The sequence below is a fragment of the Schistocerca americana genome, chromosome 3 (assembly GCF_021461395.2).
Source record: "Schistocerca americana isolate TAMUIC-IGC-003095 chromosome 3, iqSchAmer2.1, whole genome shotgun sequence".
Lineage (NCBI taxonomy): Eukaryota > Metazoa > Arthropoda > Insecta > Orthoptera > Acrididae > Schistocerca > Schistocerca americana.
In genome coordinates this window covers 535486342-535630520 of record NC_060121.1, presented here as the reverse complement: position 1 = coordinate 535630520, position 144179 = coordinate 535486342, and the positions used below count along the sequence as shown (strand labels likewise).

The 144179-nt window shown below is 41.8% G+C and overlaps 2 protein-coding genes across 3 annotated transcripts; one reads left to right on the top strand and one right to left on the bottom strand.

Annotated features, from left to right (window-relative positions):
- The first annotated feature begins 12064 nt into the window (after nucleotides 1–12064).
- LOC124605580 (coenzyme Q-binding protein COQ10 homolog A, mitochondrial-like) lies at nucleotides 12065–13465 on the top strand. 2 transcript variants are annotated; one of them, XM_047137362.1, is made up of 3 exons: nucleotides 12065–12207; nucleotides 12297–12449; nucleotides 12700–13465. In XM_047137362.1, exons 1-3 carry the CDS (start codon nucleotides 12194–12196, stop codon nucleotides 13157–13159), a joined length of 627 nt encoding a protein of 208 aa, XP_046993318.1. In that variant the 5' UTR covers nucleotides 12065–12193; the 3' UTR covers nucleotides 13160–13465. The 2 variants fall into 2 exon arrangements, with proteins under 2 accessions (XP_046993318.1, XP_046993317.1); XM_047137361.1 differs by having other exon boundaries at nucleotides 12065–12211.
- A 49508-nt stretch (nucleotides 13466–62973) lies between these two features.
- Nucleotides 62974–138044, bottom strand: LOC124607303 (protein RER1). Its single transcript, XM_047139597.1, has 6 exons — nucleotides 137884–138044; nucleotides 137551–137678; nucleotides 106711–106815; nucleotides 83944–84040; nucleotides 70906–71120; nucleotides 62974–63677 (listed from the first exon to the last, which is right to left on the bottom strand). Exons 2-6 carry the CDS (start codon nucleotides 137620–137622, stop codon nucleotides 63585–63587), a joined length of 582 nt encoding a protein of 193 aa, XP_046995553.1. The 5' UTR covers nucleotides 137623–137678; nucleotides 137884–138044; the 3' UTR covers nucleotides 62974–63584.
- Between the last annotated feature and the right edge of the window lie 6135 nt (nucleotides 138045–144179).

Sequence of the window (144179 nt, the reverse complement as noted above, 5' to 3'; positions counted from 1 at the left end):
AAAATATTCTATGAAGCAAAGAAGTGCATTTAAAGTGTTTGAAGTCATAGTTATAAAAATATTAAACAGAAGAATGACTCCCAACAAAGAACTACTGTGTTTTTTGGCACCAGCAGCAGTCACACATAAAACAAATTAAGCCTCTCATTTCTCAATACTGCAGCAATAACAACAATGGCAACAAGATTCATTATTTGACTTTGAGCTGGTGCACTATCAAAGGGCGGCGTAAAAAAATTACGGCACATTGTATGAGGCAGAAATGAAAGTACATGTAGGAGGCTGCAACTAGTAGTAAACATGGATGTGGCAGGGGGATTATCAACTCAAGTCCCAAGTCACATTCATTGGAAGTGTGAGTGACAGTGAGGCTGAAGTTTCTCTATTGAAAAATGATAACTTGAAATATTTTACATATGAAAATAAAATAAATATAGTATCAGTTAATATATATGTTTCAGTGGTATTAACGGGTGGTAACTAGATTATGTATACATAATCCATCAACCAGTGTTCCAGAAACTGAAGGATTTGTTTGAGATATGACTGGCTTCGAAATGCGGAATATATATGCAAGGCTTTGACAGTAATCTCCTGTTTCCAAAAAACGACGAATAACAGCAAGTTAATGCTTCAAAGGAACCGCTTTTCTGACATTTGTGTTCTGCTTTAAAACAACTGACCCTATCATATTCTTTGAAATTTAAAAATCGGACGGCGACTTCCTATTTAAGTTATGAAAACTGATTCCAATGTCAGCTCTCACGGGAAGTCACACCTGCCTGTGGTTCGTTTTTGTCCACCAACGACGTTTTCTTCGTCTGCTTATTTTGTTAAGTATTTTTAAAGCAGCACCACACATTATTACTTTTTCCTCTTCACTTGTCATAGCGAGCTCTTGGCGCTAATACGTAATGTGAGATGTTGCTGCCAGTTCAATGTAGCAGGTTATGCGAATATGTAGAAATGTTCGTCGCTGCTACGAAAGGGGACGCGAACAGTGTTGCCAAAATGTTGCGTAATTTGTTTCAAACAATGTTGCGAACAAAAACATGATTTTAAGTTCAGTGTAAATGCGGGTTCAAAGAAACGTGTTTTTAATCTTAAGTGTAAAAGAGGCTTAAATTTGTACCCAGATGTGATACGGAGGAAAGTCGCAACTTGTGTTACAAAAAGCAGCAAACACAATGCCAGAAACAGAAAGAATGGTCAAATGGTCTACATAGTGGCTGCTTAAACAAAGGCAGTTTTCGCACTTAAATTTATTTCTCGATTTGCAGAGAGAACTGAGCAAGTGGCGTAATTATCCGAGGATAGATTAGAAAACTGTAAATGTCTTTTGACACTCACAACGCGCAGCACAAAAAAAACTTGTATAAGGAAAGAAATTTCTCCACATAGGTGGCTGAGGTGACGTTAAGATTCCTGGCAATGGGAGCTACAAATGTCTAGATATTTCCTCTGTAATTTCGGAACGAGCATTGATTGAAATTATACCCAGCACACCCCATTAGCTGTTTATGCTGTCCTGCCGGATATTTTTATGAAGGCAAGTAAAGTACTGTACCTCAATTCTGAGAAGTTACATATCACATTTTTACAGTTTTGGACATACTCAAGACACTCTATATTTTTAAAACTTACATACATGGGCAGTGAGCTACATATCAGTTTGTTTCTAAGTTGAGATCAATTTCCTGGCTGAAGTCTATCAGCAACTTTTGCACCAGAATACAAAATTCCATTCTAAACTCTACATAGGGATTCAAAGTATTGCTGTATCCTGAGAGGGAGCAAAGGACATATAGCTACAGTAACAGTGGTCTTACCTCCAGCAAATAGTTGATGAGAGGAAGATGGTGTGGGATGCTTGTAGAACTGCGACAGCTGCTAGACACAAGCCAAAAATGGTGCAGATTATGGAACTTGGTGAAGAAAAATTAAAGAAGCAGGGTAGAAATTCTAAGTGCCCTACTTTCTAGATAAATTTTGAAGGCTCTTCTGACACCATCTCACAAAGTCTCATCGGTAGCCCATCTGATGCTCTGAATACTTGTCTCTGTGGCAATGGCTGGTGCCGAGGCTAGGCAAATAATCTGTCAGATGTCAGGTGACATTTGACACAGAGACGGTGTTGACTGGAGATTATGGTGTCCTTCTCTTGCTTCTATGTCGATGTGCTCCAATTTACATGGCAACTAAGCCTGGTCCCAGGACACTCTGAGCCACTGCTCACGTACATATTGTCCTTCCGTTGTCATATTTAGTCATATCTGAAGACTCGTTGCTGTTGCTGGTTGTGTCTTGGCACCCAGGCGGTCTTGTAGTGTTGTGTATAACTCTGTCACAAGGCACCTCAGGGTTGACGTGTGCGTTTCATATTTCAAACACTGAGGCAATGCTTCCTGGCTTTCCTGTAGCATATTTCTGGGCTTTCTCAGTGGATAATCTTCAAATTTTCCCATTTGTGTATGTCTGATAGGGCTGAGACGTGCAACAGCATATCTGGAAAGTTTTACTTGTAGCATTGTGGCAGGATATTCTACAGTTCACCTCTAAATAACTCTTGTTAGGAACCACATAATTATTATGTTAGGAAGTAAAAGATGTTTAATAATAACTATGTCCATGAAAGCACAGTTCCAAAATCGTCCATTATCAGCTTAACGCAATTATCTGACTGTACTCTTCTATAGAACAAATAAGGCCTACTTTTTTTTCCTACCCTGTCACAACACACATTAGATTATGGTGTAGGACAGTACTGAGTGAAAGTATGGCAGCAATAGTGGAGCACTAGATCGAATAGATTTCGTTACTTTGCTTGGCCTTACGCAATAAACAGTCCAGTGTTATGTAGCGTTTCCCAGTTTGCCATAGAGTCAACCACTTCTAACTTCTCTGTAGATGCCTTCTGGATGCCTGCGCACACACAACGATCTGTCTGCACAGTTATCTGTGGAAATGTCTGTGCATACAATAGATTGCTGCAAATGTGGCATGTTCACCTTTCTGTGTAGAAAAGAAATTTCAATGGCAATCGAATACACTCTCGTCCAGTGACCTCAAAGCTTTTTTCATGTATTCGGGAATGGAGTAAATTCTATTACAGTCTGTGTTCGCAACTTTTGTTGCAAAAAACAAAAAGGAAACAAAATCTCAGAAACAGGAGGACATTTCAAAATAGTTACCTAGAGGCTGCTTAAGCAAAGGCAGATTTTTTACACAAATTTACAGGTTCCGTGGCGAACTCGACAACTGGCTTAATTGTTTGAGGATGGATTTAGAAAAGTGTAAATATCCTTTGACGTTCATATAGCCCAGTATAATTGGGGAGAAACTTGTATGAGGAGAGAAATTTCTCCACATGAACAGCTGACAGTAGTATTAAAATTCCTGGCAATATGAGCTACAAGGATCTAGAATTTGCGACTGCAGTTTCGAAACAACCTCTGAGCGAAATCATACGCAGCACAAGTGATCTACTTACACTGTCCTGAAGGATAGTTTCATTCAGGCAAGTAAAGTACTGGTTCTCAATTATGCCAAGATACAGACCAGACCATATTTTTACAATTTTGGACGTGTTTGAGACCAGTGTATTCTTAGATGTTATACAGGTAGCCAGTGAGTTATGTTTCAATTTCCCTGTCAGAGGTTCGAGTCCTCCCTCAGGCATGGGTTTGTGTGTGTGTGTGTGTGTGTGTGTTTTGTCCTTAGTGTAAGTTAGATTAAGCAGTGCGTAAGCTTAGGGACCGATGACCTCAGCAGTTTGGTCCCACAAGACCTTACCACAAAAAAAAAGTTTGTTTATAGGTCCAGATTTTCAATTTGTTGCCTTCAGTCTATCAGAAACTTTTGCTCCAGAATATAACATTCCATTCTCAATTGTAGACAGTGATCTGAAGTATCTCTGGAGAGTTTCACTTGTAATATTTTGGCAGTGAATTTTACAGCGCACCTCTTAATCATGCATCTTATGAAGTACAAATTATATTAGGAAGCGAAAGAAGTGCAATAATAACAATGTCTCTTAAGGCACTGCTCAAAGATCTTCCATTACCAGCTGAACACCATATTCTAACCACAACCTTCTTTAGAACAAATAGGGCTTACTTTTCTTGCTACCCTGTCACATGGCAAAACACAGTATTGAGTGAAAGTATGCTAGCGATCCACTAGCGCCAGATCGGACAGCTTTCTTTACTTAGCTTAGCTCTGTGCCGTAAATAGTCCACAACGATTATTTTTTCTATGTACTACTTCCCAGTTTGTTGCAGGGCGAACCGCTCGTAATTCTCTGTTACAGAATTATAATCAGATGCCATCTTATCTTTAGCACTGTATTCCTCCATTTAATTTTCCACAAACATGTATGACTCCTATAGATTTCTACAAGTTCGGTAATGATCTATCTAAAACACTGCCGCGTGTCTGTCATTTTAAAAATTCACTCTTCATACACAGACGAGAAGCACTATAATGAAGAAACAGGTGAGTCAAACATGTTTTAGCCCCAGATTTGCTCTGATCTTCTGTCCGTTTGCACCACCTTGTCTGCGTAAATGTGGTTTGAACTAACAGTTTTGAGCAATTTTGTTCAAACCTCCAACTTCCAGGTTTGCGTACATCTCATATCTGCCCAAAACTACTGTTCACACGCAACGATCTGTTTGCGCAGATGTGATGTGCGCAGGCAGATCGTTGCGTATGGATCCGCCTGGTCACCGTGTGGACGATGTAGCCTAGAGCCAATAAATATTAGTTAGCAAAAAATATACATGTCAGTAGAAAAGAGTAATTTTCCAGCCATCATGTTACTGGTGTCAGTTTTAGGCGCACGTTGATGTTTCCATATTTGTTGTGGCTGCTGGAAATGGGTAATGTAGCGAGATTGAATATTTCTGCCCCTACAGCAGCCTCTACTGTATCGACATACTAGAATCTTCATGAATCAGGCAATACGTATTTTATTGTACAACTGAAGGTATTACCAAAAACACACAAGAAAATCTTTGGTTTGTACTTGCGTCATTCCTTCTGCTTTGGTTTGTGGCACCATCACTATCAGTTCAGTAGACAGGCGTCTAAAGCTAGCAAAATGAGGGATGCTCAACTACCGGACCTACCGATAGATGGCTCTACCAGCTGATTACAGTCGTCTGTATTGCCCGCCATATTCGAATTTGGCAAGAAGTTACTCTCGGTCTGTACGGTGTATAAGGAATTACGGACTATCGAAATGGTGATTTCTTGTTCCGATTTCAATTGTACGAAGCGATGGAGTAAGGAGAGTGACTTACTATTTCACAGGTAATACGACTACCGATACAATACGATAAAAATACAGACTTAGTGCGTTTGCTAATTCGATGTTTTTGAACAGGTTTCCTCTAAAGCACCCAGAGCTACTAAAGACATGGATTACTTCAGTGAAGCGGAAAGATTTTAATCCTACGTCTTGCAGTTTTCTTTGCGGAAACCGTTTCCGACAAGATGATTACGTAGTGAGCCCTGGAACGTGGGAGAAACGTTTCAAACCAGAAGCAGTGCCATAGTTTTTGACTTTCCGACACATTTGATGCACCAAATAAACAGTCACGACGACATGTTGTTAGGATTTTGAGTGAAAACGATTATTCTCCATTTGAGGTAGCTAATTACTTTCCTTGCTGTGTGTGCGCTTTTTACTTTTGTAAATTTATTTCGTACGCTACATAGGTCTAAGCAATGTTGTAATACAGGTCCATATTTTTGTTTTTAGCGTTCTGTCATGGAATCCGTGCTCGATTTGCCCATTGCAGACGCTGCTGATTGCGTGGAGAATGTTGTCAATGAGAATTCTTCCGTGGAAAGCATGTCCCACTTATCCAATGCAGAAGCTGCGAATTGTGTCGAAAACGTTAGTATAAGGATGTTTTCACACCCCCAACGTTTTCTTATAATATTTTTTCATCAAACCTTGAGTTATTTCAATCGTATATAACGAAATTATTTCCTTATTTAGAGTGCAGTTGGTTCTTCAGTAATTGATTGTGGTATACAGTCGAAAGTATAAATGGAAGACAAGGCGACCGAAACCTGCATTTCTTTTCCTCAGACATTGTGCACGAATTAAAACGTAAACTGAAGTGTGTTCGTGAAAAAATTCGAAGAAAAAAGTGTTTTCCGTGGATGACATGATAAGTTCATTGAAGGAGAAGGGGCATCTTCCTGAGAAGTTACATAACTTCCTCAATCATCAGAAAGGAACACAAGTGGAATTAGTGTGCAATTTAGTGAACAACTCTTTCTCATCAAAGGGTAATAGATACACAACAAATGTGAAAATGTTTGCGATGACTGTGTACTTTTATTCACCAGCAGCATATGAATACCTGAAAAAATTAATGCCTCTGCCCCATTGATTTCAAAATGGGTGGCAAGTGTAGACTGTGAACCTGGCGTCTTAAAAGATGTTTTCAAGTACATTGTAAGGGACCAGTTCAGCGATTCATGTCTAATTGTAGACAGTGTGGCAATTAGGAAGCAAGTAGTTTGGGACCAAGGAACTAAGCACAGGTTTTTTAGACTTTGATGGGGAAGTGCCTCAGTAAAAGAAGTAGTAGAGCCATCTGAGGCTCTGGTTTTCATGCTTGTCTCTATTAAAGGCAAATTTAAATGCCTGATTGCATATTTCTTTATCAACGGTGTACAGGCAAATAATCAGGCCACACTGATAAAATCTGCTTTAGAGAGGCTGCATAGTTCTAGCATTAGGGTTTGGTGTGTTACATGTGATGGCTGTAAGGTAAATATAAGCACTTTACGTTCACTTGGCTGTACTTTAAATTTTTACAAGGGTGATTTTAAAAGCTACTTTCCTCATCCTGTGGAAAAATACAATGTTTAATGTATCTTGGACATGTGCCATATGATTAAGTTTGCCAGAAATGCTCTAGCAGAAGTATCTGCTATTGAGTCACCAACTGGCATTATTAGATGGCATTTCATTGAGCAATTGAACAAGGTACAACAAGAAGAAGGTATGACATTCGCGAACAAACTATCAGGACAACATATAAGTAGTGTAAATAGAAAAATGAATGTTTCATTAGCTGCACAGACTTTGAGTTCTAGCGTGGCAGATAGTATAGAGTTTTTGAGGAGGGTTTGTGATCCAAATTTTAAAGGAAGTGAAGCAACAGTAGAATTTTTGTATTTTATTGATAGGATTTTTGATATTCTGAACTCTAGAAATCCATTAGGTAAAGGGTATAAGAGCCCCCTGAGACTTGACAACAAATCTTATTGGCTTGGTATTTGGGTCTAGTGTAGCAGGGGATACAACCCGTCGGCTTTGGACAATGACGTCACAAGTCGCCAGATAGCAGTTTACCATTTTCGCTTTTGCTGTTATGTTTCAGTTTCATTTTTTTACTGATTGCTTAATAAAGCGGATCTGTTTATTCTATCTCGTGAGATTTTTTTTAAAAAAAGCCAAAAAACACTTATCAGTCACTGAAGGGAGCTACAACACTAAGAAGAATCGCTTCTCGATTGGCGACTTGTGACGTCAATGTCCAAAGCCGACAGGTTGTATCCCCTGCTACACTAGTCCTTGGTATTTTCAGACACTGAAAATTATATCAAAAGCTTAAAAATCATTGGTGTTCCATTGCTGCTCCATGCAAGAAATGTTAAATCTGCATTAGAATGTATTTATCTCTATGCCAATAAAAATGCATTTGTAAATTTTGTTAACTGGGGAAAACTGTTTAAAACAAGTGACTGCGTGTACTCTGTTGTAGAATACTCAGAAACTGTTTCAGATCTTTGTGATTGCTGGGGATATGCGACAGAAATATATACAGGCCAAGATTTTGCATTGTGTTAAAATTAAATTCGTAGATTACCCATTTCCTGCTCCTGCTCTTGGTCATGATTACCATTATGAAATTGGGATTGAGGATTTACATCAGACTCAACTTGTTTGTAAGATTGCATCCCTGTACTCCTGCACATGCTTAAAAACATATGGAAAAAAAAGCCCGCTGAGAAAATTTTAAACAACAAATCACGTATAAGGCAGAAGTTAAATAAACTCATATTGTTTAATCATGTATAGTGCTCAAATTGGAAAAGATTATGTATTGGGACATTTCATGCAGATGGGTGTGACATTTTGACAGATTTTTTAAAACTATTTTGTCCATAGATTTGTTGTTGTATAATGATGAACTTCAAACAATGAATCACATTGAAGTAAAATTAACTCTTTACATCCTGTGTAGATATTGTAACAAAATTATAATTGTTGTGTCTAGACAAGACAGCCTAGACACAATGAGAGGAAGCCGAAAGGCACGTGCTAAGCTAAAGCAGGATGGCGTGAGGTCTGAAACAGGATACGTAATGAATGCTATAAAGAAAAGTACGTAGCTTCTGGAATACTTAACTTTAATCCATCCTTGGTACATTGCTATTGACGATATAAGTGAGACTCCATAGATACGTGCAATGTTACTAATGGCGCCTTGCTAGGTCGTAGCCATTGACTTAGCTGAAGGCTATTCTAACTATCTGCTCTGCAAATGAGCGAGGCTTCGTCAGTGTGCGTCGCTAACTACGTCGTCCGTAGAACTGGGGCGAGTGCTAGTCCGTATCTCGAGACCTGCCTTGTGGTGGCGCTCGGTCTGCGATCCCTGACAGTGGCGACATGCGGGTCCGACATGTACTAGTGGACCGCGGCCGATTTAAAGCTACCACCTAGCAAGTGTGGTGTCTGGCGGTGACACCACAATAATTATTTATTATATAAGCTTATTTTAAGATGTTAGGTGTTACAAAATATGCACTTGCATTAAAAACAGGTGATTTGTGTGAAATTAATGAAAAAAAAGTTCTGAGACTTATTTGAGAGATAGCTTTCAGTGTGAGAAAATATTTCCCTCAATAACTATGTTAACTTGAATTTTTCACTTTAAGAAAGCAGTTTAATCACAGAATGGGTGTGATCTAATGGAGTATGCAGTGGCCCTATGTTTCAAACAGTAATGTTTGTGGATACTCTGCAACATAAGAGCAATAAAATTGTTACTCTCTTAATTCTTGTTTTAATACTTCTTAGAATGAACACAATGTTCCAATTGATCGTAAGCATTCTTATTACTTTAGAACCATTCTAGAATAAGGGGGCCTGATTCAGGCAAAACCTAATTTTCTTATATATTTTCCTGTGTTGGGGGGGGAGAGAATGCAAATAATCAACATTTACCTTCATTATACGGTTACACTTTTTGCTGATTGGTAATAAAAGCATTTCATTTTTTTAGTTCATATGTCCCATATGGAACTGAAATTATCAAGTTATGATGACAAAGGAAGGAATAAGGAATCTTACTTCACAGAAATTATGTAACAATGGTTACACTTTTTGCTAGTTAGCTTTAACATAAACCGTTTAGTTTTCCATTAAGAGTGAAAGCAGTTGCACGAGTCACGTGAAGAACAAAGTTTCCCATAGGGAACAAAAGTATTTTACGTTTGAGTTATTGCTGACCCAAAGTATTGTGATCTTCAAATTTCAATTTAAAAAAGTTCGTAACTCAAATTCACAGACATTTTGGAATCTGTACATACATGTGTGAAGCAAGGTACTTTTCATGTGCCATGTGGAACCTTTAATTTTCTGGTTTAAATATAATTTATTTCATGAATTATCTTTAATACCAACAATGTTGAATGCAATATTTACAATTTAGAAGAGGAAATCTTAGTGTACAGAATAACAAACCTCATGAAAAATGTGAGAGATTGTTCTGTACAGAACTTGGAATGGCTGTCTATCAATAGCAGGTAAAAAGAAGGCTTCTATTAAATGTTCAAAGAAACCAGTCAGTACCTCTTAATTCACCATAGAGGTGATACAGTAATAAAAGAATTTCTGCTAAGTATTAAATGTGTAAGACCTATTCAATAAGTATTTGCTTTACCAATAACCTGTAGTACAAGCACATGTATAAGCAGGTAATTATGGGAGTCAAGAGTTATGTTAAAATTAAAGATACTGACTGGTATTACTTGCTCACAAAACATTGTAGTTGCTGTACAGTTTATGCTGTAAGTGGTGTACCCAATGTGATTCCTGGAGGACATAATATTCTGTTATCCTATGGGAGTGCACTGCTACCACACCTATTGAAAGTAAGTTTTGCTGTGGAATAGTTGTATCAGACGTCTGTACCAGAAAACAAATCTCCACTGTGACACCCCCGTGTTCTTGGTATGCTATTAGCTGTTATTACAGGAATACTCTTCACATGGAGGAGAGAGAGAGAGAGAGAGAGAGAGAGAGAGAGAGAGAGAGAGAGAGAGAGAGAGAGAGAGATTGGAGAACATCATGTTCTTAGGAGGAGCAACCTTTACAGCAGCATATGCTGTTAAAAGCATGGTGCGATTTTCTTTTTTGTCATTTCCAACATTGTACACAACTTTCTTGCACTTTTATGTTATCACATTTTTCCCTTGAGAATGGAGAAGAGAGAGGAAAAAAAATAATTAAGCAAGCTCTCATAATAACTGAAAACTCTACTTGCGTCATTTGTTATATTCAAAATGTTACTCTCTTTCCAAATACTGTTCTATTTCTTCAAACCAATTCTGAATTTCTCAGGTTATTACATATTATTTACTGTACATTGTCCAGCAATACTTCTGTTGTTACTGGATAGTTTGTAATTTGGCACTGCCTTTGTGCCACTGGTATTGGCTAGTGTACTTTTGCAGGTAAGAAAATCGACTGGACTAGAATGTCCTGTCATTAAAGGACAAATTCAGACAATATGGAACTTTTTACACTAAATTTGAAATATAATGTCACCCTTGTCTCTCACAGATTGTAGCAGCCATTGGGGTGCCAACTTCTGCAGCTTTTGCTTTCAGGTTTGTTTTTTGCTTGGGCCCTATACTGACAACCAGTCATTTCAGTGATTGACACCATGTCAAAGACTGGAACCAAGATTCACAGAAATAAGATTCCATGGTTGTAATTCATAGTGTAATAATTTTTTCTCACTGACATGTTTTTAACTCAATTTTAAAATAAAACCATGGTACCAGTCATTGTTTGGGTGTCAGACTGGAAAATTACAGTTTTAAGACACCCCAACCTTAAAATTAACAGCTGTGAACGATGTGATTTTCAACAAGTTCCTTCACTTCCTACATCATCATGGATCAGTCCAATATAATATTATTAATAGACTTAACTTCCAAATGATACAAGTCATGCATTTAAGAGGAGCCTTAACGTTGGTTTTTGTGTTTCTCTCATTTAAATGTATTTCTTGTCTCGTATGAAAGACTGAAGCACTTTCAAAAACTAGTACTTCTACCTTATCACTCAGTTAAAATACACCGTGTCATGTACAGGCGTTAATAATATCATGGTATTTAAATTTCTGATCAAAGAGTGAGCCAAATTCGTAAGTGCATGTTGCAATTACAGTGTCAGCATATAAGCAGATCGGTAATGCATCACTACAGATAAAGAAAAATTTTTTCCGTTTATACGTAAGTAATACTTTAATAGTTCAGTTGTAATTTCTGTTGTCAGTAAAGATACCCCTAAGCAAACGATGTCAACTTCTCTTTAAGGGACGTCTTCACTCTTTTCCACACTTGATTTTCCGAATTATACCTGTAGTTAAAAGCTTTGGCAAGCAAGGTAATTTGTTGACCTCCATTGAATCTTAAATGGTGTTTTAAAACGGGCAAATAAGTAAAGCACTCATAAAATTAATAGTAAACAATTTATAGGTCAGCTTGCCAAACTTCCAAAACACACTCGAATTTACGAATTTCATAGCAGAACAGTCACTGTTTTTTCTCGCTAGATTAGAAACACTTCATTATGTTGATGTGTAGATATCTAGAACATAGAATATAAAAGACTTATGAGGGCGCAGAACGAAAAACATTTTCATCCGTGTTTTGACACTTCGCTTTTTGCCAAATTCAGATATGGCGGACACTCAATGATATGATGTTTGGCCGGCACGCGCTAGGGCCATCTATCGGTAGGTCCAGTAGTTGAGCATCCCTCATTTCGCTAGCTTTAGACGCCTGTGTTCAGTAGGGAAAATGTGGCGATGGCAGCTGGGAGGAGTTTATGTTTTGGTCGTCAGCTGATACGCTGTAGTTGTCAAGTGAGATGCTCAGTCGCATGTGGGTAAATATGAAGACTGTGTTTAAGATGGTGAGCTGTAAGTTAGAAATTATTCAGACTTCATGTGATTTTATTGCGTATTTCGCAGAAACGTCTTCGTAAGACACAAGTTATGTATCAACCAAGGAAAGATTATTACCTTTTTCCCGGATGACATAAACAACCAAGATTACCGACCGTTCTTCAGTTTTACTGGGCTCAGCGACAAAAAGAAGGAATATTCTGGGAGAAAGCTAGTTGGGTATGTAGAATTACAGAAAAGTTATATATGGACATTGCCCTTGGGATGTTTTACATGCACTTTTGTCATACGAAATTCACGAAGATGTGACACGGACTGTCCATCACAACTTCAGATTTCTCCAGTGTGTGTCGTATTCAATAAATTAACTTCTTCCGAAAAGCGATTATTGTTTTGTTGGATAATTTTGTGTTTTTCGTAAATAAATTCCAGCCATTTCGTAAAAAGAAACCTTGCTTTTACATTACAGGTATTCCATGGAACAAATGTTTGATGTGGTTTCTGACGTTGAGAACTATAAGAAATTTGTTCCATTTTGTAAAAAATCTATAGTTTTTTCAAAACGACCAGGTCATTTGAAAGCTGATCTTGTTATTGGCTTCCCTCCAATAAATGAAAGTTACACATCAAGTGTAACTCTTGTGAAACCACATCTAGTGAAAGCAGAGTGCACAGAAGGAAAATTATTTAACCATTTGCTAACAATATGGAAATTTAGTCCTGGTTTGAAAAATAATCCGAAATCCTGCATTATTGATTTTTCTGTATCTTTTGAATTTCGATCAACTTTGCATTCACAGCTTGCCCATATGTTCTTCAATGAGGTAGTTAGACAAATGGAAGGTGCCTTCCTGACAGAAGCAACAAGGCGCTATGGGAAGGCATCAGTTCAGACAAAAAGAATTGGCATAGTTTATGCTAATTCGTAACACGGTTGTTAGTTTTGAATAGTCTCTTAACTGTTTTTATATCTGGCAAAGACATATTTTATCTGCAAATTTTTCAGTGCTCAATGAATTTGTGAACTGCTGCCATTTCCCATGCTTGTATTTGAATAATTCATATACATAAAATTGTATATATGTGTAAAAAATCAAAATGTTTTAGTTCCAAACTGTTATGCCGCTCCTTGACACCTAGTATAATACTGTAACTCATTTTAACTGAGAGGAAACTGTTACCGTAAGATTGTACCTAATGTTATATACTTGATAAATAAATTTATTTTCAAAATATGTTGTTTTAGGTTGTACACTTATTTTGCCGAAATGTGTTTGTTTATGACAACTTATTTTGCTGAAATGTGTTTATTTATGACAACTTATTTTGGATGTATTCTCTCTCTCTCTCTCTCTCTCTCTCTCTCATACAGGGTGGTCCCGAATTCATGGTACAAACTTTAATGGTAGGTACAGGACATTGTAACAAGGATTTATTGTATAGGAATGTATAGTCGCAGGTGACGCGGTGAGGCGTAAACAGGGGAAAGAGAAATGGAGTGATCGGTTGGTGTCACTGCCGGTAGAGGGCAGTAGATGAACATGATGTATCGCAGTAGGGACAAGCGCCATTCACAATTGTGCTGCCGTAGACGATGGGTGACTTTACGTATGCAGAAAAAGCAGACATGCATTACATGTACGGCCGTGCAAATGGTAACGCCAGAGCTGCGTTACGAATGTATCGCGCGGAGTATCCTAATCGACGAATGCCGGATCATAGAATTTTTCAACGGTTACATCGTCAACTTTGTGAAACAGGTACGTTCGACGTCAACAGACATGACGCTGGTCGATTAAGAGCTGTACGCACTCCAAGACTGGAAGAACGCATCTTGAACATAGTGGCTGATAGACCCGAGTCAAGCACAAGAACTGTTGCGCGTGACGTACATGTGAGTCATCAGACTGTATGCAGAGTGTTAAATGAAAATCGCTTACACCCCTTCCATTTTCAAAAAGTACAAGCATTGAATCCGGCAGATTATCCTCTTCGCGTGAACTTCTGCCAGTGGTTGTTGCAGCAATGTGCGTTGCAGCCGGATTTCGTAGGTCATGTGCTATTTACAGATGAAGCGACATTTTCACGCGAGGGTGTCTTTAATGCGCACAATTCCCATGTGTGGGCAACAGATAATCCACATCCAACGCGTCCACATGCGTATCAACAACGTTTCGGTATTAATGTGTGGGCTGGTATTGTGAACGACTTTTTGATTGGGCCATACTTACTACCCACGCGACTCTGTGGCGAAAGCTATCTTATTTTTCTGCAAGAAGTGTTACCAGAACTGCTGCAAGATGTTCCGCTCGCCATTCGTAACCGCATGTGGTTTCAGCACGATGGAGCGCCAGCACACTTCAGCACTGCTGTACGGAATTACCTGAATGCCACGTTTGGTGCTAGATGGATTGGGCGTGGTGGACCAGTCCCTGGGCCACCCCGATCTCCTGATTTCTCTTGCCTCGATTACTTTTTATGGGGACATCTTAAGAGTCTTGTTTATGAGACTCCAGTTGACTCAGATGAGGATCTCGTTGCTCGCATATCTGTAGCTGCTGCAGGTGTGCGTGAAATACCAGGCATCTTTGAACGTGTACGCCAATCGCTGCACCGACGCTGTCAAGCATGTATCGCTCATGGTGGACGCAATTTTGAACACTTACTGTAAACATGACACTTGTCAACAACGATTTCAATAAAATCTTTCGTTTTCCTTTCGGCCGTTATTTCCCCTGTTTACGCCTCACCGCGTCACCTGGGACTATACATTCCTATACAATATATCCTTGTTACAATGTCCTGCACCTACCATTAAAGTTTGTACCATGAATTCGGGACCACCCTGTATATATGGCACACTGCTACTGCTGCTAGAGACAAAAAGGATCATGTCACAAATCCAGATGTTTCTCCAAATGCTGTTTCTGCTGCAGAATTCACTTGTGAACTAAAATGATTATTAGTATGAATCACTGGGATAGGGTGTATGCTATGGTACTGACTTACTAGTCTGTCTGCTTGTGTCTGTATGTGGGGATGGATATGTGCGTGTGTGCGAGTGTATACCTGTCCTTTTTTTCCCCCTAAGGTAAGTCTTTCCGCTCCCGGGATTGGAATGACTCCTTACCCTCTCCTTTAAAACCCACTTCCTTTCGTCTTCCCCTCTCCTTCCCTCTTTCCTGATGAGGCAACAGTTTGTTGCGAAAGCTTGAATTTTGTGTGTATGTTTGTGTTTGTTTGTGTGTCTATCGACCTGCCAGCGCTTTTGTTCGGTAAGTCACCTCATCTTTGTTTTTATATATGACTTACTAGTCTTGTTTTTGTTTGACTGTTTTGCATACTGTAGGTGTTGAATGTTGGGCAATTTTTGTATGAATTTGATAATTTATCAAGTACTTCGTGTTGAAGGTATTTGTCTCAAGTGAGCATATTTTAGTAAAATAGTATTCCAATACTCATTGTCATTGACAATAAAATGCCTTTCTTTCCTTGAAATTATGAGATGTAATTATTGGCTTTGAGAAACTGGAATTCTTAGTGCTGTTGATAGACTTGAGAACAAGAAACTTTTGAAATTGCCAGTTCCTTTCTCGTAGAGGACAGAGGGTTGGGTTAGGGGAGGTTAAAAAGGAAGTGTAGGTCACTCACTTCGGGATAAGAGGAACCAATCATTCATTTATACTATAGAAATGCAATTTCCTTTGGAAGATATTGTTCATGTATGTGGACTGGAATGTGTTACAAATGAGTACAAGATAAACTGAATCTTTTAAAATAAACCCTTCATTCATACAAACAGTTTTTAACTATTGTTTTAGGTATTGTCTCGGAAAACAGAAATTTGTAACTTTGGGCTGGATTATTAAAGGATTAAATAAAGTTAATTTGTCTGCTTACACAAACTAGGTCTAAAGGAAATGATGTAGTGTGCCTATCTGCCCACCACTTGTAGGCTTCACACACTGGAATTCACTCACTGAGCACATCCAACATAAAAATTCGCTTATTTATGTAGGCGTCAAAAGGGAGAATGTAGAGAGGTGCAATGAAAGGGTCGTACATTAATATTTGGTGGAGAGTTGCTGTAGATGCTGGCAAGTATAGACACATGTAACACACAGGAAGAAGATAGAATGAAGTTATTACAAAAAACTGCAGTGGTGTGTATTTGGCATTTGAGGAAGGATCCTAGGATAAAATGTGTGTGTATCCATGACTGTCAGTTGCATTAAAATGGGTGGAACGGCAGAGAGAAATGGAGCTCGGGAGAAGGAAGCCGTTGAAGCAGGAATGAAGAAAGGATAGAGAATAGAAATGGACACAGGTTGGTGTACAGTAACAAATTGATGAGGGTTGATGGACTGAAGGTTGTGTTTGAGGGAAAGTTGCATTTGGACTGTTGTTGAGTGGAAGGAAGAAGTGTGTTCAAGAATACGCTTAATCACAGAAGGTGCTGAGCAGGATTTCTTATAGCTTGAGTAAGTCATCCTCAGTCATTTCCATTAGGCTTCATCAGGTCAGTGGGAGTCAGACCAGTTGAGTCCATATATCAACAAACTCACAGGATTAAGTAATGTTGAGTGAATACCCTGACAAAAATAATCCCTTGGGTGAATTTTTGTATTTAGGAAAGCTGAAAACCCATGTCTGGAAAAAGTTGTGCCAAAGTTATAGGCACCTCTAAATGTATGTATATGCAGGGTGCTTAGTAGATGATGATGATGATGATGATATAAATTTTCTAGGATGATAGAGACGGATAAATGTCTCAATTTGAGGTAAGGGTCCCTGTACTGGAAAGGCATGAATTGACAATTACAAGTGAAAACTGTTCTGTTACCTCTGACAGTGGATTACATGTGCTGGCAGCGTTGTTGCTAAGATTGTAGGGTAGACAACTTTCAGAGGTAGTTCTATCTAACAAATCAAGCAAAAAAATGTCCAGTGCACATGGTCTCTGGAATGCATACCTGATGAACTATGAGCAGCTGTTGATCTTCACTACTGTGAACGTATCTCCTCCATTGAACAACGGCTTGTAGCTCTTAAGGTATGTGTATTGGAGCCAGTGTTTACCAGACTTTTTTTTTTCTTATTTTGGTCCATACTATCACCACTGATAGTTGCCTATCCTACAGGCGTAGCAACACCAGTATCAGTACATGTAATCCACTGTCAGAAGTATCAGAAGAGGTTTCGCTTATAACTTTAGATTTGTTCATTTCCGGTACAGTGACCCTTACCTCAAATTGATACATTTATCCTTCGTGATCGTCCTAGAAAGCTTGTATCATCATCAAGGAATATATACCTACGTTTACAGGTACCAGCGCCTATAACTTTGACACTCTGTAATGTCGTTAGATGACATTTCCAGTTATGGGTTCTTATGTAATACGTCGTGCACTACGACCCCTCTACAATCTATAGAAGTATGTAACATGAATTGTGAAACGCCTTGTATGTAGTGGTACAATTACCAGGTCTTATGTGCATACATGTCATGTATGAATTACTTCTTAGAAAAAAAAGGTTATTGAATATTATTATATATAGACACTATCAAACTTTCTGTTATTTAGCTGTAATTGTATATTGTTCACTTTAACTTGTATGGTTTACTGCTTTCATAGCAAAAAATTCTTATATTGAAACTTTAATGGCAGACAAACTCTGTGTTCCAGTTCAGGACACTGGACATCGCCTGTGATCTATGAAACCAGTGGTGCCACAAGAGATTCATATCAGTGCACACATTATAAATGAGTGAAAGCTTGTTTAGTCATGATATGGACTGTGGGAGAATAAATCTCAAACATACCCCTTTTCCTAAGGCTCTTTTGCTTTGCAAGGTGACCCTTGTGAGAGGGAGGGCAGTGGAATCAACATGCTGACATCTGAGCATGAGAATCTTAAATGCATGGCTACCACATTGATAGATTGTCAACAGTAAAAAGCCACACATCCCTTTACAATGAGTTGAATGGACCCGCAATTAATAATATAGTTCATGGTAAAACATTTTCTACTCTTAATGTAAAGACATTACCACTTCAGATTTTATTCAGTATTGTCACTGATCCATTTCTGTATTGTCTTTTTCAACCTTATTTTGTTATAGATTCTATTCTGTGTGGAAGCCTAATCTTTAATGCATTCTTGTTCTGTTTTTATGAATGTGTAGCACAATTGATATTTCCAGCCAAAAATGTATGGTAGTTTGTATTAGACAACTGTAAAATATGTTGTTTCATGAAATTTCTTATTTTAAGCCTTGAAGTATTTGAGAAAAGCAAGCCATCCATTCAGTAAATAATGAAGTTTGTATATTGCAATAAAGGCAGTGCAAACATGTCAAGTATGAAAAGTAATTGCTTTTAAAGTCAACTATTTTATCCTTGATAATCAAGCAAGGAAGTAAGCTACCCTGGAAGCTGTAGTTCATAGTGTCTTGGGGAAGGTGATACAAAAATATCAGTTAAAGATTTCACACAGTGATGCAATGCGGGGAAATTACAAATCTGTCATGTTTATGGGAGAGTCAAAGGACAAACTTACTAAAGAAAGTGAAAAGCAGAGCCAGTAGTTTGTCAGGAGTTCCTTACAGAGTTGCCCCCTTCCCACCAGTTTAATAAATTGATTAAGTATCTGCAAATTTCAGTATCCCCCATTTTCAGACACAGCGTATTGAATTGTACACTCGTAGTTGCTTTCGTTAAAACATCCCCCACTTGTTCTTCAGAGCTAATGTACTTAACACTCAGGTGTCCTCCATTATACAGCTGAGGTACAAAACTGTAATTAATATCCACATGCTTCAATTGACTACATTTGCACTTATATAATTGACATATACATGACTGATCATCGTCATCAACTAGTGGGGTTTTCACAAATATTTAAATAGGTGATATATTCTGCTTCTGTTGAAGATAGTGAGAAACATTGTCTCCCTGTTTCGTTAATTGTATGTATCCTGCTGTAGATCTTGTGTCTTCACTGCCCCAGTCAGTATCAACATAGCAGAAAATGGCACTTGTATTTCCCTTTTTATAGGGCAGCTTAACATCTAGTGTTTCTTTCATGTACCAAAGAATTTGTTTCAAATCTTCACAGTGGAAATCTGTTGCTTTATTGTGTTACCTACTAAAATAGTTAACTGATGCACTTATTTCTGGTCTTGTAGCTGTCATTGCATGCATCAAATAATGTATTAATTCTCTTTATGGTTTATTTTTAACCATGTCACCACAAGCATATATACTGAGTTTGACTTCCATTGGTGTTTTACAGGGAAATCTACATCTACACCCATAGTCCATGAACCTCCGTACGGTGAATGGCTGAGGGTACTTTGTACCACTGCAAGTCATTTTGTTGCCTGTTCCACTTGAAAATAGAGCGATAGAAAAAGGACTGTCTAGAAGTCCCTCACAAGCCCTAATTTCTCGCATCTTATCTTCCTTACACGAAATCCAGTTCTCTAAATTTGAGCAATAATGCCTTGCAGGAAGAGCATTTTCTTTCCCCCAGGGAATCCCATTTCATTTCACAAAGCATCTCCATAATGCATGCACTCTGATCGAACCTAACGGTGACAGTTCCAGCAGCATCCCTCTGAATTGTTTCGATGTCTGCCTACAACCTGACCTTACGGGGATCCCAAGCATTAGGACAGTACTCAAGAATTGGTCGCACTAGTGTTCTACAGGCCATCTTCTCTGTGGATGAGATACACTTTCCCAAACTTCTCCCAATAAATTGAAGTCGAGCATTTGCCTTCCATCTCACCAACCTGATGGGGCCATTCCATTTCAATCACTTTGAAATGTTGCACATAGATATTTAGTAAGTGACTGTCTCAAGCTGCACCCTACTAATGCTGTACTCAAAAGGACTGGTTTGCAGTCATCCAGATTGAATCTTTCCTAGATAAGTACGTTGACTAGCAAACATTTTGCCATCGGACCACCTCATATTTATTTCAGGGAATAATTTTGGGTCTCCAAGTTCTCGCATTTGAAATTTTAACTTGTTCTTAATATTGAAGATTTAGCTTTTATGATTCACAGCAATTATCATCTGCATAAAGTAGCAAATTATTATTATAATCAGTGCTTTCAACATATATTCCTGTCAACTTGTTAAAACCAAATTTCCTTAATAAAATTGTCAAATATAGAATTCCAAGTCCATATAAAGCTTTATTGAGTTTACATACAAGTCCTTCCTTAAGCTTTACATCTTGAGGAACTTTAACTTCATGATGCAAGAATGCTTTTTTGTACTTCCATTTGTCCCATAAACAAATCATGTTCCCGATACGAGCTGAGGAACTGGAGCATATGTATCAACATAGTCATATCCTTTTACCTCAGCACAACCTTTAATAACTAAAAGTGCCTTATATGCTTCAGTATTTCCAGGTGCATCTCCTTTTACTTTGAACACTTACTGTCACTGGCTCTCTTATTTGCTGGAATTGGTGAACAAGCCCAAGTTCCATTAGGTGACACTAAGTCCAGTTCTTCCTTTTTTGCTTTTGTCCACTCTTCAAAATTATGGGGTAAGTTTTCAACAAATGCTTCTGCGTTCAAGGCTAATACTGCATAATACACCAAGGATCTAGGTTTCTTTGCTATTCTATTGCTTTTCTTCAGAGGTTTTGCTTCCTCACTTCTTTTGAAGTCATGGGCTCTTGAATTAGCTTCAACTGTTTTCCGGTTTTCTTTCAGTTTCATTCTGGTGTCGTAGATTTTCTGCTTTGTTTTGTATTATGTTGTCCATTTGAACAGTCTCCTTTAAGATCCAATCATCATTACTTTCATCTTCAAATAGAAATGTATCTTCTTCAAAAATTGTATCTATTCTAAATGCAATCTTGTGTTTTTTGGGACACCATAATCTGTAACCATTGGGACAATGTGCAGTAATGAAACATATTAATGACCTGGTATCAAACTTATTTGTCAATAGTTCATTTGGGATGTGGAAGTATGCAACATCCAGACATACACAGTTTCTCCAAATTTGGCTTCCTTCTATATCATAGCATTGCTCAACTCTCTCCATCTAAAGTTGAAGCAGGACTATGATTAATGATAAAAACAGTTGCCAATACAGCTTTTGAGCAAAAGTGCTAGTCAAGTTTGCATCCGAGAAGTATACAACAAGCCTTTTCATTTATGTATTCACAACCATTGTCAAATCTAAATCTGCTGATTTTAAGATTAAATTTTACTTATGGCAGCAGTGGCATAGTGTGCTAACGTTGGAAGTGATCATTGAATTCTTGGAATTACATGACATTCATATTAACGCAAGTGTTTTGTTATGACATGTTCTTTTTATGAAGATAATTGATTTACTGAGTGGACAAGGGTACATACAAGAACCTGTCAACCATAGAGCATGGACAGGATTAATTATTTACTTCGTGGCCAGTTGTTACCAACATCAGCAAACTATGCTGCTGCTGCTGCTGCTGCTGCTGCTGCTGCCGCTGTAAGTAAAATTTTACCAGATTTTGATTGAACAGTATAAGCTGTATAAGAAGTATAACCATCAGTGACAGTTACTATATTTTTCATTCCATCAAAAGAAACAGGGTACAGTATCCCTGAATGTTTTCTGTGAGCTACAGCTATAACTCTATCACCCTTTCGAATGGGACCCATGAATTTGTAATGAAAAACAATGCAGTTTCCACCCATTTCTAGTTTACTCACTAACAAATTATTTAGTCAACCTGACACTACGAGGTAGTTTTTAATTTTTGTGTGAAATTTCTTTCCACAAACAATGCTTTCAACATCAACTTTTCCAACCTTATTGACCTAGAAAAAATGTATCAGTTGTTGCAGCCTTTATGCCTATTAGATTTTCCAGTTCCTTGACATTCACCAAAGGAACAGATTCATTAACTAAATGTTAAGATGTTAGACTGCCCTCTAGTCTAGAAATTGCTCTGCTTTGCCACTTGGAAAACTTATAGTAACATATGAGGAAGAAAAATTATTTTCCTTTCCATCTATTTTTTGCTCATTATTTGCTACTTTTGCAGAATTGTTACGTTTACGACAAATTAGGTTTGCATTGTGTCTCAATATGATCTGGTTTCCCACATCCATAACAAATATATTTAAACTGAGCTTTGTTTTCGTTTCCAGAGCTGTAATAACAACTTCATATTCTGGAGCAATTGTTATTAACAAACTGCACACTACATCAGTTTCTTCAATATTAAAAACCAATTCTTTCAAATCATGTATTAACGTACCAGACTTCTAAAAATGATTTTCGAGAGTATAGTCATTTGAATTAAACTTCGTAGTCAACAGAATATTTTGTAATAAAAGCTAATTAGCTGTTGCTGGATCTGTAAGGTGTTTGTTCTTTCGAAGGAACAGACACTGCACATTCAAATAATTGATAAGCTTGACTGAGCAATGGATCCACTTTCTTCATTGTGAATGCACAAATACGTCTGACTTCCAGTGGGAATCTCTATGTAGCGATCTCGAGTATAACTGACAGGGATTGCGGATAGGTGGCTCTCGGTGGGAGTGTGGATCAGCCGTGAGGAGTACTGAGAGTCCGTTCAGTTGCGATAACACTGTGTCCTGGATGGCGCAGTGGTTACCGCACCTGCCTAGTAAGCAGGAGATCCTGGGTTTGAATCCTGGACCAGTACACATTTTCACTCATTGCCGCTTTTTCTGCTTAATGTCCCGCTGCAGCTGATAGCAGCGTTCTGCCTACAATATACATATAGTGTGTCACAGCTGCTGGATCTGCTTGGTGTCTGTTCTTTTGAAGGTACAGACACTGTGCATTCAAATAACTATAGTTGTCTTGACACTTAAGGTCTTTACTTTCTTCCATCAATAATCATATCGCACTTTTCATAACATCTCTATCACTTAATAGCTCTTTTATAATTTCATTTTTTGACTTCACTGGTGAAGCTAAATGTCAGTTTTCATGCTCTAAACAGCCAGAACATGACAACTGTAAATTGTCACTAACAAATTTCAGACATAGTGTGGTGCACTTTCCATTTAACCAGAAATTACATTCAATGCACACAATTCCTTTAACTACATGTTTTTGGCACTTCTTACACAATGCACTGTTAATTTTATTCTTTTTTGGGAGCGATGTGACTCTACAGTCCGCACCTGGTGCCATCTTACATGTGAACAATGTTTTCTGTTACTTGTGTCCACACACCTCACGTTGGTCTGCTACATGAGAGTGGTTGCCTTTCCCTTACTTTATATATTGTTCTATCCGCGAATTTGCAATTGCTAAATATTAGAGTTTGGCATTTACGAGTACTACTGTGTTCTGCAAATGCTAGCTGACAAGTTGGCGTTGATCATGAAGCCTCACCTTGTAGGTTGCATGTCTGATGTTTATATGGGTCTTCCGAAGCTGGTGTTAAACCACATGCACTACCCAAGAAACACAATAATATTCTTTAACTGGAAAGGATTTTGCTGCGTTTATAGGAAATGTGGTACCAGCAGGAGTGCATAGGTAATAAACAGTACACAGAGTGTGGCAGACAAATCCTTACTTTATTTGCTGGACAGGATTACATCATGGTCTACACCAGTCAGAGGTTTATCACATACTGTCACATATTTCTATTCACTGTACTGCACAGGGCAGCAATGTTTATTTTGTCAGTCAGTGGCAATGTATAGTTGCCACAGAGCTCCCGCCACCTCCAAAATGCAGAGCACAGGTGAAGGGAAGAGTTGCAAGGATGTTGATCTGTGGTGGGTCAATGTCTACCATGATGGCTGAGATCTCTTAGTCTCTAGAGCTGCAGGAGGCCGGAGGGCACATCCATAGGCGGAAGTAACTGGTACTGGTGTGCTATCATCGCTAGCAGCCTTGGCAGTGGGTGTAGAGGGTGGAGTGGCAGACAGTGTAACTCTAGTCTCAGCTGTAGGTGGGACAGCCATGCCATAAACTGGGACGGTTATGATGAGGGAGCTGTTGGTAGTGAGTCGGAATGTCAGTTTCATCGAGTTCATGTTGGCCAGTAAAGGCAAGGTGCAGTGGTACCGGAGCAAAATTGTGCTGGCCCCAGATCTTGTCTTTGTACTGTGTGAAGATGACCAGGTATTCATCGATCAGCGTCACAGAAAGTCAGAGAGATTGAGCTGCATTGTGAAAGGGGTAGAGGATGGTTGGTCAGGTGCAGGGCTAGACGGCAGCTATGTAGACTGTTCAGCAATGGGCCAAGGTGGCTTCAGTCTATTAACAGACACTCTATTGTTTGCTCCCAATCATAATGTCGAATGTGTTTGTGCCATGAGTAATTACTTTAGGAGGGGTGCCATGAGTAATTACTTTAGGAGGGCCTACGAATGGTGGGTGCAGGACCAGTCTCACATCAACACACAGCATCACATGTGAGCAGATGGACAGTTCCCTATGGAAGAAGACCTGTGGTGTGGTTGGGAGGGACAGGATGTATGCAGGTTCTGTATGTGGCAACTGACATGGGCGACAAGATCTGGAAGATTATGATTGGTGGGGGATTCAGCATGTACGATGAAATAATGTCTTGCTTTACAGGATCTCGGCTAAAGAGGTATTAAGGTCTTCCTTATGGGTGGTGCAGACATCAATTCTGTCAATGTTTCAGGATAGCACATTATTGCTGCTTTTTATGTGCAGTGCCATCTTTCAACGAGACTGTTCGACTGCGGGTGATACATGATTGTATGGAAATGGTGGCAGCTGCAAAGATGACACAGCTCTTTGAATAGAGAGGACTCAAATTGACAGCATGGTCAGTAGTGAGCGACACAGAGCTGCCGAAACGTGCAATCCATGTGTTCATGAAAATTTTGGCAACAGTCTTGGTGGGTGTATCAGCAGTAGATGTGGACTCCACCCACCACGTAATTCTATCAATCAGTGATATAATGTATCACTGTTCATCTGAGATTCGAAGTGGTCCTGTTTTGTTGATGTGCACATGTTGAAACCTCCCCTTGGGAATTGGGGATTTTCGAAGGGGGCTGAGTGTGATGGCTTGCTTTGCTCGGTTGGCATGGGATGTACTCTCTGGCCCATGTGGCGCAGTCTTACTGCACACGGGGCCACATGAAACATTGTCGCTAAACATACAGAGGGCCGTACCCATGGTGTGCGAGATTGTGGATGAGATCAAAGATTCACTTGTGAAAAGGTTTCAGGTTAATTAGTCAGAGCCAGTCACAAGACACATCAGACCAAACTGGTTTGGTGAAACCAGGGAAGGTATGTTGCTCAAGTTTGAAACCTGTGTCTGGGTCACGAAGGAGGTTCTGTAGGTCTTGATCTAAGTCTTGCACCTTGACAATCTGGTTGTAATCAAGCCTGGTGGACGACGACATAACGCACACCGGTTTTGAACTGTGATATGAAATCGAGGTATTGAAAACATCTGGGGAAGGTGTCCACACACAAGTTGCATAATGCATCAGCCAGGGGACAGTGATCCGTCTGAACAGTAAGAAGTCTGCCCTCTATCTCTTCTCTAGAGTAGTGGACGGCCTCATATATGGCGAGTAGCTCATAGTCAAAGGTTGACCACTTCTGGTGCATGTCTGAAAGTTTATGAGAGAAAAACTGCAGAGGCTGGGGAATGCTGGGTATCCCCTATTGTAACATGGCACTAACAGAGAGGTCACCTGTGTTGCCTATTATTGTAAGGTGGGCTTCAGAAGAGGATGAGCCAATGTAGTCAAATGCAATAAGTCATTGTTGATTTTTACCAAAGACGGGTTGCATAGGATGTGCCCACTCAAGGAAGCATTTTCCCCCCGGTATTCTTCCCGCACAGGACTTCAGTCAAAGGAAGGAGAGGCTCAGGTGCATGTGGGCTGTCTCCTCCAGAGATTTATGACGCCTAAAAATCTGCATAACTTTTGGTAGGTGGCTAGTTGTAGCAAGTGTCGTATCTAGTTGGTCTTCTCTGGTGTCAGGTGGACACCTGAGGTGTTTATGTGGTGCGGGCTTACCTTAACTGACATTTGTCTTCATTAATGATGACCCCACAGGCAGCTAGTATCTTGAGGACTTGTTGTAAGTGAGCCTCATGCTCTTCCACTGACGGTGAGAATATAAAGATGACGACGTCTATGTAGGCATAAAAAATGGTGGACTGGACAAAACAGTGTTTTTTAATCCGTAATGCATTTACAAAAACTCAGTCTGTCTTCGGTATGTCCTCTTCTGGCCTAGAAATCTGGAAGTACGCTATTGTACTGTCAACAATGCTGAATATTTTAGGCCAGCCAACATTTGAGTGAAGTCCTGTAGTTAAAGACTGGGCAACTGTCTAAAATAGTTCGGTGGTTGAGCCACACAGGTTCCACAGTTTGTCTTTCTTTAAAATGAGCTTTATAGCGATACCCAGGGACTAACTGATGGGTGGAGAATGCCTGCCCCCATTAGTTTGTCCATGGCGGCCTTCACTGTTCTAAATTTATGGGGAGGGAGGTGTCGAGGTCTACATCAGGTAGGCAGGCTGGGTGTAGTGTTTATGCAAGGTACAGTACCAGCACAAACTGAATTTGGGCTGATAGTAGGGCGCACATCTGTGGCCGAGAACACACCGTGTTGTAGAGCAGGGTCACTGTCAGAATCGTGCACTGAAGTTTGATACAGCCCTTCACTAACCTGTTCAGATTCCTTGCAGATAGGTGCTGCAAGCATGATGGCATCCTCTGAAGAGGCAGACATTTGGTGTGGCTGTTGTGAACATTGTAGGACAGCAAGGTTGTGCTTTGCAGTGTGGCGATGCTGCAGTGTGCTGCCTACCGAAGATCCATGCTATTAAATCTCATGATGTAATCTGCAGTGCGTAACGAAGAATAGTTAGACATCAGAGAGCAAAGTTCACTGAGCACATTACGAAGAAGTGCAGTGGTGTATCTCCCTGTGATGAAGAGATGGGAGGTGGACAGGAATACCCAGGAGAAGTTCACTGATAACTCCAATGATTGTCTGCTGACTATCATGGCTTAATAACAAGCCATGGACGAGGTCAGGAGGCATGTGGTAGTGATGCAGAAAGTTTGCTCCCAGGGCTGGCTCATACATCTTGGCATGTTACCCTCCACCCCCAAGTTCAAACTGATTCAGGTCATATCATTTGCGGCACGTAATTGGAGCAATGATGGCGAGAGAGTAGTTGGCGCTCGAGTTGGTAGGAGGGTGCTGACATCAGGGCCCGCGTCGATGAGGAAGTAGGTTTGCATCAAATGGGTGTAAAGGAATTAGCGTGAGCTGCCAGAAGGGTCACGTGAGGTAACAGAGCTGTACGGGTATGGTTGATTAAGGCATCTTGTGGTTGTAGAGTGGTCTGGTGTGTCTATTGTAGGCCGCTGTGCTCGTTAGGGTAAGCACAAGACCCTCTGCAGTTGCTGGACTCTTGTCAAAATCTGCTATGGAACCAACAGTATCACTCAGCTGGAGTTGTTCTCTGATTGATGTCCGTAAATAGTGTTATGGGGGCAGCAGGCCGGGCAGATGAGCGTGTTCTCTATACCATTCAGCAATTGTTGTTGATCAGCACTGTTAAGGTCGCGCAGTGTGCCAGTTAGCCAGAGTTGGCTGACCTTGAATGTGTCGCAGCTGCGCAGAGCGGAGGCAGTGATGGTGGATCTCGGGCCAGCTCAGTAGTAGTCAATAAGCCTCGGTTGCCTTGTAGTCGAGCAGAGGAATGGTCTTGCCAACATCAGAGTAACTGTTGATGAGAGTACAATGCTGCGCCAGGGCATGAATTCAGTCCATGAGGTGAAATCTGTCATCAAGGGGGTCATCTGCATGTGACAGCATTGCGATATGGATCTGTGTGGGAAGTTTCAAAATCCACAGTGTCCAAAGTGTCCGGTCAGGCACCAACGTAAGATCAATCTGCTAACTACGTGTAGTTGCTGTTCCAGGAAGTGTGAGAAGCTCTGGAGCAGCAAAACCTCAGTCACCTCATACTTGTGAGTGGGTGGTGCCAGGAATGTCTGCATCATTGCCATGGTGGTCGAGTAAGCTCATAAATCATGTGCCATCATCGACGATCCCATGGGCAGACATCAAGCACTTGCATAGAGCAAACCATACTGCTGGAAGGTTGGTACAGAATTGGGGCAGTTTAAAATGAGGCTGGATGGTGTGGAGACTGCCCAAGGGCTGTACACATGGGACCAACCAGAGGATGGCATTAACCAACGTGGCCAGCACGGCGTGTTGGAGCATGTAGTATGCGGTTGCTGCATCTCTTGGAAGTGCTTGTCTGGCAGTAACGCAGAAGCTCGTGACACGATGGTGTGGACATCACAGTGTATGGAGCATAGGGTTTGGGTGAAGTACCATACTCATGAGGGTGTCGTGGAAGCGCGGTGCTGTGTGTCTCAAAATCCGATGTGGCAGCCACGGAATATATAATGCTCAGTCAATCAATGGATGCATCCTGCCTCAGTGGGTGGTGTACGAGTGGTCGAAAGCATGCAGCACGGCTGGTGTGGATGTGGTGTCAGACGTGGGTTGCCACAACGTAGATGGAACATGAAGTGGTGAATACTACAAAAGCTCAGGCCTGCTGAGCACTGTATGCAGAATGCACCTGAGAGGCTTGAGATGCAATGTGTGTGGCAGGAGTTAGGCTAAACACAGTATTTTGCATCAGAGGTGAATCTGGAACAAGTGTGGTATCACTGTTCATTGCACTGGGATCACTCTTGAGTGGAACAAATAGTGTGGAAATATTTGTGACATGAGACTCCGACACTGTTGAGGGATTGGTCATCATATTTTGCAGTCCGTATGTCAAAGCAGTAGACAAGATAACTGCAGGAGCAGTTGACAGATACCATTGTTGATGCGTGGGAAAGTCGCTGTTAGGAGCATTGGTAAAGCATTGCGGCTGGAAAATATCACTCAAAAAGTCAGTGAAAGGTTTGGAAGTCCATTGGTAGGTGCAGTAGCTCAAACAGAAGATTTACAGGATAAACAGGGTGCCATTGTTCGTTACTCCACTTGGCACTGTTTCTGTCTAAATCACTACAATGAAGTTCCTTTAGTCTAGGTCGAACATTACTTTGTAAATTGTCACATGGAATGTTTGCATCACATCATGGCACTGTTTGCGAAATATACTCAGTACCTTCATTGACGCATTGAGGCAATGCGGTGAACAATGGCAGCTTTGTTGAATACCCGACTGGCGCAGCGGATTTGCGCAAAATCTTGACACGACGTGGTAGAGGAGTTACCAATGTAAGAAGTGGGTACTAGTGGGAGTGCATACATAATAAATGGTACATGGAGTGTGGCAGACAAATCCTTACTTTATTAGCTGGACAGAATTACATCATGGTCTACACGAGTCAGAGGTCTGTCACATACTCACTGTCACAGATATGTTCATTCTACTGCACAGGGCAGAGACGTTTGTCCGTCAGACTTATAATCACTATATTGCCACAAGTTAATTATTCGATGCCAGTAAAGTAATACTCGGAAGTTAATTTGCTGTATTTCTTCTGGATTCTCCAGTTCCTCAGTAACATTCTGTCCACTGTTGCCTAGTGCAAAATAGCCCTCTGTGGGTCAATACACTTTGTTCAACATTTATTCAGTGAATATGTTCAATCCATGAAGTGAAATTCTGGAAGATCTGCAAAATATCCATTTACAGTTGTCATTACTTATTCATTGGATTCTGAAAATTCCTCAGCCACAAATTTATTTATATGTGGAAATAAGTGGCCAACAGAGGCTTTCTAATTTGGCAAACAGTTGGAGTATCCCAGTTATTTCCCCAGTTTTCCAATTGCTAAAGAATCTTTGTGTCTTGAGGAAAGATGACTTTCTTTTTGTGCAATGCAGATCTCTTCACAGGATTTTTTTCATCCTGCTGGTCTAAAAGCCAACTATAATAATCACCAATTGTTTTACTTTCCTAAGACACTTTTTATGCAGAGCTACCAATTTTCATTTACTGCTTCAACTGCTATTTTGTTTTAGCATCAAGTGGTAGACGCATACATCACTCACAAAATATTTTATGATAATAACCAAGTGTGTCTGTTTGGACAAAACACACAAGACTAAAAAGCTGCATTAAAAAATACAACTCAGCAGATGACAATGGGCATATCATTACACATCATGTACCAGTATATTTAATAGATGTGAACACTAACCGCATAGTATGCCATGAGCTTTTCACCCTGCCTTTATATATACTTGTATCAGTGACCTGCCCCTGCTCCGCATGGTAGCACTAGGTATCTATGACTGAACAAACTGTCTGGCGTAGCGGTGATTTTATTGATGGGGCAGTGCATAGAGTTATGATTAAAGTTCAGAAAACAATGTTCGGCAACTGAAGCAGTTCACATTAGGAAAATTCTCAGGAGGCACAAATGTGTGTTCCATATACACTCCTGGAAATGGAAAAAAGAACACATTGACACCGGTGTGTCAGACCCACCATACTTGCTCCGGACACTGCGAGAGGGCTGTACAAGCAATGATCACACGCACGGCACAGCGGACACACCAGGAACCGCGGTGTTGGCCGTCGAATGGCGCTAGCTGCGCAGCATTTGTGCACCGCCGCCGTCAGTGTCAGCCAGTTTGCCGTGGCATACGGATCTCCATCGCAGTCTTTAACACTGGTAGCATGCCGCGACAGCGTGGACTTGAACCGTATGTGCAGTTGACGGACTTTGAGCGAGGGCGTATAGTGGGCATGCGGGAGGCCGGGTGGACGTACCGCCGAATTGCTCAACACGTGGGGCGTGAGGTCTCCACAGTACATCGATGTTGTCGCCAGTGGTCGGCGGAAGGTGCACGTGCCCGTCGACCTGGGACCGGACCGCAGCGACGCACGGATGCACGCCAAGACCGTAGGATTCTACGCAGTGCCGTAGGGGACCGCGCCGCCACTTCCCAGCAAATTAGGGACACTGTTGCTCCTGGGGTATCGGCGAGGACCATTCGCAACCGTCTCCATGAAGCTGGGCTACGGTCCCGCACACCGTTAGGCCATCTTCCGCTCACGCCCCAACATCGTGCAGCCCACCTCCAGTGGTGTCGCGACAGGCGTGAATGGAGGGACGAATGGAGACGTGTCGTCTTCAGCGATGAGAGTCGCTTCTGCCTTGGTGCCAATGATGGTCGTATGCGTGTTTGGCGCCGTGCAGGTGAGCGCCACAATCAGGACTGCATACGACCGAGGCACACAGGGCCAACACCCGGCATCATGGTGTGGGGAGCGATCTCCTACACTGGCCGTACACCACTGGTGATCGTCGAGGGGACACTGAATAGTGCACGGTACATCCAAACCGTCATCGAACCCATCGTTCTACCATTCCTAGACCGGCAAGGGAACTTGCTGTTCCAACAGGACAATGCACGTCCGGATGTATCCCGTGCCACCCAACGTGCTCTAGAAGGTGTAAGTCAACTACCCTAGCCAGCAAGATCTCCGGATCTGTCCCCCATTGAGCATGTTTGGGACTGGATGAAGCGTCGTCTCACGCGGTCTGCACGTCCAGCACGAACGCTGGTCCAGCTGAGGCGCCAGGTGGAAATGGCATGGCAAGCCGTTCCACAGGACTACATCCAGCATCTCTACGATCGTCTCCATGGGAGAATAGCAGCCTGCATTGCTGCGAAAGGTGGATATACACTGTACTAGTGCCGACATTGTGCATGCTCTGTTGCCTGTGTCTATGTGCCTGTGGTTCTGTCAGTGTGATCATGTGATGTATCTGACCCCAGGAATGTGTCAATAAAGTTTCCCCTTCCTGGGACAATGAATTCACGGTGTTCTTATTTCAATTTCCAGGAGTGTATAATCAGCAATTGGACTGACATGTTGTCGCAATGATGAAAGTTGTGATATACAGTGCTGCCCAGTATGTCATGAATCAGTGTGTGTATCTCTGAAAACCTATTAATATCCCTGCAGTGGCTCCCGGATTAGTTTTCAGGTACAAAAAGAAAAATGCAGCAGATGACTATAAAATATATTAAGATGATGACATGTGTAGGTTCTGGTGATCACAGTTCTGTATGACTCAAAGGCCTGATGCGTGCTGTGACTTAGATGGCATTTCATGTCTGCACTGAACATCATCAACTTGATCCATGAACATATGTGGACAGCATGAAATGGACAGATTCACACAACTGTGACAATGGCATCTCAGAGCGAGCAGAGAACTGTTGCCAGTGATGAAGGTGAAATGGTCACACTCGATCAGGCAGCAGAAGCCAATGCTGAGCGTTCTGGCATTCCCCACTAGCTGGCAATAGCATAGTTTTCACAGTGACAGCTGACTTAAGTTCTTCATAGTTTAGCCAATTCACATGGAAAGTTTTTTAAATGAGATACACAAACCTTCCTCATAAATCGGAATCCCTACAGTAGTTCCTGACATTAACCTGAGCGTACCGACTAAAGAGAGCAGGGGACTTCAATTTTTTTATATGTAAAGAAGAGATGCATCCATGATATAAGCAGCAGCAACAGCAGCAGTTGGGAAAGAGGTCCTCCATGTCTAAGTAGTATGTAGTTCACATTATACATAATTCACTGAATTGGAAAGCCTTTATATCATGGCAAATAGGTAATTAGCTGGAAAGAACTGCAGAGATTTCACTTAAAATGGTTTATACCTGCAGCCTTAAATGGTGTCTCCTGGGTGCTACAGCTCGACTGCATCTGAGGTAAGCACCAATCTCGGCTGGTGTTAAGTAGTGCTGGCTCAGAAGAGGAATGGGGTAGGGAGGGGGAGGATTACCAGGGTAAAGGTAGGGGAAGATGCTAGTGTTTCCTGATGAAGTGTTCAGGAATATGGTGGGGACAGGATAGAGGGCAACATCAGGAGGCTGTGCAAAGGTTGGTCGAGAGAAGGCAGGCATGCTGGTGGGATAGAAGTCATATGTAAGGTTGGAGAGAGAGCATGGAAAGTGACAGGAGTGGATGGGAAAAGGGATAAGTGTAGGTTGAAGTGGGGTGTGGGTTAGGGGAATGAAGGATATATTACAGGAAGAGTTTCCACCTGTAGAGTTAAGAAATTCTGGTATTTGTGGGAAGAATCTAGATAGCACAGGCTGTGAAGCAGTTGTTAAAGTTATGTTTCATCCAGTGATTGGCCTAGACACTCAATGACAAACGAGACTGGAGAAGGTCCATCCAGTCAGCTAATGTGGAGATCACTAACTGATTGTTTAAAAGAGTTATGGAACTTCGTTGGGAAATAATTGAACAAAGACAAGACTTGATTAACTACAATCTATAATTGCTTGTCTGAGCAAGAATTGGATAATGATTTGAATTAAAGTACACTACTCCTGATTGCAGAATCCGATGGAAGGATGTAGGCAGCTAAGTATGAGCACGGGCAGAAGCTGGAGCGAATATTACAAGTCCAGGTGCCAGGCCTGACCAACACAGAAGTCCCTCCTGGACTGCTGCCTGTATTGAACTCCCTCACGGACCATGTCACTCTCACCTTTTATCTGTGCAGCAGAATGCATCGCCCCTTCCACATTGACGTCTCTGGACACCACCCTGGAGGGTCCTACGTGACCACATATGGTCACTGCCAATGCACTGCAGCTCTCCATGCGAGCTCATATGATACCTTGTGAGTCTACGTAACATTTCTGGCCAACATCCAAACCAGTGCCCTTCCTGTGGCATCTCCTTTGCACTCTGAATACTTTCTAGAAAACTTAATTGCTTTCACTGCTGTTCTGTTGCCCCCGTTGCTTTTTTAAATATGCCTACAAATTTAAGAGTCCTTGTTTCTTTATATGGGATTCATGCCATGCCAACTGCCCAACAAGACTTTGTGCCTTCTAAATTTTTCCTATGTTAAGATGGCACATGTGTTCTGCATTCATGCAACATGACATCAACTAGAAAAACTCCTTCAGTCTGTTAGCATGAATCACAATATTTTTATTTAATTTCAGATAGATTACAACATTGGGCCCCTTTGTTCATACCACAGTGTATGGACCTCGTCATTGTATGTGTAACTTATGTGATCTGCCTTGTCGCACACTCTCATCAAACAACAGAACCTTACCTCTACAATGAAATTTCTTTGGATGCTGGGTCCTATCATAAGAGTCCTCATTTTTTATCTTATGCCTGTGTTCTTGTAAATCGATGAATTTCTTGCTTCACATATGACCAGAATCTCTTTGGATTTTCTGCCAGGTTTCGAGACAAAGTTTCATTGTGGAAACTGTTATAAGCATCTCGCATTGAAGTCCGCATTAAATATGGAGCTTCTGTAAAAGATCGCCAGTCTTGGGGATTTTACGTCTGTTTAAATTTGGCATGTTTGCTTCGTTGTTTTTGCAACAGTGTTCTAACCCATTTTGTGTACCAAGGAGGATCAGCTCTGTCATTTGTAAATGTATTTTGTATAAATCTCTCAATTGCTTCCAATACTATCTCTTTGAATTCAAGTCACATCTGGTCTACACTTATATTATTAATTTGGAATGAGTGGAGATTGTCTCTCAGGAAGGAGCTAAGAGAACAGTTTTCGCTTATTTTTGGAGGATTTGGGAATTACAATATTCAATCTCGCTACGACAACCCTGTGTTCACTAAACCCTGTATCGGTTTTGATGCTCGTTATTAACTCAAGATTATTTGTTGCTATGAGGTCAAGTGTGTTTTCACAACCATTTACTATTCGCATGCTCAAAATAATTTTCAGACAATGCGATTTCAGATGATATTTTATGCGTACCTCCAGAATTAAACATGTATTTTTGCTAACAGATCGAGGGTAAATTAAAGTCACCATCAACTATTATCGTATGAGTCGGGTATGTGTTTGAAATCAAGCTCAAGTCTTTTTTTCAACCTTTCAGCAACTGTATCATCTGGATTGGGAGGTCGGTAAAAGGATCCTATTATTATTTTATTCCAGTTGCCAACAATGACCTCTACCCATACTAAACGACAGGAAGTATACTTCAATTTCATGACTAGTTAAACTACTTCTAACAGCAACAAACACGCCACTGCTAACTGTGTTTAGCCTATCGTTTCTGAACACCATTACATTCTTCACAAAAATTTCGGCTGAGCTTACATCCGGCTTTAACCAGCTTTCAGTGCCTATAACTATTTGAGCATCAGTGCTTTCTGTTAGTGCTTGGAGCTCTGGTATTTTCCCAACACAGCTACAATAATTTACAACTGTTATACCTATGGTTCCTGTAGCTACATTCTTCCTGTGTTCAGCCTGCATCCTTTGTGACTGAAGCCTTTCTTGTGTTTTCCAGAGACCCTCTAACCTAAAAAACCGCCCAGTCCATGCCACATAGCCCCTGTTACCCATGTAGCCGCCTCTTGCATATAGTGGACACCTGACCTATTCAGCGGAACCCGAAACCCAACCACCCTTTGGTGCAAGTCGAGGAATCTGCAGCCTACATGGTTGCAGAACCATCTGAGCCTCTGATTCAGACCTTCCACTCGGCTCATAGTCAGCTCTGCTTTCATCTTGCAAGCAAGACTGACAGCCTTTACTATTTCTGTTAGCTGCTTGAAACCAGAGATAATCTCTTCTGATCGAAAGTGACACACATCATTTGTACCAACGAGAGCAACCACCTGCAGTTGGCTGCACCCTGTGCTATTCATGGCATCCGGGAGGACCCTTTCCACATCTGGAGTAACTCCACCCAGTATGCACACGGAGTGCACATTGGTTTTCTTTCCCTTTTTGTCAGCCAAGTCCCTAAGGGGTCCCATAATGTGCCTAACATTGGAGCTTCCAACTACCAATAACCCCACCCTCTGTGATTGCCCGGATCTTGCAGGCTGAGTGGTTTCCTCTGAAACAGGACAGGCCACAGCATCTGGCTCATCGACAGTGTCAGCCACAGGCAGCACCTGGAACCTGTTTGTCAGACAAACCGGGGAGGCCTTAGGTGCAGCCGTCTGGGAAGTCTTTTGCCACCTGCTTCGCCCTGGGGCGACCTCCCACTCTACCACAGGTGAGGGGTCAAACTCAGTAAGAGCAGTAACTGGGTTGATCACCGGTGAGGACCGATCGGATGACTCGTACATGCTGGACATCTGTTGGATCCCCATGGCTGCCCCACAACAGTGGTGCCCATCCACTGCAGCCTCAAGCTGTGTAACCCAAGCCATCACAGACTGAAGCTGATAGCGAAGTGTCACCCCCTCCTTGCGGGGCCGTCCACATTGCCACCCACCGTCCCTGCCAGTCATTCTGCACGCTATTCGTTCGTTTTTTTCGCCAGTCGACTCGACTGAATCGAGTTGTCAAGTAGTTGTACTTTCCTGTGTAGCATGTGCATCCATGTCATTGTATTTTATGTGCTTCTGTCTGGGACATAGATAGCTAACACATACCTACGAGAAAAGTCACCGCCATTCTAGTGATCGTGATGCGGTATTCTGTCAGGCATTTGTTGGAGAAAAATGGCGAATATTCTACTGTTCTCTTGTACAGAGAACCTTCGATACGTATTGTTATAAATACGGACTACTCGTGGAATAGGTAGCTAGTTTACATTCAGAAGCAGGAATATTAAGACTGAAGAATGAATAAGTAAAAAGTCCTAGTTGCAGCAAGTGCAAGTGTGAAGATTAGTCAAGAGTGAGATTGATCAGTTGACTGAAGTATTAATAATAGTGATTCATAGTAATTTCTCAGTAAAAATATTTTCTGTATCCGCCACTAAAAAGAGGTGGCTGCAAGTCTCTCATAATACGAGTTAGGTATGGGAAACTATTAATGCAGATATCTCCAGTAATAGTGACTTCCAAGAAGATTCCTAAAAATGCATTGTTACTATATAGGCCCTGTATCAGATGCACTAGAAAGGAATGGAATCAACACTAAAAGTTCCACACACATGAACTGCTGGATGACTTCATTGGAAACTTGCCCTTATATTATGTCGTAAGGTATATTGGCTTGTCACTTTCACACATGTATTTGTTCACATTCCATAAAAGCGTGGAAGCAAACATTTTGGCAGCAAATGTTCTCATAACAACCGAGCCACATGTATAAGGGAAGCAGAGTCGCTGCTTCCCTTAAATATGTGTATAATCAGTTTAAATAAAACTTTCTTAAACTTGATTATTTTTTATTACAGTAAAAGTAAAGGTAGCTCAAGATATCTTTAGGGTCCCCTGCTTATGGTTTTTCTGTATCTGCATGTTTTTGGAATTTGTTGTAAGGTCTTATGGGACCAAATTACTGTGGTCATCAGTCCCTAAGCGTACACACTACTTAATTTAACTTAAACTAACTTACACTATGGGCAACATGCACACCCATGCCCGAGGGAGGACTCGAACCTCTGATGGGGGGAGATGCACGGACCGTGACAAGGCGCCTCAGACCACACGTCTGTATCCACCACTGCTAGTGACACCATAAGAACCAATGCAAAAGAGGTGGCTGCACGTCTTAATATACTGAGGCAAGAGTTTAATGCTAGCCACAAATGAGTAGATCACTTTATGAAAAGGGCAGGCTTATCTCTGTGACACCTTACGACAGTATGGCAATAGCTTACACAAGATTTTGAGTAAAAACTTCACCATTTTCAGCAGTGTCATTACACTTCAAAAGAAGAATAATTTTTCGATGGGCCAAATAGGCAATGATGGTGAGATTTGCTGTGCCCCATAATTGCACGACTGATGAGAAGGGGACAAAAGAAGTTACCACCAAAACATCAGGGTGTGAGAAACAACACACAACTGTGATTCTTGCAATCACAGCAGATGGGCACAAACTTCCCCTTTCTCAATATTCAAGCGAAAAACAAGCCCAAGATTCTTTAAAATGAAAAGTTGCTTCCTGTCGACATTGTTCAAAGTCGATAGAAGGAATGGATAACAGACTTTTGTGCTTGATCAGCACCAAAACATATGGGAACTCTCACCTGGTGAGCTTTCCAAACTGCCATCAATGTTTTGTCTTAATGCATTTCATGGTCAGCTCATTGATGACAAAAAAGATCCACAACCTAGCCAGTAACCTAACTATTCCTGGAGGAATGACTTCTGTGTTACAACCTCTGACATTAGTACAAATAAACATTTCTAAGGTTACATTCAGTAAAAAAAATGGTTTTGCAAATCAAACTATGAAATGGCACACTGGGTTTCTGCTGCCTGGAAAAGCATCGACGATCATAAAATCATTCAAAAAATCTGTATTTTAAATACTGTAGATGGCAGTGATGATGATGAGTTGGATTGAGGGGGTGCTCGACATCTCAGTCATCAGTGCCCTGACGAAAAGTCAACATGAAATCTCATGGGTGGGGACAAAGGCTGTCCCCACATGCAGAGCAGTTTATAACGTACTAAAGTCTGCCACCCTTCCCCACCAGTTTAGGGATGAGGCCTGATAGTTCACAAAATTTCACCACTCTGTTAACACTGGTATCTGTTTCTGCAAGGACGGTGGGCAGATCTCCAGCGAGACCAAGGGCTGCCCTAATATCAGTATACAGGACACACGTAGCCACAATAAGCTGAACTGAAAGCAGTGCACCACAAACTTCACAGAAAGGTGGATCCTCCCCCTGGAGGAGGAAGCCATGTGTGATAGGGCTATGCCCGATGTGCTGTATGGTAAGCAAAACCTCCTTCTAGCGGCGAGGCTGACACGTAGACCACCAAGCTTTTGTGGTCGGTTTGAGCGACCACAGTTTGTTGTCCAACACCTGCAACCATTCAGTCTCCCACTGATGCATGATGCATCTGTCAGAAAATGAGAATAGCTTGCAACGGGATAAGATATTGATGGACAGCACCATCCCATCATGCTTCCTTGGCAGCTTTATCAGCCATGTCGTTACCCTGTATCCCAACGTGGCCAGGTACCCAGCAAAAGACCACCACCCTGACACGGCGTTGGGGCCACTGTAAGCAGTCATGGATGAGCTGAATCAGTGGGTCTACCGGATACGTCTGGTGAAGCACTTGCAGTGCACTACGAGTCGGAACAGACAAGAAAACTCATACGGTGATGTCTGTGAACTCTCTTCAGTGCCAGTAGAATGCCGTATAACTCTGATTCATAATTTGTAAATTGTTCTGGAAGATGTACTTTAAAACCCCGATGAGGGAAAACCACAGAACAACCGAGAGCATTCCCCTGCTGGGATCCATCTGTATAAATAACGATACTTAAAATAGGCGAAAACAAAAACCATATCTGGAGTACAATTTTTCGGGTACTGCGTCAAGCTTAAAATCACTTTGGGCCTCCGAAGACACCAAGGCAGCAGTGCGTTCCGTCCCTGTGTGTGTATTTTCATGCCAGAGATATCCAGATCCTTGAGGCAGTCCGTAGCACATATACCAAATGGCTGGGTCGCTTAGGGCCGATTCCTGAACAGTCATTCGAAGGGGGGTTGGATCACTGAACTAAAAGCCTATGACTGGGGTGATGCTGAGATTTTCATCGCCTGTCGAGCCAAAAGGATAAGTCACAGAATCCAGAGTGGTGGTTCCCCAGCCAATAAACTGGGCTGGTCCAAAAGGCTCCAGTCAATATCCGAATGCCCACATAGTGGACAGCATCTAACATCCAGAGGTAGGAAGGACGGGCCAATCCATAGACCATGCTGCCATAGTCTTAAGTGTGATCGAACCAATTCCCTATAAAACTGTACGGGGTGGGACCTGTCAGCTCCCCATGTTTTTCCGCCAAGGCATTTCAAAATGTTCAACAACCGGAAGCCCTTTGTTCTTAGGTCTTTCAGGTGTGGGAGCCATGTTAATAACGAGTGAAATAATAATCCCAAAAAAGTGTACTTTGTCTTGAAAAAGTAAAATATGGTCCCCCATTGTAAGCTCTGGTTGGTTAAATCTCCGACAAGCACGATTAAAAAGTGACACACACAGTCTTCTCAGGGGAGAACAAAAAAGCAGTTGTCTGGGCCCAGGTTTCCAGTCTCCTAATGGTCAGTTATAGCTGCCTCATCATCGTCGTAAGATCAGAGGAAGAGAAAGATTGCAAAGTGATGCACAAACAAGAAGCATTTGACAGAGCTCCTGACTGCAGAGGAAATGCCATTGATAGCGATGGCCAACAATGTGACATTGAGGACACTGCCCTGGGGCACACCATTCTCCTGAACATAGCAATCAGACATGGCAACACCAATGCGATAATGAAAACGCTTGTCCTCGAGAAATGATTGGATCACAAGCGGCAGGAGTCCACTTAGTTCCCATTCATGAAGTTGGCGAAGGATGTTGTACCTCAAAGTAGTGCCATATGCTTTTTCAAGGTCAAAAAACACACAAACTAAATGGTTTCGACATAAGGAGGACTCCTGTATTGCTGTCTCCAGTACAATTAAGTTGTCAAGAGGGGAACAGTAGTGCCTGAAACCACACTGGGAGCAGCTCAGGTAATCTCAGGACTAGAGCAGCCAGACGAGGCAGCAGTTGACATGTGTTCAAGAGTCTTACCCAAACAACTAGTAAGGGCAACACTCCGATAACTGTTAGGGGTGCTACGGTCCTTACCTGGTTTCCAGAATGGAATTAAGATTGCCTCCTTCCAAGTTATGGTGTACTGTCCATCAAACCAAATCTGATTGAAACAAGAGAGGAGCTGACCTTTCGCTTCAGGGCACAGATGACGAAGCATGGTAAATGAATGTCATCAGGTCCTGGAGCAGTGTCTCTGGCTGCAGATAAAGCTGATTCCAGTTTCCACACGGAGAATGGAAGGTTGTAGACTCCCTCATTATGCGAGGAGAAATAGAGCTTCCACTTATCTGCAGTCATAAGGAATACCTGAACGTGGGAGCTTGTCTGGATGATGTAGTAACAATAAAGAAGTGTTCAGCTAAAACGTGAGCCATCTCTTCTGGCGTGTCCACCAAGACCCCATTATTTGACAAGGCTGTAAGGAGATGTGGACTACCCTTGCCTGAAATCAGTCTTATTGATTCCCAAACGTGCGCAGCTTAAGTGGACTAATTAATGGTAGTCGTGAATTCCCTCTAGGAAGCTCTCTTCCATTCTTTGATCACTCACCTTGCACGTGCTCTCGCAGACCTGAAGATTGTCTGTAGTTCGACAACGTTTGAAATTCCGAAGAGCTGTCCATTTGGCCCTGATTGCTAATCGACAGTCATCATTCCACCAAGGTACAGGCTGTTGTTCGAGGTGGTTACCAGACCTGGGGATGGACTCTGTGGCAGCCCTTTGGATCTTATGAGTGACATGGGCCACTGCCTCTTGTGCACAATCTTTTCATTCAAAAATAGCCTATCGACTGTACTGTAATCAATTTGCCTTTTGTATCATCCACCTGCGTGGTCTCCTGCTGGCCACTGTCCTAGGCGGCAGACGCCACTAGAATGTAAATCTGGAGCCACTTCCCTCTGAACTGAATCTGCAATAGCTGAGGAACAAAAGTAAAGATCAATAGCTGAAAAAGACCCTGTAGCTGTGGAAAAGTGAGTCATCTGACCCGTGTTTAGACGGCAGATATCCTCAGAATGGCTGAGTCGCTCAATCGGCCGACCCCTGGTGCAAGTAGTAGCCGAGCCCCACAGCACATTGTGGGCACTGAAGTCCCCCCACAAGAAGGAATGAAGGAATGTGCACGTGAGTGCCTGGAAGAGGTCTGCCAGTGCGTCTGCATCCAAAGCGACATGGTGGGGGGGGGGGGGGGGCAGGTACAAAGAACACACTGCGATAGTAACTGGTGAAAGAACTTTCACAGCAATTGCTTGGATGGTCATGGTAAGAGGGACAGGAGAGGAGTAGTATCTGTCATCAAGAAAACTAGCTGCTCCACCTTTAGCCCTGCCTACAGGAGTATCATCTTTCCTGTATATGTGGTAGCCCCATAATGTAGGTGTGTCTGTGCTTTTAAGATGCGTTTCTTGTAAGCAGATGCAGAAGGGGTTTATCCTGGACCAGCAGCTGCAATTCTTCCAAATGTGAGCGATATCCATTCAAAGTCCACTGCAACACAGAAGTCCCTATGGAAGCCATTGGTTAGCGATGATGGTTCTTTCCTTTCAGAGGCAGTAATTTACCGGGGAGGTCAGGGGGAACGTTGGCCGGTTCCGCATTCTCTAGTTCCTCCGATTGGAAGTCCATATCTTCAAGAGCATAGTCGCCATAAGAAAGGGAGAGCACTCGTCGATCCGAAGGCTTACCTACTGCTTTCTTGGACTTAGAACTACTTTTAGAAGGATGTTTTTCTTTACTGACAGGAGGAGGAGGCTGCCTGGGTTGCTGGGATGGCTTAGATGGCTTCTGAAGTTGGGGAGTGGTATGTGGCGTGACTTAGGTGGCAAGTCTACTGTTGACGGCTTCCGAGCGACATCAGTTGCAAGTGGAGTGCTTCCCCCACAGGTACAGTGACAAGTGCATGTGCTCATACTTGAATCTGTGGTCTGACTTTATGCGAAGGCATCACACTTAGCTATCGGTGTTTTAAGGGCTGATGCAAAAACCAGTGGTTGCATGGCTTTGTAAGCCTTTTTATCTTCACCATAGGGTATGTGTCTCTGTACTTTCAACTCTTGAATTTTCTTTTCTTCGTTGTAAACCCTACACTTTCTGCTCCACACTGGGTGATCCCCAGAGCAATTAACATATTTCGGAGGAAGTGTACAAGAAGTCCCTGGCTCGTGAGCGGAGCCTCCACAATTGCCACACGTAGCCTTCCCGTTACATCCCGTAGTGGTATGGCCAAATCTTTGACATTTATAGCATTGCATGGGGTTAGGAACAAATGGGCGGACCTTAAGGCGGATATAGCAGGCAAGGATATGTTCCAGTTATTCGGGAGTACTAAACGTTAGAATAAACATTGCCGATTTTTTTCCAATTTGCCATTGACTCTCCTCATATAATTCTGCACCTCCGTGACACCCACATTCTTCCACTCTTCACGCAACTCCACGGGATCCATCCCATTATATCAGAGCAGGTAACCCCACCCTTACTATAGTTCAGGGTGTTGTGCAATTCAGCCTCGATTGGATAGTCACCTACGGCCTTACATCCCAGAAGCTTAGATATTTGGGTGGAATTAGTAGTTTCAACCAAAAGCGTTCCATCACGTAGTCGTTTGACTTTTCAGAGACCCAGCAATACCTTCCAATGCCTTGTTAATATAGAAAGGGGATATCTTCTCAAAGCTTCCCCCATTTCGCTTGATTACAATGAAAGTGTTATGGCACACTAATGACCTATTACTCTGAGACTTCTTTTTGGGAGGACTGACCAACCGAGCTCTCTTTGAGGAGTGGGTGTAGATGTTGCCTGACGGTACACCCATTGTCAGGAGTAGTAGTTCCATGAGACAGTTCCATAAGGATCCCACAAGACTCTAGGGAAACAACCATTGACCCAAGCAGAGCCCTGCATGCCTAAGCAAGCCTGATTAGACTGGGGTGCGGCAGGTGCCCCAGAGATTGCTCGCTAAAGACTGTTTCCCCTCAACAGCCACTCACCACCTAGCACACCTTGAGGTTGAGGGTGAGAGAGAGAGAGAGAGAGAGAGAGAGAGAGAGAGAGAGAGAGAGAGAGGTGGGTACCTTCCTCGCAGTCCGGGCGGTGGAGCCAAGATCCCCATTCTCCAAAACACACAACATTCCACTGCTGCGCCACATGGTGGTCATTGAAGTATGACCAAGCTTACGGTGACAGAGGACTGGTGGTGCTTACCAGTACCCACCTCAGGAACCCCAGGTAGCCAAGCCCATACTCAGCAAACAAATGCTGAGCCCCTGAGGGGTAGATGGCAGTGAAGATTATGTGCTCTGGAATGACAGTGAGGCTGATGGGAGACAAGGAAATGAATATATTTCTGCTGTACACTCAGCCAATGATACCATCAATTATGAATGAATAACCATGAGTAACATCTGTAATTTATGGTACATTTACATGTCAAATAGGCAGTCAAATGACATTCTTCTTAACAAAAACTGTCACTTAACAATGAGTAACTTAAAAATTGTTGTACTGATAGCCAGCGTGTACATACATTGCGTAAAATAGCCTACCATTGATGCGCCAACAAACTCTTTCTTTTATGATTATACTTTTTAAAATTAGGGTTTGCATTACATTTTATGGTACATTAGATTCACTCAAATACAGTATATAACAGATAGTTGAGGAAGACTGCCTGTTGGGTTCCAAGGACACTAGCTAGATCACAACAGAGAGATTCTCTTGTGGGTTGCAAATTTGACTCTCCATCACAAACTGAGACACACACACACACAATAGTCAAAAAAGGAAATCTCAGACAGAAGGAAGAAGTAGCTTTGGCAGGTGGGGAAGCAGCAGCAAGTAAACACCACCAAACCACAACAGCAACAAAGAGACTCCCAGGGGTTTCGCGAGTAACCACTTCAGAGAGACAATGCTGAGCAGTAAGGGGTGAATTGATGAGAAATTGTAAGGTCTGTGGTATACAACATTAGATTGCAAATCGCAAAGGTGCTTACCATAACCAGTATGAAAGCACTTCTAGTAAACCATCCATTTCTGACGTCTCTCAAGAGTCACAGATACAGTATTCTAGCTCTCCCACTCACGAATGGAAACTATCCAGAAACCTGAATCCAGTTCTTGTCAACAAAAGCTTATCGTACACATCTTGTATGGCCTCTGCCATACGCATCTATGTCGTTGCGATGTTACAAACCAGTAGTTACAACGTGAACCTGCCATTTCAATGTGTCCACTCTGGCTGCCAAACTCTCACCGTATGGGACAGTGGAGATGGCTAACGTCTCCACTGTCCCATACGGTGAGAGTTTGGCAGCCATTATCCCTGCACGTGAGTAAACTACAACCTTGACCTTGTGGGCAGCAGTCAGTCTGCAGTAGTTGTGAAGTTTCCGGGGAAGATTGAACTATTACACAAGTTTTCGTAAGGACCTGTTTCTTTGGTTGTGGGCAGCAATCAATAAATACCCCTATTTCAAACCATCCACTACTACCAACCTGAACTCTCCAAAAACCAATCTAGATTTACTGGAGTATAAAAGAAAGAGTAATCCAAATTTTTAAATTAAATTTTATGCCAGCACCATATGCCATCTTACACTGATAGACCTAAATACTGTAGTTTTTCCTCAATCAAATCCCTACAGAGTGCTTGTCAAAGACGTCCACAATCTACAATGCAGAGGTAAATGCAATCTCATGGACGCTGGAGTGGATTTAAATTTAGCAAATACCGATGTGTTCAAGTTTCCTATGGGCACTTCAAGCAATTTGGGTGCAGTATCCTTAAGAGAAACCAGGCCATCCATAAGATCTTCCATCACTTACAACAAGGAAGGAGGTGATGTTCTGCAGGACTTGTGGAGTCCGAGGCAACAGAATAATACTAGTAACCTAGAAAGCCTGCTACAGTGAAAACACTGCAGCCATCTGGAAAGGACTGCTGTTCAATATGTCCTCCATGAACATACGCAAAGCCTACATAACCATCATCCATCAAGCCATCGGTGTAAACCACTTCATGGCCCCGGAACATGTCGAGAATCGAGAGGAAGTGATAGCGGAGGGTCGCAGAGTTAACGGAGTCCTTAGGGCCATGCGAAAGGTCCAGAAGAATATGCGGCCTAGGTGTACACCAATGAGGTTTATGTGACCTTGACCTCGAGGAGAGGTGGTACCGGGAAGGACTCCAGTTCAGACAGAAGGGACTGGACGTGAACTGCAATCTTAAGCACTGATCTGGGCTTTCGATGAGGGAGATCAACCACCATGCTTGAGAAAAGGAGACTGTAATTTGGATGTGCAGGAGAACTACAAACATGTGCAACGTACCTGGCAAACAGTTGTGCATGCCTAACCTTCAATGGAGGGACTCGACTCATTCTAAAAGCTCCTGTTGCTAGGCGAATGCCACAGTGGTGCACTGCGTCGAGTAAACGCAATGCTGAGGGTGCTACCAGGCCATAAACCAGACTCCCATAGTCAAGGCAGGATTGAGCAAAGGCTCTGTAGAGCTACAGCAGCATAGAGCGATCTGCACCCCAGTTGGTGTTGCTCAGGCAGTGGAGCACATTGAGATGCTGCCAGCCATTCTGCTTAGGCTGACAAAGGTGAGGTAGCCAAGACAATCAGGTGTCGAAAACCAGCACTAGAGGAGCAGTACGAAATGCAGAAGTCATCCACATACAAAGAAGGTGAGACTGATGGCCCTGCAGCTGCTGCTAGACTGCTAATAGTCACTAAAAATAGAGAGAGACTCAATACGGAGCCCTGAGGAATGCCATTCTCCTGAATATGGGGGAAACTATCGGAGGCACCAACTTGGACACTGAAAGTATGGAGCCACAGGGAGTTTTGGATAAAAATCGTGAGCGGGCCCTGGAGACGCCACTCATACAACGTGGCAAGGATGTGATGTTGCCAGGACATGTCGTATGCTTTATGCAAGTCAAAAAAGACGGCAACTAGATGTTGGCATCTGGAAAAGCCTGATCCGAACGCAGACTCGAGGGACACAAGATTATCAGTGGTACAGCGACCCTGGTGGAAGCCGCCCTGACATGGAGCCAGTAGGCCGTGTGACTCCAGGACCCAACCCAACCCAACCATTGACACACCGTACATTTCAGCAGCTTACAAAGAAAGTTGGTGAGGCTGATGGGCCGGTAGCTATCCACATCAAGCGAGTTTTGACCGGGTTTGAGCACCGGAATGATGGTGCTTTTCCACCATTGTGATAGATAGATGCCATTGCAGTAGATCGATTTGAAGATGACGAGGAGATGTCGCTTGTAGTCAGATGAGAGATGGTTAATCATCTGACTGTGGATCTGAAGGAACTGTGTCGGGGCAATGTGCAAGGGTGCTGAGGAGCTCCCACTCAATGGGGCGTTATACAGTTGACTGTGGTGTGCAGTGATGATCCACGATGTGGAAAATATACAATAAGATATTTACATGAACTAGCAGAACTGTATTTATATAAAACAATTACACTTTCTATTCATTACAATACACATATTTTGAGAAAGTAACACAAATTCTGTTTTCATTTTTCTCTATTCATTATGAAACTTGATGAAGCAATTTCTCTCCTTATTCAGGCACAATGTCGCACTGCACTTCATACACGCTATATAGGATTTTTCCTTGTATTCTGGATACTTGCAACGACCACGGTTTTCCAGCCAGATAGGCATGTGATCTATCCCATCCAGTCGCACCTGACGCTGCGGAAGATCTGCTGTAGGGCCTCTCTTCTTCTTGCAGTCAAGCTGTTTTTGTATTTCATTGCTTGGCCTACCACGTTTCTTGGATAAGGATTTCCCAGTTTTACAGAGGGCCTCTGCAACTGCAACCTTGAAATCAACAAGGGGCATGCAGTCCGTAATTCTTCTTCTCCATAACAGCCAGCTTTTCACACAAGTCAAGTCAACTAGATGAAAGAATATCTTCAAGTACCATTTCTTTGATCCGATTTGAATTCTGTAATATCCTAGCATATAACCTAATAGATTGAGACCCCCCATATAGTCATTGTAGATCATCACAGAGCATGGAGAAGGTACCATTTTGTTTCTTTTTCCTTCCTGAAAAGCCTCTTGATCTCGCCTTCTGGTTTGCATCCAACATAAGTTGACAAAGTGTTTACTACTTTACTATCAAACCAGGAGACTACTGACAGTTGCACACCGTCTACTGTTGCTATCTTTTCCTCCATGCTGCCTCGACTATTCTTCTTCATTGCTGCCTCCTTAGGTAAAATGCAAGCACGTACTTGATTGGACCGGACTGTCCCTAGTGATTGTATACCTTCCTTGTGCAAATACATTTCCAAGGGTACACCAGTGAACCAGTTATCAAAAATTAACTTGGGATTCATATGTCGTGAGACTGTTTGTGTAAGACGCACAACAACATTGCTGCTAGCTCCTAGATCCATAGCACCAGGTATTATGATATTACTCTGAGCTCCAGCAAAAATTTCATAATCATAGCTTAAGCCTGACACTCCAATGAGGACAAAAGCTTTGAAGCCCCATTTATGTGGTTTACTGGGGTTGTATTGCTTTAGTGAAGATCTGCATTTTGTTGGAATAATCTGTTCATCCACAGCTAAGAATTTCTCTTTTGGTACTCGCAACGGTCTTTCACGCAGTTGGTCTAGCAGTGGGTAAATTTTGAAAAGTTTGTCACGGTTGGGTTCATCAGCGGGAACTAGATTACTGTTATCACAGAAGTGTATGAAACACTATTTCTTCCCATCGATTACAACTAATTATGTCACCCACAGCAGGGTGGCCAAGGTATTTGCACCAATGTCTTGTTGCTGGGAGTTGAATGACTGACATAAACAAGGCAGTACCAATAAATTGTTCAATTTCTCCAGCACTAACATTTACACATTTATTGGGTCGGTACTGTATCGAATACAGATTGGATTGTTCGACTATGTACTGCACTATGTCTTTAGTGAAGAAATACTGGAAATATTCCACTGGAGTATCAAGTTCCAATACTTCCTGAGGAAGAGCAGTATTTCCGGCGAATTTCGTCTCATCATACCCTCTAATGTCCTGGTTTCCAATGTATGGTAGGTTTCCCCACCTTAGTTGAAGGTTTTGAATCTCGTTGCATTGCTGTCATCCTGTCTGCAAGAGGAATGCTTTCAAGGTCACAATCATCAGTAGGCCAAATCTCACTGTTGTCTTCTGTTTCTGATATCACAGTACTTTTTTTTTGTATTATAACTCTTAGGCCTAATATCATCATCACTGTCTGATTCCTAACAGAAAACAAGATGTCCATTTTGCAAGTTTTTTTTTCCATGCACAATGTTTCGTCATCTGACATATCAAGATCCTCACTAGCATTTCCGTCCTCTATAACACTTATTGGGGCCGAAGAGCCATAAAATTTTCTTATGTTCACTGCAGTAACAGAGCTGAAAAGAAAGAAAACGAACTGTTATATGTTAGTAGGAAAGGTTAGGTTATGTTCAATTTTTACTCTACACTTTCAAGGCTGCATGTTGTGCCATATCCGCCACAGACCTATTTTTCGGTATTATATGTATTCTAATGAACAAATATATAAACTTACCTCTTTATAACTGTCCACAGATGTCCTTTTCCCTCTGCAAATAATATAAACACTGAAATCAATCTTTTACTGTACCTGATACAACTGTTTGTGTGACCAAACTTGGATGTAAACAGCTAGCAACACAAAGCAAGGATTCGTAACATGTAATTCCTTACTCTCGCAACAGATGGCATACACTACTTGCACAGTTGCTCTTGACTGTGTGTCATATCTGTCCCAACATGCAGTTGGAAATATACTCTCAGATACGAGATTGACAAAGAGAAAGGGTGGTACATGCCATATCTGGCACAGTATGCGGTAAGAGGTTAAGTGGCAGTATACTCTTCCTCGGCACTGTAAAAGTCATCAATCCTTTGAATGTTTATGGTTTTATATACTGACATACAATTTCCCGGCACTTTAGAAAATGAAACTCAGGGGGAAAACACGTTTTGAAAGACCTTTGATGTGCAGCAACATGTATCTGCATATTTTCGTATTACGAAGGTATAAATTTAAATTCCACCAAACAATGCATGTCACTTTCTGAAGCATTGAAATTGAGTTTGCGATGCGCTTTTGTAAGCGTCGTAGCTCATTCGCGTGATCTCGTCAGCTGATGACAGCAATAGGACACGTGATGTAGTCAGCCAAGAGCAAGATCACTCTTAAGTAGTGCGAATACACAAATAAGTTAATGGCTTAAATTAATATACATAGCATTCACATATAATATTGGTCTCGGAGATTAATAAGTTGGAAGAGAAGCTAAGCTAAGCTTCCACATATAATGTTGATCTTTCTTGCGCATGTTACACTTCAAGATACATCACACAAGTGTGCCAGTAAAATTTTTAATAACGACGCAAATGTCTCATCTTCTGGGCTCAAAATACTTCTAAATGGTCGTCCTCAATGAGTTGATTTTTAAATGAGAGTCAAACGCTTTGTGATTTAAGAAATTCATCGTACATTCTCGCACATAATTCATCTTGCGTACAAGGAAATCTGCTTTGAATGTAACGCTTTTCAAACCACCATTCGCAATATTTTCCCGCGGCCTGTTAGAAATATGTTCGTTTCAGCAGTTGCAAGAAAGTGCCAGATAACTGGCGTCACCGAGCTTGCGCGGCTACGATGACGCAGGAAGCCCATATGTTCGTAAGTGTAAAACATTAAAAGATCTTACATTATGTCATAAATGAAACACGACATCAAAGGATACTTCAAGAGCGTTGGGATTTCGCGACCCATACTAAAGTGCATAATTTGGTTTAAAATGCATATCGGTATGTAAATTTTCTTGGAGTACCAATACTCATGTTTGGTTCTTTATTATAGCATAATGCCATATGTGCACTTGAAATGCAGCGAACAGTTGAAACTAGCCAATAGTGTGAAATTAAACACTTTGTTTCAAATAAATTTACTGCCTCAGTAGAAAGGATTAATAACAGCCAAATCTCTTTAGCAAACCAGCAAAAATAACTTCATTGTTCTGTAAGGCGATTAATGCTTGACTGTCAAAGGTGGAAATAAAATCTGAAACTATTAACATATTTGAGCCTGCCGTAATTATGCGAACGTATTTTAATTCATTTGATAGCTTCCGGCCACAAAAATCCATTTTGTTATCATTTAACGTGAAAGCAATAAATGAAGAGGAAACAACAAAATCACTGAACGTAAGCACAGGTCACGTGTAGACCACCCACCTCCCCACCACAACTGACTGCTCTGTGCATCAGCCCCGGAGCTACGATACTTCTGAACCGGGGCAATATAAAGTAGTGGCACCCAGCCACACTCCCGTAACCAGAAGCGGGAGAAGGTAATACTCATACGCGACTCAACTGCGCATGCGCAAGAGCCCACCCGCAACTGCTCAAACGAATCTAATTTAAACAGTTGTCACGTCACACTCATCGGAGGCAATTTGTTGTTATAAAGCATAGTGTTCCTAAAGCCTTTGGCACACTTTACTGTTGGGATACGCTTGCATCAGCACTGTTTTGTTGTTGTATACGGCGCATTTCCTTTGCAACTTAAGTTTTATTTTCGTTTTTTTTTCTCCCGTTCATGTTTTGTTGCTGCAGTATCATTCTGCAGTAGCGGGATACAATAATATCCTTTGTTAGAATATTGGTTCTTACCAGTCAAAATTCACAACAAATTAACTGAAAACTAAATGAAAAATTCCTGGAATTCTAAACAATTCCCGGGTTTTTCCTGGTTTTCTCCCGTATGGAAAAATTCCCGGGTTTTTCCTGGATCGTAACACCCTGTATCTGTGTGTTAAACACACTGGACCTACACCTGGAGTTACAGCCTGGGGTGCAATTTCGTATGACTGCAAGAGCACTCTTGTATTTGCCTCACACAACCTGAAACTGTTGTGGCAATTCATAAGCTGCTGTAACCCAACATACATTATGTTGCCTAGGCCTGCTCGACCATCAGATCTGCCTCCATATGGGACATCATTGGATGACAATTCCAGCATCATCTACAAACAGCATCAACTGTTCCTGTACTGACTGACCAAGTGCAACAGGCGTGGAACCCCATCCCACAAACTGATATCTGGCATCTGTACAATGCAATGCCTGCTTATCTGCATGCTTGCATTGAACATTATGGCAGTTACATTAATAACCATTGTAACAGCTTATCTCGCACTGACAATCTGTTATCTTGCAAGTGCAATATTAGTTTTATCAGTACGTGTTAACAGAAACAACAACAATAACCAGTATGCCAGCTTATACAGTGCTGCCCTGGCCCAAGCTCACTGCTACTGCCATGGTTGGTTGGTTTAAAGATTAAAGGGACCAAACTGCAAAGGTCATCGGTCCCTTGTTTCATAAAAACACAGAGCATATTGAAACTATCCACTAGTCAGGCGAAGCACCAAAATAAAAATTCCGGGGGAAGAAAAGCCCCAAGGTCAAAGGTAAGACAACATGGAAAACGGAGCACAGCAACAAAAGCAACATATAGAAGAAAGGCAGAAGGAATTAAAACTGTACAGCAGAGGACTGTGTCCAGCCTAAAAGATTAGGGTGGAGTCGAATTACAACACAAAACTAAGTCAAATATACAGCACAAAAGAGGGTGATGCAATAAAATTAGAGGGACCTATAAAAGCCGCTTGCTTGAATAAAACTTAAAACACGATCTGCCATAGAGACATTGTCACCTAAAATAGATGATAAATCACCCAGAAGATTAAAAGTTCGCCTGAGGGCGGTTAAAAAGAGGGCATTCCAACAATATATGGGCCACCGTCATGTTTGCACCACAGCGACAATGAGGGGGGTCCTCTCGAAGCAGCAGATGACCATGTGTCAGCCAAGAGTGACCAATGCGGAGCCTACACAGAACAACAGAATCCCTGCGAGAGGCCCGCATGGAGGAACCCCGCACAGTCATGGTCTCCTTTATTCGCTGCAGCTTGTTGGGTGCAGACAGAGTGCGCCATTCGTCTCCCCACATCCCAAAGACCCGACGGTGCAACACCGATCAGAGATCAGTTGCCGGGAGGCCGATCTCCAACGTCTGTTTGCGGGTAGCCTCTTTGGCTAACTTGTCGGCGAGTTCGTTTCCCGCTATCCCAATGTGTCCTGGGGTCCATATGAACATCACCGAACAACCACGCTGTTCAAGAGCGTGAATGGACCCCTGGGTAGCACCAACAATGGGATGGCATGGGTAGCACTGGTCAAGAGCCTGCAGACTACTGAGCGAGTCACTGCAAATGACGAAGGACTCTCCAGTGCTGGTACGAATACGCTCAAGGGCAAGAAAAATGGCTGTCAGTTCTGCGGTGTAAACACTGCAGCCTTCTGGCAAGGAGCGCTGGTCGACATAGTCCGCATGAGCATAAGTGTACCCCACACAGCCATCAACCATCGAGCCATCTGTATAGATAACCTCCGAGTCATGGTATGCGCCGAGGAGAGCAAGGAATTGGCGGCGCAAGACTGCAGGAGGAACTGAATCTTTGGGCCATTGGGCACTGTTGCCAAGTCACTGAGTATTGGTTATTCTTTGCATTGTGGCCCCTGTTAATACATATCGATGAAATGAATATTGCACTACACTAATTTGGGACCACTATTAAATGATTATACAAAAATTGGCTTTAAAAATAATTTTGTTTGCAAGAGAAAACAGACACTTTCTGGTAACACTGGGGCATTGCACTAAAGACGTAATGAGTGGTACATTTAGCGTTACTCCAGCTACGTACTGCAATAACGAAATTGCAAATATCTGCTGAAACACTAGAGAAAATGCACCTGGCAACTCTTAGGGGACACCGTGTGTGTGTGTGTGTGTGTGTGTGTGTGTGTGTGTGTGTGTGTGTGTGTACACACGAATAATTTTAAAAACTGTATATATGAATAATTTTAAAAAGAGCCTGTCATTCCCTTTTGGTTTTCAGTCTAGTGCAATTTTTTCCTTCTTAATGTTCCCCACTACTTCTTACAATTGGTTACAGAATAAATTGATTCAGTTTCTTATGATCAGATAGACAATAGGTGTTACTGTCTTCCTCAATTTGCAGCTTGCATCAGTTTTTCATCAATTGGAACGGTACTTACCGTTTGAAAATTATCACTTTTTTATTAAAAATAAATGCATATATCTGGCTAGCCCAGAGCACAGCGTACTTTATTTGTTGGCATCAAATTTAAGTTACAAGACCTCTCATATAATCATACAGTCAGCATATCCTCTACTATGTAAAGATAATCTGATTGTGGATATATTAACTCCATTCTGTAGACTGAATTTGCCATTTATAACTGGACACCAATTGCTACACTTGATAACTTTCCTGGTAACACAACCACCACTCTTTCATGGAAAGCTGCAGAAGATTTTTACATTTACTTTGTTCCACTCCTCATTTTGGGGCAAAGGACTTTAGCTGTCAGCTGAGGCATTTTCTTTTCTTTTTTCTTTTCTTTTTTAAATGTGCTACTCATGAAATGAAAATGCAAACTACTCTTTATGAATTTTACAAATACTGGTGTTGTCACCCATAGTCTCAGAGAAAGTTTACCAGTTTTTCACAATGGGTCAATGGTTCCTTATCTTCAGCACATGTAGCTTCTATGGCAGAGGTGGTGGTGGTTGTTGGATGTTTAAGGGGGACTAAACAGCGAAGGTCATCAGTCCCCCATTCCAAAATCAGGCGAGCCGAAAATCGACGAAGCAGATAAAAACCAAAGGGGGGGGAGACGTCCCCCCAGGCGCTAAAAGCACACAAATTCAGCAACAAACACGACAGACAAGAACAGGACAGAGGAACACCAGACAGAAAGAAACAGAAGAAAGGAAGATGGCCAGAGACTGGTTGACTGACCACGAGAACAAAAATGGGAAAGAGTCAACCATCTCACGGCACACCAGAACAGCAACAGACACAAGGACAATAGACACAGAAAGGGAAAGGCGCAGGACCTCCCTAAATCGAACCATAAAACGGACTACCACGGATAAAATTTAAAACGGTATCAGCCATGGAGGCATCGTCGGATAAAACCAAAGCCAAAGTGCCCGGGAGATTAAAAGATTGCCGGAGTGTGCTCAGTCGAGGACACTCCAGCAAAATGTGGCCGACCGTCAGCCGGGACCCACACCAACACAAGGGGGGATCCTCCTGACGCAACAGATGGCCGTGCGTCAGGTATGTATGGCCGATGCGCAGCCGACACAGGACTACCGAGTCCCTGCGAGAAGCCCGCAGGGAGGAACGCCACACATCGGTCGTCTCCTTGACAGCCCGCAGTTTATTCGGGGCTGTCATGCCACGCCACTCAGCAGCCCACATCCCAATCAGCTTACGGCGCAACACCAGCTGCTGGTCGCGAGCCGTAAGGCCGATCTCCAAAGCCGGGGCGTCGATCGCCAATTTGGCCAGCCTGTCTACACGTTCGTTCCCTGGGATGCCAACATGACCGGGCGTCCAAACCAGGACCACTGAACCACCAGAACGGGCAATGGCGGAAACAGCCTCCTGAATGGAGGACACCAGAGGAGAGAAGGGATAGCAGCGGTCGATGGACTGAAGGCTGCTCAGGGAGTCACTGCAGATCACGACAGACCTACCTGAGCAGAAACGCATATGGTCAAGAGCGCGCAATATGGCCACCAGCTCTGCAGTAAAAATACTGCAGCCAGCCGGCAAGGAGCGCTGCTCAACATGGTCGGAGTGAGCAAAGGCGTAGGCAGTGCGACCATCAACCAGGGAACCATCAGTGTAGACAGTCTCACAGTCCGAAAATGAGGAGGAGAGCAAGAAAACGGCGACGGAGGGCCACAGGCGGAACCGAGTCCTTGGGTCCCTGTGCCAAGTCCAGACGGACGGACGGCCGGGACAAACACCAGGGAGGCGTAGGTGTACGGACCCGGAAGGGAGGCAGAAGAGGGAATGACCCCAGTTCTGACAGCAGGGACTGGACACGGACAGCTACGGAAAGCCCAGACCTAGGTCGCCGTTCGGGCAGATGGAGGACCATAGCAGGGAAAAGCAGGCGACGATTGGGATGATCTGGCGAGCAATGAACGTGGACTGCATAGTCGGCGAGCAGACGATTTCGGCGAATCCGCAGCGGGGGAACCCCGGCCTCCACCAGTAGACTATCCACGGGGCTGGTGCGAAAAGCGCCAGTGGCAAGCCTAACCCCACAGTGGTGTATGGGGTCTAACAACTGCAACACTGAGGGGGACGCAGACCCATAGGCCAGGCTCCCATAATCAAGCCGGGACTGCACAAGGGCTCTGTACAACCGCAGCAGCGTGCAGCGATCTGCACCCCAAGACGTGTGGCTAAGGCAGCGGAGGGCGTTGAGGTGCCGCCAGCATTTTTGCTTCAGCTGAGTAACATGAGGAACCCATGTGAGCCGGGCATCAAACACGAGTCCCAAGAAGCGGCAAGTGTCCACCACTTCAAGCAGGTGGCCGTCGAGGTAAAGGTCAGGATGAGGGTGGACCGTCCGACGCCTGCAGAAGTGCATAACCCGAGTCTTGGCAGCAGAGCACTGAAAACCATGAGCCAGAGCCCATGATGCTGCCTTGCGAACGGCGACTTGCAACCTGCGTTCGGCGACTCCCGTAGTCGTGGAGCTAAATGAGATGCAGAAGTCGTCGGCATACAAAGAAGGAGACACCGACGACCCCACTGCTGCAGCCAGACCATTAATGGCCACTAGAAATAACGAGACGCTCAACACCGAGCCCTGCGGGACCCCATTTTCCTGTATATAAGAGGAACTAGAGGTGGCACCGACTTGCACCCGGAAAGAGCGGCGCAATAAAAAGCTTTGAAGAAAAGCCGGGAGCCGACCACGAAGACCCCACCCATGCAACGTGGCGAGGATGTGATGCCTCCATGTGGTGTCATACGCCTTCCGCAGATCGAAAAATACAGCAACAAGGTGCTGACGTCGGGCAAAAGCCGTACGGACAGCAGATTCCAGCCGCACCAAATTGTCCACCGCAGACCGGCCCCGACGGAAGCCACCCTGAGATGGAGCGAGGAGACCGCGCGACTCAAGGACCCAACACAAACGCCGCCCCACCATACGTTCGAGCAATTTGCACAAAACGTTGGTGAGGGTAATGGGACGATAGCTGTCCACCGCCAGTGGGTCCGTACCGGGCTTCACGATGGGGACAATAAGACCCTCTCGCCATTGCGACGGGAACACGCCCTCGTTCCAAATGCGGTTAAAGATGGCGAGGATGTGTCTCTGGCAGTCCCTGGAGAGATGCTTCAGCATCTGCGCGTGGATGCAGTCCGGTCCTGGTGCTGTATCAGGGCAATCGGCGAGGGCAGCGAGGAGTTCCCTCTCGCTGAAAGGAGCATTGTATGTTTCATAATGACGCGTGTGGAATGAGAACGGCGTCCGCTCGGCTCGCTCCTTTAGAGAGCGAAAGGCGGGGGGATAGGATGCAGTCGCAGAGCTCTGAGCAAAGTGCGCGGCTAGCCGTTCAGCAATGGCGGCAGCGTCCGTGCAGACAGCGCCGTCCAAGGAGAGCCCAGGGACACCCACAGGGGTCTGGGAGCCATAAATCCGCCGGATCCGGGACCACACGTGCGAGGACGAGACACGGGAGCCCAGGGAGGAGACGTACCTCTCCCAGCACTCCTGCTTACGCCGTGCAATAAGTCGACGGGCGAAGGCACGGAGCCGCTTAAAGGCGATGAGGGTCTCCAGAGACGGGTGCCGCCTATGACGCTGGAGAGCCCGCCTACGGTCGCGAATAGCCTCAGCAATCTCCGGCGACCACCAGGGGACAGCCTTCCGCCGTGGAGGCCAGAGGAACGGGGGATGGTAGCCTCGGCCGCTGAAATGATGGACGTGGTTAAAACACGGACCACCTCGTCAATGTCACCCTGTGGGGGAGACGCTATGGTTACAGCGGAAGTAAAAGCTGGCCAGTCAGCCCTGTGGAAAGCCCAGCGGGGCAAGCGCCCAGAAGAATGACACTGTGGCAGTGACAAATAGATGGGAAAATGGTCACTACCACATAGGTCAGGATGCACCCTCCAGTGGAGGGATGGGACAAGTCCAGGGCTGCAAATAGAGAGATCGATGGCCGAGAACGAGCCATGGGCCACACTGAAATGCGTGGGAGCACCGGTGTTTAAGAGGCTAAGGTCGAGCTGAGCCAACACATGCTCCACGGCCCGACCACGATCATCGGAGACAGTCCCACCCCATAGAGGATTGTGGGCATTGAAATCGCCCAGCAGCAAAAAAGGTGGCGGCAATTGTGCTATCAGAGCAGCCAGGACATCCTGCGCGACAGTACCATCAGGTGGAAGGTAAATTCTGCAGACGGTAATGGCCTGGGGCGTCCACACCCGAACAGCGACAGCCTCTAAAGCTGTTTGTAGAGGCACAAACTCGCTGTGAAGAGAGTTCAGGACATATATACAGACGCCACCAGACACCCTTTCGTAAGTTGCCCGGTTCTTAAAATAACCCCGATAGCCACGGAGGGCGGGGGTTCGCATTGCTGGAAACCAAGTTTCCTGCAGAGCAATGCAAAGGAAAGGATGACGGCTGATAAGTTGGCGGAGCTCAGCTAAATGGTGGAAGAAACCGCTGCAGTTCCACTGGAGGATGGTACTGGCCATTGCTGGGAAAGGCGTGACGGGACGGGGAAGGCAGATTACGCCACTGGGTCACCTGCTGCCTCCAAGTGAGCACCTGTGCCAGTGCTTTCCATGGCGTCGGAGGGACTGGCGAGATCGAGGTCCTCAGCGGACGCCAGGATCTCCACCTCGTCCTCAGACGCAGAGGTTGAAGGTTGCGGTGGGACAGGTGCCACCGCAACGTCAGGATGCTTGGGAGCCTTTTTCTTCAACGGCTTCGCACGCTGTGCCTTGGGAGGGTCTGGCTGGGAGGGCCCCACTGGGTCAGTCTCAGGGACGGACGACGACCGTGAAGCCCTATGACCAGCGACCGGTTGTTGCTTCAAAACTTTGCGGGTATCCGCTTTGACACTGGGCAAAGCCTGGGAAGGGAGGGCCCCAAGGGACCCCTTCCTGGCTAGAGTAGCCGAAGAAGCCCTACGCTTCTCCGGCTGGGAAGGGGGGACGAATGTCCCCGATGGTTGGGGTGGTGTCGCTCCTGGAGTAGATGGAGCAACAGAGGGCGAAGTGCTCCCCACAACCAAGGGGGCCGGGTCATTTTGACATAGCTGAGAGGCAACAGTACGTGACGACACGGGAGAGGATCGGACCGCTGTTGCAGCAGCGGCATAGGTGGATGTCATGGGCACAGGATGTAGCCGCTCATATTTCCGCCTTGCCTCTGTGTAGGTCAGGCGGTCCAGGGTCTTATATTCCATTATCCTCCTTTCCTTCTGGAAGATCCGACAGTCCGGTGAGCAGGGGGAATGGTGTTCTCCACAGTTAACACAGACGGGAGGCGGAGCACATGGAGTATCAGGATGCGAAGGACGTCCGCAATCCCGACACGTGATGCTGGAAGTACAGCGAGATGACATGTGCCCGAACTTCCAGCATTTAAAACACCGCATCGGAGGAGGGATATATGGTTTCACATCACAACGGTAAACCATCACCTTAACCCTTTCGGGTAAGACATCACCCTCAAAGGCCAAGATGAAGGCACCGGTGGCTACCTGATTATCCCTCGGACCCCGATGGACGCGCCGGACGAAGTGAACACCTCGTCGTTCGAGGTTGGCGCGTAATTCATCGTCGGACTGCAGAAGAAGATCCCTATGGAATATAATACCCTGGACCATGTTGAGACTCTTATGCGGCGTGATGGTAACTGAAACATTCCCCAACTTGTCACAATTGAGCAACCTCCGTGACTGGGCAGAGGATGCCGTTTTGATGAGCACAGAGCCAGAGCGCATCTTGGACAAGCCCTCCACCTCCCCGAACTTGTCCTCTAAATGCTCCACAAAAAACTGGGGCTTGGTCGACACGAACGATTCTCCATCAACCCGCGTACACACAAGGTACCGGGGTGAATATTCGCCACCGCTTTCTTTAGCAAGACGTTCCTCCCATGGAGTAGCTAGGGAGGGAAACGATCTCTGATCCAATTTCTTCACGTTGAGGTTAGACCTCGATCGCTTAGAGACTGCTGGTGGAGGCCCACCAGCGATAGATGATGTACCACGCTTCATTGCGGGTCATCCGCCCTGATGCCACCTACTCCGACCAAGGGCCCTCCCCACGGGCGCCACCCAGCCACAGCAAAGGCCACCTGGCAGGATGGCCATTGCCGGGAGTCCTGATGCCCCAGGGAGATGGGCATCTACTCCTTGGCATACGTGGGGAGTGAACGGCGCAGGCATCAGTAGAGCGATCCCTGTGTTGTCAGGGGGCTACAACCAAGAGGGTACATGGCGACCCCACCACAACGGACTGGCTACCGTGCTGGATCTTAGGTGCAAAAATGGCCAAGGTCGTCGTCACAGTTAAAAGAAACATTGCAGAGTGCAGCGTGGAAATCGCCCAAGAGTTCGAAAACGAGCGGGACACCATTGCAACGACAAGAAAGACGGCTATAGGTCTAATTGCACGAAGGATACAGTGCACCATGTAAGGTGCCCTTCCCCAATTGGCTCGCTCTTCGGAATAATTTAGATAGATGGAGGTCAAACCCGAGAGGGGACCATCACATAAGGCCGAAACGTTTGAGACTCCTTTTAGTCGCCTCTTACGACAGGCAGGAATACCGCGGGCCTATTCTAACCCCCGAACCCGCAGGGGGGTATGGCAGAGGAGTGATTATTAACACTCACTGGTGTTACTACAAGGGCTGCCTAAAAAGTATCTGACCCTTGGCCAGAAAAAATATTTCTAATACCTGACTGGGTTTGGGACCCTAATCGCCTTCAAAGTAGGTGCCTTGTGCTTGCATACACTTAGCCCAACGATCCTTCCACTGCCGGAAACCCCTCTGGAAGTCTTCTTTTGGAACGGTATTCAGCTCCATCGCCATCTTCCGCATTATCTCTTTTCTCTCAAAACAGGATCCTTTCAGTGGCGTCTTCAATTTTGGAAACAAACAGAAGTTGCAAGGAGCCATGTCTAGGGCGGTTAGCTGTAATTCCACGTTTGGCCGTGAAATTTTGGATCAAGTGAGATGAATGTGCAGGGCATTGTCATGTTGTAGTTGCCAGTTTTTCATCGTCCACATGTCTGGTCTTTTGCCGGATAACATCTTGATAGTACACCTTTGTCACTGTTTGTCCTTTCGGTGTGTATTCATGATGCACAATTCCACAGACATTAAAGAAGGCAGTCAGCATCGCCTTTATTTTGCTTCACACCTGCTGCACTTTCTTCGGCCTTGGAGACTCAGGATGCTTCCATTGCGATGACTGTCTTTTTGTTTCTGGGTCAGTCTTACACCCGTGACTCATCTCCAGTTATCACGGAGTTCAGAAACCCAGGATCAGTGTTGGTGGTGTCCGAAGGCCATGTGCAATGTCAAAACGGAGGTCTTTTTGCTCCAGTGGCAACAAATTGGGCACAAATTTCGCAGCCAGCCACTCAGTGCATGTTCAAATCATCACGCAAAATTGAATGTGCAGAATGTTTACTCATTCCAAACTCTTGGGCAATCTCCCGCACGGTCAAACGACGATCTGCCATCACCAAATTTTGCACCCTCTCAACAACAGTTGCACTCTGAGCAGTTTGGGGCCTGCCAGAACACTGGTCACTCTCCGCTGATGTGCGGCCATTTGTGAATCGGTTGAACCACTCCTTAATTTGTGTTACACCCATCACATCTTCTCCAAACACCGCCTGAATCTTAAGAATTCTTTCACTTTGAGAATCACCAAGCTTTTGACAAAATTTGATGCAGTTATCTTTACCCAATACATTCAGTCATCTTGAGAGAATCGGTAATCCAATGAACGTGTTGTGTAGCACCTCACTCAGAGACAGCCATGCAGCGACTGACGCACTGGAAGAAGGGGCAAAATTCATGCATATGCATAAAGGTATGTTCGTTTACTGCATACAGTGGTGCCGTAACAATATCACTGACACACAAATCTGGTAAGCCTACTTCCCATTGAGAACATTCTCTTATTAACCGTTTCCACTCCAGCAATGAGTGGTGCTCGACATTGTGAATTTTGTTTTCTATTCTGATGTCGAGCCTCATTCAACACGATTTTTCATAGCTCTCATATGTGCCTGTCTCTAATCTGGCTGTACTAGTTGGCATCAATGCTACTTAGTGTGCATCTAGAGAAGTCTATGTTAACTCTGTATCTAACTGCAGCTCTTGTGTTAAGAAAAATGTTGTAATTATTATGTTCAAGTTTGTAGGCACAACACGGCTAATTCTTCATGTAAAGTCATTTTTGAGGAAGAGATAGTAGAGCTTTTAGAAGAATGTGTAAGTCAAAATGAGAGTGACAATGATTTTCATGATGACAGTGATTCATTTCTAAACAAATCAAGTGAAATGACCATGGAAACAGTCCACCACGAAGAGTTTCAAAAAATACCACATAATGAAATGTTTCGTATTGTAAGCCTTTAGTAAATATATTTGAATGAAAATGTACTTTTTGTTTTAATGTATATCCTAATTGTTGGTCAGTAACCTCATTGTTCCCACAGACAGACTCGTGCAATTCTGCGCTCTCTGAGCATAACCAGTTGTGGGAGATAGAATTGTCAACAGTACTATGAGCTAACCAGTAGATTGATAAATTTTGCTATCTCTAATTCCAATGTAAGTTCAGTCTTTAGTAGATAATTAGGAAAATACCTGAAACAAATCCTAAAGTTACAGCCCAGACAATGTTCAATACTTCTGCACTGAATCTTATTACTGAAGAAAGAATAGCATAGGTTCTTACAACATAGAGAGTACAGTCTTTGGACACTACACAAAGTATACATCGAATCTTAAGAGCCACATTTTAATAATATGACCCCAAACAGTTATCTGACAGTTTAGTTATCTCTAAACTGATCTGATTAATTCCAGTAGGCACTCCATCATTAAATATTTGTTTCATATCTTTTAAGTAAGGTTTTTCAATTATAAAAACTTATTACTTCACTGTAGGTAAGTGTCACCTTTATGTAATTAAGGTGCTTTAATTCACATTTGTACAAAACAGGACTATTCTTAAGCAATTAAAAACTGTATTTTCCAAAGACTCAAACAAGAAAAACAATTGATGATGATTTATGGAATCTTTACATTTGTGACATCTGACATTATGGAACAATACGTAAAACATATTTACAAAAGTCAAATTTCAAAAGGTACAACTACACAGTAAAAATACAACAAAATATGGTCACCAATGATATAATTCAACAAGAATTAAGTATAAATTTGTATCATTTCTTTCTTACAGACATAAGCATTTGTAATATGCTTGATAGCAAGAAAATGAAATACAACTCTGTAAAATTATCCTGTGGGATTAGAGGTCTGATGACTTGCAATTGAAACAAAATAATACTTATGTCTTCACTTACAAACAATAAAACATGGGGCAACTAGGAAAATGACAATGGTGACTAGTAACGACTTCTCTGATCCCATTTAAAAACTGTAGCAGCACCTCGAAGTTCTCAGCCAACAGCAGTACTTGCACTTCACAAAGTCATAATAAATACAATTTCGGGCTTGCCAGTGACAGTTTCTGATTTGTCACTTAGAGCTAACTATCTTTCCACCGTCTTCATGGCCTTGATACTTGGGTTTACCATGAGTAAATGGGATGTAGCGGTACTTTATCATGTGCTGAAACAAAAATTTGGTTGTTTAAAAAATGCTTATCAAAGTGATTAATATGCACAACAATTGTATAGCAATTAAAAGCATTCATTTGGGCAGAGCCCAATATTAATGTTGCAAATACACGTGCATGACATGTCACTGCTGCTAGGTAAGTGCTATTCACTCTCAGTGATGATGGCAGTAGTGTAGGATAGGTAGAATACTGTGAGATTTTAGAATCTATGCCTCCCTTGTGTGTGAATCTCTTGTGTTGCTATGGGCAACTATGGACACTGATTTTTTAAATTCTGTGTATTGAGCTTTGTGTGTGCAATTCATGTACTTTGCTTAATGTATTAATAAACTGTCCCAATCAGAAACCGCCCATAAATTACTCTGCTAACAGTTTATGGACCCAGAATTATAAATCGGGTATAATATTCTAAAAATAATTACGAGATCACCGGCTCAGGGAAATTAGCAGCAGCGCGCGGTAATTTGGAACGACATAATCGCTAAAATCATGATGCCAGTAAATACCAATCACTGCCTACAACTGAAAAACTGATGGGAAGAGAAAACTACAGTACCTGGCAGTTTGCTATGCGAACATATTCAGGACACTAACAATTGTGGGGATGCGTCAGTGGCGAAGTACAGGACACAACTTAAGTTTGTACAGCAAGAGCCAAAATTATACTCTCCGCCCATCCGTTGATATATGTTCACCAGAAAGATACATCTACAGCAAAAGAAGCATGGGACAAGCTAAAGCAAGTCTACGAAGATTCTAATCTCTTCAGAAGGATAGAGTTATTAAAATCTTTACTGTCAACCAGACTGGAGAATTGTTCGTCAGTAGAAGAATGTGTGTCAAAGATAATTTCCATGCCACAAAAATTAAATGGCTTGAATTTTGAAGTTAAAGAAGAATGGATTGGGTGTATTCTGCTTGCAGGATTACCAGACGAATATAAGCCTATGGTTATGGGCTTAGAAAATTCAAACGTGCCGATCACAGGGGACTCCATAAAAGGTAAATTGCTGCAAGAAATAAACGATGGAGCTTGTAATAAACAATCTATTAGCGATGCTGCTCTATGGCACCTGGGACCCTTTTTGAATATTACAATTGTACAATAGTAGAAAAAGCAAGATGCCATCTCTTTGAAACAAATTTGCCAAATAAATTCTGGGCAGAGGCAGTCTCCACTGCTGTTTATTTGATTAACAGGTCTCTGACTAATGCACTAAAGAACAAGACCCAAGAAGAAGCTAGGAAAAACAAGAACCCAAATCTTAAGCATCTTAGAATATTTGGAAGTAAGGCATATACTCAAATTCCAAGAGCCAACAGACGAAAATGGGACAAAAAAGTGTTGAGTGTATTTTGGTAGGAACAAGCATACAAGACTTTTTGAACCTAACTGTCAGAGAATCAAAAATGAGAGATGTGATTTCTTATGATACTTTGAAACAGTGTAAAGAGAGAACTGAGTAAAAGGCACCAAGTCTACTGTTTCTCCCAATGACAGAAGAAGCAAGATGAAGTAACTACGACTTAATTAGAAGAAATTGAACCTGAACCTGAGAGTGTAACATCAAGTAGCAGTTCAATGAATACTAGCAGCGATGACGAAACAAGTCCAGACAATCCAATTAATGATAATGAGCAAGTGCAGCAAATACAAAGGTCATCGAGAATTCCAAAGCCAAAGAAACTGTATGACTCAGTCTAAACAGTCAACTGACTCCAATCCTTCGACATTAGAGGAAACTATGATGTCAGACAACACTGAAAACTGGTTGAAGGCAATGCAAGACGAGTTACAATCTCACAAAAAGAACCACACGTGGGAGTCTGCTGATTTACCTTCAAATAAAAAGCCATTAAAGGCAAAATGGGTATTTAAAAGAAAGAAAGAGATGAAAGGTCTCATTGTACGCTATAAAGCATGGCTAGTCATAAAAGGTTGTGCCAGTCATAAGACATAACTCATTAAGGTATTTATTTGCTATGGCTGCTAAATGTGATCTTGACATTGACCACTTAGATGTTGTCACAGCTTTCTTACAAGGTGACTTACATGAAGAGATTTATGTGAAAGTTCCAGAAGTAGATCCAGTTACAAAGACAGTGAAAGATAATGGTGTAAAAAGACTGAAAAAGGCAGTATATGGATTGAAGCAAGGTGGTTGCTGCTGGAACTTGAAATTAGATGGTACACTATTGAATCTACACTTCAAAAGGTCAACAGCTGATCCTTGTGTCTTTTATAAAAATCAAGGTTCAGACATTTTAATAGTTTATGTTTATGTGGACGATATGCTCATTTTTAGTAACAATTCACAAGACAGAGATGCTTTTAAAAACAAACTCAGAGAAAAATTTAAGCTGAAAGATCTTGGTGAAGTTACCAACTGTTTAGGTATCAGAATTACTAGGAACCACAAAGGTTATTTGTGGATGGATCAGACACACAATGTGGAACAAATTCTCGACAGATTTAATATGAAAGAGTGTAATCCAATATGTAAACCACTGGACAGTAATCAGATGCTCACTCATGACGTGGCTCCAAAAACAGAACAAGAGCAAGAAGCTATGAAGAACATACCCTATTGTGAAGCAATAAGTAGTTTAATGTATGTTCAATTAGGAACAAGGCTGGACCTAGCCTTTCCGATAGGAACTGTTAGCCGTTTTTGTAATAATCCAGGCATGTCGCACTGGCAAACAGTCAAAAGAATCTTCAGATATCTAAAAGGCACTACGGATATGAAACTTTAGTTTTCTAAATCAGAGGACTGCCACACAGTAGGTTATTGTGATGCAGATTGGGCTGGAGATTCTGAAGACAGAAAGTCAACAACTGGATCTCTCCTTAAATTTCAAGGAGCAGTGATATCTTGGCAGTGTAAAACAGCCAACAGTGGCCTTATCTACAACTGACGCAGAATATATGGCTCTGACCTCATCATGTTATGAGGCTCTATGGCTTCAAAGGCTATGCAATGAAATATCACCAAACCCCAAAAAAGACCCTGTCAAACTATTATGTGACAACAAGGCAGCAATTTACCTGTCTCAGAAAAGCGGCTATAAGACTCAAACCAAACATTTAGATACAAGACACCACTTCATAAGGGAAAAAATAGAGACAGTACAAATTACTGTGGAGCATGTACCTTCAGACCAAATGCTGGCAGATATGATGACAAAATCTCTGACGAAGGCACGCCATCATCTGCTACTGCAAGATTTTGGACTGAGAAAGTAGTTTTTTTGTTTTTGCGTTTGTGCATCTTTTTTGCAGGCATAATTCTAGTGGGGGTGTGGGATTTTAGAATCTATGCCCTCCTGGTATGTGAATATCTTTTGTGTTGCTATGGGCAACTATACACACTGATTTTTTTTATTCCGTGTATTGAGCTTTGTGTGTGTAATTCATATTAATATATTAATAAATTGTTCGAATCAGAAACTGCCCATAAATTACTCTGCTAACAAATACTTTACATTTACTCCAAGTACCCCTCTCACAAATTGGCATGTTACAGGGTGTCACAACACATCAGTGGGTACCTTCCATAACATACTAGACACACACTGTTTTTACAACATTCTTTGCTCTTCATACAACATTCAGTCTGTTTCAATTTAATTCTGTCGAAACATGGATTTTAACTGTTTATTATACACTGATAGCATATGGAAGTGGGAATATGAATTGTGGTACATAGGTTTGATTAATGGGTTCTTTTAAGGGCAACTACAACTGTTACTAGTTTGCTCTTTTCTATTTCTCATCAAAATACGGTGGCTTGCTTAGTATCTATACAGATTAAAATACAGAGGCTCTTATCTTTCTAAAATAAATGTCCACAATTTTAGTACTTTCATTGTGTGAGATGCTAGAAAGGTATGGTTTAACATTCCAATGACAATGAGGTTCTCAGAGACAGATTACAGCATGAGACTTGATTTGAGGAAGATGGGAAAAACTAGGGGAAGATGGAGATGGGAATATATTCAGGGCCAGTATGGTGCCAGTACACCATACTGGTACCTCTGACAAAAAGTAAAGTATTAAAAGAACATTATAAGGTGAGCTTTGAAGACATGAGGTACGAGCGCTGCAAACGAAGAGGTTGACAGAGAAAAGGAAGTGGGCTAGAAGAAACCAATGTAAGACAAATTACAGTTCCCAGGACAGCAGTGGTACAGGTTACTATTTTCCCCATGCACCACCAGCTACAATTTGCAACTTACTGATGCCTTCAAATTATGAGTAGATGGAAGCCGTTTGCAGGCAGTTTGAAGAGAACTGTTGAAGATAGGCTGGTAACAGTAAATGTTAAAATAAACCCAGCCTAACAATTACTCATTCGGGGCTCGTTATATTATGTCCAATGAAATGGCGATTGCGGATGAGGCACTTTTGTCTTGATTAAATATTGTTCACACTACTTGCCATATTGAGCATTGTTTATCTGTGAAGGAGGAGATTGACACTTCGTCGTCCCCATGTAGGGGAGATATTGTCCGATGAGGCGTCGTGTGATTCACAGGAAGAGACTATGGAGTCATAGGCGTCCGCGTATGACATCATATATTACTTTGGGGAAGATGTGCCATTGGCGAATGCAATTTTTGGAAACTATTAATGCTGAATTTAATTATGATGGTAAAACAGATCATGTTGATGGAAAATTTGATACATATGCTGTTCAATTTCCTTCTTTTAGACATTATAATATTAAGGATGAAATCCATTTTTTGCTAATAAATATCAGAATGTAATTACTAACAATGTGAAGACATATATTTATCGTATTAATGTTAGGGTTGAGAGACTAACTTTGGATAGTAGCGCTAATAAGAAATTTTTTGAAGAACGAGGTAAAATGGGAAAAGTTAAAGCTTTGTATTAGTAATAAGCTTGGTAAATTTAGTATTAAAGGATTTGAATCTACTGGTGTTCCTTGGAGGAGGTATACTGGTAAAAATTTATATCGTTTTGTCATGTATAGTCATCCAGAGAAAGATGTACCTGTGAGTAAAGTTAGTGATTGGACAAGTATTGAAAAAAAGAGTGCGGTGCTAGAAATACTCTTTTCCAGACTAATCCTTTTTATGTAGGTGTTCTTGTAAGTGGTAGTGAGCTTAAAGCTGATGATGATGATGATCAATCTGAAGTGAAATACGTACCCATAATGGTTAAAAATATTGTAACACTAACATTTTGTAAGAGGAAAGGCAATATAACATCTTAAATAAAAGCATATTGTTCCAGCTCATGCCGGCATTATTTAAAAAAAAAAAGAGCTGGGAACACATCAGACATTATCCTGATAGTCTCCGGCTTGCTTTCCTGGTTCCTGATACTGAATGCTCGAATCGACAAACTTGCAAGGACATTTTATGGAAACAAAATAAATGTATTAGCAGCTGTTATTGTACTAGAGGACTTGTGGTATTATAAACCTAATATGAAGCAGCTTTTAACAATTTATAGAAGCGTATAGAGAATGTGTGTTTATGCCTAATGGTATAGGATGTGCTAATATTTACTACAATTTTAGACAAGGTCGTTACAGACCTTTGTGATATACTTATTACAACCTCAATAAAACTGAACCTCAAAAGTCGTGCCTCAGGTGCACAGCTGCAGGCCATCCTAGAAAATTGCCTCGTGGTCAAGGAGGCATCCTATTTTATAGGGTAAAATGGGTAGGCTTACACTTATTTCTAAAAAGAAAAAAGAACTTTGTGTAAGTGTGGTAATGAAAACTGCATTCACTGGAAGTTTGAAAATATTCATAGGTTGTATGAAGTACTGTATTTCACAAGATGGTGTCATTCTACGTATCCAGAGAGAAGAAACAAGAGAAACTTAATTCCGAAGATGATGTGACGAGAACGAGAACAAGCAAATAACTTTCACCATCCTCAAATGCAAGCCGGGACATGTGCCTGCATGAATTGCCAGGGCGTGTTTTAACAGTTCATGATTCATCCGCTGTCGCCCAAGATGAACCGGTGGCCTTTGTAGGTCCCCACCGCTGCTCCTCTTCGCTGGGCTCTAGGATTACAACTCCAGCGATTCCGGGATACCCATTAAGTGACGTCACGCAATTCCTGAAGGTATCTACTGTTCATAATTGATCACATAGCCAGCTGCATCTCACAAGCTTCTTTTGTGGCATATGTTGTGAAGCTGGATGTCTCTGAAGATCAACAGGTTTCACTTCTACCACTCACCCTGTTGAATTTTTTTCACTCCAAGTGGATGTTAATATGTGTAGTGGTGGCACAATATTTGTCACAATGATACTGATTACCATCTAAGACATGTCATACACAATTACTCATGCCAACTTCCCCACGTCACTGCCCCAAGACAGAAATATGATTGGGAGTGGAAGCATAATATGTAATATGTTTACACAATGCAGCAGTCTGGCTTTTGCCACATAACATGTTGGCTCATCAGTAAAGATTGCTTCTGGTCCTTGGCTTCATTAAATATGGAAAATATGTATGTGTGTGTGTGTGTGTGTGTGTGTGTGTGTGTGTGTGTGGGGGGGGGGGGGGGGGGGGGGGGGGGGCGGGGACATGCACACGCGTGTTTCAGAAGAAGAGTGAGCGTTACAGATTCTCAGAACCACTAAACCACTACGGGTTGGAGTAAGGTTGAGATGTAAAAACCATCACAATCAATTAATATTAGTGTAAAAATCCACAGTTTTTGTAGTGTCTAAAATGATCAACAACTTTTAGTGTCTAAAATGATCAGTTAACGTAAGTAACAATATTTATATCAAAGTTTAGTCCAATAGAACCATGTAAGAAATCAGCTTTACATTTCTGGAGGTTCTGAGAAACAGAGATGAAAATAAATAAAATTTGTCTTTACGACAACCCTACTCCGTAAAACTGTCAGCACACATTAATTATCATGTTTACTACTCAGTTCATACTGACATGGGGGGGGGGGGGGGGGGTTAGTTTCATTTTACCTAATACACTACATTCTCTTTGGAATTTACTAGTTTGTCATAAGTGCACCATGGCAAGGCAAAAGAATTTCATTCACCTACAAAATTCCAAAAATGCAACAGTTTTGGTGCAATTAGTTGTACATAGTTATTGTACCAGAATTCTAGCCGAGATGGTTTTGTCAGTTTTCCTTCTCTCAAATTCCCACAAAAGTAGGTGATATACAAATTTATCAGTGTAGAAACTTACCTTTATCTGCCTCTTCATTGTAATACAAAACAGAGTTATGAAATACATAACAAGAATTGGCCAGAAGACAGGAATGTTGAAGCAGTCAAAAAATGTACAGATGACTGACAATATTGTGGACTTTACCACCGAATACCAGAATTTGAACTCTGGAAGGCGACGGATAAATGGCCTGAATTCTTCATTTGCCTTTGTTGGAAGTTCAGGACCATCATCTGAAAGAAAAAAATAAAAAGTGACAACTGTTCAGAGTTAGGACAACAGGGACAAAAGGGAGAAGTAGAGTCTCAAACTACTAATTTTAAAACAACAAACAGATTACAATAAACAGTATCATGCTAAATGAAATCAATTTATTGTCTTAATACACAAATCTTGGTTTCTTTGGGTTCATGAAATTAATGGAGGACACCCATAGGACATATTCTTATGGTATGTACAAAGGGTACTAGTAAAGTTTTGCAATACGACACAACAATAAGCTGCAGGAGGCTGATTGCTGTTGTGTTCTGAGAATACTTCATACCTGCATTTTAATAATTGTACCAAGTAGTTGGGCACAGTCATTCACTAGCAGAGTTAGTTTGAAGTGCTTGCTATGGTATCGTGATCATGAAGAGAGATTCAGGCAGTTTTGCAGTACAACTTCACCTGTGGTTTAAACATAGACAACTGCTTTGAAGAAATGACTCTTGCATGGTGATGTGTGTCCACACCGCACAACTATATTCAGGTGGTACAGAAAATTCCAACAGAGGACAGGAAGGACACGCCCATCAGTTACAGAGGAAAACACTGATGATGACATGTGAATGACCTATAAGCAGATAGAGGATACTTTAGGGATAACTGCACCCACAATTCATTCGATTCCGCATGATCATTTGCAAGTAAAGAAACTTTGTTGTCTCTGGATGCCTCATAGACTGACAGAAGAGCAAATCACTCAGACTGACAGAAGAGCAGATCACATGACGTGTGACTTGGTGCTGGGACATGTTAAAAAAGTTTTATAAGGGACAATCTCAATATGTGAATAACATCGTGACAGGGGACAAGACTTTGCTGTATTATTACGACATGCCACCTAAGACTCAAAACGAAGTTTGCGTCTTTGAAGATGGCACACCTGTAGCTGTCAGAAAATCCTGATCACTAAAGGAGAAAGTGATTTGAAAAGTCCATGCAAAAAAAAAAAAAAAACTTGTGTGTTTGGGGTAAATCTTTTTTATTTTTCTACAGTCTCCTTTTAGGCTTATACACTTCGTCCAATGCTGTTCTAATTTGTTGATACCTTCCCAATAATAGGAATTGGACAAGTCTGCAAAATAGCTATTAGTTGCTGCAATCGCCTCCTTGTTTGAATAAAATCTTTGTCCCACCAGCCATTTCTTCAAATAGGGGTAACAAATAGTAGTCTGAGGGAGCCAATTCTGGAGAAAATGGGGGGGGGGGGGGGGGGGAGATGTGAAACAAGTTGGAATCCTATTCCCATTAATTTTGCAACCACAACTGCTGAGGGGTGTGCTGGTGCATTGTCGTGATGGGAAAGGACTTTTTTGCGGTCTAATAACAATGAATAATGTGCACCTGTGATAGTTTTACCCTTTTCCAGATAGTTGATGAGGATTATCCCTTGGATTATCCCAAAAGACAGTCGCCATAACCTTTCAGGCCAAAGGACTGGTCTTCGTGTTTTTTGGTGCAGATTCTCCCTTGGTAACGAATTGTTTAGATTGTTGTTTAGTCTCAAGAGTATAGTAATGTATCCATGTTTCATCCACAGTGACGAAACAATGTTTAAAGTCCTGCAGATTCTTCCTGAACAGCTGCACACCATCCTTGCAACACTTCACACAATTTTGCATTTGGTCAAGCGTGAGCAATCGCAGAACCCATCTTGCAGATAGCTTTCTCATGTCCAAATATTTATGGAAAATATTATGTACCTGCTCATTTGAGATGCCCACAGCACTAGCAATCTCACGCACCTTAACTCTTCTGTCATCCATAACCATATCATGGATTTTATCAATGATTTCTGGAGTCTTAACCTCCACAGGGCATCCAGAATGTTCAGCATCGCTTGTGCCCATATGGTCACTCCAAAAATTTTGAAACCACTTGCAAACTTCTGTAATCGAAGGTGCAGAGTCACCGTAACGTTTATCAAGCTTCTCTTTAGTCTCCTGAGGCATTTTGCCTTTCATAAAGTAATGTTTAATCACCGCACGAAATTCTTCTTCGGCCATTTTTTGACAATCACTCAACTTCCTTGATTTACACGAATGCCGAACACAAAGAAATAGACCAATATGCCTGAAACTTAGTGTGTGTTCTTTCCAAAGATACTACTGACTAAACAAGATGTCAATACACATCGGTGGTGCCATCTCTCTGACTTTGCATGGCCTTTTCAAACGCCCCTCGTACATATAAAAGGTAAGTGTGTGTGTGTGTGTGTGTGTGTGTGTAAAGACAGCGTTTTATCCGTGAACACTCACTGCCACCCACTGACAATTGTGGTGATAGATAGCCCTTGGCCCTTGATCTCCTGCTATTGGTAATGGAGTTGGGTCGCACTGGGTGGAAAAAAATTGTTTTCTCACATACTGTGTTTTCGAATAGTGTCTAAAATGCTTTGAGTGATATTTCCTGTGTCAATGAGGGACAATTGCATACATTAACCAAGAGCATCAGAATTTGCTGAAAACCTTTTACAAATAGGAGAAGGCACCTATCCAACAGCCAAAAATTCTGGCTAACTCATTCTGACAAATTAATTGTGTAATATCAATGACACATAAGCGAAATATACCCAGGTATCACTGAAAGTTATACTAGTTCAGAATGGTTATGTGAGTGAGTTATTCTATGACTGATACAAATGAAACTAAATCACCCTACTAGAGTTTTGAATTTGTTGAATGTTCTAGGAATTCCAATATACTGCTTCACATAGAAGGTTGGTTTGCCACTCATTTCACTGCAAAATCTAAATTCACTAAAACTGTGTAATTGTACAAGACCCTACATCAAACATTTGCAGAATAATGTCTCTGAAACCAGTATAATGACTGGCAAATAAAAAAGGCAGATGTACTTATACTGTGAAAACTTTTAATATCATCTGGATTGCCTTGCAGTTTAAGGTGATTGTTATTTCCAGTATGGCTTACAGCATGAACAACAACAAAGCACAGGGCCAAATATTCCAACACAATGGTATTAACTGAAAGGGATTATGCTTTTCACACAGCCAGTTCAGTGGAAGAGGGGTCAAAATAAGAGAACACGCATCAGTTTATCCATAGTTACGTTATCATTTTTGAGAAAATGACGGTATAAGTTTTCGATGTACTTCAGGTGCCTTTTAGCAGTGACAAGTTCAATCGAAGTGGCAGCACAGTGGCTGGTGTTGCAGCTTCACACATTTGCATCCAGTGTGCAATACCCAACAACTGCTTATTTATTTTCATTTATCTACCCTCGTTTGTAGAAGATTTCTACTCTAATGTTTCTTACCAAATCAGGGGATGCAAGGGTTTTATACCGATTGTAAAATTACAAATCATATTTGTAATGTAATGTGCATATGATACTTTCAGAAATATATTTTAAAATTCCCATATTCTTGTACTTCATTCTTAAATTACTTTGTTAAGTCCCATAGTGCTCAGAGCCATTTGAACAATTAAATTACTTCTTACATTCATCCTTATATGTTATTCCTATGTTTATTCATCACAAAGATTTGGTGCATTCACTTGTATTGTACTGATCGTAGAAACATTTGGGCCATAGAAATTCCAAATACCATGCCATCATCATGCAAAGGCAGGTTTGCCAGACATTTCCTGCTATGAATCTCACTTAAGAAAGGAACTTCATTAACACTGCTGAATATTGCAGACATTGGCAATAATTTCATGGCAAACTATGTATAACAGATTATTTTTCTGAGAACAGGCCCGTGCAGTTGATTATGAATGAATACATGTATTTTAATTGCATTGTGTCTAGTTGTGATATCCCTTTGCTGTGCAATGAACTCAGAGCTATTCCACAGTTTTCAGATGAAATATTTTACTTGCCAGTAAAACCATATGTCACAGGGTTGACAGTGTGGCATACGCCTCAGAGGAATTACTTTTAATAAACAGACTGGTATTCCATCTACACCCAGGAATTTTTCAACATATGAGATCTGTTCTAAAAATTTCAGAACTCTGTCTACAGAATTTTTCTGCACTTACCTTTTACTTATTGTGCATGATCTCCTTTGAAATAATCTCCTCCACAATTTATTCATAGCTCCTATCATCATTTCCATTTCCGGAAGTAGTCTTGGTGTGCCTCTTGCTGGATTGCATGACCACTGTTTGTGAGTTTTCTTTTATCTCATCTATGGTTCCGAATCTTCTCCTTTTCAATGAGGTTTTTAACTTTGGAAATTAAAAAAAGTCCACAGCAGACAGGTCTGGAGAGTACAGAGGATGAGGCATTTTTTGTGCAATAGTCAGGCACTAACAGGGATGAATGTGTTAGCACATTATCGTGATGCAAGAGCCATGAATTGTCTTGCCACATTTCAGGCCATTTCCTTCTCAGATTTTTTTGCAAACATCACAACATGTCCCAGTAGTAGCATTGATTAACAGTTTGTCCCTGTGGCACAAATTCATGATGAACTAACCCTTCAAAGTCAAAGAAAACTATTAGCATGGCTATGACATTTGACCTGACCAGATTTTTTTTTGCCTTGGGAACTTTTCCCAAAACATTGTGAAGATCGAACCTTGGTCTTCACATCATAACCATAGACCCACATCTCTTCACCATTTATGATTCTCACACAGAACATCCTCTTTCTCATTTGTGTGATCCAAAAAACTCTTTACAGATTGTGAGAAAGATCTTCCTGGTCCTGACTCATGAGCCATAGGATAAACTTGGCAGCAACAGGATGCATTCCCAGATACTGTGTCAGGATTGCATGACATGATCCAACTGAAATGTTACACTCTTCTGCAATCTCTCAGACAGAGAGTCTTCGACTGGCGCACACAATTTTGTTGACGTTTCGGACATGAGCGTTGTTGGTAGACATCAAAGGGTGTCCTGAACAAGGGTCATCTTTAACTTCTGTTTGACCATTTTTAAACTGTGCGAACAATTCATAACACCGAGTAAGGCTTAAGCACTCATCACCATAGGCTTCCTGCATTATTTGGTAGGTCTCTATAAAGGTATTAAGTTTCACACAAAACTTAATGCAGACATGGTGCTCCTCTAACTCTGCAGCCTTGAAATTCGCAAACTGTGTGACAACGTTCTACTAAATACAGCACTGCACAATAAATGACATACAACAATGGAACTTACGGCAGTTCATATTAAACATAAATGTGTGCAGAGATGCCAACCAAATTTCACTCCAACACATCATTAGCATGAAATTACGAATGTTCTGGAATTTTTTGAACAGACTTCATACAATGCAAGATTGTTCTGCCCATCCCACGAATCACTTATGAACAAGAATGGCTCCATTTCAACATATAGTTGCTTAACTTTACCATGAACTGATTGAATGTTTCTTTTGCCAATGTCTCAGACTTTCTCGCATTTGCATACACATTCAGATTTATTGTGATTAGTCGGTTCATCTCTTGTACCACTTCAGGACTGAATTTTCCACTAATTTGTTGAAGCCAGCTGAAGGCTGATGGCAGGAGTTTCCCGGAAAGTATTTCCCTGTACTGGGTGGTACACAAATGTGTCAAGTGAGTTAATAGGTTGATAGCAAGTTCCACGAATTCTTCACCTTGACGTGACAATATTAATTTACTGCCAATGTGATAGTCACATCCAGTTTGATCTTTCTGATCACAAAATGAGTGTTGAATTGCAGAAATATATCAAGCATCTGATTTTTAAAGGTATCTGCTGTTTACAATAATTCTTTGAACATGCAGGGTTTTCCCCTTCTGCTAACATATTTGGTAACATGTTGCAGCTGAATCCTATACTTTACATTGAATGACTCACACAATGTTTGTGAAGTCTTTAGTTTAAAATCTTCAGACTGCAATGAAGCTGCTGTCAACATTGCTTACTGCTGTAACATTTGGGTTTCAGCCAGATGGCTCTTCTTTCTGGCTTCTTCAAAATGACTGTAAACCCACGAATTGATATTTTAATACTTTTTGTGGTTTGTCCCACCCTTCTCTACATGGTTCTTTCATCGGCAAGAGTCGCGTCATGGCCACAGGTGTGTGCATGTGGGTGTCCGCGTGGCTGTGTATATGTGAAAGAGTGTACTATTCCTGAAAAAAGAGCTAGAGCTCAGAAGTTACTCTGAATGCTGTTTTCTGTTGTGTTGTGCTACAACCATCAATCCATTGTAGGTGAGTGGTTGCCTTTCCCTTATGTTACATAAAATGAGTGAATATGATATCAATATTTTGATGCAATTTCTTTTGCAGTGAACATTCAGCTGAAGCTTACTGACTTCCCATGCAATCTTAAGGTAAGAGAGAAGTTTCATTCTGAAGAAAATTTGGAAACCTACAAGAATTTTCCTCGTGAGCAGGTCCCACAGATCGGACTGTCATCACCTCAACCCACAAGAAAAATAATTATCAAAATCTGAACAGTGAAGTCATCCAAAATTCTAGTTGGAAAACCACACTCTTTGTTATACTTCTCAATTGGTCACGATCCCACTTTGTTTATGAACTGAAAACTCTTCATATTCACGAGAAACTGCTCTGAAATTAACCTGAACCAACAAAATTGTGTATATATTCCCTGAAACTTCAAAGACATCGAAGACAATATCTGAAAGGAATTAGAAAAAGTGACAAAATTTTGTGAATCACACACAATACTGTTAATAATTGCATGAACACTGGGGGGGGGGGGGGGGGGGGTTCACCATACATCTACCCACTTTTGAGTATAACCAGTGTCTCTTAATATCACTACTCGTAGCAATACAATATAAAAAACTTTTATTACTGGGTAAACAGTCCGTACGTGATTTGTGAGCATGAATTATAAATGTCAGCTGTCGTCAGGAAATGCACCAATATGGGAATAGCAGCTTTTACGTTATTGGTCAGAACGTAAGCAATTATGGCGGTCGCCGTAATTCACGCGACGCCATATTTCGCGACAAAATACTCTTATTAGTCACTGTCATATCTAGTTTCATAACAATACATAAAACTACATAAAATAACTACAATGATTTTGACATGCAAGAAGAATTAGTTCTAGTGAGAGAAAGAAGTTTACATTTACTGGTGTTTCAACAATGACTACCAGGCAACTTTTAATTCACCGATTGTAATTTTATTTTCGTTAGCAGAAAGCAAACAAACTAAACAAAGAATTTATTTGAATAGAGTCTGTAATTCTTATAATTTTAATAGAGAAAGAAAGTTTCTAGGTCAGGGGATAGCGTTCGGCGAAATCTCTTAACTTTTTGTTGCATACGAAGCTTTGCATTGGGCAGCACGACGTCGGCGGGTTACGATGACGAGAGCAGGATATAGGCAATTCTGCTGGTTAATCTTCTCCAGCGAAACGCATTCCGGCACAATTGTATCATTAACCCCGTGGTTATTAACAAACCGCAAGACGCCAGTATACGACCGTTGTTGACATGTCCTCTCTTTCAAAGTACATTACGTAGACATCGCTCGTTTTTACACTTTATGCACTGTCCATGACGCTATCGTCCATAATTACACATTTCAAACTTCGACAACGTCACTGAAAGTCACTTATATTGCACAGTTAATTAAAGTCACTTTCACAGCTTGATAGAATGTGATAACAGTTCCAACACCCAAAACCAATACCAGCAAAGTTCATTCGCATGAAAGCACAGTTCGTGTCGGCCACAACAAAGTATTGTTAGCGGCACTCACAGTCCGGTTTATTTGCTCGCTGGCGATGGAATTACATATCGCAGTGGTAAAGAGAATTAACAATCTGATAGTTCAGTATCACTGTCCATACAATTACGTATGCTTTTCATAAAACACAGTACTATTTTTTCACGCACTCTTCACAGTCACACCATCCACCATCCCCTCTACTACACAACAACCTTTCGACTATCAATATCACTGTCGCTGTCCCCTGTCTATAGATGTTATATCGTTATCGTAAGTTACATAAATCTTTATACGTGTTATTGACTGCATTTTTCACAATAATATTCCAAAAGAATATTACAAACTTTACCACAGGTACAAAGCAAGAAACATATTTATCCATTGGCACACAAAATAATCACAATTACATCTTTACATTTAAAAATCACAGTAGAATGTTATATAATCACAATTAGAAATGCCCATATGAACAAAAGAAAAAGAATAGAAATCTAAAGAACATCATGAAAAAAAAATTATATGAGTAATTAGCAATGCCTTCATAACTTCCAGGGGCACATTTCCTTGCTTAGTAATTTTTGTTTCATGGACATTAGGTCGTGGTCTAAAGCATATTTCTGTGCCTAATGTTTGTCTCATAACGCTGAAGATGCCTTCAGAGGCCAAGGATTTGCAAAGAAGTTTCAGGCTTAAACAAGTTTAGCTTGCTGAGCTTTAATATGTTTGGAAATGATATCCAAGTTTTTACCGTCTATGATGATGTCTCCAGCATTATGAGAAAAAACATTAGGCAAAGAAATACAGGGTGCACATAAAGTCCAGAAACACTTTCAACTATTTATTGTCAAGAACCAAACGTTGTACAGATATCATACATGTCATTTTGAAAAGAAACCCTGAAAGTTTCTCTCTCTCTCTCTCTCTCTCTCTCTCTCTCTCTCTCTCTCTCTCTCTCTCTCTCTCTCTCTCTCTCCCCCCCCCCCCCCCCCCCCCCATGTATACTACCACAGCGTAGTTTGGTAATTTGCTGATAGTCAGTGCTAGTTGCAAATATAGTGAGTTCAGGTGCTGAGTGAGCTTCCTGTGTGTGTTGGAGTTTGACAAAATGAAGTTTGCTACAGCAGCTCAATGGATGTTTAGAACCAAGTATGGTAACAAGCCACCAACAAGGAAACCCATTTACCACTGGCACAACAAATTCATTATGACGGGTTGCTTCTGCCCGGCAAAGAGAAGCGGACGTCCCAATGTGACTGAAGTGAATGTGGAGCACGTACAAGAGACATTCATAAGGAGTCCAAAGAAATTGGTGCATCGTGCATCTCGTGAACTCTAAATGCAATCGGTCTCTCCTTTCATCTTTCATCTTCCACCCCATTTTCAACGTGAAGTTCGTGGGTGCCTGAACACGGTGCTGTCGGATCGACTGTGCTACAGAAGAGGACAGCTGATTCATGAAATGGCATCCCTGATCACCAGATCTCACTCTGTGTGACTTTTTTCTGTGAGGAAACATTGAAGATCTGGTGTATGTGCTGCCTCTACCACGTGATGTGGCAGAGCTCCGAGAGAGAATACAGGAAGCGACTGCCCAGTCGATGATGCCATTCTGAGGCGGATAAGACAAGAATTCGATTACCGTATGAACATCTGATGGGTCAGTCATGGTTAGCACATCTAATGTTTGTAAAAAGTACTTTCAGAGTTTCTCTTCAAAATGTAATATGTATGACGTCTGTACAATGTTTAGTTCTTGTGCAATAAATAATTGCAAGTGTTCCCAGACTATGTACATCCTGTATGCTGTGGACCATAACCTAGTACCCATGGTAGTTTAAAGTAACTGTCCAAGTCTACACTATGTTGAGAATTACATACTAAAGTGGAAGTGGAAGTATACGCAGTTAATGAAATCAGAGCTTAGAAACAGTCTTAATAGTGTTCATCTGACTGATACAATCCATTTGATGACCTGTGGCTTCACTCCAAATACTGAGATGTTAACTAAATTGCATTTAAAAAATCTTGATTGATGTAAAAAACTTTCTTTTTCACAATAGTAGGCTTGTTCCTAACTTGACACTTCTGTGCAAGATTAAATAAATGAAACAAGTTAATAGATGTATAATAAATAGCATGTGTTCTTGCTTATAACCTTCTACTAAATTAAAAAAGTGTGTAACATTTCAAAATGAGTGGACTAAAACTAAGAGGCAAAATAGTTACTTTTTTTTAGCTGCAATGAACAAAACCACAGCAGTCACTGCAGGACCTTTTCCAATAAAGGAACTACATGCATATCACATTCTTACAGTGACTCACCTGCCTATGACCTGCCAACTGGGCAGTTCTTTTGCTCAACCCTGGCCTAGAACTAACACAAGCAACATGCTTCTGTACACAATAAGTGTTTTACTTGTAAGTTTGGTCTCTCTCCTCCCCGCCCCTAATCAAATGAGGAATGGAAGTATGCAAAAATAACTCATTTCCTCATTTTTACATGGTCTATAACTGTCTGGAGGGCAGTGCTGTAGCTGAACTATGGCGCTTCATTAATTCTAGGATGTGGGCTTTACAATTATGGTTGTGATTCACTCCATATTGCCAACTGTTCATGTCCTTTTTGTGGCATGTTTTCATAACAGAATCTTTCAGTCTGTCTGGGAAAATACCACTACGAAATGATCCAGTACACAGGTAATTCAATATATTGCAAAGCTCAGCTGAGAACATTTACTTTAAGAGAATTAATAACAAGCAACAGTATTTAGGTCATGTAGGATGTATTGAATATTACCAACCTTCTTTTGACACTGTTCTCAGAGGGAGAGAGGGAGAGCACGGGAGAGACCCAGGATTATTTTTCAATGTGTTCCAAATAGGTCTTATCTTGTAGCTGGAGAAGCCGAGTTTATCTTCCAAATAACATACATTTTGACATTAATGACATTAGAATCTTGCAACATAATTTGAAACCTAGCTTAGTCCTGTTACCAGTGCCTCTAGATGCTAAACTATACCTTCTATTAGTTTTCCACAATATTCAGATTTCATTTGTCACCTAGGACTTTACATATAATTGTTCATTAGGCCAAAATTTCTCAAAGCATATATTTTTTTGCCACTAGTCTTCTAAATAGTTTGATGGACGCTGCCTCAATTTCCAATACTGTACCGATCTCTTGTTTCCCAATGGCTGTTGCACCCAAAGTCCTTAATCAGTTGTTCTATACAGTAACAAAATTCTCAAATTGTATGAGACGAGTTAGATTATGTGAAATCACATCAGACAAAATAAGCTCTAAAACAGATGTACTCCAGAATTTTTGAAATTTACATCTTCCCTTAGGATTACCTCATATCGTTTAGAAGTTAGAAAGGTTAACAATTCATAATGTTACCTCACGAATAACTACAAATCACTGGCTCAAGCCACGTATATAGTGACTATTACTATCACCTTTCCAAAATGTTCTATTCACACAGAGGATTTAACATGCTAAACACTGCAAAAACTAAGAACAAGAATGTTTTTGTATTTTTATCATTTCCTAAATTTCATTTCCTCAATTAAGTGGTAACTACTCATTTCACAATAACCGGATGTTAAGCTATGTCCATTCAAATTCAACATTCCCATTTCATTGGTAAAACAATTTCAAAAACACAAGTTATAATAACCTACATAGTTTGTAGCCTGACTTCATTTTTCTCTAATAATTAGATGTAGTAAATTTACTGTTTATCTTCATGCTTTTAAGGGCCAAAATTTCTATGACACTACCATTGATACCAGTTTTATGAATGTTGAGTTCAGCACACCAACAGCATCAATCAGAACCAAACCCATATTCAATCCTATAACTGACACAGTCTCTCACGTTGACACACACCTCTTCAGTTGGAATCAATCATTTCTACAGTTTGTTATCCAATTTATCTTTAGTAGGCCGCTCTCTACATTATTGTTCTGATCCATGCCAACACATTTTCTTGCTCCACACATCATAACATGATCCTATTCTACAAAAAAATACAGAGAAATGTCACTTGCCCGAAGCATGTATTTTGCTCTAGTAAGTTAGTGGCCCGGTATTTGTTAACCTAGTTCTTCCTGCAGCAACTGGTTCACACCTTCTTTCGTAACTATGAATTTATAGCAAACCTTCCCTTTTAGTCTGTTTTCCTATGAAATGGTTCTCTATTGAAAGCAAGATGAGCATTGGCAACATCTATGTAACATCCTGAAATGTCATTTAAACTAAATACAATTGTTGTACATATGGCAAGATCTACTGGTGTTGGAGGCCACTCACGACAGTCTGAATATAAAAAGTGGCTGTTCTCTCATCCTGCTTCATACCAAGCATCAAAACCTTGCAAGAATCCAGCTGTACAAACAGATTATACTTAAAATTATCAGTACAGTTAATGAAGCTATTAACATTTTAGCTGTGTGAAAAGGAAGGAGGAGGATTGGAGATGAGAGAGCAAGACAGCATATGGCATGTATGAGAAAAAGGAAAGGGAGGAAGTTAAGCAAAACTGAAGTCTCAGCAGACATTCTCACTCACTGTGTTTTGGAACTGAAATGGTGTCACTAATTCATTTTCCTCTTTAATACCCCCCCCCCCCCCCCTTAAGTGCCATTTTCCATGTTGTTCTTTGAGGAAGGCACTGGGAAGCAAAAATTCAATTCAATAATGGTGGAGCAGTTGAGGAGTTAATGTTCAATCAGTTGTTGGGAGCAACAATATGTTTTTGAGGAAGTTGTCAATATATTGTCTCATTTACAAAGGAATCATCAGTCTAAAAGTATCTCCAGATTTCTGTAATTTTATCTGTGACAAATTAATAAAAGAAAGAAGTTCAGTTTGTACCAGAATGGCTCTTGTTTGAACATGAATGAGGTGAAAGTCAGCACATTACATACAGTGAATGATGACCATGTTTCTGAAAACTACAAAATGTTACTCAACAGACAGCATATATGAATACAAATGCCAGTAGAATATATACAACATAGGACAATCTCACCACATTTCCACAATGAATCAGCTATCTCATCTGACAGAAAAGGAGAAATGCACTGCATAATGTGGGTAGCTGAACTTAAAAAGTTACTTACCCTCAAAGTCTAAAGCAGGATCTATTTTAGGTGAAAGGAATGCTATAAAAAGATTTAAGTGGTAGATTCCCAGTGCATATGTAATTATGTACCAACCCTGAAAAATAAGAATAATTAATATTAATAGTTTTCTGAAGTAAAAATTGTGGACTTTGAAACAAAGGAAAATGGTTTCCTCAACAGGAGTGCCAGTAAATGCAACATTTATGAACTTCTCAAAGCAGTAAACACACATTCTTAAACTGCAAAGAAAACAAAAGTACTGTGCAAATTATAAGAAATCACTGAATGGTACCTGTTAAACAAGATAAGTCAATGTACCCGATGAGCACATCGTGACAGACTACTCTATATTTTTTCTATAAATAAATAAATAAGTCTATATGTTTCAGCCACTCCAAACATGAGGTTTTATAATAGTACTTCTCAATACATTGCTGTGGGTAACACAGATAGGCTCAAAAATTAAAAAGTCTGAGTAACAAAAAAGTGCAGTTTCATAAGTGGTATCTGTCATTCTCAACTACTGTAAATAAGGATTGTATAAAATAGCAAGGAAACTTAATATGACTAATGACAACTGCTAAAAGAACATGATATGTAGTTAACACTGAGGTGGCAACAAAATTATTTTCATTTTCAAATGAAAAAGTAAAGTAGCTCACAGTGCTGCAGCTGTGAGTGTAACAACAACAACAACAATAATAATAATAATAATAATAATAATAATAATAATAGTTCAATGTGGTGAAAGACGATACTCTCTCATCATGCCTCCAGGATAGAAGACACAACAAAACTAACAGTATGGCCTAGATTCCCACACAAATGATTTAACTCAGAGGTAACAGTTTTTCTGTACACAGAACCTTAAAAATCTGGCTTGAGATAATGTCTGCTACACATAATGTCACAGTATTTTCAATAGTGACAGGATGTGAAACCACAGTAGCCTTTCAATAGTTTGGTAATACATACATTCATTTAACTCAAACTACACAACTACTCTTGAAGTAGTCTACATCAAATTAGCCGTAATTTCAATGTGAGATGGACACCAACTTTTTAGACATTGAATCACTGTAAGAAGCAGTGACATATCAATGGCCGCCTCATTTACCAGATTGGGACAATTTGCAATTGCTTGATATTGGTGTATCTTAACCCTGTGGCACATAGCAACCACTATAGTGAACAGCTGTTAATGATAGATTCTTTGGTGTTTTCCATCAGTCCTGAGGCTGCAAATGCACGAAGTCCACTACAATGGGCGGTCCCTTCAAGGGTTGTGCCCTACCTGCATTTGCAACCTCATGACCGACTGAAAATTCCAGAGAAGTGACCATTGAAAGCTATCCACTGCAGTGACATTTGCGCACCACATGGTTGAACAAAATCTAACTGCTAATCTGCAAAACAAATATGGAAGTCAAAACCTCTGTAATGGAATCAGAAACACTGCCTTGTAATTGTTGAAATGTACTATGAACTACTCCACCCAAAGACTGACCTAATGTCAACATCAGTGGTATCAATAGCTACGATGCCACGGCATTGATGCAAGTTCTTAGGTTGGCACTACGACACTGACGACAGTGCCCTCTAGCCGGTGCTGTGCAGCTCTACAAGCGCCGCTTCACATTCAGCCCATTTGATTCCGAGCTGACGAACAAGCAACTTGGCTTCTACTTTATAGGGGGCTAGCCATTACACACTTTGTTACTTCCATTACTTCAATAATAGTTTGTCCTACTACTAGTAGCTATTAGTGTAGATGCCTATCCAGCTTCGCAACCTACGTGCTCTTCAGTGCAAAGTTACGTATGTCATTGACTACTATTCTCTATTAAATGTTCCGTAAAGTTAAACGCAGTACTGAAACATTTCACCTCTTCCTGCTCCTACTCACTTCCTACATTACGCCTACCCTTCAGTTAACAGGAGCAGACAGACCCACGTGCCGCATTCCAGGTGGGATACAAAAGAAACAAAACAGCACAACAGACCACACAAAATACAAAGAAAAGGCAGGATGGTGTGGAGGCAATGTCAATGCCTCGATAACCAATGCTCACGCTAACTGAGGAACTTAGATTTCAGATAAAAATTCAAGGACCAATACCTGAAAGGAGAAATACTTTCATGAAGAAAACTGGACAGAAGCAACCATGTGAGGGTCGTCTGCCAACATCCTGAGACAAGGAAGAAACTATTTAGTGCGAAGATCCAAAAGACGGGACAGTCCAAAAAATTTGGATCACAGTGAGGGGGGCCCAAAACTTTCAAAAGAAAAGGGAAAGGGGGAGGCGGCAGCTCTTACCAGAGTATGGGTCAACCTAGTATTGGCAATACAAATATGGTAGAGGCTGGTCGATTCCCTGGGAGAGGCAGACGGAATAACGCCATGTGGTGGAAGTCTCCTTGATTACACGGAGTTTATTAGACAGGAAGGTAGCTTCCCAAGAATCAGGCCACGATTGAGCAAAAAGGGATTTGATGTGAAGCCACAAATCCTCCTCTGGTGGGAAAATAAGAAATGGGGGCGGGGTGGGGGGCAGCCAGACAATCAACAGGTTCATTACCCAAGATATCTACATGGCCAAAAACCCAAAGGATATCAATCGAACAAGCAGCAACACCACCACCAAGATCAGCAAGAAGGTCATGGGTTGCAGAGACCAAGGGGTGGTGGGAAAAAACACTGAGCAATACCTTGAAGGCAGCTCATTGAATCTGTACATAACAAAACTCGGGTGAGTGAGGACTCTAATGAAGCAGAGGGCCTGATACATGGCCATCGATTGCACAGTAAACACCCCCACATACGGCAAGCAAGAGATGGTGTTCCATGCCAACAGAAGACTTGAAGGCATATTCCCCATGTTTGGTGGATTTAGAGCCATTGATGTAAGAAACAATGGCATCCTAAAACTCCCCTAAGAGTGTTCGGAACAAACAATGGAACACCACTGGCGCGATGGGAGCTTTGGGCCATGGAAGAGATCCATCCAAATCCATGGCCAAGAAACTAACCAAGGGGGTGTTGTCAGGAGACAACACGTGAAAGAGGACGAGGAGAGGAGATGGAAGTCACAGCAGAGAGAAGCAAGGCAGAGTCCAACCAGTACAACAATCCGAGGGTGAGCGACGTGCGGGTGACAGACCGAAGATGCAAAAAGGATAGAATAAGGAGGGGTGAGCAGGAGGGAAGAGAGATAGTAATGGCATAAGAAACCAGGGGCTGCGACCACTGAATTGAAACAGGAGGGATCCCAGCATCCAGCAAAAGACTATCGACAAAGCTAGTGCAAAAGGCACCAGTTGCTAAACGTATACTACAATGGTGAACTGGGACCAAGAGAAGCATTGTGGAAGGGGCAGCTGATCCACAAAATTTGTCAACCATAGTCCAGGCGAGACAGAACTAATGCATGGCAAAGATGGAGAAGGGTTGAATGATCTCCACGTCCCAAGAGGTGTGGGCAAGGAAGCAAAGAACACTGAATTTATGAAAACAGCGAACCTTCAGATGACATACATAGGGCAGCCAAGTAAGGTATTGTCAAAAAGAAGACCCAAGACATAGAATTTGGGAGACCACAGTCAAGCGTTGGGGTGGAGCTCCGTATCGGGATGGACCACAATACGGTGGCAGAAATGCACCACCCTCGACATAAGGGGAGAGAATTGAAAACAGTGTGAGATTGTCCACTTGGACACATACCGGATGGCACCCTGGAGATATCATTCCACAGAGGCCACCAAGTGGGAGCTAGCACAAATACAGAAATTGTCCACATACGGAGCAAGGGTGATCAATGATCTGGCAGATGCCATAAGTCCATTAATAGCTACGAGCAAAGGGAACGCCATTCTCCGGGGTCCGTGAAGAGCTGCGAACAGTGGCAACCCAAAATCTGAACGACCAATGGGACAGCGACTGGAGAGTAAAAATCGGTAGGGGGCCCAAAGGCCCCACTCCTGAAGCTTAATGAAGAGGCTTGCCAAACTGAGGCTTCCAACTGAAGCAGATGACTGATTGGAGAGATAAAAGGTCCCGAGATTCAAGGATCCAACTGAGCCGACAAGCCACCATCCATTCTAGTAACTTGCAGGAGACATTGGGTAGGCTGACTGGTTGGTAACTATCAAGGGATGACAGATACTTGCAGGCTTAAGGACGGGAACTACTATACTGTGTCTCCATTGAGGGGGGAAAAATGTCTTGGAGCCAAATATAGTTAAACACCTGGAGGAGATATTGTCATTGTGGAGGATTGAGGTGTTGAAGCAATTGGTTATGGATGGAATCAGGCAAAAGAGCTGAATTGTGGAGAAGAAAGGGCCAGAAGAAGCTTCCTTCAGTATAAGGTTCATCGTAGGATTCCGCCTGACAAGGGGTAAAATATAAGCAGGAAGCTTCAGCCTGCTGTTTCCAGACGAGGAAGGCAGCTGGATAGGAGGCTAATGCCAATACCATCACAAAATGGGTTGTGAGGTGTTGCACAAGAACTGGTGGACTGGTACAAAAGCCTCCTGGAAGAGCAAGGAACAGAATGGGGAGGGAACCCCATCACTGTTGGAAAAAAAGGGAGGTGGGGGAGGGGGGGCTGTTCTTCAGCGGGAGAGGAGGGCATGGGAACAACAGGGGGGGGGGGGGGAGGGGGGCGAGAGGAGAGGAGAGGAGAATGGGACTGGGGTAAGGAAGAGGAAGTAGCCGGAAAGGACCTAACAGAGCCAACAGTAGAAGTCATTGACATATGATTAAGTTTCTGACGAGATAAATGATACAGGGATTTACACTCTTGTATCTTCTTTTCTTTCTTACAAGCCGTGCAATCTGGTAAACATGGAGAATGACGGCTGTGGCAATTAAGGCACACAGGTGGTGGGAAATAGGGGTTCCCTCGTGCAGCACCCAGAGGGCCCACTGAACATTTGGGAGACGTGCCAGAAATAGAAGCACCAAGAGCACACCACAGGTGGTGGAAGATACAACTTCCCATCATGCCGTTCTCGGGGAAGGTTATCTCCCTCAAATGCCAAAAGGTGCTACTATCTGTGCGGTTGTCCTTCCGACCTTCCTGCACATGCTAAACAAAATGAACATCCCTTCATTCCAGATTGGCCAGGAGTTCCTCATAAGTTTCAAGGATGAGATCCCTCTGGAAAATTACTCCCTTGACTTTACTAGGAGACAGGTGAGGTGTAATGGACACCAGTACATCGCCAAGATGAACATAAGCATGAAGAGCTACAGATTGGGTAGCAGTAGTAGTTTTGATCAACAGGGAACCCAACTGCTTGCCAAACTTGTTTTCCATATTTTCCACCTAAAGCAACTGCTTTGTGGCAGTTAATGTACTTCGTGCTTCCTAGTACAGACCAGGTAGTGGGGAAAGTGTTTCCTCCTCCCAGGATGTAGCAGGGAAGGGAAGCTACAGGGTCATAAGCAGTGGCATTCAATGATCCATTGCCAATTGAGATGACTATAGAAGAACAGCCAGATTACTGGATCTTGATACATTTCACATACAAAGCATTCGCCCATACACCACCCACTGCGACCAGCAGCTCTCCCCATGTGCGCCAACTAGTCACAGCAAGGACAACCTGGCACAGTGGCCATTACTGGGCTCTACATGCTCCAAAATGATGAGCAATCACTCCTAGGCAAACATGGGGATGCAACAGTTCGGGTGTCAGAAGTGTGATCCCAGTGTTGTCAGGGGGCTCAGCCAGATGTGTAAATAACAGCCTCACAATGCGTACTGGCTACAAGCCCTGCTGACCTAGTGGGGCGGACGGGGGGGCTATGGTGGGGAAGGAAAAAGGGAGAGGAATTCACGCCGTGGAAGCTGGGGAGAGAGTTCTTCCCAAAATGGCTCATACTACAGGCAAAAAATATGGAAGTGGAGGTCAAACCCCATACAGGAACCAAAAATGTTAAAAAGGGAAAGAGAAAAGGAAAGGAGAACAAAACCACATGGATGGCCAGGTCGAAGGAAGTAAACACACCGAGGGAGGGGAAGGATGGGGTAGTGAGGATGGGGGGGGGGGGGGGAGGGGCATGGAGAAGGAAATGCAGGTTGGGAAGCAAGAATTGGCTGCAATAGCTCATGGTCCTGTGGTTACCTCACACAAACTCACAAAAGAACCACGAGTCCTACACAGTGGTTCACTTGCATTGGTTCAGAAATTACCTAATTTGTTGACATTCATGTGAGAGAGTTTTTCCTATAACTTATATACACTCCTGGAAATGGAAAAAAGAACACATTGACACCGGTGTGTCAGACCCACCATACTTGCTCCGGACACTGCGAGAGGCCTGTACAAGCAATGATCACACGCACGGCACAGCGGACACACCAGGAACCACGGTGTTGGCCGTCGAATGGCGCTAGCAGCGCAGCATTTGTGCACCGCCGCCGTCAGTGTCAGCCAGTTTGCCGTGGCATACGGAGCTCCATCGCAGTCTTTAACACTGGTAGCATGCCGCGACAGCGTGGACTTGAACCGTATGTGCAGTTGACGGACTTTGAGCGAGGGCGTATAGTGGGCATGCGGGAGGCCGGGTGGACGTACCGCCGAATTGCTCAACACGTGGGGCGTGAGGTCTCCACAGTACATCGATGTTGTCGCCAGTGGTCGGCGGAAGGTGCACGTGCCCGTCGACCTGGGACCGGACCGCAGCGACGCACGGATGCACGCCAAGACCGTAGGATCCTACGCAGTGCCGTAGGGGACCGCACCGCCACTTCCCAGCAAATTAGGGACACTGTTGCTCCTGGGGTATCGGCGAGGACCATTCGCAACCGTCTCCATGAAGCTGGGCTACGGTCCCGCACACCGTTAGGCCGTCTTCCGCTCACGCCCCAACATCGTGCAGCCCGCCTCCAGTGGTGTCGCGACAGGCGTGAATGGAGGGACGAATGGAGACGTGTCGTCTTCAGTGATGAGAGACGCTTCTGCCTTGGTGCCAATGATGGTCGTATGCGTGTTTGGCGCCGTGCAGGTGAGCGCCACAATCAGGACTGCATACGACCGAGGCACACAGGGCCAACACCCGGCATCATGGTGTGGGGAGCGATCTCCTACACTGGCCGTACACCACTGGTGATCGCCGAGGGGACACTGAATAGTGTACGGTACATCCAAACCGTCATCGAACCCATCGTTCTACCATTCCTAGACCGGCAAGGGAACTTGCTGTTCCAACAGGACAATGCACGTCCGCATGTATCCCGTGCCACCCAACGTGCTCTAGAAGGTGTAAGTCAACTACCCTGGCCAGCAAGATCTCCGGATCTGTCCCCCATTGAGCATGTTTGGGACTGGATGAAGCGTCGTCTCACGCGGTCTGCACGTCCAGCACGAACGCTGGTCCAACTGAGGCGCCAGGTGGAAATGGCATGGCAAGCCGTTCCACAGGACTACATCCAGCATCTCTACGATCGTCTCCATGGGAGAATAGCAGCCTGCATTGCTGCGAAAGGTGGATATACACTGTACTAGTGCCGACATTGTGCATGCTCTGTTGCCTGTGTCTATGTGCCTGTGGTTCTGTCAGTGTGATCATGTGATGTATCTGACCCCAGGAATGTGTCAATAAAGTTTCCCCTTCCTGGGACAATGAATTCACGGTGTTCTTATTTCAATTTCCAGGAGTGTATAATTTATTTATAAAAAATAATGAAAGTAAATGAAAGTGAAACTTACAATACTATGAATCAAAAGTCAAAAATTGAATTTTTTGAATGTTTACACATTGCATTAATTCAGCTATATGCAATAGTAATGTTTACAAAATATAATTAGTTATATGTGAAACTTATCAAAATGATATCCACGAAAGATGACTGTCATCTGTGTTTGGTTTAAGATGATGATGATGATGATGATGATGATGATGATGATGATGATGATGATTACCACCACCACCACCACCACCGTGTGGTGTTTATCACAACTTCATCATGGCCATTTCCGTTATTCAATCTTGTGTCCAATACTCTTGCTCCAGCTGCTTCGTTTTCCTGCAGTTGTCTTGGCAGTCCTTTGCAGTGACAGAGAGGAAGGCAGAATTTACAAGATTCTACAATCTTTCCGTCAACATGTAGCAGTGACATTGTTCTCCCTGTAATTGTGTTTTATTTTGGCCCATACCAGTTCTATCTTACAGAATGCAATTGTAAGGTGGCAAACAGACTACTCTGTGGCCTCCGCTCGACATGATTTTAACAAAGATGGACACGTTTTTGTATGGTTTGTTTTTCTTTATTGTTGATAGCAGGCCAGCCTTCATCATTGTGTCGGTGCAGTCTATTTTCCTGTCTTGCAGCCACTCTACATAATTCTGCAATCATTAATTAATATTTATTAAACATTCTGTCAAACTGCCTGCTGTGGTACGGCAGCATTATCCATCACACTCACAGAACTGGGTGCAATATTAGGAACCAGCGTACTTGCAGACTATTTTTCAAAATTAGCGGACTTCATTTGTCTGTGATAATCACCCATAATCAACTTTGCCCAGAACTGGAGAGGTGCTTTCTTGACGAATTTGTTCTTGGATACGATGCTAGCAACAGTCAGTCTGAAGTGCTATCCCATACAGTAACACATGTAACATTCTGCTTGCCAGCATTTGCCAAATGCCACATTATCTATCCACAACTTGTACAAGTACAACACCTCACTGGTGCCTTGCCTGATGTTTTCAATCTGTGCCAAGAAACTGGAATGCAAAAACACAATGTCCGCCCACCACAGCAACACAATTCAATTATTATGCACTAAACACCAAACAAGATTAATTAATTTCAATATTTTTGTGAGATGAGTGCATCCTCATCTCCATCCAATCTTCTCTTGCAAAACTGGTAAAAGCTACTGCAAGCTTGGTGCAATCTGTTTGACATTCTAGAATACCTCCAGTGCACTTTGAATAACCTGCGTATTGAGACTGTTTTGTGCAAAGAAACTAAGCCAGAGCCAAAGAAACTAAGCCAGAGCCAAAGAAACTAAGCCAGAGCCAAAGAAACTAAGCCAGAGCCAAAGAAACTAAGCCAGAGCCAAAGAAACTAAGCCAGAGCCAAAGAAACTAAGCCAGAGCCAAAGAAACTAAGCCAGAGCCAAAGAAACTAAGCCAGAGCCAAAGAAACTAAGCCAGAGCCAAAGAAACTATGCCAGAGCCAAAGAAACTATGCCAGAGCCAAAGAAACTATGCCAGAGCCAAAGAAACTATGCCAGAGCCAAAGAAACTATGCCAGAGCCAAAGAAACTATGCCAGAGCCAAAGAAACTATGCCAGAGCCAAAGAAACTATGCCAGAGCCAAAGAAACTATGCCAGAGCCAAAGAAACTATGCCAGAGCCAAAGAAACTAAGCCAAAGGTAAAGAATCTAAAAAGTCTAAAGTATCCTCTACATAAGCAATTTAGCTATGTTTAGGATTAATGTAGTACATATTATTGAAAAATGGAATACATGTTTCTAAGTAACTGTAAGGAACAGCATCCTAATGACCATTCATGAATCAGTGATGAATAAAGGAAAATATTAGAGATTTGAAATTTTAACAACATAACGAGACATTACTTTTCCTTTTCAGGGATATTAAATATTTGCCTGCATGAGATTTGGAAAATATCATAAGCAGTGTAAAACTAAGACACTCGTTCCTGTGTGGGTAGCAACCCTTAATTGAGACCATAAGTAAACTGGGCAAGGCCTTTCCTCTCTTGTTCTGCCTCTCAGTTCTGTAATATAGTCTCCATCTTTTTCGTTCACTGCTGCAAATTACTGGTGTCCTTTTTCTCTTAAGAGTCAATGGCGAACCAGAAGAAGAAACCTGTGATGGTCTAGGGACAGTCTCTTGACTCATTTTATAATGTAAAGATGCATGAACACAACAGCAACACACCACACAGCAGTAAGCAAACAGCCCTCCCACCTCCAAGTCGACGTCCGTTAGTTTCATCAACTTCAAAAGGTGGTCTTCACAAGTTAGTGGTAACAGTTTCTTGCATGAAATTTCCTGCTATATTAAAACTGTGTGCCAGACCAGTTTCTTAGGTTCGAATCCCAGTCCGACAAACAGATCTAATCTGCGTACAAAGTGAATTTGCAGACAAGAAAAAATTCCCAGATTTTTCTTGGTTAAAAACACACTTCTTCCTGGATGAAAATACACTTCTTCCATGTTAAATGACGTATATTTTCACCTGAAGGTGTAAAACTTAATTCTTTGAATGGTAAAGGTTTTAAACACCGACACAGAATGTCCAGGCACTTTAGGAAGTGAAACATAGGGAAAAAGGTTTTGGAAAAATCTATGATGCACTGCAACTTGTACAAACTGTATTTTCTTATTATGAAAGTATAAATACGAATTCCACCAAATGCAGTACATTAATTTCTGAAGTACTCAAATCGTGATTGTGACGCACTTTTGTCAGCCAATCATAGTTCATGTCACGTGATCTCACCAGCCAATGACACCAGTTATTTAGAACATAGGACACATGATGTAGTCAGCCAATAACAATATCATGTAATTGGCACAAACACATAAAAAGAGAAAGTTACCGGTTTAAATTAATATACATATAACACAGCTACAAGCTAAGCTAAGCTTTCACTAAAATTTTACCTAATGACAAAAATGGCTTGTCTTCTGGGCCTGAAATTTTTCTAAGTGGCTAGTCTTCAAAGTGTTAAGTTTTGAATGAGAGTCAAAAGCTCTGTGATTTAAGAAATTCATTGCAAATCCTCACACATATAACAATTCATCTTGCGTAAAAGGTAATTTACTTCCATAGTAACACTTTTCAAATCACAATTAGCAATATTTTCGCGCAACCTGTTAGAAATAGGTTCATTTGAACAGTTGCCAGAAAGTGGTGCCAGGAAACATGCATTACTGTGAATGGACAGCTGTTGTTGCTGTCTTCAGTCCCGAGACTGGTTTGATGCAGCTCTCCACACTACTCTGTCTTGTGCAAGCTTCTTCATCTCCCAGTACTTACTGCAACCTACATCCTTCTGAATCTGCTTAGTGTATTCATCTCTTGGTCTCCCTCTACGATTTTTACCCTCCACACTGCCCTCCAATGCTAAATTTGTGATCCCTTGATGCCCAACCGATCCCTTCTTCTAGTCAAGTTGCGCCACAAACTTCTCTTCTCCCCAACCCTATTCAATACTTCCTCATTAGTTATGTGATCTACCCATCTAATCTTCAGCATTCTTCTGTAGCACCACATTTCGAAAGCTTCTATTCTCTTCCTGTACGAACTAGTTATCGTCCATGTTTCACTTCCATACATGGCTACACTCCATACGTATACTTTCATAAACGGCTTCCTGACACTTAAATCCATACTCGATGTTAACAAATTTCTCTTCTTCAGAAACACTTTCCTTGTCATAGCCAGTCGATATTTTATATCCTCTCTACTTCAACCATCATCAGTTATTTTGCTCCCCAAATAGCAAAACTCCTTTACTATTTTAATTGTCTCATTTCCTAATGTAATTCCCTCAGCAGCGCCTGATTTAATTCGACTACATTCCATTATCCTCGTTTTGCTTTTGTTGATGTTCACCTTATATCCTTCTTTCAAGACACCGTCCATTCCGTTCAACTGCTCTTCCAAGTCCTTTGCTGTCTCTGACAGAATTACAATGGCATTGGTAAATCTCAGAGTTTTTATTTCTTCTCCCTCGACTAATTTCTACTCCAAATTTTTCTTTTGTTTCCTTTACTGCTTGCTCAATATAAAGATTGAATAACATCGGGGAGATGCTATAACCCTGTCTCACTCCCTTCCCAACGACTGCTTCCCTTTCATGCCCCTCAACTCCTAACTGCCATCTGATTTCTGTACAAATTGTAAATAGCCTTTTGCTCCCTGTATTTTATCCATGCCAACTTTAGAATTTGAAAGAGAGTATTCCAGTCAACATTGCCAAAAGCTTTCTCTAAGTCTTCAAATGCTAGAAACGATGTAGGTTTGCCTTTCCTTAATCTTTCTTCTAAGATAAGTCTTAAGGTCAGTATTGCCTCACGTGTTCCAACATTTCTCTGGAATCCTTCTACCAGTTTTTCCATTTGTCTGTAAAGAATTTGTGTTAGTATTTTGCAGCTGTGACTTATTAAACTGATAGTTCGGTAATTTTCACATCTGTCAACACCTGCTCTCTTTGGGATTGGAATTATTATATTCTTCTTGAAGTCTGAGGGTATTTCACCTGTGTCACACATCTTGCTCACCAGATGGTAGAGCTTTGTCAAGACTGGCTTTCCCAAGGCTGTCAGTAGTTCTAATGGAATGTTGTCTACTCCCGGGGCATTGTTACGACTTAGGTCTTTCAGTGCTCTGTCAAACTCTTCATGCAGTATTGTATCTCCCATTTGATCTTCATCTACATCCTCATGTTTTCTCCTTTCATCAATAAAATTCAATATTTCTTCTGTTACCCAAGTATTTCTACTAGCCCTCATCTTTTTACCTGCTTGATCCTCTGCTGCCTTCACTATTTCATCCCTCAAAGCTACCCATTCTTCTTCTACTGTATTTCTTTCCCCCATTCCTGTCAATTGTTCCCTTATGCTCTCCCTGAAACACTGTACAACCTCTGGTTTAGTCAGTTTATCCAGGTCCCATCTCCTTAAATTCCCACCTTTTTGCAGTGTTTTCAGTTTTAATCTACAGTTCATAACCAATAGATTGTGGTCAGAGTCCACATCTGCCCCTCGAAATGTCTTACAATTTAAAACCTGGTTCCTAAATCTCCATCTTACCATTATATAATCTATCTGATACCTTCTAGTGTCTCCAGGATTCCCCCATGTATATAACCTTCTTTTATGATTCTTGAACCAAGTGTTAGCTATGATTAAGTTATGCTCTGCGCAAAATTCTACCAGGCGGTTTCCTCTTTCATTTCTTACCCCCAATCCATATTCACCTACTATCCCTTCTCTCCCTTTTCCTACTCTCAAATTCCAGTCACCCATGACTTACATTTTCGTCTCCCTTCACTACCTGAATAATTTCTTTTATCTCATCATACATTTCATCAATTTCTTCATCGTCTGCAGAGCTAGTTGGCATATAAACTTGTACTACTGTAGTAGGTGTGGGCTTCGCGTCTATCTTGGCCACAATAATGCATTCACTATGCTGTTTGTAGTAGCTTACCTGCACTCCTACTTTTTTATTCATTATTAAACCTACTCCTGCATTACCCCTATTTGATTTTGTATTTATAACCCTGTAATCACCTGACCAAAAGTCTTGTTCCTCCTGCCACCGAACTTCACTAATTCCCACTATATTTAACTTTAACCTATCCATTTCCCTTTTTAAATTTTCTAACCTACCTGCCCAATTAAGGGATTTGACATTCCACACTCCGATCCATAGAATGCCAGTTTTCTTTCTCATGGTAACATTGTCCTCCTGAGTAGTCCCCGCCCGGAGATCTGAATGGCGACTATTTTACCTCTGAAATATTTTACCCAAGAGGACGCCATCATCATTTAACCATACAGTAAAGCTGCATGCCCTTGGGAAAAATTACTGCTGTAGTTTCCCCTTGCTTTCAGCCGTTCGCAGTACCAGCACAGCAAGGCAGTTTTGGTTAGCGTTACAAGGCCAGATCAGTCTATGATCCAGACTGTTGCCCCTGCAACTATTGAAAAGGCTGCTGCCCCTCTTCAGGAGCCACACGTTTGTCTGGCCTCTCAACAGATACCCCTCCGTTGTGGTTGCACCTACGGTACAGCCATCTGTATCACTGAGGCACAAGCCTCCCCACCAACGGCAAGGTCCATGGTTCATGGGGGGACGGACAGCTACTATGACAAAATATACTCATGCTTGTGTTTGCTCTGATCCTACATATTTCACCCCCATTTCTGTTATGAATTTCATGCACAGTGGGTTTCACGTGACCATGTGCTGCACTGCAGTATGTTTTTCAGAGAGGACATATAATGTTATCATATTTAGGGCAATTCTTTTATCATATAATAACATAAGAAATGCAAAATAAGAAAGCAGTCCTTGACATAATAACTGGACTCTACAACTCAAAGTACCCTAATATTTTGCTATGTGGCGACTAACAAATTTTTCTATTTATATTCTGCAATAATTATCTACCATTTCCAATAAGATTTACATCCACAGAGCACTGCAGAAACCTAGTATGAAGAAATACAAATTTCTTGGAAAAAAAAGAAAGAAAGAAAACCAGTTGTTCATATAAGCCAGAACCAAGAACAATAATTTTTTATACCTTTGAAAGTCATGAAAAAGTTAATGTTTTCTGTGAAGCCAAGAAACTGTACAACTGGCAGTTTATGTTCTACTCCAGCAGCAAACCTAAAGCTTTGTGGGGAGTTACAACGATAAAACATGGTGTGTTGCCCAGCCTATAATTTACCAAAGATTGGCATTCTGTAAATTTGAGACTCAAACAACACAAATTAAGGAATAACATCAAGTCTAGTGGCGGCACCTTACGAGTGTCTAAACATTTCTGTAATCAAAAAACATTGTGTTTCATGGAAGGCAGATTTGTAAAATTACACTAAAGCTGTCAATATATTTGAAACAAAACATTTTAGTCAATATTGGCCAAATTTGCCTGCTCAGTCATCTTCAAGTGAACTTTTATATATGTTCGTATGTATATAGCACTAACAGATCTTACATCATGTACAAACAGGATATCAGAATACTCTAAGAGCTTCGGAATTTTGTAAACCGTACTGAAATGCATAATTCAGCTAAAAGTGCACATTCGTATGTCCAGATTCACACTGAAGTAGTCCCATACCTGATATTAAGTTTTATTAATGTGGTTTTCGGGATGCCAATTTTCTTGGAGTACCAGCATTGTATTATCTCATGTTTGGCTCTTTATTATGACCTGGTGCCAAAACATGAAATTATGCACTTTAAATTCAGTGAACAGTTGAAACCAGCCATAGTGCAGAATGAAACACTTTGTTTCAAATAAATTGGCTGCCTCTGCGGAAAAGATTAATAAAATGCAAATTTCTTTAGCAATTTAACAAAACTAACTTCATACTTCTGCAAGATGATTAATGCTCGACTGCCAATAATGTGGAAATAAAATAATATCAGAAAACAACATATTTTACTCTCCCGTAATTATGTGAATGTATTTTAATTTACTTGGTAGCTCCCAGTTGCAAGAATCTGTTTTGTTTTCATTTGACGTGAGAGCTGTAAACAAAGAGGAAACAGCAAACTCGTGAAACAAATGTTGATCACATGGAGACTACTCCCTCCATGGCAACTCTCACTGCTTTGCATATGAGCAAATCTTGGTAGTTTGGGCACACTAGAAAAATTTTTCTGGTTAGCATCTGGTTGCTTGCTGCTACTGCTTACACAGCTAACAGCCACACTTCAGGTAGTCAGAAGCGAGAGTAGACACTACTGTTATGTGACTTTAGCTCTGCATATGCTCTTGAGCCCACTGGCAATTGATCAAAAGAAACTAATGCAAACCACTGCAACATCATGCTCATCGAAAGCAGTTTGTTGTTATGAAGTATTTTATAATTTTCATTCATTTTGCTGTCAGCAGATACTTGTATGTGCACTGTGTTTTGTTGTAAATGATACAGTTTCTTTGCAGTTCCATTTTGATGTTCTCTCGTCTATTCCTGGAATTCTAAAAAATTGCCGTTTTTTCAAGTCTACTCCCTGATGAAATAATTTCTGGGTTTTCGCCAAATTTCCCAGGCCATACACACACTGTGCTAGGATGTTTGAAATGAGTGCACTTACCACTGAAGAGTGAAAATTCGTTCTAGTTTCTCGGGTTTTGCTTCAAGTACTTGCTGAAAATGTCAGTTCCTGAAAGTTTTTATCAAACTTTCAGAAGCTATGTGTGTTCAGCAGCTGTGTGAAAATATCAATGTCAAAAAGAAGAATGGCACAAAAACATATGAGCTGAAACAAATATACCATTGGACTCACTAAATACGTAACTGGCACCAACAGCCAAGGAAGTGCGAAATGAATTTACCAATAAATCTGTTTCACCAGAAGGGAAAGAAGAGTGGCAGTACAGGTGTCTAAATTTTAGCAGATTTTTTGATGTTACCATAAATTCAAATGCATTAAATTTGTAATAAAAGTAATAAATACTGAATATTAGCTTGTACAGTTAACAATGTTGAGGGACATGAAAGGGAAGCAGTGGTTGGGAAGGGAGTGAGACAGGGTTGTAGCCTCTCCCCGATGTTATTCAATCTGTATATTGAGCAAGCAATGAAGGAAACAAAAGAAAAATTTGGAGTAGGTATTAAAATCCATGAAGAAAAAATAAAAACTTTGAGATTTGCCGATGACATTGTAATTCTGTCAGAGACAGCAAAGGACTTGGAAGAGCAGTTGAACGGAATGGACAGTGTCTTGAAAGAAGGATATAAGATGAACATCAACAAAAGCAAAATGAGGATAATGGAATGTAGTCGAATTAAATCAGCTGACGCTGAGAGAATTAGATTAGGAAATGAGACACTTAAAATAGTAAAGGAGTTTTGCTATTTGGGGAGCAAAATAACTGATGATGGTCGAAGTAGAGAGGATATAAAATATAGACTGGCAATGGCAAGGAAAGCGTTCCTGAAGAAGAGACATTTGTTAACATCGAGTATAGATTTCAGTGTCAGGAAGTCATTTCTGAAAGTATTTGTATGGAGTGTAGCCATGTATGGAAGTGAAACATGGACGGTAAATAGTTTGGACAAGAAGAGAATAGAAGCTTTCGAAATGTGGTGCTACAGAAGAATGCTGAAGATTAGATGGGTAGATCACATAACTAATGAGGAGGTACTGAATAGGATTGGGGAGAAGAGGAGTTTGTGACAACTTGACCAGAAGAAGGGATCGGTTGGTAGGACATGTTCTGAGGCATCAAGGGATCACCAATTTAGTATTGGAGGGCAGCGTGGAGGGTAAAAATCGTAGGGGGAGACCAAGAGATGAATACACTATGCAGATTCAGAAGGATGTAGGTTGCAGTAGGTACTGGGAGATGAAGAAGCTTGCACAGGATAGAGTAGCATGGAGAGCTGCATCAAACCAGTCTCAGGACTGAAGACCACAACAACAACAACGACAACAGTTGACAATAGATGTTTGCAATTAGCATATGACATCCTCAGAAAGTTTATAATGTAAATGAAGTTCCCTCATTTTAGTTCATTCAGAAGTGTTTCTTGATAACATCAATACGTCCTACCTGTATCCATTTTTCCAACCCGACATTTCTTTTTTCCCTGTTCCTTTAATTTTGTGTTTCATCACTATTTTTATTTAGTGATAATAATGATGCAACAATAGTGGCAAAAGCTCTCGTTTTTAAGCACGGCTGCACTTTTGCAACAAGTAGGTGCAGAAAATTCCTGAAATTAACTTGCCCCGCAATTTGAAGTAAACCTGAGGAAGTTTTGTGCTACTGTAAACTCCTCGACAAGTGCTTGCAGAAGTTACTTGATAGTGGACAAGCCTTTCAATGCACACAGTAGTACTTTGTGTCCCGTCATAGCTCAGCATAAGCAGCACTCTGGGATAGATTAATATCTTTCAAATAGTGCCAATTTTCTCTGCTTCTGGCAGCACCAGGAAAACTGTCAAGTTATCATGACCAAACAGCAGATCATTATTGCATACAGAACTGTCAGTGCATGCAAATTCATGGTGAGTAGCAGTTGATGGCATGAAACAGGAAAAAGAGGTACAGGTTAATGCACATGTAGACTGGTCATTAAAGAGCAATCCTGCATTCTACAGATGGTACTGAGGCAAGATGTTTAGTGCTCATCGTTTATAGGATGAACTCCACTGTGCTCCTGATTTGGCAAATTTATTTTGTTTGAGTTTGTGGCTGGCTGCACTTCCTGTCGTCACAGTGGTCAGTTACTTCAGGGAGATAAGTGCTTCATCTGCCTGTGAACTGTGTAAACTTTGTTGTGTGTGCATTCTAATTGTTTGTGATTTGTATTTTCTGAGGTGGCCAGTACTTCAGCTATTGTCATTAATCTGCCGCACAGATTCAATCCGAGTCTGTACGCATCTTCCTGTTTCAAACACTAGTGCACTGCATTTTATACTATATGAGCCAGTAAATCTGTTTTATTTCTAAAGATTGTAAAAAGAAGATTAACATTACCACAGGTCATCTTCTGTTTGGCTTAATGTTGCCTACCACAACACTCCCTCTGTGCCTATGTATTCTTCTTCGACTAGCACTTATGCATCAACTACTTGTTGGATATATTCCAGTGACTTTCTTTCCTTACAGTAGCTTCTCTCAGTAACATTTAAGTTGCTATCTGATATCTCGACATTTCCTAACATCCCATCATTTTCTAGTCAGTTTTCTATCAAGTATCCCTTGCCTTGCTCATTCCGCAAAGAGCCACCCAATTTCTTATTGTTCCACAAAACTTCATGCATCCTTTGCCAATATTCTGCATTTATTACATTGTTTATTCTATTTTACATTTTGTGTAGTTCTTTACTTTTGCTGAGATAATGTCATTAGCGAATCTTCTCATTAACAGTCTTTTACCCTTATTTTAATTGCACTCCTGAATCTTTCTTTTATTTCCGTTTGTGTGTGTGTGTGTGTGTGTGTGTGTGTGTGTGTCAGCTGTCATAAGGAACTTCATCTGACAATTTTATATAATCTGATGACACCTAACCCTGGTTTAAATAAAAATAACTTTGCAACTGTGACTGTTTTATTTACAATATTTAAGCCTTCGGGCAGAAAAGTCTTAAAATAGAAAACACACACACACACACACACACACACACACACACACACACACACACACACAGCTATTGTATTTAATCACTGAGCCGAACCGCAGACAGCAACTCTTTCTGAATTTTCTTTTCCTATCTTCTACATACTCCATTTGACAGAAAATTTCCAGGACAAGCTTTCTAAAAAAACAGAAACTCACACTAACCAAGTAATGATCCTAGCCACTATCAAAGTAGTCCCCTTGGCTATCTATACACAGTTGCGAACATTTGTGCAGAGCTTAGATACAAGCAGGGAAATCTTCAAAAGCAATGCTTGTAAGCTCATTTGTCATAGTTCATTGGATGTCTGCGATATCTTACACTCATGGAAAGAAGAGAAGATAAGGCGAGAGGTCAGGCATTAAGTTTGCGTTTCCGTAAATCTTTGAGTAAAATCTTATGACAAACATCACGATTCAAATTAAGTTCTTCTGGTTCCGCATGCACAGTTACATGGCTGTCTTCCTGCAGCAACGACCTTTCACACTTCACATTTGCATTAGTATGTGCTGTAGATGGGCGACCAACTCTGGGATCACCTTGTACTGAATCTCTGCCTTTACGAAGCCTTTTATGCCACTCGAAAACACGACTTAACGTGATGTCCATTCTTTGATCACAATCGGCCAAACAGCATGTTGCTAAACACAGCCCTGCCAACTAGTGATTTTATGTGGAAAAATGGCCAAGGTCACTTCAGGGATGCACCCATGTCACATAACATAAAAACATTTGTTCCTTTTTGGTAATGCAAACTCAGAAATACAAGCCTGTCCTGGAACTTTTCTGACAAATGGAGTTTTATTCTTGCCAGAAACTTAAATACATGAGCTATTAATATGGTCATTCAACTGATCTTACTTTTATTTGCTTTTGATGTCTTCAGGACAGTGCAGATGATATTCTTCCAAAGGTCCAATAGAATGTCTCCAATCTCAAATTATACACACTAACTTGAATGACTGTTTGGTCATCACTTCTCACAATAATTTTAACAATTAACAAAGGAAAGGAATGTTATCTATGCCTTCTGCTTTATTTGCCTGTCTTCTAAGTCTCTTTCAGAGCGAGTCTAACACTGGATCCCCACGTCTTCCAATCAACACACAATTTTTCCTCTATCACATGAGCACATATGTTCCACCTACTCACATAGGCCCTCAATGTACTCTTTCCAACTATCCACTCTTTCCTCTGTGTTGACCACTGAGATTTCTCCTACCACTCTTAATCTTTATGTCCTTGCTTTTAATATCAACAAAAGTTATTTTGACTTGTTCTGAATCTGACATGATGGTCTTTTTCGATGTCTTCACATTTTTCCTGTGGCCATTTCCCTTTAGTTTCCCTGAATTTCCTTTTCATTTTATTAATAAGTATCTTGTATTGGAGTACCAATTTCCTCAGCATTATTATATTTAGAGCGAAATTCTCTCTTTGCAGTGGAGTGTACACTGGTATGAAACTTCCTGACAGATTAAACCATGTGCCAGACCAAGACTCGCACTCGGGACCTTTAACTTTTGCAGGCAAGTGCTCTAACAACTGGGCTACCTAAACACGGCTCACGACACATCACAGCTTTACTTCCACCAGTACCTCATCTCCTACCAAATTTCACAGGACAGGTCATGAGTTATGCTCGGGTAGCTCAGTTGGTAGAGCGCTTGCCCATGGAAGGCAAAGGTCCCAAGTTCAAGTCTCGATCTGGCACACAGTTTTAATCTGCCAGGAGTTTCAATATTATATTTACTTTTTTTAGTTATCAACTGAAATATCTTGCATCGTCCAAGATTTCCTCATAATTATCTTACTTGTATCTTCATTTGTCTCTACATTTATCTAACTTCTGTGCTTGCTATTTAACTGATGTGCTTACAGTGATATTCATTATAGCAATATCTACAGTCTCCAGCCACAAATGCTCACAACAGCTGGGATAGAGGTATGCTGACTACCTGCCCCTCCATGTCCACAGCGAGTGATGCTATTGGCTGAGGATTTAGTATCTACGGTCACAAAGAACTTCAAACTCATATCATCATTCTTCAACAATCTGTTTCCTTACATGCAACTCTTCCTGACTATTCCCTTTAACACCGACCTATTCTTCACAATCACTGACTCACAATTCAGGACTATATCTTCTACTACTGTGACCTTTTTACAGTCCCGAATCCAATTTTGGAGTCTTTACCTCACTGATGTAAAGCTAATGGTGTCTTCTGGTGTTCCCAGCCCTTTTCCAAATACATCATCTTTTGTGATTTTTGAACAGTGTATATGCTCTTACTTGCTGAAAGTAATTGCAGAATTCCAAGAGTCTTTTTCCTTTCTCATTTCTATCAACTAGCTCATATTCTTATCTCTCTGTCCTCCATTCTTTTCCCTACTCTAGTGTTCCAATCCCTTATAATTCTTAGAATTGTTTCCCTTTATATACCCAGTTACCCGTTCAATGTTCCCTCAGCAATCCATTTCCAGAGATCCAAATGAGGGACTAATCCAGAATTCTTTGCCGATTTCATGATCAACAAGCCACTTTCAATTCTACACATTTCCCATGGTACAAATTATGGTCTTTAATATAGTTGTTTCCAGTGGACACTGCATCCTTATGGCATTAATCATTGCCGATTCTTTCACCTTTAGTGGCCATTTCCCACCCCAAAAGCAAGTGCATGCTCAGAATCACTAGCTGCTTCCATGCTTCCTTGATGAGACCATTGGCAGAACAAGAGTAAATCACTGTATCTGAAGTCTTCAGCCACATTTGCTGCTTTTCTTACTGAAAATCTTGGCAGTGGATCTGATTGAACATGGGGCACAAGACGTTTTGATTAGTAGAAAGATATTATCCGTTGACTTAATTTTATTCCCACTTTGTAATCAACTAAATCGGGGGTTAAAATTTCCTTCAGCATCTGGAAGTACACACACACACACACACACACACACACACACACACACACACACACACACACACAATTTAATAACGGTGAGTGTTCTGACAGGCACATCGTAAATTTCAACAAATCTGGAAGTTTCTATTAGATTCTGCTAGTTGCTCTAATTCAATACACAGACACAGAATTCAACTGCCATTAATATGGTGGAAGTACGTTGTTGTTGTTGAATAACAACTTCTCAAGCCTGCCTGAAGCTTTCAGAAGTACACAAATCCCATTTAAGTTAATCTATTGTTTCAACTGTACGACACAAATCAGAAACTGATGAAATGTATACCCACACAATTCTGTGTGTCATTGCTGTAAACAGTTATCCAAATGTGCATTCTCATCATGAAATGACAATGCTACCTGCCACAATTATCACTGAAAGATTTGTAACAACTTTGAACTTATGTTCCTTCTGTTGATACTGTGAAAATAAGGTTGGTCACATATCTTTGAAATTCCTCCAATGAAACATTTTACAGAGATCAATAACACCCAAATATAGCATTGACTTATACACCAGCATTTTAACGGCTTAAAAAATTAACTATCAGATCCAAAAATTAAAGAAATTGTTACAGGTCAGTGAATACGTTTACCCCCAGTACAATAAAATACACAGCAACTAAGAGACACTTTTTGTAGATTTGCTGACAGATACCTACTGAAGGAATTATGATCAGTGAGAACTGGTACAGCTCACTACATTACTGAGACTTTTAAATGGGCAGTTTTTGTAAAATTACTTGAATGACAAGTACAAACTGTTAAGGAGAAGCATAATCTAATTCTATTTAATGAACTGCCACACACTGGAAATTGTACGTGCAGCCATCATAACAGGTCATTTTAAAATCTGCTGAGACCACAAGAGGTATTACAAAATCACTCACCATCTATACAAAACTTTGAGGAATGTTCTAATGAAACATACCTGTAATACAAATATTCGAGTTAAAAAACCCAGTATAAGAAGAACTGCAAATATCCACCTCGCTGTTGTGTAAGGTGTAACATCATCTAAAAATTTTTGGTACCTCTGAAAAATAGAAAAATGAGCACTTAGAACAAATACATAGAAGAATAGTTTAAAAAGACATTAGTATAAAAATGAACTTATTTTATGTACCATAATTTATTTAATTTTAGTAACTTAGCCCTTTATTATGAAGATGCGTGCTAAATCAAAGATAATTCTATCACTATCTGTGACTCAAATTCACACTAAATGAATAAGATCTTTTGGCCCAATTCTATAAATAAAAGCACAGTGAGAAGCCAAAAAAATCTAACCTATGTAATCATTTATTTTCTTTAATAGACATTCCACTTATAGGAATCAATGATAAACTCTTTACTCTACAAAAGAAACTCCAATGCAAAACAATACTAAAACAAGTTGGAAAGACTCCCACTGCTGCCATAATCCTAGCCAAAGCTACAGCAATGAATCTCAGCTGCACCAGAGCCCATCACCACCAATGTCCTGTGTGACGTCTCTAACAAGTGTGATCATCATATCGGCATTTGCCATGCGATTCACAGAGAAAATATTATGTTCCTGCCATATGTAAAACCTTCCAGAGATATTCTTTGAAGAGGATATGGTTTGAAGCAAATTCCTGTACAGTTTTGTTTGCATGAATTTTTGAAAATTTCATGTTCCTCTGTGTTCACCCTGTACAGAAATTCCTGGTAAAAAAGATTCTAGTTTGAAGTTTCAAGTTGTTCTACCCATTTGTCATCAGTCTTAGCCAATATTTCTTCAAAATTCAAAATCCATAAACAATTTTAGGATAAATCCTAATGTCACACATGGCTGTTATTCTTCCCATGACTTCTGTACGAAAGCCACTAGTGTGAAGGTTCTCAATGGATTAAGCAGTCTTAACTATAGGGGACCTTTTCTTTACTTTGAACAAATATAACAGCTGCTTTAGCCATCATTTTTCACTTTCAGCAGGCTAACTGTGAAAATTATGAATAATTTAAAATTAACTGAAGTATTATGAATTGTGGCCTTCAAAGAAGCTCAACAAATGTTTAGGAGAAAAGGTTTCAGACCTATTTAGAGCATCTTGTTTGTAGACTACAGCAAGAGAACAAACTGCATGACGCTACAAGTACCTGCCTCACAACAAATGATCGGGCATTTTGTTTCAGTTTTTTGTACCAAGGTCTTACTGAGTCATAAGCAACTACACGACAAATCTGCAATTCACACTAAAGTGCTTGGCAGAAGGTTCATCAAACCACTGTCAGACTATCTCTACAGTTCCACTCTCAAATAGCTGGTTGGAAAAAAAAATTTTGATCTTTTAAGTACGAGCTCTGAATTCTCATTTTACTAAAATGGTCATTTCTCCATATTTATACGGGAGTCAACATTTTCCCATTTGGAGGAGAATATTTATTAAGTTTTATGTCTCAGACAAACCATGTACACAGTCAGTCTATGAACTTTCCTACTACTTATATAATTTTTCCACCACTCCTATGTTGGTAAAATTCCTTGCAATAAAGCTGCTTTGGTCTCCCAAAGACAGAGACAATGCTTTCTAGGTCCTTCAGAATCTCTTAGCATGGGTATTGCAGCCGTTCTTTCACAGAGCCTAAAATATGGTAATTCAAGGGTGGAGAGAATATCCCACCCAAATGTCCTGATTTCCTCCACAGTGACATATGCAGTGTAAGCCTGCATGTTATCACACCATTATTGACATTCCATTAAGACTGAAGAAAATAAACCAGACAAAGCCCCTGGGGACCCAAAGATTCTGCCTATAACTTTCCCAAATGACACCAACTTTGCTTCCTTTCTTGATAGCAAATCCAAATGGAGTTTTACTTACTCTGGCATTTTATTTCAGGTGCATAACAATACGACCGACAATCATAGTCGGTCACAATTATCAAAAAACCTCCATTTTGAAATCACTCAAGAAGGCTTTGGGTGATAGTTCTTCTCTAAACTTTGTGGTCTTCAGTCAATAAATTTAAAATAAAAAATAAAAATTTGACTGCACACATCAAATCTTTCCTTGTGCAAAATGTGGAGATGGAAGGCAACTGCTTTTAGGCTCATGTTGGTTGCTTGTGTTCCCTTGTTTGAAATGTACCACATTTCAACACTGTTAGCACCCATGTAGGTATCTCCACATGCATGCTGAAGTCATATGAACTTCAGCAGCAAATTGTTTCCTCTTAAATGAGGAATCAAAGATAGCATGTTGCCAAAACAAAAGGTCATGTCTGACACTACGCAAATATAAACTGTGCTCAAGTAAAAGAAATCCACAATATGTCAGCCATAGTGTAGAGAGTGAATATATGATACTATACTCAGTTTTATAACATTTTTTGGAATTGCTGTTCTAAGAAAGCCTCACTCCAAACTTTCCATGTGACAAGCTGTAAGTAATGTGAGTTCTGTACAACAGTTGTCACAATATTCAGTATAATGTTTTGCTTTTGCCCTCCTTAATTTCAAGGGCATTAAATCTTAAGACTAATTAAAGTAACAATAAACTTGCAGTTTTAATGTATTGGTTTTCAGTTTGCAGTGGCACAGGATGACCAACAGAGAAATTATAGACACCATGTGCTTCTTGAATGGCCAAAGACACCTTTAAGAGACAAATGAAGTGAGAAGCACAACATACATAATATGGGAATATTTTAACAGAATACTAAAAGTGCAATGCTACAAAAATTGAGAGATATTCTGCCTCGGTGCCCAGGCAACCAATAAATAAGTAGAAATACAACATTAATTTAGTCAGAACTGTTTTTGCTTCAGCACTGTGGTCACACATGAGTGGAGCTAGTTATGAGACATCAACTAACTTGTCAGAAGTACTGTAGCATTCACCTGAAACAACTCCGAGAAAACATCAAAATGTAAACTAATGTGCCCCAACTGAGATTTTAATCTCAATCTTGTTACAGACAATATCATTGCCTAAGCTACTATCGCACTTCATCTGAAAGGCAGTATCAAGTAGAATGATGATGCCCAGCTGTAGGGGAAGATAAGGCATCAGACCTAAAGAATGGTTATTGATAAAGGGATGTGAAACAAAGTGAAGAACCAACAAAAATGTGGAAAGTTATTGTTAGGCAGCACTAACAAACGCAAATACCAGTAAAGTAGCTACCAAAATTTTGAAAGAAGGAATGGGAATCAAGATCGAATCTATTTTTGGCAATACATAATGTGCTTAATACGATGATGTGACAATAACTTCCACATTTTTCCAGGTCTTCTTGAAAAAGATGAAATGTTTAGGACACCAAATAAAACATCTGGCACAAGATCTGAACACACTGCAGCACTGCTTACCAGACTGTCTAGTGCATTACATGATTGATGATTGCTGTCAGAGTCAACCAAAGTTCACTTTTAAGGTGCATACATAACAAAAGCAAAGAATGTGAGCCAATTAACAAGATCAAAGCATGTAATGCCAATTTTCTAAGAATACAGAGAAATTACCATAATGCACTTCTCATCAGGTTAAAAAAAATTAGTAGTGTGCTTTTGCGTATTCAGCAGAGGTGTTGATTCCATAACACCCATCAATAAATCATATCAAGAAAATCTGAGACATTATAGGATAAATAAACATTATCCACAATAATTTTGATCTCTGGCATTTTTACACAAAGGACTGAAGATGAAAAATTTTGAAATGCTATTAGAAAACAAATGTATGAAACACTCGCGCACCTTTCAAAGTCAGTGAACTTAGGACTCAGTGTATCACTCTCTTACATTGTGAGACACTTACATACTGCTATTCACTCCCAGCTGCATCAGCATGTATGCTACCATTTATAAAGCAGGGCAGTAGATCCAAGCCTAGTTTTAAATTCATGTAAATGTGAAGAATGTATTAACTTATTACATGTCTATTGAAGAAAAAGATACTTCAAAGTGTTATCTTTGTTGAAATGTGCCTCAGTATGCAAGAAAACCTGGATACTTCCTCTTCCTTGTGATGGGCAGGATTGGCAATTAAACTAACTGTACAAAAAATTAAATCATACAATGGAAAATCCAGCTTGGAATGTAACAATATTGTGAAAAGGAAAATTGCTACTCACCATACAGCACAGATGCTGAGCCACAGATAGGTACAACAAAAAGACTGTCACAAATACAGCTTTCAGCCAGTAAGGCCTTCGTCAAAATTGCACCAGTGTGTACGTGTGTGTTTGTCGTCTAATTTTGACGAAGGCCTTACTGGCTGAAAGCTACATTTGTGACAGTCTTTTTGTTGTGCCTATCTGCGACTCAGCATCTCCTTTGCACAAAAAGTTATTAATATTAACCATTTTAATGGTGCGAGGTAGAGGGTGTTATATTTTAACAGTAACCCTAGCAGCAGTCAACTTTTCTTTTGTTCAACACACAACTCAATGTGTTTCTAGAGACTACGTTCTCTTCACTAAGAAATATACTGACATATTTGCAGTTTCATAAAATAAATAAAAACACAGTTGACTGTAGTACTCAAACTGTCAACTTCAGTCAGTAGTTGTCACATTTCACACATCATTTCATACCAGGCTGCATCCTTCTGATCTGCTGTGGGCTCCAAAAGTGTAAAGTCCACACTTCTCCAGGTGTGTGCAAGTTGTGGACTGACAAATCCACATAATTACAGAGTAAATGCAGCCATCTGGTCAACCATAATGCTATTATTTTGTTCAACAACTTTTTTTTCAATTAAAGATGCTGTCATCTATGATCATTGGCCTGTAGCGATTTTATCATAGAAGTATTGCAAATTCATGCATCTGCTTTAAAAAATTCTAAATTCATGCATCTGCTTTAAAAAATTCTAAAGTGCCATTAAGAAATATGGTTCCTTGTTTTCACTTGTGCCTCAAGAATATTGTCATTTTCTTTCCTTGAACGATCATATCTAATTCTTACAACAAGTCGAGTTTTCTTCGTCCTTCCTTTGTATGTGCAGGATTTTTATGTCCTTTTCTGTTTCCTTAAGGGAATGGTCCATTTCATGCACATGATTTGCAACAACTAATCTGTCATGGTTACTTAGTTCTGAATGCACCTTAACATTTCTTGTATATGTTCGAAAACGTTCCTCCTGTCTGTCCATCATATTTTGTTTCACAGAAAACACAGCATATTTCATAAACTCTCATATTTCAAACTATTTTATCTTTTTACCAATATCAGGCTTCACATTATACCTACCTTGATTATTTGTCTGAAATACTATTTTGACATTAAGGCTTCAGAACGTTCATGATCTTTTCATGATTAAAACTGAAACAGTTAAAACTTGTAATCAGCTGTGAAATTCTATTAATTCCAATGGTCTCCTGCCTTGAAATTTTATTGTATTTATGGAAATTCCCTTCCAATTAACTTAATTATTTCTTTAAGTGGAACATCAGAGTATGAAATCTTGACAGCCAGTGAAACCAAAGTGAAAGAGTCAGTGACTGGTGTCTCACTAATTTCATTAATCACAGCAATACTAATACACACTAAATAGTTGTCCTCAATGATATAAGTTTTGTTAAAAACCTGGCTAAGTAATTAGTTACCTTACAGGATGGGCTATTTCTACAGTTGGGTGGTTAGCTTTATGCATTTTCTTCAGAGACCTTACTTAAGGTGGTGTTGCATTCATAATTAACCGTCTTTTTGGCATTTGTTCGTGGGTAATATGCTGAAAAAAGCCTTGGGATTCCAGTGTTTTAGGAACAATGGTTGACATTTCTATCAATGACCTAGAAATAGTTGTGGTTGGTTTGATCCAGCTCTCCACGCTACTCTGTCCTGTGCAAGCTTCTTCATCTCCAAGTAACTAATGCAACCTACATCCTTCTGAATCTGCTTAGTGTATTTATCTCTTGGTCTCCCTCTACAATTTCCACTCTCCACGCATCCCTTCAGTACTAAATTGGTGATCCCTTGATGCCTCAGAACGTGTCCTACCAATCAACCCCTTCTTTTAGTCAGGTTGTGCCACAAATTCCTCTTCTCCCCAATTCTATTCAGTACCTACTCAGTTATGTGATCCACCCATCTAATCTTCAGCATTCTTCTATAGCACCACATTTCAAAAGCTTCTATTCTCTTCCTGTCTAAATTATTATCATCCATGTTTCACTTCCATACATGGCTACACTCCATACAAATACTTTCAGAAACGACTTCCTGACATTTAAATCTATACTCGATGTCAACAAATTTCTCTTCTTCAGAAACGCTTTCCTTGCCATTGCCAGTCTACATTTTATATCCTCCCTACTTCGACCATCATCAGTTATTTTGCTCCCCAAATAGCAAAACTCCTTTACTACTTTAAGTGTCTCATTTCCTAATCTAATTCCCTCAACATCACCCGACTTAATTCGACTACATTCCATTATCCTCGTTTTGCTTTTGTTGATGTTCATCTTATACCCTCCTTTCAAGACACTGTCCATTCCATTCAACTGCTCTTCCAAGTCCTTTGCTGTCTCTGACAGAATTACAATGTCATCGGCGAACCTCAAAGTTTTTATTTCTTCTCCATGGATTTTAACACCTACTCCGAACTTTTCTTTTGTTTCCTTTATTGCTTGCTCAATATACAGATTGAATAACATCGGGGAGAGGCTACAACCCTGTCTCATTCCCTTCCCAACCACTGCTTCCCTTTCATACCACTCGACTCTAATAACTGCCATCTGCTTTCTGTACAAATGGTAAATAGCCTTTCGCTCCCTGTATTTTACCCCTGCCACCTTCAGAATTTGAAAGAGTATTCCAATCAACATTGTCAAAAGCTTTCTCTAAGTCTACAAATGCTAGAAACGTAGGTTTGGCTTTCCTTAATCTTTCTTCTAAGATAAGTCGTAGGGTCAGTATTGCCTCACGTGTTCCAACATTTCTACAGAATCCAAACTGATCTTCCTGAGGTCGGCTTCTATCAGTCTTTCCATTCGTCTGTAAAGAATTCGCATTAGTATTTTGCAGCTGTGACTTATTAAACTGATAGTTCGGTTATTTTCACATCTGTCAACACCTGCTTTCTTTGGGATTGGAATTATTATATTCTTCTTGAAGTCTGAGGATTTTTGCCTGTCTCATAAATCTTGCTCACCAGATGGTAGAGTTTTGTCAGGACTGGCTCTCCCAGAGCAGAAGGAAAGCTTAAAAAAACAACTATAGAAGGGGGGTTGTTTGTCCCCAAAAAGAGCTTCAAATTACTGACGTCATCTCACTGGCACTAATGAACTCATCTGCTAAAACGGAAGATGTATCAGGTGACAGCTGTAGACAGGCGCATAATGGAGTAAAATAGGGGCACTCAAGTAAAAGGTGTCTCACCATCCACGGTTGAGAGCAGTGGGGACAGAGTGGTGGAGAATAGCCGCTTAAAATATGTCTATGGCTAAAAAGACAGTGCCCTATCCGGAGTCTAGTTAAAATTACCTCCTCCCAATGATGAGTTCAGGAGGAAGAGGTCCAAGCACAGGGAAGAGCTTCCACGTCCTGCAATTTATTATTGGGAAGTGTCGACCAATGTGCGTGCCATAATAGAGCAACACCACGACATAAAACATTTCGTGGATCGGCGAAGCGAATCATGCGAATACCTGGCCAAAGAAGAGAGACTGCAGCCTTGGCCGCTATATCGGCCGCCTCATTTCCACAGATACCAACATGTCCTGGGATCCAGAGGGACGCCACAGAGACGCCCCTCAAGTGGAGGCAGTCCTGAATCCGGTGGACCACAGGGTGGACAGGGTAGAGGGCTTGGAGACTGAGGAGAGAGCTGAGAGAGTCTGAGCAGATAACATACTGTATCCGCTGATGGCGATGGATGTATTGGACAGCCTGGAGAACAGCGTAAAGCTCCGCAGTATAAACTGAACACTGGTCGGGAAGCCGAAATCGATTTGGGGTATCGCCAACAATATAGGCACTCCCTACACCAAACGATGTTTTTGAGCCATCAGTGTAAATAAATGTGGCATCCTTCATTTGTGGGCTAAGAAGGGGTACCATCCTTGGGAAACTGACAAAGGTCACAGAGCAGGCAGGTCCGGGGCCGGAGCCAAGTTGTCAAGAAAGTTTTAGGAAAGTGGAAGGAAAGGATGGAGCAGTTGATGGAAGCGGACTCCCGGTAGTAGTAGGGAAGAAGGGCGGCCAGCATACCCTAAATCCAAGGAGGCATCGAAAAAAATATCATGGGCCGGATTTGCAGGCATGGAAGACAGATGGCTAGCATAACGACTCGGGACAGCTCGCTGATTGGACAGCAGAGGTTCAGCAGTCTCAGCATAAAGGCTTTCCACGGGGGTGGTGTAAAAAGCTCCAGACACTAAACGTAATCCATGTTGGTGGATAGAGTCGATACGCCGAAGAATAGATGGCCGAGCAGAGGAGTAAACTATGCTTCCATAGTCCAATTTCGAGCGCACTAAGGTGCGATAGAGGCGGAGAAGGACCACTCAGTCCGCTCCCCAGGAGCTGCCATTCAGGACACTGAGTGTGTTGAGGGATCGCAGACAGCGAGCCGAAAGATAAGAAACGTGGGAGGACCAGCACAGTTTTCTGTCAAACATAAGACATCCATGAAAGGAAGGTTGACAGGGCCTAGATGTAAGGAAGGCGGAAGAAACTCCGTACGACGCCAAAAATTGACACAAACGGTCTTACTGGTAGAAAAGCGAAAACCGGTTTCAATGCTCCGAGAGTGGAGGCGATCGAGACATCCTTGAAGACGTCATTCAAGAAGGCTGGTCCGTTGAGAGCTGTAGTAGATCGCTGTAGTTTTGGAACAGGAACGACGATAGCTTCCCGCCATCATCTGGGGAAAGTACTGTCGGTCCACATTCAATTATAAAGGCGAAGGAGGTAACGCAGACTATGGTATGATAAATGCAGCAACATGTATATGTGGATACCATCTGGTCCTGGGGGCGGAAGAGCGAGAAGAAGAGAGTGCATGTTGGAATTCCCGCATGGAGAAAACTGTATTGTAGCTTTCACGATTTTGAGAGGAGAAGGCAAGAGGTTGCACTTCCGCTGCACGTTTCTTCGGGAGAAATGCTGGCAGGTAATTTGAAGGGCTCGAAATCTCAGCGAAGTGTTGACCCAATGAGTTAGAAATGGCGACGGGGGTCCACTAATTTATCATGCGCGACAGTGAGCCCAGAGACCGGGGAGAAACTAGGCGCTCCAGATAACCGCCAAATCCGACTCCAAACTTCCGAGGAGGGAGTGAAGATGTTAAATGAGCTAGTAAAGAAGTCCCAACTTGCTTTCTTGCTATCGCGGATAACGCGACGGCATCGCGCATGGAACTGCTTATAGCGCATACAGTTGGCCAAAGTAGGATGGTGTCTGAAAGTGCGAAGAGCACGTAGCTGCTCACGTATTGCGTCTCGGCACGCCTCATTCCACCAAGGAACTGGGGGGGGGACAATTCGGAGGTGCGAGGTATTGACTGTTCCGCGGCTGTAAGAATAACTTCTGTAATATGAGTGACCTCATCGTCGACGTAGGAAAGTGACTGTCATTGAATGTTGCCAGAGACGAAAAAAGTGTCCAATCGGCTTAGGCAAACTTCCAGCGTCTTGGTTGGTTGGTTGGTTTGGGGAAGGAGACCAGACAGCGTGGTCATCGGTCTCATCGGATTAGGGAAGGATGGGGAAGGAAGTCGGCCGTGCCCTTTCAGAGGAACCATCCCGGCATTTGCCTGGAGTGATTTAGGGAAATCACGGAAAACCTAAATCAGGATGGCCGGACGCGGGATTGAACCGTCGTCCTTCCGAATGCGAGTCCAGTGTCTAACCACTGCGCCACCTCGCTTCCAGCGTCTTGGGCGCATATATGGCAGTTGTGGCTGCAATCGAAGGACACATGGAACGTGGTCACTCGAGTGTGTATCGGCAAGAGCAAACCATTAGAAGTGCCGAGCTAGCGGAACAGTACCGACCGAAAGGTCCAAATGTGAGGAATTTGTCGTGGAGGCAGACAAAAACGTAGGGTCCCCAGTGTTGAGGCAAACAAGATCCGCTTGGTGGAAAATGTCTATCAATAGTGAGCCGCGCGGACAAGGATGCAGAGATCCCCAAAGCGGGTGGTGGGCATTGAAGCCCCCAACCAGCAAATAGGGGGGCGGAAGCTGACCAAGAAGATGAAGGAGATCAGCTCGTGCCATTGGTGTGAACGATGGAATGTAGACAGTACAAAGAGAGAAGGTGTATCCAGAAAGGGAAAGACGGACAGCGACAGCTTGGAAGGAAGTGTTTAAGGGGATTGGGTGATAATGGAGAGTATCATGGAGAAGAATCATGAGTCCTCCATGTGCTGGAGTGCCTTCAACAGAGGGGAGATCAAATCGGACAGACTGAAAATGGGAGAAAACAAAGCTGTCATGGGGACACAGCTTTGTTTTCTGAAGACAGAAGATGACCGTCGAGTAGGATTGTAAGAGGATTGACAATTCATCTCGACTGGCTCGAATGCCGCGGATATTACAATGGATAATGGAAATAGGGTGGACAGAAAATGGAAGAATTGGACCAAGGTTGCCCTCAACTCAACGACTGCTCAGAGCTTGCGACCAACAACGTGGAACAGCATTCAGCCGAAGGCAGAAGATCCTGATCCATAGGGTGGTCGGGAGCAGCTCCTGCCACCAGCGATCGGCTGGTTGATCGGCCACCAGCAGTGCGCCTCAGCGACACAGAAGTCGGCCGAGGACAGTTACCGCCAGGCAGAGCTGTAGACGAGACACGCCGTGGCGGAGAAGGAGAGGAACTGGGCTTCTTATTAGCCTTTTTGGAACCAGAACGTTGAGATGGAGGAACCGATGGTTGTGAAACTGGGGTACATAAAAAATTTCACGAGTAGGCTCTTTTTTGGAAGCCCGGGAGTCTGATTTTGGGGCTCGAGATTTAGCAGAACCGGATGAAGGGTGAGCCATAGAGTGAGCAGGTGAAAGTGGGGAGGTGGAACAGGCGATCTTCGCGCTGGCCGATCTGACGACCGTGGCACTGAAGGTGAGATCACAAGTCTGAGTGGCTGCCTCCTTTGTTAGCCGAGGAGAGGCAAGGACAGTGCTGTATTTACCTGTGTGAGGCACAGTGGGCTTTCAACTGGCGAATAACTTTCAAGCAGCAAAGGTCGACACCTTTTCCTTCACTCTGATTTCCTGAATGAGCCATTCATCTTTAAAAATGGGGCAATCTCTAGAGTAAGCAGCGTGGTCACCCATACAGTTGATGCAATGAGGGGATGGAGGTGGACAAGCACCCTCATGGGCATCCTTGCCACATGTAACACATTTGGCTAGATTGGAACAGGACTGTCTGGTATGACTGAACCGCTGACACCGATAGCAACGCGTAGGGTTTGGGATATTATCTCATAGCCCGCTTTTATGTTCGATGGGAGTTGAACTCTGTCATATGTCAAGAAGACAGTACAGGTTGGAACAATGTTCTTGTCAACCCTTTCACAACTCTATGAAGAGCCGCAACGCCCTGGTCAGACAGGTAGTTTTGAATTTCCTTATCGGACAATCAGTCGAGGGAGCGTGTATAAACGACCCCATGTGATGAATTTAAAGTGCAGTGCGCTTCCACCCAGACAGGGAAGGTGTGTAGCAGTGAAGTACGCAGCAATTTTTGTGCCTGGAGGGCACTGACTGTTTCTAACAACAAGGTGCCATTTTGTAATCGGAAACAAGACTTTACAGGACCTGCAATTGCGTTGACACCTTTCTGAATAATGAAAGGGTTGACCGTGGAGAAGTCTTGACCTTCGTCAGACCGAGAAACAACAAGGAACTGTGGCAACGATGGAAGAACTGTCTGTGGCTGAGACTCATTGAACCTACGCTTGTGAGCAGACATAGTAGATTATGAGAAAACCATTGCAGAAGCATCCCCCATGATTACGAGTGTGTCCCATGGCGTGCTCCTTCCTTGTGGGGGGCCCTCTCTGAGGGCACTCCCGCCTTAGGTGATTGTTCACACCTCAGGTAACACCTCCAAGAAACGGATGGAGGGACCAATCGGCACTTTCAGAAGGTATCAGCTCGGGTAATCACCCCCTCCCTGGGCCTGGCCGTTACCAGGGGGTACTTATGTGTCCTACCTGTCTAGCCGGGGCGGGGAATTACGCGTTACCCCGTCACCGGCTGCACAAGAGAAAGCGTGGGTCGGCCTTCAGACATGCACAGGGTGGAAAAAAGAGAAAGGGGAAAAGAAAAGAAAGGGAAAGGAAAGAAGAGAGGTCTCAAACGCCGCAGCGGAGAAGAGGGTAAAGAAAAGAGGTAATGAAAAGAGAAGGACAAAGAAAGGACAAGACTTGCCAGCAGAGAAAGCAAAGAAGAGAGACTGTTTTACATTTTCGAGTGTCCGTCTGCGGACGTAGGCACAAAACATACTCCCAGAGGGGGAGAAATGGAAGGAAAGAGGCAGAGGAAAGGGGGGGGGGGGGGGGGGGCGAAGATGGGAGATGGATGCAAAAACGGAAGGAGGGCCACATTAGCACGGGGTCTCGTGCTCGCTACGCACGTATCCACAAAAGAGTTGTGGACCCCCTGGGGTCTCCCAAGGCTGTCAGTAGTTCTAATGGAATGTTGTCTACTCCCAGGGCCTTGTTTCGACTCAGGTCCTTCAGTGCTCTGTCAAACTCTTCACGCAGTATCATATCTACCATTTCATCTTCATCTTCATCCTCCTCCATTTCCATAATATTGTCCTTGAGTACATCGCCCCTGTGTAGACCCTCTATAAACTCCATCCACCTTTCTGCTTTCCCTTCTTTGCTTAGAACTGGATTTCCATCAAAGCTCTTGATATTCATGCAAGTGGTTCTCCTTTCTCCAAAGGTCTCTTTAATTTTCCTGTAGGCAGTATCTATCTTACCCCTAGTGAGATAAGCCTCCTTACATTTGTCCTCTAACCATCCCTGCTTAGCCATTTAGCATTTCCTGTCTGAATCATTTTTGAGACGTTTGTATTCCTTTTTGCCTGCTTAATTTACTGCATTTTCATATTTTCTCCTTTCATCAATTAAATTCAATATTTCTTCTGTTACCCAAGGGTTTCTACTAGCCTTTGTCTTTTTACCTATTTGATCCTCTGCTGCCTTCACTATTTCATCCCTCAAAGCTACCCATTCTTCTTCTATTGTATTTCTTTCCCCCATTCCTGTCAATTGTTCCCTTATGCTCTCCCTGAAACTCTGTACAACCTCTGGTTCTTTCAGTTTATCCAGGTCCCATCTCCTTAAATTCCCACCTTTTTGCAGTTTCTTCAGTTTTAATCTACAGTTCATAACCAATAGATTGTGGTCAGAGTCCACGTCTGTCCTTGGAAATGTCTTACAATTTAAAACCTGGTTCCTAAATCTCCATCTTACCATTATATAATCTATCTGATACCTTTTAGTATCTCCAGGCTTCTTCCATGTATACAACCTTCTTTCATGATTCTTGAACGAAGTGTCAGCTATGATTAAGTTATGCTCTGTGCAAAATTCTACCAGGCGGCTTCCTCTTTCATTTCTTACCCCCAATCCATATTCACCTACTATGTTTCCGTCTCTTCCTTTTCCTATTCTCTAATTCCAATCACCCATGACTATTAAATTTTCATCTCCCTTCACTACCTGAATAATTTCTTTTATCTCATCATACATTTCATCAATTTCTTCGTCATCTGAAGAGCTAGTTGGCATATAAACTTGTACTACTGTAGTAGGCGTGGGCTTCGTGTCTATCTTGGCCACAGTAATGCATTCACTATGCTGTTTGTAGTAGCTTACCCGTATTCCTATTTTTTTATTCATTATTAAACCTACTCCTGCATTACCCCTATTTGATTTTGTATTTATAACCCTGTATTCACCTGACCAAAAGTCTTGTTCCTCCTGCCACCGAACTTCACTAATTCCCACTATATCTAACTTTAACCTATCCATTTCCCTTTCTAAATTTTCTAAGCTACCTGCCCAATTAAGGGATCTGACATTCCACGCTTCGATCAGTAGAACGCCAGTTTTCTTTCTCCTGATAATGACGTCCTCTTGAGTAGTCCCTGTCCGGAGATACGAATGGCGACTATTTTACCTCTGGAATATTTTACCCAAGAGGACGCCATCACCATTTAATTATACAGTAAAGCTGCATGACCTCGGGAAAAATTATGGCTGTAGTTTCCCCTTGCTTTCAGCAGTTCGCAGTACCAGAGCAGAAAGGCCATTTTCGTTAGTGTTACAAGGCCAGATCAGTCAATCATCCAGACTGTTGCCCTTGCAACTACTGGAAAGGCTGCTGCTCCTCTTCAGGAACCACACGTTTGTCGGGCCTCTCAACAAATACCCCTCCATTTTGGTTGCACCTACGGTACAGCTATCTCTATTGTTGAGGCACGCAAGCCTCCCCACCAACGGCAAGGTCCATGGTTCATGGGGGGAGGCACACATTCATCGTCCCCTTAATGACACACAGTTTGTAGTGCGTGCTGTTATCCCATTCCATTTCCCAAAGCCGAAGAACCCTGCAGCGTAAAACAGAATGCAGGTCAGTTTCAGAGATGCCCATCTCCAGAAGCTATTTGGCCAGCCTGTCGGCATGTTCGTTGCCTGGGATTTCGATGAGTCCTGTAGTCCACACAAACACCACTGAACGATGGGACCGTTCCAGGGCATTGATGGACTCCTGAATGGATGCTACCATAGGATAGCTAGGCGGACAACACAGTGGTGCACTGGGTCAAGTAACCGCAATGCTAAGGGTGCTGCCGAACTGTAAACCAGACTCCCATATTCAAGGCAGGATTGAACAAGGGCTCTGTAGAGCTGCAGCAGTGTAGAGCTATCTGCACTCCAGTTGGTGTTGCTCAGGCAGCGGAGGGCATTGAGGTGCTGCCAGCACATCTGCTTATGCCGGCAAAGGTGAGGTAGCCAAGTCAATTGGGCATCAAAAATGAGTCCTAAGAATCGATACGTCTCCACTACAGTGAATCGATCATCATTAAGGTAAAGTTCTGGTTCTGGATGAACGGTGCTATGCCAACAGAAATGAATGACACACGACTTTGCAGCTGAAAACTGGAAGCCATAGGCTAGAGCCCACGATTGCAACTTGTGAATGGCTCCCTGTAGGCTCCGCTCAGGAACACCAGTACTGGACGAGCAGTACGAAATGCAGAGGTTCCACATACACAGAAGGTAAGACTGATGGCCCTAAAGCTGCTGCTGAACTTAACAGCCACTAAAATTAGAAAGACAATACAGAGCCCTGTGGAATGCCATTCTCCAGAATACAGCAGGGGGGGGGGGGGGGGGGGGGGGGAGACTATGGCAGGCACCAACTGGGAAACGGAAAGTACGGAGCCACAGGGAGTTTTGGGATAAAAACAGTGAGCCGGCCCCAGATACCCCACTCATACAATGTGGCAAGGATGTGATGTTGCCAGGTCATGTCGTAAGCTTTAATTAAGTCAAAAAAGATGGCAACCAGATACTGGCGTCTGGAAAAGGCTCATCCGATTGCAGACTCGAGGGACACAAGATTATCAGTGCTACAGCGACCCTGGCGGAAGCCACCCTGACATGGAGCCAGTGGGCCACATGACTCCAGGACCCAACCCAACCGTTGACACACCATACATTCCGGCAGCTTACCAAGAAAATTGGTGAGGCTGACGGGCTGGTAGCTATCCACATCAAGTGGGTTTGTTTGAGCATTGCAATGATGGTACTTTCCCGCCATTGCACCAGATCCGGTTGAAGATGACAAGCAGATGTCGCTTATAGACAGATGAGAGATATTTAATCATCTGACTGTGGATCTGATACGGCTCAGGAGCTGTTTCGGGACAATGTGCAAGGGCACTGAGCAGCTCCCACTCTGTAAATGGGGTGTTATAGGGTTCACTGTTGCGACTTTCCTTTCCATCCGCCGTTTGTGGGTGCGAAAGGCTGGGGGAAGTTCTCCGATGCAGAGGCTCGAGCAAAGTGCTCAGCAAAGTGCTCAGCAAAGTGCTCGGCAATCATATTTGAGTCTGAAGATAACATGCCATTGATGTCAATGCCAGGGACACCTGTTAGGGTCTGGTACCCAAAAAGACATCTGATCTTCGTCCGGACTTGGGAAGGTAACATATGGCACCCAACTGTTAACACATACCTCTCTCAACACTCCTGTTTCTGTCGTTTTATAAGCTGGTGAACGTGGGCAATGAGCCACTTAAAGGCTAATAGGTGCTCTATGGAAGGGTACCACTTACGTCACTGTAGAGCTCGCCGACACTCTTTAATAGTCTCGGTGAATTCCGGCGACCACAAAGGAACTGTCTTTCGCTGGGGGCACCCTAAAGAATGAGGGATTGCGTTTTCTACCGCAGAAACAGATGTTGGAAAGGAAAGAAAAGTTGCCACAGTGAACACTATAATGCCCCATTTACAGAGTGGGAGCTGCTCAGCGCCCTTGCACATCGTACCGCAGGAACATATTAGATATCTTGGCGACAAACAGACCTGATCTTTTTAAGGAAGTTAATCTATAAGAAGGCATTAGCAACCATAATGTCGCTGTGGCTTCTACGTCAGTGGAAGTTGCAAAAAACCAAAGAAACAGCATAGAGTTTTCTTGTTTGCAAAAGCAAATAAAAGTGTATTTAATGAATATCTTTATAGTCAGTGCCAAGCATTTGCCACGGGACACAAAGATATTGAGCATCTACGGTTGGAATTTAAAGTTATTGCTCACCATGCGCTAAAGAAGTATGTGCCTAGCAAAAGTATAGGGGAGAGAAAGGATCCAACTTGGTACAACAAACATATTAGGAAGTTGCTGAGAAAGCAGAGAATTTTGCACAGTCGTTTTAAACGTAGTCACTGCCCCGCTGACAAACAGAAATTATGCGAAATGAAAGCAGCTGTCATAAGGACAAAGAGATTCTTTTACGAATTTGAAAGCAATAGTTTATCTGCAGATTCTAAAAATAACCTCAAAAAATTTTGGTCATACGTAAAATCTACGAATGCTACAAATGTTTCAACACCTTTTCTTGCTGACAGTTGGGTAATGTAACTGATGGTGATAAACGGAAGGCCGAAATTCTAAACCTAGCTTTCAAAAACTCCTATGGTAGAGGACTGCAGCACCATTCCCCCTTTCAGTTATCGAACAAATGAAAGGATGGCTGACAGTGTTTATAGTTCAATTCTTTTATCTTGGCGGCTTGCGCATGCCCGCCCAGACGCTGGAGATTGCTGCGTTGCCAGTTGCACACGACGCACGCACCAATAGAAGCAGCGCCATAGTATAGCATAGTTCGCAAGCTTACATGTAGGGGGGAGTGCGCAGTTCATGAAATTAAGCCACCACGGCCGCATTAACCCTTTCGCTGCTACAGAGACGTGCTCCCTGCATTCCGCGCTGTGGGCGATTTTGTCACTGCACTGCTCGCCTGTGCAGACACATTGTGTTCCGACTGCTTTGACACTCTTTATCATTCGAGTCCACAAAAACTATTTGGCTCAAAAATTAGATTTTTACTTATCTTCTTGACTGATACCTTCCCCCCATAAATGACTTAATTTTGTTTCGATGTTCAACGCAGTTATTATGCAGCATTAAATATAGTAAACCTTTGCACGAAATTTTGAAGAGTTTGCAGAGGTAAAAGTCCATAGAGTATACTTTCTGTATGGTCGATTTTAGTTGCCACAATGTTGAGAATGAAATGTGGACAATATACCTATATATTTCATTTAATTTAAGTACCACATAAGTGTCGTATGTAATATTGAGAAATATTCCACCTTTCGCGACTGTAACAAAAGTTTTACTTACACTGGGCACGTTTCGCTTTATTTTAAAGCACTTCAATCAATCAAAAGGAAGTAGACAAAATACATTAAACAAAACTGTGGACTTACAAAAACATTAGGACTTGAATATACCGTCTGTCAGTGAAGTGCTCAGAGCTATGCCAAATATAATTTTGTGTGTGGCACACACAAACAGCATTTATTTGCTAAAACACTGATGAGCCAACACAAACGTTGAATATTGTGCTACCGCAGCACAAAACTACAAAAGGTGACTTGGCAATGGAGGACACAAAATACAGTCCTCTTATGATGCTTCAAAAGAGAGAAACGCGTCTGGTCTAAATAAGTCGCTTATTACAGTTGCAGAAGAGGGATATATTTCAATACCATTGGTAAAACTGCGACTGTGGAACAAAAACAAGAAATAGAACATGAATACCATTGTGTATGTGCCATACCTTTCACCGATGGAAGTGCTTTAAAATAAAGCCAAACGCGCCGTGTGTATATAAAACTTTTATTACAGTCGCGAAAGACGGAATATTTCTCAATATTACATACGACACCTATGTGGTACTTAAATTAAATGAGATATTGTTATACAGTAAATATTATATGAAATTTAGGTATCTTGTCCACATTTCATTCTCAACATTGTGGCAACTAAAATCGACCATACGGAAAGTATACGCTATGGACTTTTACCTCTGCAAACTCTTCAGAATTTAGTGCAATGGTTTACTACATTTAATGCTGCACATCCAAACAAAATGAAGTCATTTATGGGGGGGGGGGGGGGGGGGAGATATCAGGCAAGAAGACGTGTAAAAATCAAATTTTTTGGCCAAATAGTTTTTGTGAAATCGAATGATAAGTGTGTCAAAGAAGTGGGAACACCATGTGTCTGCACAGGCGAGAAGTGCAGTGATGACAAAATCGCGCACAGCGCGGAATGCGGGGAGCACGTGTCTGCAGCAGCGAAAAAGTTAATGAAGAGGCAAAGCACTAGAAATTTCATTCAAACGAATACAATTCGTGAAGTAAGGCACTCCAATATTGTTTTTAAATAAAGAAAATATTGAGCACCGCACAAGGCTTGAACTCTTAACCTTTCACTTGGCAGCCCAACACCTTAACCGTTCCGCTACCTCAGCTCATCTAACAGTGTAACTCCATAAGGCTTATAACACCTCACGCAACTACTTATAAACACTGTTGGTATGACTATGAATTACTCATGCTTTGTCGAAGTACAATAGGAAATAAACAATTACCGCTGTTCTTTATCGCGAAAAAGCAGTTCGTGAGATTGAAACAAACACCTTTCCTTGCTATCGCCTGAATTAGGAATCTTATTGCTTGTTTGGTTTAATTAATTAATAGAATATGAAGCAATTGGTATAAAGAATTCTTTTTCCAAACTTTCTGTAAAAGAAAGTCTGCTATCAAGACATTGCTTTTGTTCTATTACTTTATTTATGACTGAATGTTTCTAAAACTGAAGACACTCGTCCGTGCTCTGCACTGCTGTCGAGATCTGGCAACGTCGTTCTCTGTTCATTGGCCGACTGTTTTGTGACGTCAGATGCGCAGAACGAACCTAAACTCGGCCGCCAAGATATATGACGCACACTTTAGTGTATCTGGGATTGTAAAACAGTTAAGATCCTTAGATGCCAGAAAGGCATCTGGCCCAGATGGTATCCCCGTAAGATTTTATGTTGACTATGCTACAAATATAGCGCCATTCTTATCCATCATCTATGAGATTTAATCTAATGTAATGTATTGCGAATACATAGAAAGAAGGATCCTTTATTGTATGATTATATGATAGCGGAACAAGCACTGGTAGCAGTTACTTCTGTAAAATATCTGGGAGTATGTGTGCGGAACGACTTGAAGTGGAATGATCACATACAATTAATTGTTGGTAAGGCGAGTACCAGGTTGAGACTCATTGGGAGAGTCCTTAGAAAATGTAGTCCATCGACAAAGGAGATGGCTTACAAGACACTCGTTCGACCCATACTTGAGTATTGCTCATCAGTGTGGGATCTGTACCAGATCGGGTTGACGGAGGAGATAGAGAAGATCCAAAGAAGAGCGGCGCGTTTCGTCACAGTGTTATTTGGTAACCGTGATAGCGTTACGGAGATGTTTAGCACACTCAAGTGCAGACTCTGCAAGAGGCGCTCTGCATCGCGGTGTTGCTTGCTCGCCAGGTTTCGAGAGGGTGCGTTTCTGGATGAGGTATCGAATATATTGCTTCCCCCTACTTATACCTCCCGAGGAGATCACGAATGTAAAATTAGAGAGATTCGGGCGCGCACGGAGGCTTTCAGACAGTCGTTCTTCACGCGAGCCATACGCGACTGGAACAGAAAAGGGAGGTAATGACAGTGGCATGTAAAGTGGGTGGCTTGCGGAGTATAAATGTAGATGTAGATGTAGAGATCATTGGAACAGCGGAAAGTTCCACGGGACTGGAAGAAGGCCCAGGTCATAGCAATCTATAAAAAGGGTAGAAAATAGGATGCACACAATTACAAGCCAATTTCACTGACATCAATTTGTTGTAGAATCATGGAACATATTTCGCGTTCAGACATAATGACCCCTTTCTAGACTGAGAAGCTGATTTGCAGGAACTAGCATGGCTTTAGGAAACAGCGGCCATGCAAGACACAGCTAGCCCTCTTTGTGCATGATATACAACATGCTCTAGATACCGGCTCCCAGGTTGATGCCATATTTCTCGACTTTCGACTCAGTTCCACACAGCCGTTTGCTACAAAAAGTGCGTTCTTACGGTCTATCCAATGACATATGCGGTTGGGTAGGAAGTTTTCTAACAGACAGGCAGCAGTATGCTGTCCTGAACGGTTGACTTTAACAGAAACAATCGTAACTTCAGATGTGCCCCAGGGTAACAGCTCTGCTTTTTACAATTTACGTAAATGATCTGGTTGATGGTATTGACAGCGGCATTAGACTGTTTGCCGATGATGCTGTAATCTACAGGAAAGTAGTACCACACAAAAGTTGTGAACAAATCAATGAGGATTTGCAGTAAATAAATGTGTGGGGTTGACTGGCAGTTATCTCTCTCAATATTAGAAAGCGTAACCTACTGTGTGTAACAAGGCAAAAATCCCCATTAATGTACGATTACAAAATAAATGCCCCGTCTTTGGGAGTGGTAATGTCCATCAAGTATCTGGGTGTGACAGTTCGAAATGATCTCAAATGGAATGATCAGATTACACAGGTAACGGGTAAGGCAAATTCTAGATTGCGGTTTATTGGTAGAATCCTGAAGCGATGCAGTCCTTCAACAAAGGAAATAGCTTACAATATGCTAATTCGTCCAGTCTTTGAGTACTGTTCATCTGTATGGGACCCTAACCAGTTGGGTCTGATTCAAGAGATTGAGAAGGTCCAAAGAAGAGCGGCACTATTCGTGACTGGTACATTTAGCCATTGCGAGAGCATTACAAATCTCAAAGAAAGTTTGAAATGGGACACACTTGCGAACAGATGGCGTGCTAAAGAGAAGGGGCTGCTCATTAAATTCCGAAATCCGATCTTCACCAAGGATGTAGAGCATATATCATTACCACCAACTTCCAAACTGCACAATGATAACCACTGAAAGATAAGGGAAATAAGAGCTCGTACTGAGGCATTCAGACAGTCTTTTTTCCCTCGCACGATCCGCAAGTGGAACAGAGGGGCGGAAATATGACTTTGGCGCGAATTGTGCCCCCCCCCGCCACACCGCTTGGTGGCTAGTGGAGTACATATGTAGATGTAGAAACGATCATTGTAGTGACCTGCTCAATGGCACCATGTGGGGGAGATTCAGCAGTGACAGCAGAGGTAAAGGCTCCCAGTCTGCCTTGTTTAAAGCACATCTGGGTAGTCATAGGCATGACGCCAGAGGAGTGACAGGAAAATGGGGACGTGGTCGCTACCATACAGGTCATCATGTGCTTTCCAGTGGATAGATGGCACAAGGCCAGACTGCTAACCGGGAGATCAATGGCCGAACATGTGCCATAGTGAGATGTGTGGAGCACCTGTATTTAAGAAGCAGAAGTCAAGTTGTGACAGTAAATTTTCGACCTCCCTACCTTGGCCAGTAAACATAGCGCCACCCCACAAGGGGTTATGCGCATTAGAATATCCCAAAAGTAGTAAAGGTTTATGGAGTTTATCAATCAGTGCAACCAATACGTTCAGGGGTACTGCACCATCTGGAGGAAGATATACATTGCAGGCAGCCATTCCCTGCACCATCCTTATCCTGACAGCCACAGCTTCAAGTGGGGTTTGAAAGGGCAGAGGTCCACTACATACTGAGAACAGGACATAGATGCAAACTCCACCTGACACACTATTATAGTCGCTATGGTCTCTGTAATATCCCTTATAGCCACAGAGGGCAGGGGTCCACATTGCGGGAACCAGGTTTCCTGGAGGGTAATGCAAAAAGCAAGTGTAAAGCTTATCAGTTGCTGTAGCTCAGCCACGTGGTGGAAAAAAACACCACTTCCACTGGAGGATTACATGATCGTGAGATTGGGAAGGCATGAAACACTCAATGAGGCAGTCGACACCACAGAGTCATCTGCTACCACCAGATGAGTACCTGTGTGATTGACATCCATTGTGTCCGAGGACCCAGCAAGCTCTAGGTCCTCAGCAGATGCCAGAATCTCCACCTCATCCTCAGACACAGAGCTTGTAGGTAGTGGTGGTGGTGGTGTGCCGTGCCACCGTAGTGCCTTGGTTCTTGGAGGTCTTTTTCTTTTTAGGTTTCTCTTGCTATTCCTTAGGTTTGTCCAGCTGGGAGGGCTTCACTGATTCAGTCTCAGGGACTGACGAGAACTGTGAAACCCTAGGACCAGCTACCTGCAGTTGATTCCGCCACTGGCGGATGTCAGCTTTGCCACTGGTAGGAAACTGGGAAGGGAGTGACCCAAGTGATACTTTCCTGGCAAGAGGAGCCGCAGAAGACTTACGCTTCTCTGGCTGAGAAGTAGGGACTGATGTACGTCCCTAATGGCTGGTGTGTCGGGCAGGGGTTTCTATGAAGTAGGTTGTGCAAGAGCAACAGGGAGCAAGGTGACCCCAACCATCAAGGGGGCAGCTGGAGTCTTACGGCTCTGAGAGCCAACTGTACGAGGCAGAACGGAAGATGATAGAACTGTTGTCATAGCGGCAGCATAGGTTGACGTTATATGCACAGGATGTAGCCTCTCATATTTTCTCTTAGCTTCAGTGTAGGTCTGTTGGTCCAGGGTCTTGTATTCCATTATTTTTCTTTCTTTCTGAAGAATCTTGCAGTCTCGCAAGAAAGGCAAATGGTGCTCTCCGTAGCTGACACAGATGGGACGTGGGGCACAGGGAGTATAGAGAAGTGAAGCATATCCACAATCCTGACAGGAGACACTGGAAGTACAGCGGGTAGACATATGGTCGAACTTCCAGCACTTAAAGCACCGCATTAGGGTAGGGATATATGGCTCTACATCACATTGGTAGACCATCACCCTGACCTTCATGGGTAATGTGTCACCCTCGAAGGCCAAGATGAAGGCACTGGTGGTAACCCAGTTATCCCTCTGACCCCAGTGGACGCGCCGGACGAAATGACATGACACCTGGCCACTCTAAATTGGTGTGCACCTCATCGTCAGACTGCAAAAGAAGATCCCTGTGAAATATGATACCCTAGACCATACTTAAGCTCTTATGGGGCATGATGGAAACGAAAACATTCCCAGCTTGTCCCAGGCGAGTAGTGCCCATGACTGGGCTGAGGATGGTGTTTTGATACAGACCAACCTGGACCGCATTTTGGACAAGCCCTCCACCTCCCCAAACTTGTCCTCTAAATGTTCCACAAAACTGAGGTTTCATTGGCAAGAAAGATTCCCCATAAACTCTCGTACATACGAGGTACCGGGCTGAATAAGCTTCGCTGCCATCCTTAGCCTGGAACGATTTACGGTCGTATTTCTTAGCACTGAAGTTAGATCTTTATCGTTTAGAGACTTCTGGTGTTTGATCACCAGCAAGAGATGATATACACTTTGTGGTGTATTATCTGCCCTGAAGGCACCCACTCCAACACTGTCACCAAATGGTAGTTTTGTCAGGACTGGCTCTCCCAAGACTATCAGTAGTTCTAATGGATGTTGTCTGCTCCCAGTGCCTTTTTTGTCTTTCAGTGCTCTGTCAAATTCTTCATGTAGTATCATATCTCCCATTTCATCTACATACTCTTCCATTTCCATGATATTGCCCTCACATACATCGCCCTTGTATAGCCCCTCTATATACTCCTTCCATCTTCCTGCTTTCCCTTCTTTCTTAGGACTTGTTTTCCATCTGAGCTTGATATTCATGCAAGTGGTTGTATTTTCTCCAAAGGTCTCTTTGATTTTCCTGTAGGCAGTATCTATCTTACACCTAGTGATGTATGCCTCTAAATCCCTACATTTGTCCTCCAGCCATCCTTGCTTAACCATTTTGCACTTCCTGTGAATCTCATTTTTGAGATGTTTGTATTCCTTTTTGCCTGCATCATTTACTGCATTTTTATATTTTCTCCTTTCATCAATTAAATTCAATATCTCTTCTCTTACCCATGGATTTCTACTAGCTCTTGCCTTTCTACCTACTTGACCCCTTTCTGCCTTCACTATTCCATCTCTCAAAGTTACCCATTCTTTTTCTATTGTATTTCTTTCCCGTCAGTCGTTCCCTAATGCTCTTTCTGAAACACTCTAAAACCTCTAGTTCTTAGAGTTTGTCCAGGCCCCATGTCCTTAATTTCCCATGTTTTTGCAGCTTCTTCAGTTTTAATCTACAGTTCATAACCAATAGATTGTGGTCAGAGTCCACATCTGCCCCTAGAAATTACAATTTACAACCCGGTTCCTAAATCTCTGTCTTACCATGATATAATCTATCTGAAATTTTCCAGTGTCTCCAGGCTTCTTCCACATATACAATGTCCTTTCATGATTTTTAAACCAAGTGTTAGCTATGATTAAGTTATGCTCTGCACAGAATTCTACCAGGTGGCTTCCTCTCATTTCTTACCCCCAATCCATATTCACCTACTACTTTTCCTTCTCTTCCTTTTCCTACTATCGAATTCCAGTCCCCATGACTATTAAATTTTCGTCTCCCTTAACGATCTAAATAATTTCTTTTATCACATCACAGATTTCTTCAATCTCTTCATCATCTGCAGAGCTAGTTGGCATATGAACTTCTACTACTGTGGTAGGCGTGGGCTTTGTGTCTGTCTTGGCTTCAATAATGCGTTCACTATGCTGTTCATAGTTGCTTACCCATGCTCCTATTTTTTCTTATTCACTATTAAACCTACTTCCACATTACCCCTACTTGAGTTTGTGTTTATAACCCTGTTTTCACCTGACCAGAAACCAGGTTTCTTTTGCCGCCAAACTTTAAAAATTCCCACCATATTTAACTTTAACCTATCCATTTCCCTTTTTAAATTTTCTAACCTACCTGCCCGATTAAGTGCTCCGACATTCCATACTCCGATCCGTAGAATGGCAGTTTTCTTTCTCCTGATAACGATGTCCTCCTGCGTAGTCCCCACCAACAGATCCGAATGGGGGACACTTTTCTCTCTGGAATACTTCACCCAAAAAGACACTATCATATTTTACCCAAGAGGACGCCATCATCATTTAATTATACAGTAAAGCTGCATGCCCTCAGGGAAAATTATGGCTGTAGTTTCGCCTTGCTTTCTGCCATTCAGAGTGTCAGCACAGCAAGGCTGTTTTGGTTTATGTTACAAGGCCAGATCAGTCTATGATCCAGACTGTTGCCCCTGCAACTACTGAAAAGGCTGCGGCCCCTCTTCGGGAACCACACGTTTGTCTGGCCTCTCAACAGACACCCCACCATTGTGGTTGCACCTACGGTACTGCTATCTGTATCGCTGAGGCACGCAAGCCTCCCCACCAATGGCAAGGTCCATGATTCAGGTGGGCGGGAGGGGGCGGTCGACCTAGAAGATAAAACTGAGTTCTAGTACAGCCTAGATGATAAAGTTTTTAATTCTAGTAAAGCCATTGTGCATAAAGTTGTAGGCAACACTTTTTTGCTTGTTGATAGTTCCGAGGAAGATTCAGAAGAAATAGCGAAAAAGCTTAATGATGCCCGCACAAAAATTGAATTCACTGTGCAGCATGAAACTGACGACAGTTTACAGTTCCTCTCTCAATTTGAACATTTACAGGCAGGACAATAAGCATGCTTGTACAACTTACAGGAGACCGACAACAACTGATGCTGTAGTTCCCAATGATTCATGTCTTCCACAGGCTTGTAAAGAGGCTGATTTTGATAGCTTAGTACATAGGGCAGTCCATGTGTCAATGAGCAGAAAGGGTCAAGGACTGAACTAAACATCCAGAAAAGATAGCGGTCAACATTTACACAGCAGTTAATGTCAATAAATTGCTGTGTAAAAGTAATATAGGAGGACTAAACAAACAAACAAAATATGAAAGTAGTCACTAAGCTGTACAATCAGTCTTCCAAAACTTGAATTTTTTTAAAGTTCGTTGGTTGATTTGGGGAAAGGGACCAAGCAGTGAGCTCAGTGGTCCTATCAGATTAGGGAAGGATGGTTAAGAAAGTCAGTTGTGCCCTTTCAAAGGAACCATCCCTGCATTTGCCTGAAGTGATTTAGGGAAATCACAGGAAATCTAATTCAGGATGGCTGGAAGCGAGTTTGAAGCGTCACCCTCCCGAATGCGAGTCCATTGTGCTAACCACTGCGCTACCTCAGCTGGCGAATTTTTTGAACTTCATGGTACTGAAACTGCATTTCAGACAAATAATTTAGTGAGGTATGACTTTAAGCACGATGCCGGCAAAAACATAAGTTTTAAAGATCAGGAGTTTATAAAATACACTGCACTCCTGTGATTCAAAGTATATTGGAGAGATAGGAAGAACATTCTCGATCAGTTAGAAGGAAAATAAAGACGTATTCAATCTAGTACCTACACCCAATCACCCACTGCAAGCCATGTGTATGAAATGGGTCATCCTCCCACGTAAATTTAAGGCAACTTAAAAAGCCTGCACAGAAAAGGAAAGACAAAAATTTGACTTACTGGAAGAATTAGAGCTTGCCATTCATGGAAAATAAGATGATATTCTTAAGGCACAAGTGAAATACATTGGAATGAGATTTCTTAAAGGCTTTTTAGAATTATTTTAAAGCAGACGTATAATTAACAAATCTGTAATATTTCTGCGACTAAATAGCTAGAGATGGAAAATTGTACACAACAACAATCAAGCAGCACCCTCAGGAACTAGGAAAGGCAGACAATCAAAAGAACAGCATTATGGTTGAATCATTCATTCACTGTACTTACACAATAACCCTGCAGAAGTGTCAGCCCACAACAACTCCCAGACACCTGCAGAAGCATTAACTTCACACTCGTCGGGCCCACAACAGATCAGGACAACACAACCTGGTATGTGGTACAGTGAGAGACAGGGTAATTATCAACTGAAGTTAACCGTTTTAATTTAAGACATGGACTCACAGTCCAATGTGTTTTTATTTTATGAAAGTGACAAACATGCTGGTATACTTTATAGTATTTTGACCTCAAGAGCCAGGTTCGACAACCTGATCATGAGATCATTGTCTCTCAAAATGCAGTGTTGTGTGTAGGGCACAAAACAGATGAAGGAAGGAATGATGACTAGAGTTTAATGTTCTGTTGACAGCATGGGTTCTAGAGACATAGGACACACTTAGATTACGAAAGAATGGGAAGCAAACAGGCCATACCCTTTTCAAAGGAACCACACTAGTATTTGTCTGGAGTGATTAACATAAGTTGCACAAATCCTAAATTTGGACAGCTTGGTGGGCATCTGAACCATCGTCATCCTGAATGCGAGCCCAGTGTGCTTATCACTGTGCCAACTTGCGCAGTACAATGGCTGAATGCTACCAGTTATTGCTGCACAAAATTTCTGCCGTAATTATTAGCTTGGGTCTATATCAAAGGAAAATCACACACAGCAACTGCATAACAAAATTTCATTTCAGTCACTATGTGCATACATGTATATATTCTGGCCAGTCATCAATTACAAAATGTAACAGTTTTCAGTTATAACAAAAATTAACACAATTCATACTATTAGCAAAATTTACTTACATCCAAAAACAAAAGCAACCATATTTCCCAGTAGTAGTTATGTAGTGGACACTTAGCATTTTTCATAGTAGATGCACGATGTAGGTACATAAGAATCAAAATGCTCCTCAGAGATCAGCTTATTATAATACAGGCTTTTTTTAAAATTTACCTTTACCATAATGAGAAGCGAGATAAATATGGAGAAAGGTAGACATTGTGCTGCACTTCAGATCAATAAGTTATTGCAAAGTTTATTTCATGTTCACCTTTGATGTTTTCACAACCTAACAGACCATAGACTACACTACAGATCAGAGTCAATGAACGAAGATTTCAGGTTTTGCAAGGGCACTGTCACACACTAGCCCGTTTCCACTCTGCACAACTGCTACAAGTTCAGAAGCCTACAGAGCCGGAAAAGATGACCACATAAACCATTAAAAATAAGATATTAATCAAGTGGTCCAAAACTTATCTGAATAACTCGTACCCTTCATAGCGTCTAATTTTTAGTTACAAGTAAGGTGGGTCTTTTTTCCTACTTCCAGTTTGCAGCTACAAAAACAACTAGTCTTTTCAAATTTTGGTGGGTTACTAAGCACCAATTTGTGACTGAATATATATATTGTGCAGTTACAGTTACCATTCACTGCTCTTAAGAGGCATCTACAGGTTGGGAGTAGAGAAAGGGTGGATGCTCAGCCTTGTTTTATAGCTGCAATTTTGAGAAGGTATAGCTCAACTATAGTGGAGACAGCATATACATTGTTAGTACAATCCATTATTGAGTACTGCTGAAGTATTTAGGACCACCACCAGGTTGAATTGGAGAAAGACATTCAAGCAATTCAGTGGCATGTCACCAATAAGCTCAATCGGCATGCAAGTATTATGGAGATGCTTCGTGAACTCAAATAGGAATCCTTGGAGAGAAGATGACACTTTTTGTGAGGCAATACCACAGAAATTTAGAGAACTGGCAATTGAGGTCAACTACAGAAAGACTCTACTGCCCCCAACACACATTTCGCGTAAAGCCCACAAAGACAAGATGCAAGAGATTAGGGCTCATACATATGCTTTTAGACAGTTTGGTTGGTTGGTTTGGGGAAGGAGACCAGACAGCGTGGTCATCGGTCTCATCGGATTAGGGAAGGATGGGGAAGGAAGTCGGCCGTGCCCTTTCAGAGGAACCATCCCGGCATTTGCCTGGAGTGATTTAGGGAAATCACGGAAAACCTAAATCAGGATGGCCGGACGCGGGATTGAACCGTCGTCCTTCCGAATGCGAGTCCAGTGTCTAACCACTGCGCCACCTCGCTCGGTTTTTAGACAGTTTCTCCCTGCGTATTTGTGAGTGGAACCAGAAAGGAAAAAATAAGTAGTGGTATGTGGTATCCTCCACAACGCACCTGTGGAGTGTGTGTGTAGCTGTAGATGATTTGCTGAACATAACCATAACCTCTTGCCCTTTGACAATAAACACTTAGCAAGTGATAAGATACCTCAGAATTTTATCTCAGATGGCATTAGTGAGTGGAAATACATTAATGTTGCTTTGGTGGTAGTCCTCAGTCAAAGACAATGACTTATCAAATATTCCTCTTAAATAATGGACCTGAAAGCACATTCGAAAGATCAAGGTGTCAGAATGGCACTACTGGCTGCTGTGTCATGTGGTAGACCACTTTACATACACAGTACAATAAATTTATCTCTGCAGTAGGATACACCATACAGGTAAAATCAGAGGTGTCTTGACTAGATTGTCTAATAAGAGGAGACATTTGACAAGTAATAACTTTACCTTACGATATTGACATATCAGTTGTAAATTAGTCCATATTCAAATGCATGCATTTGCATTTTCATACCATATTCTTAGTAAGTCCCACTTTAAAGTAGACTAAAGTGAAAGCCCTACACCCACTACACAACACTACAGCCAAATATCATATTTCACAATGAATTTTGAGCATCATACTATACAAACAATATGAATTTGGCTGTAACACACCCACAATAATCCGTACAGCATTTACACCCGACATGTAGTGAAGACAAACACAATCACTATATCAGTGTAGGTCTGTCCTATTCTTGCTAAAGTCAGCATAGTATTATCTTCTAAAATTAAGCCATAAGTAGCAACACACACACACACACACACATAATATGTCCAAAATTTATTTGGAATGTTACAGCGAACTCCACCAAACCTCTGACTGAAAACTCAGTTTTGGAAACAATTATGTTAAGGTTAAGGCAAAGTCTTATCGAATGTTGGTAGGTGAAATTTTCATCACGAGTTGGCAGACCTTTCCACATACAATTTCAGTGGTAACTTGTTACCAACATTTTCAAGATATATTACTATGCTAAGCACTGGATCATTTACTTAATATTTTATTGAATTTCGTAGTTACAAAATGCACATATCTCTGAGAAACAATTGTATCAGTTAATTCAAGCGTTTGTATTTAGAGAATTGAGAAGTATAAATAAAAACTGTATTTCTGGTTTGAGATACAAACCTGACTATAAGTCCCGCTCATAACTACAGGCGAAAAGTTAGTCAAACGTGCCAACAGTTACAGCAAAAACCATGCCTTTACTTGAGCTCAGATAAGTACTTCATTTAAAAAAGAAACGTAATGACAGTAAACGTCAAAACATCAATAACAACGTTATGAAAACATACCTGTTGCAGTCTTTTCCAAAACAAAACGACAACGTTGCCTTTGGAATTTGATACGGTGTCATCGCCCTGCATCGTGCTCAGATTTACCCCTCATCTACCTCCTCAGAACACAAAGTACAGCCTAATACCTGGAAACATCAGTAAAATAAGACACCTGTCACCACGCAAGTTACTGTCTACAAATGATTCGAGTAAATCTCTATGAAATTAATCGAGCATCATACATAAACAGGATCTTATAATATCTTCCTTTCTACAATTAATGTCATTGGGAACAAATTTCCCATGACACACATGTTAAATATCACAAAGGACTTACTAAATTATACTCACTCTCAATCTCAGAGGACCGCTTCGCTGCGTATTTCATACGGTCGAGTATATTGCATGGATAACACGTAAACCACGTAAAAACTATTATCATTAACACATGTATATATCCTACATGTCACCGTATCCACACACTCCACGTCGATCAAAGATCACATACATTCAATGAACACAATCTGAGATAGGAACAAGGAGGTTAGAATGCTCGCTTTTGATAGGAACAAGACCATTCATGTCTGTAGTATAATAATCTCTGACTACGAAAGTTCTTTCACCAATGCCAGAGGCAATTAAACCAAATACTAACAAGTACTGTATATTGTAATATTTTGTTCGTATGTATTTCTGATATCGTTTAGATATGGTATATTGCTTGCATACTCGATGAAAAACCCGTTTAAAAACATTTCTATGAATTTGTTGTTAAAGTAGCCATGTGTAAATGAACTGTATATTTATTGGTCCATTTAATCATTTCTTGTATATAATAAACAATATTGTGCTGGACAAGTAACTCTGCATTGAGCTGGGACCACACACGCAACAAAAGTGTCGCCACAGCTAGTGGCATATTGCAGTTGCATTTCCGTTACATGTATGCAATTTCAGTTTTCACTGGCGGAACTTCAGTACGCAACTTTTGCCACGCAAAATAACGTTCATCTTGGCAGTCGTTTGTTGCCCACTTTCCTACCACCACTGCTCCCTGGCGGCAATACAGTATTGTGAAACACAAGCATTCTGTCGCAGTTATCGTGCAGTAATTGCTGCTACACTTCATTCGATTCCAGTGTGTTTTTACTTTATTTCTGAAAAATGTGCAAACAATGGTCTGCAGTATTGGAATTATTTGAACAATATATTTCGTGTGAGGAGGAGGAAAAGTGCGTTATGTGAAATATAATAGATCTTTCTTGTGCTATTGCACGCTCTGACTTTTATGTGTGTAATATAATGTTCCTTGGTTGTTATGTACCATGCATTTGACCTAGAAGTGCAAATGTTACTTGTAGTAAATGTCTTTTACTCATTATTGCTTATTCAACTGTCTCGACTCTAATAGGTTATGGGCCCAGCGATGCATTAGGAATAAGTATATCCATAATATAGTAATGAGAAAGTATTGGAAAAGTTCCAAGAAGTGCACTTGCGAGAAGTACAAGTTATCCTTACAAGACGAACGCAACTCTTTTCTATTAGACTTTGGTATTATTCTTTACGTTAAGAAAGATTAAACTTCCCGTTAAAAGGAGTGCTGCACAAATTCCACAGACTGAAAGACTTATGAGTCACGAAAACTATGCAACATGGAAATTTGCAGTAGAAGCGTATTTAAGTTTGGGCGACCTTTGGTATGTGGTGGATGGGACGATGAAATCCACAGACCAGAATTCTTCAAGTAAGGATAGGAAAGGAAAATCAAAGTTCATATTACTGGTTGATTCTGTGAATTATGTTCATGTTGAAAAAACTGCGACCCTTCAGACTTCTTAGTCTGGTGAAATTATGAAGTGCATTTGAAGATGGAGGCCATACAAGGAAAGTAGGATTACTACATGAATTAATTACCACTCATCTGGACAAATGCAAGAATGTAAACGAATATATCAGCAAAATAATACCCACACCGAACCGATTGAGAAACATTGAGTTTCAGATCAGTGGCGAATGGATAGGGACACTACTGTTGGCGGGACTGCCCAAAGGGTATGCGCCTATGATTATCGGGCTGGAAAGCTCAGGTACACCGATCGCAGGCGACAGAGTTAAAGTGAAAATGCTACAGGATGTAAAGGGTACTTCAAGCAGTCGTGTATTGGAGAATGAAACTGCATCTGCTCTTTATTCGAAAAACCAAAGGAAGAAATCAGTGAGGTGCTATAGATGTCACAAGAAGGGGAATATTGCATCTCAGTGCAGAGAAAAAGTAAACCCAAGGTCAGACAGGCAGCAAAAGAGGTAAGTTGCTGATAGCCCAGAGAGAGGGACAAATACTAAAGGTAAGGCACTCTCATGTTTTTATTGTTTTGGATATGTGGATAATTGTCAAACGGAATGGATTTTAAACTCAGGTGCATGTGAGCATATTGTTAAAGACAAATCTCTTCTTTATGTCGTTAAAGATAAGCCTCATATGGGAATATCTAATGTTGATGACAGCAAGCTCCAATGTCATTTCACTGGAAAACTAGACCTTCATGTAAGTGTAAATGGTTGCAGCACTTGATGTTCATTATGTAAAAAAATGTTGCGCCTAACCTACTGTCTGTAGGGGAAATTGTCAAGAAGGGAAATACAGTCACTTTTAAGATGCACAGAGTAAGAGGAATCAACGAAAATGGTGAAGTTATAAGTACAGCAGGTAACGAAAGGGGTATTTTTAAGTTGAATACCATTGAAAAACCTGAGTCGAAACAAGGCCCCCGGAGTAGACAATATTCCATTGGAACTACTGACGGCCGTGGGAGAGCCAGTCCTGACAAAACTCTACCATCTGGTGAGCAAGATGTATGAGACAGGCGAAATACCCTCAGACTTCAAGAAGAATATAATAATTCCAATCCCAAAGAAAGCAGGTGTTGACAGATGTGAAAATTACCGAACTATCAGCTTAATAAGTCACAGCTGCAAAATACTAACACGAATTCTTTGCAGACGAATGGAAAAACTAGTAGAAGCCAACCTCGGGGAAGATCAGTTTGGATTCCGTAGAAACACTGGAACACGTGAGGCAATACTGACCTTACGACTTATCTTAGAAGAAAGATTAAGGAAGGGCAAACCTACGTTTCTAGCATTTGTAGACTTAGAGAAAGCTTTTGACAATGTTGACTGGAATACTCTCTTTCAAATTCTAAAGGTGGCAGGGGTAAAATACAGGGAGCGAAAGGCTATTTACAATTTGTACAGAAACCAGATGGCAGTTATAAGAGTCGAGGGACATGAAAGGGAAGCAGTGGTTGGGAAAGGAGTAAGACAGGGTTGTAGCCTGTCCCCGATGTTGTTCAATCTGTATATTGAGCAAGCAGTAAAGGAAACAAAAGAAAAATTCGGAGTAGGTATTAAAATTCATGGAGAAGAAATAAAAACTTTGAGGTTCGCCGATGACATTGTAATTCTGTCAGAGACGGCAAAGGACTTGGAAGAGCAGTTGAATGGAATGGACAGTGTCTTGAAAGGAGGATATAAGATGAACATCAACAAAAGCAAAACAAGGATAATGGAATGTAGTCTAATTAAGTCGGGTGATGCTGAGGGAATTAGATTAGGAAATGAGGCACTTAAAGTAGTAAAGGAGTTTTGCTATTTGGGGAGCAAAATAACTGATGATGGTCGAAGTAGAGAGGATATAAAATGTAGGCTGGCAATGGCAAGGAAAGCGTTTCTGAAGAAGAGAAATTTGTTAACATCCAGTATTGATTTAAGTGTCAGGAAGTCATTTCTGAAAGTATTCGTATGGAGTGTAGCCATGTATGGAAGTGAAACATGGACGATAAATAGTCTGGACAAGAAGAGAATAAAAGCTTTCGAAATGTGGTGCTACAGAAGAATGCTGAAGATTAGATGGGTAGATCACATAACTAATGAGGAAGTATTGAATAGGATTGGGGAGAAGAGAAGTTTGTGGCACAACTTGACCAGAAGAAGGGATCGGTTGGTAGGACATGTTCTGAGGCATCAAGGGATCACCAATTTAGTATTGGAGGGCAGCGTGGAGGGTAAAAATCGTAGGGGGAGACCAAGAGATGAATACACTAAGCAGATTCAGAAGGATGTAGGTTGCAGTAGGTACTGGGAGATGAAAAAGCTTGCACAGGATAGAGTACCATGGAGAGCTGCATCAAACCAGTCTCAGGACTGAAGACCACAACAACAACAACCATTGAAAGTAAACATAGAAATGTTAGTCATTCAGTATATTCAGTGGAAGGTTTTTTATGGCACCACAGACTTGGACACCTAAATAGAAAGACCATGTATTTAATAAGGGATATGGTGAAGGGAATACATAATTATAGTGTAAAAGTAAATCTACAGATGTGTTCCAGTTAATCCATACAGATGTATGTGGCCTGATGGATTACAAATACATAGGTGGGAGTTAATATTTTCTTACATTTGTTGATGATTATTCACGATACACTCATGTTTATTTTCTTAGTACCAAAGACCAAGCGAGTGACATTTTTGAGGAATATCGTAATATGTTCGAAAGGTGGACGGGAAAGAAGATTAAGATCATCAGGTCCGGTAATGAGAGAGAATATATTAAATAGAAATTGAAGACACTTTCGGAAAAAATGGGAATCTAGCATCAAACTACTATAAGGTACGGACCATTTCAAAATGGGGTTGCTGAGAGGGCTAATAGGACCATTGTAGAAAACGGAAGGAGCATGACAACTGATGCTGGATTATCAAAAGATCTTTGGGCAGAGGCGATAACAGCCATATATTTAAACAATAGATCACCTACAGAAGCATTAAGGAATAGAACCCCCTATGAGATATGGGTGGGGAGGAAATCTCACCTAAGCAATAAAAGGGTTTTTGGGTGTGATGCAGTGGCACACATTCCAAAACAACTGAGAGGAAAATGGGACCCAAAAGCAAAAAAGTAAATTTTTGCAGGCTGTTGTGAGAATTCAAATGGCTAGTGATTAATGGATCCATTGAATAAAAAGATAGTTACAAGCAGAGATGTAGTATTCTTTGAAAATAGAAAGGACTCTGAAGATGGAAAGACTACTAAGTTAACTGCACCTAGTTCCAAGAGTGAAACCTTATGTGAAGAAAGAGAAAGTGAAAAACAGGAAGAGGGCACTCAAAGGCAGATGGAGACTATTTATGATGACAATGAGTTTGAGGACGAACAAAATGAATAGAACAATGTATGACGTTTATCTCACATACTGAAACCTAAAGAATAGCCAGATTTTGATACGTATGCAGCCCAGTCTTTTAATGATGAGCCAGCAACAGCAGAAGAAGCAAAGAGCGGCCTGAACTCAAAGAATGGAAAGAAGCGATAGAGAGGGAATTGGAATCTTTATCTCAGAACGAAACCTTTGAATAGGTAAATACGCCAGCAGATAAGAATGCATTACAGGCAAGATGGGTATTCACTTTGAAGGGCCCTGAAAATTCATCACCAAGATATAAAGCATGACTTGTAACAAAAGGATAGTCATAGAAACAAGGTGTAGATTACAAAGAAACTTTTTCTCCTATAGTCAAGTACATCTCATTGAGATATCTTTCAGCTTTGGCAGCAAAACGAAATTTAACAATTCATCATATTGATGTGAAAACAGCATATTTAAATGGGAAATTGGAGAAGAAGATACATGTCATTCCACCAAAATAAGTCATAAAAATGCACATTTGAATGGGAAAAGATATGGCGTTTGCAAAAAAAGTGTTTACAGACTTAAACAGAGTGGACATTGCTGGAATCGATGTCTACATAAAACTCTAATAAATATGAATATGAAGCAATTTAATGCAGATCCAGGTATATACTATAAAGGGGGAAGAGAAGGGATAATAATAATGGCAATATGGCTTGACGACTTCTTTATCCTGACTAAAAATGAAAGGCAAATCAGAATTTTTAAGAAACCGCTGAAAATCAAGGTTAAGTTTCATGATTTGGGATACGTTAAACGTTATTTAGATATGCAGACCCCTAAGGATGAAAAGAGACAAAGAGACAAGAATTGAGCATAAATCAATCATAATGTACAGAAAAAATCGTAAAGAAATTTGTCTTGAATTATTGTAAACCCACAACTACTCCAAGTAGGGGTGAAGTTAAATATAAATGGAGCAGATGTGGAATGTGAAAAGAACGTTCCATATTTAGAAGCAGTTGGGAGTCTGTTATGTTTGTCTCAAATCCAACAACCTGACATTGCTTTTGCCACCAACGCAATGAGGAAATATTGCAGAGGCCCAAAGGAAAAGCACTGGAAAGGTGTGAAAAGGATATTCCGATATCTAAGAGGAACTTCAAACGATGAATTAAGAAACCATAGAGAAGGTAATGCAAAATGTGAAGGCTACAGCGATGCAGACTGGGGGAGTGAATTGGGAGATAGGCACTCCACTAATGGCTGCTGCTTTAAATTAATGGGGGGCCTCATTTCATGGTCCTGTCAAAAGCAAAAACCTTTTGCATTGAGTACCATAGAGGCCGAGTATATAGCGCTATATTACACCACACAGGAATCATTGTCAGTAAGAACATTAATATGTGAAATAGAACCTAATATAATCGTGGAACCTATAACGATCTA

Bases quoted from the DNA above. Each gene is read 5' to 3' on its own strand.
- LOC124605580 (XM_047137361.1), top strand. From the start codon at position 12,132: ATGGCAGCTGGGAGGAGTTTATGTTTTGGTCGTCAGCTGATACGCTGT. The intron at 12,212-12,296 runs GTAAATATGAAG...CGTATTTCGCAG, and splicing joins AGATGCTCAGTCGCATGTGG to AAACGTCTTCGTAAGACACA. The intron at 12,450-12,699 runs GTATGTAGAATT...TTTACATTACAG, and splicing joins TCTGGGAGAAAGCTAGTTGG to GTATTCCATGGAACAAATGT.
- LOC124607303 (XM_047139597.1), bottom strand. From the start codon at position 137,622: ATGCAGGGCGATGACACCGTATCAAATTCCAAAGGCAACGTTGTCGTT. The intron at 71,121-83,943 runs GTAAGTAACTTT...TTTTTCTTTCAG, and splicing joins TCCTGCTTTAGACTTTGAGG to ATGATGGTCCTGAACTTCCA. The intron at 63,678-70,905 runs GTAAGTTTCTAC...TTTTTGTTTCAG, and splicing joins CAATGAAGAGGCAGATAAAG to CACATGATAAAGTACCGCTA.